This window comes from Haliotis cracherodii, unplaced genomic scaffold (genome assembly GCF_022045235.1).
Source record: "Haliotis cracherodii isolate W230 unplaced genomic scaffold, xgHalCrac1.p SCAF_25, whole genome shotgun sequence".
Classification (NCBI taxonomy): Eukaryota; Metazoa; Mollusca; class Gastropoda; order Lepetellida; family Haliotidae; genus Haliotis; species Haliotis cracherodii.
Window position 1 is genome coordinate 9,917,052 of NW_027266281.1, and position 144,179 is coordinate 10,061,230.

The window sequence follows — 144,179 nt, forward strand, 5'->3', positions numbered from 1 at the left end:
ATATTTCAATGACAAAGAGATCAACAGTGTATAAGAAAATAGATGTTATTTTTCAAATTGCATATAGCTCATAATTTAAGCAATAAGTAGCTCAGATACTTTTCAGAAATTGATCAAAGTTAATTACAACTTTGGCATGATTGAGAATAAATTTAGAAGTATAATATGTATTTTAACATAAAGGAAATACTTCTATCTATATAACACAAACAATACGATTTATTGGAAAATGTTTGTTAGAAAGAAAATAAACTTAAAACCAACTTAAAACCAGAAGATATGAGTAAAAAGAATTTGAAACCATAAGTTGTCAACTTGCAAATGTATTTACCCTCAACAGTATTTCAAAAATGGTTAGAGCTAGTGCAAGTGCACATGTATAGAATAACTTAATAAAGACTAAAACAATAAAACATCAATATCGACATGATCAACACATCAACACACAACTAAAAATAATGAGGCACCAGTGAATCTTCCAAGCTTGTCCAGCTCATCGTGCATAAATTTGCGGTCAGCATCTGTTACCTCTCTAGTTAGAGCTCTGGTTTATCAAAGGTATAAAGTAAGTACTTAGAACAAATGAAATGACATCTTCAAAATAACTAAATCATGAAACATTACCATGATTACATACATATTTACCATATATTGATTAGGGATATCAAAAAGCTGGTACGCAGCTGTATTGAACACACTCACTTGTAATTAGGCTTGCGAGGGGGAAACAGTTCCTCCATACTGGCAATCCGTGGCCGCATTTTAGACTTGGGTGCATTTAGCCAGCTACACTTCACATCAGTTTTGCTGGCTCTCCTGTAACTATTGTAATATTACTTGAAAAATTAATAACCAACCTTAACAACATGTTTGATACAATCTGTAACATGTACAGGTGTATTATCAATTTCAAACACGAAAACAAGCATTAGATGTGAGCATGCCGAGTGACCACATTTTTAACATTGACGAAAAAATTGTGGCATAGTGTTAGAAATCAACCGAGTCAGTGAGCACAATGAGTCAAGTAGGTACATTATTATCAACAATTACCCTATATTTTATCACTTAAACTTATCCAAAGTGCAGCAGCTACATGGTGACAGGAAAATTGACCTAAAGGACACTCACGTGATGAGTATGCCACACCAAAGGTATCATCCAGGTGAAGCTGGAGTAAAAGTTTAACAAAATTGATATAATGTATTCAAAACAAGGGTTCTGATGGCATGTGTATGCGAGTGTTTTAATCTCAAGTAAATAGTGATTAATGCATCTATGTACCTATCTCCATCATGGTATACATTTCGAAGAGCTCACACAATTTATTTCAGTAGTTTCTCTGTATTTTAGCAAGTGCAACATAGCAATCATTATCAAATATTGACAGTAGCAGGTGACCTCGCCTTGCATGCATCATGGAATTTGCTCATGTGAGGCACTGTCTTCATCAGCTGAAGAACATCAACAAATACAACTTCAATCCTTAAGTAAAGGTGTCCAAATTATATCAAAATAAAAAAGCTAAGACTATTTTTACTTGCACCAAAGAATATTTCTAACAATAAAGATATTAACAAAAGAATACAACACTCGATCACAAAATAAAGCCATGCAGTGAATAAGATTTCTCAACGTATTTGCCTTTGACCGGAATCGAACCGATGTCTAAAGATTAGACTACCATTCAAAAGCTTCAGTACATCTTGAAACAAATAAACACTTTGTTATTATGCACATCAAAGTATGAACCCATCATACTTGTGATGAAATAATAAATGTGTGAATCCATCACACTGGTGGGATGAAATAATAAATGTGTGAATCCATCACACTGGTGGATGAAATAATAAATGTGTGAACCCATCACATGGGGGAATAAAATAATAAATGTGTGAACCCATCACACTGGGGGATGAAATAATAAATGTGTGAACCTATCACACTGGTGGATGAAATAATAAATGTGTGAACCCATCACACAGGTGGATGAAATAATAAATGTAGGTAAATCTAAAAAGGGACTCACTGTATTACAATGACGAAGAAGCCGACATGCCTCAGTCATCCTTCAGCCATCAAAGGGTGGATAACTCCAGCATTGTTAAGTGTTTTGCAAATATTGCATGTAATAAATCATATATAACACAATGGTAGAGTAATAGAATGCAATAGATACACAAGTATCAAATTCTCACCTGCTTTTGGGACCTAACATATAATTGCACCTACCTGAGACTGTCTAGTGACTGCCTATAGGGAAACAATGAATTCATAGCTACTCCCAACTAATAGACACAATTTATGGTGAATCTGAAGACAAACCGGGAGTGAATTTGTAGCGACACTTTTCTATATTGGAAGTGAATTATCTAAAGTAAATTTGCATCGCAGACGATCGGTTGTGAAAGACACATTTTCATTGGTTGCAAGTTTAACTATGTTTCTTGGTGTTTTGTTTTTACAGTAACTTTTGTGAATATAGTATAAAATACAAAATTGGTAAGTATACGACTTTCTTTACCAGGATCAATATCATACATAAATAATTTGGTAAGTATGAACCGGCTGGGGCACAAGGGGTTCATTCGGTAAGTGGTGGGTGGAGTAGATGACTACATCATTATATAGACAGGATTTGCAAGATTGTTTGTAACTTCTATGATATACAAATAATCAGGTAAGCGTATCAACCCATAGAGGACAATTGGTGAGTGTAGTATGTGAATACCCATGGATTCAAGGTGAGGAGATCTGGCGGTACGTCACGCCAGGACATAATGCATCTAGTATTTGCATCTAACATTTGAAACACATTTGACACGTATTAACTCAACACTTATTTGAAATAATCATTATTCAGTTCTATTTCTCTATTGTGATTGTTTTGTCTTCGAGTTCACCGTGTATTTTTTCTACGAGTTGGGAGTAGCTACGAATTCTCCATGGTTTGGTAACGTATATTTACCTACACTGTCAATATTTATGAATGGGTAGCGGCAAGTTTGACATCGAACATAGGACGTCTTGACAACACTGCAACTGCTTTGACAAGCCAACACTTGCTATTCATGCTACCTCGAGTGTTTTAATGCCTGTGACAGTGTCATGTTTTTCTTAGTTACACCTGCGTGTTCCAAATATGATTCACCGGGCCCTGTCCGACGTGACACTGCTGTCGCCATTGCAGTAGACTGGTCCCCGTTCGTTCCTGCGACTGATTGGAAAGCGGAACAAGTGCAGCGACACCAAGCGGAGGATCCGGGATAGACTGGTTCCCGTTCGTTCCTGTGACAGACTGGGATAGACTGGTTCCCGGATCCTCCGCTTGGTGTCGCTGCACATGTTCCGCTTTCCAATGTAGCCGGGGTAGTGGTAGTTATCCGGCTCGGGCCGTTTAGTCTGGTCATTCTGTAATTTAACCTCAAGAAAATTGCGACAGGATATTTTACGACTGTTTCCATTTAATTGAATGTATTTGAGTTTGTATTAAAAAGTCTACCAAAATCAACCATCGGGAAAATGGTTAATTCCCGCATCAAAAAAGATAAAAACCAACGAGGAGAATAAGGCACCTACGGGTCGCCGTACATCAAGAAGAGCTCGCAAAGGGAGATAATTCGTAGTGATCCTGCTAGTGCCTTGGAAAATATTCAGAAAAAAACAACGATAACGGAGCCGTATTATTTCATGGTAAGTTGACAAATACACATTTATTTAAAAATGTAATTAATAATGATGAAAATAGTAGCAGTTGGCTTCCAATATACTTCTAACATGCCCATCAACCATAAATTGTGTAGCGTCGTCTGCTATGTAACTACGGCCGCACCAGCAGAGAACATGTGTGTTTAACACGACCGATAACCATATTCCTGTCTTTTATAATTTCATCCAACATTGTTACAATTATTAGAAACATAATTATGTGAAAAATTATATCGAAAAGTGTAAAATCAATACAAACCTTGGACCCTCCTTGATAGAACAAAAAATGTATGAAAGCCCATGAGTGACATGATGTATACTCATTTGCGTAATGCGTACGTAATTTGCAATTCATTACGTTTTACAACCAATCTTGACAATATTGATATCGGAACAAGTTACCTATTTCTAAAACACCCGATATTGACATTTCTCGTCTTGAGTGCATTTGTTTTAATGTTTAAAGTCACAAAATTAACTCTTTTAACCGGCGTGTAACTTTTTTCTTGTCTGGGAAATTGGTGAAAAACGGAACCAGGAAAATTCAGCAAATGCAGACGTAATTACTTGAAATAGATAGGAATTTAAACAACTTTACTCTCTTTTGGCACGATGCTGTAAGACATTTTTCTTCTTTCAGAATTACGGCTACCATTCTGGAACGGCATGATCTCAGACAACAGCGCCAGTGGATTCTGTCTCCGTTTCTTGACTTGAATCTAAATTTGTAGCAGGAGTAGACCAAATACTGTCCCCAAAGATTGTTTGGAATACAGCAAGGCACTTGTGTGTTTATTCGCGGAAGGCCCGGTTTCGATTCCCCACATGGGTGCAATGCGTTGAAGCCCATTTCTGGTGTCCCTCGGGGCAATCTCATTAAAATCAAATCTTTGTACTCGCTACCGCCAAACAAAGATCTGAGGACATCCCATTAGGGGTCGCGTCAGAACGACCTTTGATCCGACCAATCAGAGCGTCGCTTACCAGATCATGAAAGTGACAGTCGGAACGTGTTTTCTAATCATGCAACCACGAAATATTTGACACGGGGTATTCCGAACGACAGTTACGGATTTTATGATTATATCCATACAATCTAGGCCATCTTTAAGCCATTCCAGAGTGTTCTTCTGATCAGTTTTATTTTTTTTAATCGAGAATACGTCAAAATATGTTTCGAAGCGTAGTCGCCAGTTTGAAACTAGTGTCGTAAAGCTCGAGAAAGCTGCCTTCTGATTGGCTAATGTCGATTTCTTATCAGTTATTTCATTCGTCGGTCAAAATTCGAGAAAGGTCGTTCTGACGTGACCCGTAATGGGATGTCCTCAGATCTTTGTTTAGCGGTAGCGAGAACTAAGATCTGATTTTAATGAGATTACTCTCGGAGGCACGGGTGGCCCAATCGTCTAAGGCGCCGCGATTCGCTGTGCAGAGTTGCGTCCCTTGGACACCCCAGAAACCTATGATTGTGGGTTCGAATCCGATTACGTTTCTAGGTTTGTCAGCACCATACCCGTGCTCGTGGGTTTCACCGAAGAGGTAAACGTCTAAGACCTACATCACTTCGGGCTTTCCTTCCACATTAAGCTGACACACCGTGATATAACTGGAATAATGTCAAAAACGGCGTCAAACCCAACTCACTCACTCAGGTGTCCCCCGCCTTGATATAACTGGAATATTGCTAAAAGCGGCGTAAAACCATACTCACTCACTCACTTGAGCGTTTGCCATATTGCTATGCTATGCAATAGTCTATGTTTTGTTTGTTAAGAATTGGCGAGTTGCCATTGATGGTAAATTTAGGTAGAAGATGCGGTATAGAGTACTGTAATAGGCAGTGCAGATATTGTAATTTACAGGAAATTGAAGATGAGTTTCATTTTATGCTTATCTGCCCATGTTACAGATATTTAAGAAATAAGTATTTACCTATTTATTACTCTTCCAATCCTACTTTATTCAAATATAATACTCTATTATCTTGTAACCGCACTAGTATTGTAACTATTTGTGTTAAGTATATACTGGAAGCACTTTGCAATCCGAAATACTGTCACTTAATACCCTCTGTCATCTGCCTCATACTGTATTTTTCAATGAGTATTTGTACGTGGGCCTATGGCCTTTATACTGAAATAAAGAATTATAATCATCAATAGTCTATGATTATCTTGTACTTATGCTCAAATTGAATAGATTCGCTCACTAAATTAAATGAATCTGTAGTCAGTATAGCCTGTGTTCACTCAGCGTATCAGCGACAGTAATAGATAACCGGCTGACACGAGCTTCGCCGGGGCCCTTTTCACCAGAATAGACTATAGTCGGCCAACTACCCATGCGTTACCAAGTTCCAGTTCTTTATGATATTAACATATTTATTTCATAAAGTGGAGGGATTGGCAAACAAGCAAATTTTGCTTATCTGAATGCCTCTCCCAAACATGATACACACACAAATTACAATGTATTAAAGTGATATGAGAAATAGCATACATGATATAATTGACATTAAAGATGATTATTGTTCTGTAAGTGTTTTATTACTGGATTATCTTTCGAAACTACAGCTACGTTATATTATTTACATCTAGCACAACAACATCACAGTATCATATATACTTGACTTAAAAAGCGACTGTGCTTGTCGTTAAAGGCGACTACTAACGGGATCGGGTGGTCAGACTCGCTGACTTGGTTGATGCATGTCATCAATCCCATTTGCGTGGATCGCTGCTCATGATGTCAATCACTGGATTGTCTGGTCCAGACTCGATTATTTACTGGCCGCCGTCATATAGCTGCAATATTGCTGAGTGCGGCATTATACAACAACAACAAATTTAACTTCTGAAATATGCAACCAATATACTTACTTAAACGAATGAGTTTTCAACTATCAGTAGTTGTGAATAAGCATCGGAGCTTATAAAAGTTGGAATTTATACGACAATAGTTTGGTAATAATTTTCTTTCAAATCTAAAACAAGTATACTGGAACATATGATATTCATTTCCCCTTGTACGCGAGTCACAATTCGGGCAGAGTCTCAATCAAAGGAACATTCTGCCACGACCCGTTTCTACGGACAAAATAGTATTACTTGTATGAAATTGTAAAACTTGTAGTGAAGGACACTTGACTTATCAAAATCATCCATTGTCTTTGGAAATATATTACCGTCAAAACTTGCATCCAAATAACATAAAATAGGAAATATTTCAGTCGGAGGCTTGGAGGCTTGGAGGCTTGCTCATTGTTACCTCAGACTGTCACTGGCTACAATTATTAATGGCTATGTATGACTGCTTCCCCCCCCCACACACACACACACTCACAATTAGGTGATTTCCTCCACAATAAGTACATTAAGTTCTTAAAATTATATATGAAGTGTGATTATCTTACATTTGAATATAATATGTATCACTTCATTCCAATATTTGAAAATCTATTGCAACATTTAACTTCTCGGCCACTTTTCATATATGTCCTCTATTTGACCTTGAACTAATATAATGAATTAAATTGTCCCTGTGATATTTTTTATAAAGTAAATAAAAGTTGTATACCCAGATTGTTCTTTAATTTAGTCATATTAGAAAGAAAACTATAATAAATTTGAATCCCTTCCTTCCTACAAATATCCAAAAATACGAATTATATAGGCCTATATCTTGTGACCTTGAGAAAGGTCATTCCCTTGAGTTGATTTTGGTAGACTTTTTTTTCCTGAAAGCTGACATGCTACCAAATAACATAAAGTATGAATTAATTCTGTTGCAATTTTCTTGAGGTTGGCCATTGTTTTCGACCAAAATGACCAGACTACTGCCATGTCTCTGATATACTGTCAACTGATGCCACACATTACTCGCAACCAGTTACAGTCAGTGAACCAGCCTCACCTGCTATACGCTCACAGACCTGCCATGTCTCTGACATACCGTCAACTGCCGCTTTTCCGTCGGTGCCCGACCATAACTACTCGCAACCTCTTACAGTTGTTGAACCAGCCTCACCAGTTGATTGTTGTTCAATTATGCTTGAGCATAACTACTCAAATCACAAGAGGACCCAATTCTTATCAAAGAAAAAGATTAAAAGGCAGAAAAAAATGAGTCAACTGGCAGAATTTATTTCCCACCCATCAAGAAATGTTCCTGCAATAGTATCTTTGACTCATCTGGTCAAACTCAAGCTTCTCCTTAACACAAGGAACCCAAGAATTATTGCAAGATATTTCATGAACATACCATCGCTGAAAGATGCTTGCATCGATTTGCTTGCTGATTCTGTACAGGGCACACCTCTTTTGATGACTGGTAGGAAATACAATGCATCGGTACTTATGAAGAAAGATTTTGAAAGTCTGAAGTCATTTGTCATTGAAGACATTGTTGATGAATTTAGATTAAAATTTCCTGAACTTTTTCTTATGGTTCAACAAGTCATGCTTCCGAAGTCGAAGCAAAACTCAGCAGAGAACCAACAAGATATACTCCCTCGTCTTGCTACGATCTATTCAGTCATGCTGTTTACAGGAAATCCTGAACTATCAAGGTTTCAAAGGGTCATTGCTTTATGTCTCCTTGACAACATATGTGATCACAAAGTGTATGACCAGATGAACAAGCTTGGTGTAACAGTTTCTTATTGTCGAGCTTTGGAGGTTTTCAAGCAGGTTGGTGGCCATTTCAATGATGTCCTCATTGATGCTGTTCATTCTGGAAAGAGAATTCGATTAGTTGGTGACAATCTGAACTTCAGTGTGGATGTCAATCAGGAAAGATATGGGAAGCACAAACACATGGTACATATGTTTGCTTCAGCAGCTCTTATATCTGAACATTACTTTATGTCAAAACCAGGAATTCCAGAAATACCTCTTGCTCATCTCACAATCAACAATGTCTTACTATCTCAGGCAGAGTATTGTTTGCTTAGACACAGTGTAGTAAGCATTGTGGCACATACACTAAGCAAATATCTACTTCATTTAGGATTTGTGAAAGATTCTGTGCCTGTAACCTTAGCTGGGGCTGAGAGTCATCTTTTCTGTGACAAATCCAGAGTTGTCCCATTGACAGTACTGCCATATAATGAGTAGTATTACCAGGAAATCTTGGATTCATATGAAAATATCATTACTGATATTAATCAAGTGTCATGTCATCAAAAACAGTTCCAAATTGGAGATCAGCTAACACGAGAGCGCTTCTCAGGAGCAATGAAACTTTGACTTGGAAATCAAGATGCAAATAGATAGATTTGAGCATTTGAGTCCTACTACTTTTGAATTCTTCCATCTTGGGATGAACTTTCTAGAAAAGTCTTTGTGTCTTGTGGAATGAAGATGGTATTGCTTAGTTGGGAACTTTAAAATGTGAAGTTGAAAGAACTTTCAGGAATTCTTTTGACACCAATGTTATGAAGGCTTATGACTCAGATCGTAACTTCATTCTGTCATATATCAGAGCCTTAATTGTTGAGGCAGGAAAGCGGTTCTTTGGCATGACTGATCACAATAGTTATCCTACCATCAATTTCCTCCCAGATTTAACAACCAACAGGAACAAAAAGACTGGGTATATGAAACCCTTGGAAAACTGATCGACAGATTCATATTTCCATGTTGGACTGTGCTTCATCTACCTGTTGGTGTGTACACAGAAACCCTGAAACAACATGAGCCTGATACGGTAAATGACTATGCTCATTATGCCATTGAGACAGGAACTATTTTTTACTTGTTTCTTGAGCTAATTAAGACCCCAGAACGTGATCAACTACTTTATTCAAAATGATGATGATAATGAGAGGAAGGAATCTGGTTGCCAAGTATCCTTTTGAAATCCTGAGAATGCTCATACAGCAGTATTCCCTGCTGCCACTGAGATAAGCATGTCAGGTCCTATAATCATGTTTTGTAAACACGAAAGGTCAGGCAGACTTACGCATCCCAGCAGACTTACAGATGGAGTGGCTTGTGAGAGAAGAAAAGAAGCATATAAAGCATATGTACTCAAACAAGACAGACAAGTAACATTATGTCCCGTTCATTCGCTCTGTCAGGAATTCATGACATTGCAGAACAGAATTGATAGAACTGCGTGCACACAAAAGAACAAGTGCAGATGAAGATGAACTCTGCATCATTGATGATCTTCACAAAGTTATGCCTTTTGACCATCAAGAGGGTCGAGCCTACATAAAATTTCCTGATATCCCCAAGTCTCAGGTGAAAAATGTTGACAGCTACCAACTGCAGGCCTGGTTCAAAAAGAAAAAGAATGTAGTAACACTGCGACATGTCATTCATCATACATGAACTATGCACCATTGATTGGTTTGTTTGTTTATTGTTTAACGCCACACTCGGCAATATTCCAGCTATATGACGGCGGTCTAAATAATCGAGTCTGGACCAGACAATACAGTGACTAATATCACCAGCATCGATCCACGCTATTGGGATCGATGACATGCATCAACCAAGTCAGCAAGCCTGACCACCCGATCCCGTTAGTCACCTCTTAAGACAAGCATAGTCGCCTTTTACGAGAGGCACATCAAGTTACATTTGCACTGATCAAGTGATTTCTGATGAGATGATTCTACAGTGCCCACAGTGAACTTTGGGAGAATTAGCGTAAGACAATGATCAAAGTACAAATCAAGGTCAAAATCACAATTGAGCCTCTTGAAAACACATGTTGGCTTAACTGAGGACATGCTGTTTACAGATTTTCTACACGCCCTTGGGTTTTGTTCAGGTGAGCTAAATATGAAGTTTGAAGGAGCACCTTAATCGTAAGCTTATGGCTAATTATCTCTCAGCTCAGGGATGCAAAATTAGAGATGTAGCACAGTACAGATTACTGTTTCAGTCGGACAGATCCAGAGACAGAAAGTATGGCTGATATGTTTGTTGCAGATGTCACGTCTACATCCGGAAAATTCTCTTTAAGAAGGGATACATCTGTGTAAGTGTTAATGTCTTTGGTGATGACCTCAATCAGTTTATCTGACAAACCTGTTGATAAACTGGGGATACATATTTCTGTGACTAAAGAATTCTCAGCAGCAAAGTAACTGGCAAGCACTGATCTAGCAGCTTGAATTCTTATTTTACTGACTGGCTTTTTCCCCACATGCTTAGTTCCTGTTTTGCTGGAATTGAAATTTGACTTTGATTGGTGACATTCTGAACAAGTGCATAATTTGCGACAGTTGTCACAGCAATAATGCTTGTTTTTTCTAGCAAGGTCAAAGCCAAGTATCTTGTGAGATATTACCTTCGGCAAGATTTCAATAAGCAATATTGTCGCATTGCATCATCCAGGTGTTCATTGTTGGCAGCGATGTCAGACTTGTTGAAGTATATGGTAGCCGAGGACTGCAGTCCATCTGGACCACCAGTCCTATTTCTTGAGTGTATGCTGAAAATTAGGCAAACATGTACTTTTAAAACACACCATTGGTTCCAAATGATATTTTCAGCATCAAATAATGACTGAACAAAAAACACAATTATGTTCAACTGTTTAAAGTTTTGTCTTCTTTCCAAGTAATTAATTAAATGTCCCAATTTTGTTTGTAGCAAATATTTTGCTCTACAAAACATTGTATCATGCTAGTTAAAATTTGTAGAACTTACTCTCAATGGTATTAGGTGGACCAACATGAATAGTGGAATGAAGATTTGGGGAATCAGCACCCATGCTGTAAGCTTAAGTAGCCAGTAGCAATCGAACTTGGCCATCAGGTTTTTTCATCTGCTGTGTGATTAATGACTTCATCTGAAAGCATATAATTTACAGTGAGTAAATGTAGTGGGATGAAATGTTTCTGAAGGATAATATCATCTCATGTAAAATTGTACGGGATTGTCTGGGTTCCCCACACCATCTCACTCTGCCCCCTGTTGAAGACATCACCTAAGAAGATATTTCCAGATAACCAATTCTCTTGATGTTTTTGTGTGATAAAGTTTAACAAGATAAGAAGCAAATCAATATTCTTTGTATCTTAAATCATAAAATGTTCTCAAGATTTTAGACTGAGCAATAATCAGATTTGATGTACTTTATTAGAGGTTAAATGTTTATACTGTTACCATTGTTGACCAAACAGAAAATCTGTAAATAGCTACAGGGTTAAACTACCAGTACTACCTGTGCTGTTTTTACTTACCTCCTGTGTCTGGGGAGAATGAATTTGGGCATTTAACAGATCCTTGCTCAGTTTCTTGATTTTCTTGGTTATGTAATGGCCCGATGTGCCCACGCCATTTCAGAGGAAGGTATATGATAGTTCTGTCAAAATGTATTCCATCAGTTCTCAAAGTAAGAAGAACTGGATCTAGCGCTGTTTCATATGAAGTTTCCACAGAGTGACCACTGCCTTGGATGGAGGTCTTACTTTAACTTCTAGATAAATGTGTGGCCTGTAAGTTATATTGGAATGTCATTAAAACGTTGACTAAAGGGAAGATTCAAATTGTTAATGTCAGATAAATAAAAACTTCATTCCTTAACCCTAAAACTTGTATGTGAAAACGATTTTCAGATAGAAAAACACACACATCATATTACCATTACAATAATTGTTATGGAAACCTAGCATATCAGAGCTGCACTAACACCTGCGTGAACATACCATGCAAGGAACAATCTTTCTAGAATTTGAAGCTGTTTTACCTACGATAATGATGCCGTTCATTTTCAGAGATAAAAAGGATGCTTGGAAATGTTATTAATAATTATTGCAGCAACTTCTTTTGAATGTTATTATAGCATTATACAAAACATTATCTGTAATAATAATCTATATATCATATGCCAACCAAATACTTTATCAATATTACTGGTATTTATGTACAACAAAATGAATAAATACTCAATTATCGCAACAAGCGATTTCTTTGCCATTTGGCATGGATACTTTCACAGGTTAAGGAAACAGCTGCGATGGGTTATCAATTTGCTAATGTTTTGTTAATGAGGTTAATGTTCACTGGTTGTATATTTTCACCATATATTGGGGCCATTCAAATTGGATTTTGTGATATTAATTCTATGATCATTTTGTACTGTCTTGTGCAGTATCTAAGAAAGATATTTCAGTGTTATAGCTATTTATGTTTTAGTCTGTTTTCAATCGTACAAATGGGTATCTCATACCTCTAGTCGCACGTTAAAAGGAAGCCAGAAGCTGGAATGTGAACAATAAACTTGTTTCCGCCCGGTTACGCACGCACCTCCCTATGACATGTCACAAATCTCTCAGCACGCCTCTGAGCTGGTCGCTGGAGAAGGACTTTCGCGATAGACTGCTAGTTTGTATTCTGCTAGTACTTATCGTGTGTCTACAGTTGTTGTTCTAATAAAGTAATGATAATATGTCTTCCCTGTAGACTCCTTGAATGTAATCCTTGGTAATCCATTGTTTGTGTTCAACACGTGTTTCACTGTTTGACTTGATTATACACGTGGCAACATGTGGGGCATTTGTGCCTCGTGTCAACGAAAACTGTCTAAAGTAGATCCTCACAAGTATTGTCCTTCCTGCATAATTAAGGACGGGTTTTCAACGGGTTCGTGGGATAAACGTTGTAAAGAATGTGAGCACTTGTCTTTTATCAAGTTTAACTTGTATCTTCGTGCGTTGGCGAAGTGGGCTACTGACCAGCGCTACAAGCAGAGAAGGTCATCGGGTGGATCCTTGGACTCTGCACCCTCTACATCTGGCCCTTGGGGTGGCGCGTCGGCCACGCCCAAGAAATCAGTTGATAAAGACCCGCCTCAGTCAACTTATGTTTTCGACAAGACACTTGACCGTTCGCCTGCTGATGATACTACCCGCACGACTGATCTACGTCAATTGGGTGATCGAGAGCGTCACTCAGCCACCCCCGTTACGACGGGACCAGGTCGTGACGAGGACCACGAGGGGACTACGGTCCCCAGTCGGTCCGTCTCTCGTCCTACCAACGACGATAGGAACGTCGTGCGGGGCAACACAGATCCCTCTCTAGAAGTCGTTCTCGTTCACGGGACGACAGGTCGAGGGCCTCGTCGAGAGACAGTAAACGACACAAGGACGTTTGTCGCCTTCATGGACGTTGTGAGTTCGTTCCGGCCGATAACTACGATGGGGATCGTAGTACTTCTACAGTTTGAGATCATAGCCCTCGCCCCCATGGGGACGTGCGACGCTCTCGAAGGGAGTTTTGGGGGGATCAGCGTCGTAGAGCTGATGACCGATCGACCCCCTTGTCTCACTTTCCTACCGACCCGACTTTGATAGCCCAGATCACGGCGGCGGTACTCGCCTCGACGTCGTCGACCAAGAAGGATTCGACTACGTCAGAGGTCAATGGACCATCGACCAGTACACCAGTTCCTTCATCTATGCCTACACAATCGACGTCGACGATGGATTGTGACCACAGCCCTCCTAGGCCTCCCAAAGACATTGAGTTGTTTGCTTGGCTATCTAACTTTCTGCCTGAGTTATGAAATGATGCCGACAAAGCGTGCTGGCTTTAAGGTTGGAGATACGCCGCAGTCTCTTCAGTTTTCACCTGCCGATGTCTTCAGAGCCATGGCTCACGATATGGACCAGAACTTTGCCTCTGCTCTGCCGGTACAGATTTTCAGCAAGCCACCTGGTCGATCTAGTTACCCGATCTATGGCATGCCGTTTTCGTCACCCATGAGTAGGGACTTGGATTTGGGGCTACTCTTCAAGACATCAGCGCCCTCCAAGATTCTAGTAGAAGACAGGCATTTGGAATCCATGGACACTGCTGTTCGTCACCAGCTACAACCGCTTGCTATGCTGTCGACAGCGATCGAGGCCCTCTCAGTGTACTTTGAGGAGAAAGACCCCCAGGACGAGGACGAACGGACGGTGCCATCAATCCTCACCTGTATGCAACGGTGGTTCTCGTACGTCCTCGCCCAGTCCCGATATGTATCGGGCCAGATTACTACGGCACGTCGTCATGGTTACATCGCCTGCACTGACCTACGTGATCGTCATGGCAGGACACTCTTACGGGCCCCGTGGTCATCGCAACAGTTGTGTGACGGTCGTACCAACGATGTTCTGGACAAGTACTCCAAGGAAGCCGAGCGTGACATCATCATTTCGGCTTCACACAACCTGTCCAGGCGGCCACCGGTTTCGAACGCCCCACGACGCTGTTATAGAAACGAGAATGTGCAACAGGCCTTTCGTAGGAACACACCTCGACAGCCGTCCCGCGAGAGAGATGCGGACAGAAAAGGTTGCCAGGTCTCCTATTCCAAGCATAACCAGGGGGGGACAGAGCCAGCGGGGGCAGACGTGAGGACCCTTAGAAATGGGCGTACGCGCCCGTCTCATCCCGGGGGCCAAGAATGTGATAGTCGACGCCCTCTCGAGACCTTCGAGGCCGTCTCCCACGGAGTGGTGGATGATCCACCAGACTGTTTTTCATCTGCTGACAGATCGACTCTGGTTGCCCCAAGTAGATCTCTTCGCAGGTTACAATAAAAACTGTTGGTGAATGTACGCATTCTTCGGGTTTTTAGTTGCATGCAGTACTTCGGCTGTTTTATTATGGCTATTCGGTGTATGCATCGTCTTCCAATACTTTATAGTACTGCTCGTATTTATTAGGGGGCGGTCGGGTAGCCAAGTGGTTAAAGCGTTCGCTCGTCACGCCGAAGACCTGGGTTCGATTCCCGACATGGGTACAATGTGTGAAGCCCATTTCTGGTGTCCCCCGCCGTGATATTGCTGGAATATTGCTAAAAGCGGCGTAAAACCGTACTCACTCACTCACTCGTATTTCTTAGTTACCTTGTATACTGCGAGTTGCTCTGTAACTAAATTATGCGCCGACCACACTTCGATCGCAATTCAACTGACGTGTGCAGTTGTCTTGTCGCATCGATACTTACTTGTGGGTCGAAGAGCATTAAACATGCTGTTTTAGTTACCTTGTATACTGCGAGTTGCTCTGTAACTAAACTATACGTCGACCACTTCGATCGCTGTTCAACTGACGCGTGCAGTTGTCCTGTCGCATCGATAATTAGTTGTGTGTCGATGAGCATTAACCATGCTGTGCGTTCGTGATAAACATTTTGTCTCGTCCGTGCATCTGGTCGAATGTTCTATTGTCACTACAGGGGTGAGGAACTTGGTACATTCGTCGTGAAAGAGGTCACTTCCTGATTACTTTCCCGACCCTCCTTCCAGTGTTCCGTCGAATTCTACCCATTTGTACGACTGAAAACAGACTAAAACGATGTTTTATTGGTCTGTTTTCAGTCGTACGTTCCCACCCAGCCATCCCACACGGGGAAGTAATCCAGTCCAGTCCTGCTTGATGGCTTATTCTTCGAGATTTGTGACAAGTCATAGGGAGGTGCGTGCGCAACCGGACGGAAACAAGTTTATTGGTTACATTCCAGCTTCTGGATTCCTTTTAACGTGCGACTAGGGGTATGAGATACCCATTTGTACGACTGAAAACAGACCAATAAAACATCGTTTTTAATCTGAAAAACCCATTTTTGTAACTGATATCAATCCCAGATGTATTCAATGGCAAAAACATACATATTCTGTGATTAGAATTTCACTTTCACAATTGTTTTTAGTGACAATGTTGATTGATGATCACTAGTGTAAACATACAGACATAAGCAATAATACAAAATTCAACTTTACTTCGAAACAAAATCAGAATATTGAGTTCATGTTACCATTTCTCAAACGAAAAATGTTTAAAAGACTATAAATTGTTTTTACGTTTCCATTTGTTATACTAAACTTGGCATTTAAGAACAATATGTTTTCTAAACATCGGTGAATGGAGAATAAGAAAAGTAAACAATGTTTTCGAAGGTTGAAATTGATTTCACTAATACATGTGATTATTAGCACAGATTTTAAGAGTTTATTATCGTAACTTTTCACATTTGGGATTTGTCATGTCATTATTTGTAACTAACATCTGTGATTGTCAAAGTGCTTCGCTACATGAATTGCCTTAGCTTATCAAACCATACTGAAGATTGTACATGTTGTAGTGTGTATATTCGAAAATATATTGAAAGATTTCTGAGTGCAATTGTTGTGGTGTTATTTTTCTTCTTGAGATGACAGTACACTGTACTGCTTTTGATTTACTTCACATTTCCAATAGCATTAAGAATGTTAAGATATATATATGTATGTGTGAAACTATTGAACTACATTGTACATGGAAAACATAATTTTTGTCCATTGGTCAACCATGTGCAGAAAGTCTGGTAATAACAAATAATCTATAACACTTTTGGGGGGTATTTTGGAGGTACTTTTTGACCCTTGTAAGTAATGTGGATACCCTTTATGTTATAGGTTGCTGCATTGTATGCTATACCACGGACCTATATACAAGTTATACAAGTCCATGGCTATACTTAATCTTAGATCTCCATATCTACATCAGTGTTATCAAATGGCTCAATGTACTAATTGTTAGTTGGGATACAATTAAATAGATTTCTTTAGATTAGGGAAATGTTTCAGAAACATGTCAAGTTTTCATGTATTGGGTATCAACAAAGTGTATCGATACCTTGCAGGTGTATACTGTTTTGTTTATAAATTTATTTTTATTGCAAATAATTGGGGTATTTTCACTAGTCTACAAATAATCTGCTTCAGAGTTACCATGTACCTTGTACGAAGTGGTAATCCACTAGGAAATGTCAGTTGTCCTAGACTAGAAGATGTATGCTAATTTCAAACATTCAATAAAACTACTTTTACCATGAATTATGCTCGTTATGGATTCATGTTGTTCTATAATAAGGGTATGATAATGTTACAAACGGATGGAAGACAGTACAATTGCAGTCAAACTTTGCAACTTCGACATTACATAAATATGTTTATAATATTGTACCAGTATATAGCTTTCAAAAGGTGGTGTAACAACTTAATGACTTGGCATCAAAAATTAAAAAAAACACCTTCACCTGTCAGGAGTTTCAGCTACAATTAGAGGATTCACCATGCACATAGTCTGCTGAATTTCATGCGGGCCTGTGGGAGGATTGCACGTAAATCCCCTACTTTGAGAAAGGCCGGTCGAAAGATAGATTTCCCCCATGATATCACACAATGCGCCTCATCAACAATAATATGACTGATCTCAAATTTGAATATGGGGTGAGGATAATAGGACACAGTACACTAAGACATGTTTATTTATAGAAAACATTAAACAAAATGTGCAATAAAATAACAACTACAACAAGGCGATTTTGGTCTTCCCTTACGACCATATCAAAGTCAAAGAGAATTAAGCCTCCTGACCACGTCAAGGTATCGCCCTTTCAGGAGGTTTAAATAGCAGTAATTTCAAAACATGAAACACATATAATTTCCACCAATAGCTTGTTTGATGAGAAACTGTATCACACAAGATGTAAACAACTATAAGGAGAATACACTACAATTCCTGTCAGGTTTATCGGTTCCTGACTGACAACTGACAACCATGGGACCGTTCGTAAAGGTATGTGTCCTTTTCTTTACCTTTAAAATAATTTTGACAACCAGTGCGGTACTATGGTTCAGACGTGTATTTATAGTCTCAGTGGACAGTGTTTTATGATTACGGAGTATGCTTTACTCGTTATTGGTCAGTATCGATCAATCTACGGCCAGAAATGCGCTTGTCAATAAGCGTATAATAAAAAAAACCCGCCTTGGATATCGAATGTAAACAAACCGGCAAGATGGCGAGTGACGCTCCTTTTCTCTACTTACATATAGGGGGTATATATTTTTATTTACTGACCAATAACGAGTTCCTGTGAGTTTCCCGCAATATCCAAGTACACATGATCTCGTTACGTCATATGATGACGTCACGTAGGGATGCGATGTCTGAGTAAACTATGATGGCTTCCTTCCATGTTCTGTTGTGTTTGGCGTGCATACTCCCGAGCATAAATGTGTGAATACATGACAGTTTTGGCGACGAGGATGGGATCCCTAAAGAGGGGATACCTAAGGGAGTATTTTGGAACTGTTTACTTAATGTGGTAATTCAGGAAAAGTGACAGAACGAACACATCAGCTACGGCTTTGCGTGATTGCGCGCCATGTGACATTCGTTCTTTCGGAAGGAAAATAGTGAAGCCAGTTGTAATATTGTAATATCACACATTCCTAGGTTGGACAGTAACCTATTTCACGTTAAATGACCAGTGTTAGTGCTAAGTAACACGACCCAAGTTTATCGAAGAGACAAACTGGGCTGTACCAAATTGTCCGGATTTTAAAGCGGAAGGGACAAGTCACGTGATCCAAGATGGCCGCGCCCATGGTAGGACCGATGAGCGAGTTTACCCCCGGCAAAGAAGACTGGGAAAGCTACCAGAAACGACTAGAAATATGGATGAAGGCTAACAAATTCAAGACAGAAGATCGTGCAAACGTATTCTTGGCAACTATCGGACCAAGTGCCTTTGAACTGTTAGTGTCTATGTTTTCGCCGACCGACATCGCCGATGTTCAGTACAACGATCTTATTGATCTCATTGAAACGTTACTACAAACCAGTACGCAATGTTATTTGGGAACGGCAAGCTTTCACGGAACGGAAACAGAATCAAGTTGATTCAATACAAAAATATATTCTTGAACTTAAGAGACTTAGCAGACTTTGCAACTTTGGCCATACACTTAGTGAACGTTTGAGGGATCGTTTAGTAGGTGGTGTTCGGAGTGAAGCTGTACAGACGAAGCTCTTAACACAGAGAGAGTTGACATGAAAGAAAGCTTGTGATATTGCAGTCTCAATGGAAATTGCAGACAATGATACTAGATCATTCCACACACTGGGATTAGCTGGTACTTCAACTGATGGTAAGATCAACAGGCTCAAGACAGGTAACTATGGGAACAAGCATGGGAAGAGAAAACCAGAAAGAAAGCCATGTTTTAGGTGTAATCTCACAAATCATGACCCAGATGACTGTTACTATAAGAATAAGAAGTGCAATAAGTGCAAGAAATTGGGACATAGAGAAAGAGCTTGTAGAAGTATAGGGGCAAAGAATCAGAGAACTGGCTATCGTAAGAATACTGGGAAGGCACACTTGTTAGAAGAAACTGCAGAGATCTCAGATTCAGATACAGGGGCTGATAATTTGTATGCAATATTTTCTATGGATCACAATGAGAAATCTAATGATGGATTCAAGGTACCTCTTACCATAGAAGGAAAGGATGTTGCATTGTCCCTTGACAAGGCTGCTAGTCATTCTATCATAGGAGAAGAGATGTACAAGAGACATTTCGATAAGATGCCCTCATCTTCCACAAAAGTGACCCTTCACGATTAATCAGAAAAGGTAATACCATTATTTGGAGAAGCCAAGGTAACCGTGGTATACAATGAGAAAGAATTCACCCTACCATTACTTGTTGCAAGGGGACGCAGGGCACCTGTATTCGGAAGAAACTGGATGTCAGTCATGAAGTTAGACTGGGGAAAGTTACGTGCAGTAACTGAACAGTGTACCTCACTGAAAGAAGAACTGAAAGACAAGTACAGTTCAGTATTCCAAGGTAGGGGTATTATCCAGACCTTTAAAGCAGATATCAAGATTAAAGCAGATGCCAACCTGAAGTTCTTTAAAGCACGTCCGGTACCTTACGCCCTAAGAAACAGAGCTTCACAGACTTGAACGGGAAGGAATCATAAAAAAGGTTGAGAAATGTGATGCGACGCCGGTGGTGGTAGTTCCGAAAGCAAATATGACGGTGAGACTATGTGGGGATTATAAGGTGACAGTCAATCCGGTACTGAAGGATATTGTGTACCCCCTGCCAACAGCAGAAGATTTATTCGCAAAGATGGGCGGAGCCATAGTCTTCACGAAGTTGGACTTGTCAAATGCATACATTCAGCTAGAGCTTACAGATCGGTCAAAACCACTACTAGTGATCAACACCCATAAAGGCCTCTACGAATATCAAAGACTTCCGTTTGGAATAGCCACTGCTCCTTCTATTTCGGTCTATAATGGTTCAAGTATTACAAGGCATACCTAGAGTTGAGTCATTGCAAGATGATATATTGATAGGGACTGTGACAGATGACCAGCATGACAAGGTGCTTCATGAAGTGCTGAAACGTCTGGATACCTATGGCATTAAAGTGAACTTAGACAAGTGCAAGTTCAAGGTACCCAAAGTGGAATATCTGGGACACTGCATCGATGGGGATGGACTACATCCACTTGAAGGCAAGATAAAGGCCATTGCTGTAGTTCCACATCCAGAAAACGTCACACAGCTAAGAGCTTTCTTGTGAATGATCAATTATTATGGCAGATTATTGGGAAAGATGTCCACGATTCTAGCACCCCCCTACTCACTCTTGAAGGCTGACACTCCTTGGAAATGAACAAGAAGATGCTTTCCAAAAGTGCAAGACTATGTTGTGTAGTGAAAGTGTTCTTGTCCACTATGACTTGAACAAGCCATTAACTTTGGCATGTGATGCATCAGCATATGGTTTTGGATGTGTGCTATCTCATGGGATGAATGATGGAACTGAAAGACCAGTTGCTTTTTCCTCTAGAACCCTCTCACCAAGTGAGAAAAATTATGCCCAAATAGAAAAAGAAGCACTTGTGATCATATATGGAGTCAAGAAGATTCACATCTATGTACATCTATGGAAGGAAGTTTGTCTTTATCACTGACCACAAACCACTTACCACTCTGTTAGGTCCCAAGAATTGCATACCTACACTGGCAGCAGCACGTGTACAACGATGGGCTCTCATTCTGATGGCACATGACTATGAGATACGATATCGAAGATCAAAGGATCATGCTAACGCAGATGGACTCTCTAGACTTCCTGGAAACGATGACCCATAAACTATTGAAGCCAAGAGCAAATATGACGGTGAGACTATGTGGGGATTATAAGGTGACAGTCAATCCGGTACTGAAGGATATTGTGTACCCCCTGCCAACAGCAGAAGATTTATTCGCAAAGATGGGCGGAGCCATAGTCTTCACGAAGTTGGACTTGTCAAATGCATACATTCAGCTAGAGCTTACAGATCGGTCAAAACCACTACTAGTGATCAACACCCATAAAGGCCTCTACGAATATCAAAGACTTCCGTTTGGAATAGCCACTGCTCCTTCTATTTCGGTCTATAATGGTTCAAGTATTACAAGGCATACCTAGAGTTGAGTCATTGCAAGATGATATATTGATAGGGACTGTGACAGATGACCAGCATGACAAGGTGCTTCATGAAGTGCTGAAACGTCTGGATACCTATGGCATTAAAGTGAACTTAGACAAGTGCAAGTTCAAGGTACCCAAAGTGGAATATCTGGGACACTGCATCGATGGGGATGGACTACATCCACTTGAAGGCAAGATAAAGGCCATTGCTGTAGTTCCACATCCAGAAAACGTCACACAGCTAAGAGCTTTCTTGTGAATGATCAATTATTATGGCAGATTATTGGGAAAGATGTCCACGATTCTAGCACCCCCCTACTCACTCTTGAAGGCTGACACTCCTTGGAAATGAACAAGAAGATGCTTTCCAAAAGTGCAAGACTATGTTGTGTAGTGAAAGTGTTCTTGTCCACTATGACTTGAACAAGCCATTAACTTTGGCATGTGATGCATCAGCATATGGTGTTGGATGTGTGCTATCTCATGGGATGAATGATGGAACTGAAAGACCAGTTGCTTTTTCCTCAAGAACCCTCTCACCAAGTGAGAAAAATTATGCCCAAATAGAAAAAGAAGCACTTGTGATCATATATGGAGTCAAGAAGATTCACATCTAAGTACATCTATGGAAGGAAGTTTGTCTTTATCACTGACCACAAACCACTTACCACTCTGTTAGGTCCCAAGAATTGCATACCTACACTGGCAGCAGCACGTGTACAACGATGGGCTCTCATTCTGATGGCACATGACTATGAGATACGATATCGAAGATCAAAGGATCATGCTAACGCAGATGGACTCTCTAGACTTCCTGGAAACGATGACCCATAAACTATTGAAGCCAAGATCAACTACTTCTCAAATGTGATCAACTTGCCTGTCTCAGCAACAGAATAGCACAAGCAACTAGGAAAGATCCTGTATTGGCTCGTGTGATGGACTATACCATGCGTGGTTGGCCAAGTTATGTTGCAGATGAGGGACTTGCACCATTCTTCAGACGGAAAGACGAACTGTCTGTGGATCAAGATTGTTTGTTATGGGGACTCATTGTTATCATTCCAAAGAGCTATCAAGACTATGTGTTGAATGAACTACACAGTGAGCATATGGGCATCTTCAAGATGAAGGCACGCGCTCGAAGCTATGTGTGGTACCCAGGTCTTGATCATGACATCGAAATGACAGCTAAAATTTGTACTGTATGGCAAAGTCTACAAAATGACCCACCAGTGGCTCCTCTTCACCCTTGGAAGTATCCTCAGAGAATATGGGAAAGAGTGCATGTGGACTTTGCTTAATTTCAAAGTCAGCATTATTTTGTGCTGATAGATAGTCGTTTGAAATGGATTGAAGCTATTCTCATGACCTCCACGACAGCTGAGAAGACTATAGAGACATTGAGAAATATATTTTTTTCATATGGCTTACCCGAAGAGTTAGCGTCGTATAATGGGCCGCAGTTCACAGCTGAAATCAAACATTCCCTCAGTCCACCCTACAACCCTTCATCAAACGGTGCAGCAGAAAGATCTGTTCAAGTTATTAAATCTGCTCTGAAGAAACACATGATCTCCGTCAAACTCGACAATGGAGACAAGTCAACAAAGAAACACTTGGAAAATTTCTTATTGACTTACAGGTCAACTCCTCATTCCAGACAGACACCTGCTGATCTTTTTCTTGGAAGACAAGTTCGCACAAGACTTTCACTTGAAACCAGACCTGCGGAAAACTGTGGAAGCAGCTCAAGAAAAACTGAAGCAATTTCACGACAATTCCATCATACTCAGACACTTGAAGTGAATGAATCCTGCAGAGTTAGAAATTACAGAGAATCACAAGGTGAGAAATGGATTCCTGGAAGAGAAGATAAACGCTTAGTTCAACAACGTTATCTTGTTCAAACTGGAGCAAGAACCAGATATGTGCATGTTAACCAGATGCTACCTTCAGTGGGACATGCAGATGAAGAACTGAGACTGTCATTACCAAATGCATTTCCTTCGTTACCGGTAACAACTGGTAATACCATTCCTAGAGAGGAGGAGACTACTCAACGCAAGCTACAACCAGAGTTAAAGCCAGCCAGCAACCTTGAATCAAGGGAGAGAACTCTTGATAAACCTGTGACTTCAACAAACGGTGAAAAGAGACGCTATCCACAGAGAAGACGAAAACAAGTGCAAAGACTTGATCTTTGAACATTGTGACTTTAATGAGGACAGTTCAGGCATCTCGCATGAATTATCAATTCACCAATTATTCAAGCTCAGAATTTACAAGTTTTAAAAGTTGTGTTAATTCCAGTTATCAAAGTTATAATGAAATGGACTTTATTATTCAGAAGCCTAACATTACACCAAGATCGTAGTACACCTCCCGATGGACTGTAGAAGTATTATTATTGTTATATACATATCAATATTATTGATGGACTCTAATCTTTAATATAATCATAAGGTAAATGTTTAGAGGGGAGGATTGTAGTGTATTCTCCTTATAGTTGTTTACATCTTGTGTGATACAGTTTCCCGCAATATCCAAGTACACATGATCTCGTTACGTCATATGATGACGTCATGTAGGGATGCGATGTCTGAGTAAACTATGATGGCTTCCTTCCATGTTCCATGTTCTGTGGCGTACATACTCCCGAGCATAAATGTGTGAATACATGACAGGAATGACAAATAACCGATCATTTTATTCTGAAATAAGTAAACATTTACGACTGTAAACAGCGGTGACAACCAAGTGTTGTAGTTTACTTGGTACCGTCTACAGAGTTAGCTTTGGCGGTCGCGCATTTCGAAAGCAGAACTAGTTCACGAGTAACGGCATGTCACCGGAAATGCTGGCACCGGAAGTAGCGCTTCGCGAGACTTACGGGCCCTATTTTACACTCTTTTCGAGACAGTGTGTATGCGTTAGGTTTATCGACTATCGCACTTTTCAAGGGAGACAACGAAAAGTCGGACCGGGCCGGGCCAGCGGGTAATACTAAAAATGGATTGCAGAATAATAAAACGAAACGTGCACATCTAGGCAGATCTCAATTGTCCAGAAACGTACAGTTTTGCTCATTGAATTGAGTTTGAATCAAAATGCATCTTCAGCAATGTAATAAACTGATAATAATAAATACATACCGAGAGTCCATACCGAAAAGTCAGTGTCTTGACTGTGTCTTTTCTGTGATGAGAAGGTTTCTCACCGACCTTAGCGTGTAGGGGTATGATCATGGGCAGGAAATGACAGTGTTTTGACTACTTTTCTTTCATTAATTAACGTGTTTAGCATTCCTGATTAACCTTTACTAATTCATGTTAAACCAACACAGGACGTTTTCTGCAAGTGGATATTCGCGAATGTCATAGGGCTGACAAGACACGTGTTAATAACTGTCAAAGCGCTTCTATAATTACAACACATACTTTACATCTATAGACTAGTATTATACCTACCTATATAACACTTAAGTGTCTCAAATTGGCCAAATTGGTGTCACATTTACACAGACGGATCCTCAGATCCGATCTCCAAACACACAGGTTTCGGAGTCCACATCACACAACCAACTAAAGCCATACAATCCTACCGATTCCCAAACAATCAATCAATATTCACGGCCGAACTAATGGGCATGGCCTCAGCCCTTCATAATGAACAATCTAAAAAACAACAAAAAATCCTAATACTCGCTCAGTGGACTACATCCCCTCCAAAATAAAAACACCTAAACTAATAAATCAAATACTAAAAAGCTCAAACGATTTAACTAAGGCAAGCAAAAAAATAGTATTCATTTGGATCCCCGCCCACGTAGGAATATACAAGCAAGATAAAGCAGCTAAACTATCCCTCAAAATCCCAGAAATAAGCTTAAACTTACCCATCTCAAAATCAGAAATGAAAAGTGTAAACAAGCAAAAAATCACCCAAAAATAGCATACTGAGTAACCTATATCTAAACTCAAATAGCCAAATCAAAAAAGTACTCAGCAAACCACCAACCATACCAAAAATTCTCCATCCATCTTAAAAAATGGCCGAGTAATCACTCAACTCCAAACAGGACACACAAACCTAAATAACCACCTACTTATTTAAAAAAAACAAACACTACAGGTAGCTGCCCACACTGCAAACAATTAGAAACCCCAGAACACGCACTCATCCACTGCACACACTACCTAACACATCGAACCGCATTACAAACCACCCTTAGTCTAAACAAGGCTCTCACTCTAGAAGCAATACTAAACCCACAAAATAAACTAGAAAACTTCAAGGCCTTAGGCGTATTCTTAATCAAAACGGAACTAATAAAACGCATCTAAAAACACAATAATCTACTAAATCTAAATCACATAAACAAACAAACATCCACAATACCCAGCTCCCTTAGTACTCCTCCCCAACCCTATCGGCATTTATTCCAAATCTATATAAGCAACCCCTAAGGCCCCCTCTTGGGTTGCACACACCACTTTCGCCCCTTTCGGAAACGCATTAAATGGCCGGACCGGGCCCGTGTGCGAAATACGCATCAGTCGGAAAGCGCACGTTAAATCTCCAAAGTAAGTAAGTAAGTCAAAGTAAAGCCCTTTTCCCTCTACATTCTCAACATAGTCCCTATCAGAAGTGTTTGGCTTGTGTTGGGTCCGACTTGGCCCGAGCGGTCAAAATCAACTTTTACGCATTGTTGTGCTTCCATTTCTTCGTCAACAACCACAGGGTATTGTGTTCCAGCATGACAAAGCTAGGCGACATACTGCTAACATTGTGCAAAACTTTCTTAATGTCAACAATTTCCATGTGTTGCCCTGGCCAGCTCGCTCACCGGACCTTAATCCCATAGAGCACCTTTGGGATTTCATGGACAGGCAAATTCGACGACGACAACAACCTCCAACCACCAGGAATGAACTCATCCAGGCCCTCCACGAAGAATGGCGACGCATCCCACGTGACGTCATCAGGCGACTGACAAATTCAGTTCGTAGGAGAGTGTTTGCCTGCATTCAAGCCAATGGAGGTCACACACGCTACTAGGGTGACACAAACACCATCTATAGTCATTTTGTGCCGAGCTAGTCATTTGCACGTGTAATGAAAAACTGTTTTGCATACCCCACCTGAACATTACCAGCCTTATTTAATTCGCTTGTCATGTTATTGTTATGACTTTCTGCCTAAGGTTGTGGTAAATATTCATGTTTACAATGTAGTTTATTCTGATCGTTATGTTTTGGTGTTGTTTCGCTATCGAACTTCAAATAGACTGCCAAGTTTCTTTTGGACGGAAGTTTACATCATCACCATGGCCTTTCTGTATTGATAGTTTTGCCCAGGATCTGTTCTTTCCTCACATACCATACCGTTAGGGTGACATAAATAGTCATTATTTTGGTGGTTTTCGTTTATTTTAGTGATACTGTTGAGCGTTGATGAAAATTCAATAAGCTTTCCATATATCTACAACACATGGTATGGGTTCCTATAGGGGTCGCGGGCCGCTAATGCATTATGATCGGAAATTACGTTTGAGTGAGTGAGTGAGTGAGTTGGATTTTACGCCACTTTTAGCAATATTCCAGCATTATCACAATGGGGGACACCAGAAATGCGCTTCACACATTGTACCCATGTGGGAATCGAACCTGGGCCTTCAGCGTGACGAGCGAACGCTTCAACCTCCATCGCCCCAAATTACGTTTGAACCCGGTTTGGACGTACAGAGGATATTTATGGACAATTTAAATTGGCCCTGTAGCAGTTGACAAGAGTATCTCATCAGGATGTTGATAATGCATAACATCAGGCAAACCATACGTAAAATTAACCAGAGGGTAAAACAACTTGATGCCTGGTGATTCAAGGATTATCTGCACATAATTTTAACCTGATGATATCTCAGCTAAATCAAGTCTTGATCAAGTTCAAAATTCGTACATCAACACTGTGCATAAAGGTGTGTACATTGGCAAAGATGTGGCATCATTAACACTTTATATCTGAGAGAATTGACACAAAATCGGTGTTTTATGTGAATTTCAATAATAATTCAATTCAATATGTTTCAGAATATTTATCTCCCGATATGGGTTATGGCAAATATACTGAACAGCATTGAAAACGCACCACCATGAAAATGGATGTATTTTTATCCGGGCTTAAGTCATATGAAAATATATACTCTTCAAAAAAAAGAAACTTGACACTGACTTTCAAAATGTAATATAAATGTTATTGTTTCAAAATAGGACACAGAACTTATAATTGAAACACTGTTTGAAGATCAATGTACACAATGTTCAAAACATTAATCGTGTCACCTAGACAGACACACGTACACGATACAGTTAATGTCACAGGGGTACAGAAAATGTCAGGTTGTGCCCACCACGTGCATCAATCACCGCTTGACAGCGACGTGCCATAGATGCAATCAAGTTGTCAATAACACGCTGTTGGATGTGCTGCCATTCATGCTGAAGTGCATCAAGAAGCGCCAGAAGTGTTTGGGGCGGTGGATTCCTTCTGCGAACGCGTCGATCCAACTCGTCCCACAGATGCTCAATCGGGGACAAATCTGGTGACCGGACTGGCCAAGGTAATGTCTGGATGGTGTTGTGCTGACAAACACGTGCAATATGCGGTCGAGCGTTGCTCTGCCGGAACTGTCCGCCATGAACGTTGACATGAGGAAGAACGTAAGGCTGTAGGATCAAGTCTCTGTAACGCACACCTGTCAATGCTCCTGCCACATGCACGAGAGGCGTCCTACTGCCGTGATGAATTCCGGCCCATACCATGACACTCCCGCCACCAAATGGGACAACCAGCTGCACACATTGGGGGTCGTAACGTTCACCCCGACGTCTGTAGACACGTGCGCGCCCATCAGCACGTGTGAGTAGAAAACGGGACTCGTCAGTAAAGAGTACATTTCTCCACCTTGCACGTGCCCATCTAACCCTCTGTTGGCACCAAAGCAGACGGTCCGCCAGATGACGTGGGGTCAATACATGACGTCGAACAGGTCTTCGTGCAAAAAGTCCAGCCTCCCTCAGTCTGTTGCGTACCGTTTGATCTGATAGTCTGCGTACCCCAGGGATCTGTGTGGTTGTAGACGTGGCTATGGTAGTGCGGTCTCGGAGTCGTCGCAGCCGGATGTATCGATCTTGTGCTTGGGTTGTCACCCTTGGTCTTCCTGACCTTGGTCTGTCGTCAACTCTGTTGGTGTTGTTGTATCGGGTCCACAGTGCGGAGATTGTCTGTCTGGATACGCCAAAGCGCCTGGCCACTTCTTGCTGAGTTGCTCCAGCTTGTAATCTCCCATTGGCGTTGTTCCGTTGAGCTGCATTCAGTCTTGGCATTCTGTCACCGCCTCTACTGCCGTTATAAGGACTGTATAAACAGCCGTTGATGTGGATTTTTATACACATTCATGCCTATATGCAGGATCCTGTGCTGCACGTTTTTTACAGGCGGTTGCGTTTGGATGAAGCTGTAAAATTGATCCCCAAACGCTACGTTTATGTGCTTTGCATGTGTTTTCACGAATTACAGACACATCATCTTTCTGTTTGAGTTATTTGGTTCTCATTTAATGTAATTATTTTAGATATTTGGCAAAAAGTGGTTTTACATCTATGTCAAGTTTCTTTTTTGAAGAGTATATAAGTGAATGAGTAAGGGAGGAGGGAGTGACATGGATTGGGGCGGCATCAGTCATAACCATCGAACAGAGCTCCATGTTTGTCGTGGAAGAGTTAATGCCCTTTACTACAGGAATAACATATTGGCAAATCACGTCATCCCATTCTTTCATCAGCACCAGGATATGCACACCTTCCAGCAAGATAATGCAAGAGCGCACACAGCACGTGTTTCAACACAGCATCTAGCGAACGATAATGTCCCTCTGCTTCCATGGCCAGTCCTGTCACCCGATCTATCGCCAATTGAACATCTATGAGATTACCTGGGTCAGCGCCTCTCACGTCGTCCGCAAGTACAGAACCTGAGAGAACTTGAAGATACACTACGTCAAGAGTGGAATGCCCCAGAACACTATTCGCAGACTGATTCGATCAATGAGAAGACGTTGCATGGCCTGTGTTGCTGTCAATGGCGGACATACCAGATATTGACTTTTCATTTTAACCCCATGTGTCTTCCTTACACTGATGAGGTAAATGTAATTACTGTGTGGTATTCCTGTTTCCTTTGTCGTCTTTCTTTATAATCCGTCTATGTCTGTTCTAATCAAAATCGGTCATCGTTCAAGTTGTTTTTAAGTTGTCAAGATTTATTGCTGGTGCGTTTTCAATGCTGTTCAGTATAGTTGCCAAATTCAAACTACAACATTTCTGAAATATACTATTTTTAACTATATCATACTTTTCACGCCCGGCTACATTCTCCAACCCAACATTGAGAAAAATATTGTGCCATTCAGATTGGCGAAATGGGTACCGCATTAATATAATTACGTTGGTTCTCTACATTCTGCAACACAGACGGGTTCAGTTCACAATGTCCTGAAACATGAAGTGTTTCAGATTTGCGGGCGTTAAACCCAACTCACTCACTGACATTAAGTTTTCAATGCCGGGAAATTTTAAGATGTAAAATACAGAGAGTAATATAGAGAAACTGCACAAGATGAAGATACACATCGCATGAGTGAAGAACACAATTCCCTTTTCAATGATTGACAATGCTCTGAAATTATGTAATGATTTAATTTCCATTCGAAATTATAAGCTGATGGCTTAAAAAAAGTAACTGAAAAGTCAATGAATATTGCTGATTGGGAATTGAGCCTGATTATGTTCGTGAGTGGACATAAATTGGAAATTCGAATACTGAAAACTGAAAAAATGCTCACAATCACGACCTTGATTCAAATTCCTCATTCACAAATTTCGTACCCCAGGCCTCAAATGGTTCAAATGGCGGTTTCATAACTTGCAGCGGTTTGAACTCGCCGGCTTCTGATTACGGAAGATGCCACATTTTTAGTCTTCATAAAATCCACTCATCCACTCAAGGCAAAAAAACATTACGTTGGTTTTACTTAAGGAGGTTTCGCAGACTTATTTATTGATCAAAGTGACTTGCAAACTGTGGTAAGAAGCCGTTTCGTGTATCTCTATCCCAACCTTCAACATCAGCAAATCCTAAAATCTATACACCGTCCATGCACAGTATTATCACGGATATGGTGAACATGTGTTGCGTTGTAGCCAAGGTATGTTTTTTTTATGCTACGCCACACTCAGCAATATTCCAGCTACACGACGGCTGCCTGTAAAAACATCGAGTCTGGGCCAGGCAATTCAGTGACTGAAAGCACAAGCAACGCTGTCGGTGACAGCACACATTCAAGTCAGTGACCCTATCGAAACAAAGCATGGAGTGTGATTTTGTACCCGGGTCCTCGCAGGGTACATATACGCAAAGTCATAGAGGGTGGCCAGACAGTAATATATTTCCACAGCTTTAGGTCGAACGGGAAGTGACCTACTTTGAAAGGGAAATATTCGAGCGAAACTAAACTGTTTTGATGCTTGACACACAAATCACAAAGTTAGTGATCTGTCAGTATTCACCCAACACAGTGGTGTGACTATGTTTCTGGTTTACATTGTGTTTGGAGGGTTATATGTGTGTGGTATGTATCTATTTACTGAAAACGAACTTAATATTTCTATCAACTATTAACAAAGTTTTAATGGCGATTATTTGTTTTGTGTGCAGGTCTTGCTTCCGTGACTACAGAAAACAGTCACACTGTCACACGTGCTGGCTACGATGTTAACATAACCATGAACCCAGCTAATGTCAGCTTCCCATATAAAGTATGGGTGAATGGTTCGGTAGCTGTGGGACTGTTACTGGTCGTGCCTAAGTCACAGAGTGTGGAGGTACTCACAAGCAGTCACATCGGCTACACGACCAGGGTCAGATACACAAGGGAGGCCCCACCATCACAGACCGGACATTTGAGGTTTACCATCTACAATGTTACTGTACAGGACGCTGGTTCTTACTACTGTCAAGGAACCAATTATCAGATGGTACCTGGATGTAGGCAGATCCTCGTTGTATCACGTAAGTAGTATCTGGGGTTAACAGAATAATGTTTCAAGAAAAAAATGTGCAAAAAAAATGCAATGCAGTAAATGATCACAAGCATAAAGAAATATCCTTGCATACGTATATATTGCTATTGTCATTGGTAGTAGAACCATAGAGTTGTGTAGGAAACTTAAATATTAAATCACCAAAAGGATTAGCAACATAAGGGTGGGAGCCGGTCATTAATTCCTGTTATAGCTACGGAGCACGGACAGTTTCATGATATGGGGAAATAAACTCAACAGGTCATTCATGGTAATGAGATTCGAATGCTACAGTAATAAAAACATCACAACATTATAGTAAAACTTTGTTTATTTACATTTTTGTTACGGTCCCAGTACTGTGGTTTAATATGTAAAATAATAATAATTTCAACAGGAAAGCCGACCACAGCCAGCGTCACAGGACCTATCTCAGCTATATCAGGTGAGAATGTCACTCTGACGTGCTCCTCCTCCTCCCGGAGTCTGCCCCCGGACCATCCCCAACTGAACATGACCTACAACTGGAGGAGGAACAGGACTCTGCTGGAATCTGGTGACGGGTCTCACACAGGCGGAGATGTCCTGACAATAACCCACATCAGCAGAGAGAACCGGGGAGACATCTACACCTGCCAGGCTGTGGAGGAGGGGCTGGAGTCTGACTGGAGTCACGGACATGTACTGGATGTTCACTGTGAGTAAGCACTTGCCTTGTTTAAGGTATGAGAACGAAGTATATCTTATCTTTGCAACTGTTGTTCTCAACGACAGCTTTGTAACAGCAGTATTTGTTGAAGTAATGTGTGAATTAAGAATCTTTATGTCCTGAATTATGTTGGCGGACCGGATAAAAGACACCATATTATTAAAATATGTTGGCGGACCAGATAGAAGACACCATATTAATAAAGTATGTTGGCGGACTGGATCGGAATTAAAGATACTGTAGCTAAAATGAGTCGTGCAGAGTTTCAGCTCCATGGACCCAACAGTTTCAGTTTCTTAATATCGAAAATACATGATCACTCTGAAAATACACATTAACAGCACTTTAGCTCACCTGGATATGGTGTTAAGAGTTTTAGATATCAACAAAGACACACTCAACACTCAGCAAAATTACAAAGGAACTAAAGTATATAGATTGAACGAAATATGATTTCATGAAAAGAAGATGCACACATGCTTAAGTTCATTAAGTTCAATCAAGGAGACGGTGGTTTCAGAATGGAACTGTTTTAAGAAGCATTTGTTTCCCAGTACTGATTTCAAATACTGATAGTTTACAATATGGTAAATTGCTGTTCCTAGAATATCTATAGCTCGTGTTGAAATTCTCGGAAGAAAAGATATACTCTAAACGGATTTCTCGGTGGCTTAGTTACTATCCTAAATCGTCTTCCGAATCGTCTTGTAAACCTTTCCAAACACGACTCATCTCTAAGATCTGATAGAAATCTTGTCACTGAACATGTGGCGTCAATGACGCAAGCACGTGACTCAATGACGTCGTGCTCTTCCTTTAACGCTTGTGATTAGCTTGGAGGCAATCACTTGTTCGATCATTGTGTGTTCGTCCTAAATAAGCGTTGCGTGATACTGATCTGGACGTCTAACCTGTCTTCACAGTATACTACGATCACGCCGCCCTTACACATTCTCGCATTACGAATGCAAATACCGTAGCCAAATGAACCTTTATTAGATCATTTGCAGTGTTTCTGATTAGATCTCTAACCTAATATTGACTTGCCATTTGTGCGCTACTGTCATTATTTCTCGCCAAATGTACTCCCGTTTCAAGGAAACAATTTCCCACAACACTGATACCTGTTTTCTGCAATCCTTGTCTGAGAAAACCCTCCGCTTCAATACATTCTACGTTGAAAAATTCCTTACAGGCGCCATTGAATATGAACGCTTTATGCACTGTTAATCACCAATTAACAATTAAACAATTTCAGTGTGAAATTAGATAATGGGCCTCATCCGAGTGAGTGAGTGAGTGAGTGAGTTAGGTTTAACGCCGCTTTTAACATTATTCCAGTTATATAACGGCGTGTCAGCTTAATTCGGGAGGAAAGCCCGAAGTGATGCAGGTCTAAGACATTTACCACTTTGGTGAAACCCACGAGCACGGGTATGGGCCTCGTCCGACGTCCGTTGTCCACAGGTCGGTCCGTCTGTTAGCAATGAAACTTTCTCTACTCCAAATTAATTGGACATATCAATTTCATGTTCATATACCAGATTCTACATCCATTTTCTACTTAGAGGCTCGACAAATTCAAATGTCCATCGCAGCAGTACATATTCATATTTAGGTAAAAATCTAATCTTAGTGCCAATCTCCTCTCCTCAGAAACACTTCAGAGGATCCGTCTTAAACATAAGTGAGTGAGTATGGTTTTACGCCGCTTTTAGCAATACTACAGCAATATCACGGCGGGGGACACCAGAAACATGACATAAGATCCAGTCATTGCACATGTCACAACGAAAACATTTGTTGACTATCCAATTGTGTCTGTCACATACGTCCTGCACCAGCATACTCATAAGCAACCCTAAATATTTAGAACTGATCATACTGTAATAGGATGAGTTGACTGTCAAGGTCAAGGTCAATATTGAAATCATCATGCAAAGTTTGGTTAACCTCAATATTTTATGATCGGGTATTCCCAAAACTAGAAATACTGACCTTAATTGATCGTGAAAATTACAGCGTTTCCTCTTTCTCAACCCTTCACTGTAACTCTCCTTTTCATCACTCCTTCACAGTCCCACCTTGCATGGTATTGTCCACTCCGTCACATTTCCAGTAGTTACACACGTACATATCACAGAAACAAACTGCACATGTTTATCTTGCTATTCACACATATATTACAAAACCAAACTGTACGCGTACATCACAGTATTCAGGATCAGTATGAACCGTTATCACGTTCAGTAGCATTTTCCGTTGTTAGCTGGTGATACAGTGTGGAACTACTGACCATAGTACATCAAACATTCCAGATGGACCTGACCAGATACAGTTTAACCCCGCAAGTGACAGGCTAAAGGCAGAAGAAGGGAAACCTATCACAGTGAGATGTTCTGCTGACTGTCACCCCGCCTGCACTGTGACCTGGTGGGACACATCCAGACAGAGGGTGATCACGGGACAGAGGGAGGCTGTGCTGTATATACCAGCTGTAGACAGATCTGTGTCTGGACAGTACACGTGTCACGCCAACAACATACATGGGATGTCATCACGGAGCCTGACGCTGGACGTTTCCTGTAAGACTTCTACAACATTAGCGATAGACTTTAGTAACAGAATCAGTGGCATGCAAGCATTCACTTGGATAAACAAACCATGACTGATAACATGTTCAGTCATCTCAGCTGACGTAAATGCCGTTGTTGCGAGTGATTATTGAAACGAGTATGTCATTATGCATTATTTAAATTACCATGTGACACATAAATATTCAACCTTTTTTCGTGTGAAACATAGCTTATTCAGTATAAGGCTACCGATAAGCACAACAAGAAAGAACACCACACCCGACAAAACATGTGCAGACACAGAATAGCTCTGGTATGATATATTCCGTGGATCAGCCATTCCGAGGACCACCCACTCCCATTCATTTAACAATATGGATGAAGCGCCGAACACCCCCCACCCCACCACCACACACCCAACCCCACCCCCACACACAAACAAACAAACAAACAAACAAACACAATCCTAGAAGTTATCTCTCCAAGGGAAAATAAGATCAGAAACATAATAAACTGCAAGTATTGCATTTTGAATGTTCAAGCTCTAGGAGTTGGCGTCGCTTCGACCGTCCCTGTGGCTGCTGTCTCTTCTGTCCTGATCGTCACCACCGCTGTGGTCGTAATATTTCTTGTTCGTAGAAAACAGACACGTGAAGGTAATACTGTGTGGTGTGAGTGTTAATCACATTAACTATTCTGACATAACATTTTCAAATATGGATCTCACTTCATTAACGTTGCTAAATAACGTGTTGCGGTTTCTATATTATTACCAGTAAATGTGGCAGTATATTTCAGGAGAAAGACGTTAAAAACAAATATTTAGATAGTGTAAAGAGTTATCGCGTTCGGTTTCGAATATATGTTACAAGTTTCAAATCTACGTTCGAAAGCTCTATATCAAACACTCTAGGTTTATCTTTTTAATGAATACATGAATGAACTGGTTGTTTGCACACCAACCAGGCATTGTTGGCCGTTGTTCACATGAGTGACCATTCATCAAGATATCAGAAACCGCCCTTCAGTTTCGTTAACTACGAATGAGTCCTGTATTCAGCTGAGTGATTCATGTCAACAAAACAATTATTTTTCCTGACCGTAAATTACGGGTAAGGGTAGACAAGGGTTTAAAATTCTTCCTGGAGTCTACTGTAATCACGGTATGTGGTGTGTACAACTAAGTGTGTGTGTCATCACGCGGGAAAAGTTCGAGTCTCAATATTAAAGTAAAATCAAGGAAATGAAAAAAGATTATCAATACGATATAAGCGAAACAAGGTCGGCATTGTTGTTTTCACTATTTAATGGGATGAATAGCTGTTTAAGGTTGTTGTTGTTATTGTTGTTGTTGTTAACTGCATACCATACCATCAGAACAACATGAAAATGACGGTTTTGGTGAGGGTAGTGTGTGTCTGGGTTTGGAGGGTGGCTGTAATGATCATCGTTGTTATTAATATTACTGGGTCTAATCAGTTATTTAGGTACCTTCCTTGTCGTTGACTTCCCTGTCCTCGATGGCCATTATTAGTAATCACAAGGATCAAAACCAAGTCTGTGTGAGGAAAGTGAGTCTGACACCAGCGTTTAAGGAAGAGTATTACAACTGAAATTATATGCATAACCTTTCACTCTCGTAAATACAGTAGGTCAGACACGATGTTAAGAATGGCATAAAATAAATATATATGATAATTTCACAGGTATGCAATGCAATTATCAATTAGTCTTTCTGTTATTTATCTTCAAATATGTATCCATAATTACCTAAAGACATTTCTAACTTTCAGAGAGGGGATACATTCATAACCGGTGAGTACATGCTGTCCATCATGTCACTGACCTTGCATAGTCAGATGAATAAACTATATATATACAGTTAAACTGATAGTGTATCACAGATTATCTGATGACTTGTTTGCCTTGATTAGTTCTTTCTGCTTTAATCATTTTGAATTCCTTTCCCTCAGCGTGGTCACATATACCCGGGACGAGGAAACAGACGGAAGCTACCAGGAAATAGAAGGTTGGTGTCTTAAATAATAATTAGTCATTCAACGCCATTGCAATTATATCGGATTACGCTTCTTAAATTTTACAGGGTATTCGCGAGTCATTACATGAATAATGTGATAAACCCTTTTTTGAAAACAGTTCGTATTCTTTGATTTGGATAACTTTTAATGGACATACTGTTAAGTCATAACTTATCACTAAAATTAATTTGTTTCTGTCATCAAGTTGTGATGTCTGAGAAACGTTAAGCACTGATTCACCATTTAAAATCACGAGTCACGATCGTTTACCTCCTTGCAGCTTTTAATCGCGAAAGAGGAAAAGAGTCACATATCACAGCATACTTCAACCTATTTACCATTAGGTTCAAGGTATGCAATGACAAGGAGTCATCTGTTATTCATCTTGCATTTTGTATACATAATCACCTGCCCAACGTTGTAACTTTCAGAAGGAGGACACATTCAAAATCGGTGAGTATCTGCCATCAACCTTCAAGGGAAATGAATAAAACGTTACTCTACGCAATGATATGGCCCTGCGTGGCCATAACGGCGAAACTATATATAAGCTGTTTAACACGATGTGACTTGAAAATGTATCACAGCTTATCTGTAGGCTAACTTGTCTCTTATTTTAATCTTTTTTTTAATATTCATTGTCACCAGCGTGGTCTCATTTGCCCGGGATGAGGACAAAGATGGGAGCTATCAGGAAATAGAAGGTTGGTGTCTTTAGGTTGTCTACCGGTTTGATGGTGTAATGGCCAGGGCCCACTTGCACAAAGCGATCTTAGCGCTAAAATGATCGTTACTCCCATACTTTAACATTGGCTTACGATAGTCTTAGTTCTAAGATTGCTTTGTGCAAGTGGGCCCTGATCTAACGACTTATTGTAAGTCAACCTATCTCCCGTCTAAAGCCGAAATGCTAAGACCAGGGCCCACTTGAAACAAAGCGATCTTAGCGCTAAAATGATCGTAACTACCATACTTTAACGTAGTCTTACGATAGTCTTAGCGCTAAGATTGCTTTGTGCAAGTGGGCCCAGGAGTCAAATCATCAAGGATAGCATACTGTAAAAAAACGAGAGGAAAAGAATTATCATTTGCTTAACGGCATTCATAGAATGCCACTGGACATTATATAATGAGAGAAACACTAACGGGTAATAAATAACGTTGCTTCATATAAAGTTCACTAAAAATTAATTTATTCTGAATTTAAATAATTCATCTTTCAATACATATCCATGAAGACATATCATCGTCTTTAATGTCATGATTCACAATTACACATGAATTTTCATGCACGGCACACAATTGGGATATATGTTGGGGGCATTATACTCACATACAACTTTTTTAAGGTAAACAGTTCACAATGAATGTTTAGCGGTCCGGTGCTCATAAAATTAACGTCCACGTGCCATGGGTAAGCCGCGAACAAGAATGGCGCAAAACGAAGTTGGGAGACACTTAAATGTTCACTGAAACATAATATTATTTCTATTGGGACGTTGTCTACAGCATCGCAACACTAATGTCACGTGTGACTTCACGTCAACAAAACAAGCAATTCAGTTTGTGTATCGACAGAATCGATACCAAACTGCCACATGAACTGCTCGGACAATTCTTTGGTTGAGACCAATTAGTGCCCAGCCGGTTCAGGGAGCACAATCTTTGCTGGACATTTGGAACAACATCCCAAGGCTGTATTCAATCATCTGGCGTCTTCAAGGCATCGTCGCTGCCTCGCATGCATCAACGCAAATGATGGTCACACCCCATTGTTAATTGAGTGGTTACAGCACCCCTCTTTTAGGGCGTATTTCTCTGTCTCCTTTCCCAATAATGGGTTTTGTGAATGAATTTGTTATTATAAAACATTGGTCAGACGAATGTCCAAACAATATTCAATTTTTAATCACGTAACATTCACATCATTTCATATGAAGCACAGTTACATTTTCCCACTAGTATACATATATGCGAACGTTCTTATCTATTTGTGAAAGGGTTTTATAGATGTAACTGTTCCGCATTTTAGGTAAATATATTTAAACAAATGTTTTATTATACTTTTATGAGAAAGGATTACCTGATTACCTATAATGCACACAAATCCCTTGATTATTCATTGTGATATTTAGATCAAACAATAACAATTATACAATAACTATCATAAAATAGGTTAAATAGTCTCCATATATCAGCAGACATCACGAAGTCGTATTATTTTAAAAGCCATAATATGATCTCTTGATGACACCTTTAAAGATATTAGTGAGCCATCGTGAATCATAACCTGGGTTATGTAATAAGCCATGTTCGAGAAACGGATAGTTGTATTGGTCATACACGTTGTCATTTCCTTCGGCATTAATCCCTTATGTTTGAGATATGTCACTGCACGGTAAATATTTACCTGTGAAGTATCATATTGACTATACATGTGTGTAACTTTTGTCTTACACAAGAAGAGGCGAACGTAGACGACATCGCCCCTCTTGTAGCTGTCTACTCTGTTATGCTCACGGCTGTGGCGGTTGTGGTGACAGCAGTTGCTATTCTTGTCTGCAAGGACGTAAAAGGTAAGGAAACAAATTACTCTCTTACAAGTCAATCAACCTTATGTTCACCTTTTGCCAAGTATCTAGAAACGCTGCAGTGTTTTTTGGTGAAAATATATGTTTTACGCGACGTTTCATTCGTTAAAGAATTTGACACGTACAACGTTTCTTTACTTTCAGATGGTCACAGCAGAAGGTACATAATTTTGTATTGTTGCAGGTGAAATACTTGAGTTGTGTGTTATAAATGGGGAACTTCATATCGTTTGAAAAAACCCACCGATATTTCTCCTGTTTCTATTTAATGTGTGAAGCAACATACTTCAAGTCAACATTCTTCAAGACATTGATAATACAATAGTTAAATAAAACTATGGCTGTATTGTCATTTGTATCTGGTGATGGTAATTACTCAAATCAATTTATGTTTTTTACTGAAGGGTGGGGAAATGTTAAAGGTGTGCTTGTTTTAAGTCGGAGGTGGATAATTTGTTAGTAACAATAAGGTTTCCCTTCATATAACAGGTTGTATTGCCAGCCGTATTTAAACAACATACATGTATCCTTCACTGTCTGTGCAAGTCAATTTCATATGTAAGGTACAATTATTTGTGAATAAGTTTTACGTTGTAATTATAGATGTGGTGAATATCTCACTGTGGTGGGCGAGAGATTATCCTGTGACATCAGTGATGCACCTTGTGCTGCCATCAACGACGAGGATGCCTTATCCTTGCAGGATTATGAGCGACTACTGAGGGAACAGTTCCACATCTACACATGTCTCAACCCTTCAGCTTCCTCCACAGAGGACCACAGTACCAGGTGAAGCCTTGTATGAGGGAACAGTTCCACATCTACACGTCTCTCCACCCTTCAGCTTCCTCCACAGAGGACCACCGTACCAGGTGCAGGCTAATGTGAGGGAACAGTTCCACATCCACACGTCTGTCCATCCTTCAGCTCCCTCTACAGAGGACCACAGTACACGGTACAGCCTCATGTGAGGGAACAGCCAAAGGGAAACGTTTACCCCGATGTGCTATGCAAGGAAAGCTTCGAGGCCCTGACGTTTCATATGCATGGTTTCGATATATCAAGCGGAGGATAACATTGACATTAACATATATGCAATATTATCGCTTTTAACAGTATTATAGAACACGTCAGACTACGTTCATTTCATATGGAAATGTGATTAAGTGAAACCACATTATGTATGACGCATTACCCGCAAATCACACCAGAAGCTGAAATGGCGACGATGTTTCCGCTTTACATTGTGGCCGGAAGACTATATGTGTGTGGAATATATCTGTCTTCGTCAACAACACTTGGCATTATATATAGTTGTTCTATTGTTGTTGATTTCTTGAATAGATTCGCACCTTTCTGTCAACTGTCAATATGCATTAATCAATAGGTTTGTATGATGAGTATTTGATTTGCGGGCAGGTCTGGCCTCCGTAATAGCTGACTACCCACACACTGCCACACGTGCTGGCTACGATGATAACATAACCATGAACCCAGCTAATGCAATGTACTTATATTACGTATGGAGGAATGGTTCAGAAGTTGTAAGACTGGTCGTGCCTAAGTAACAGAGTGTAGAGGTACAAGTATATTCCGCCGGCCACAACGTAAAACAGAACCATAGCCCTCACTGTAGTGAGTTAATACTGCCAGATATGGTTTGTGATTTGTTTGTAAAGCCGCACAATATTCAGTTTCGCTCCATAATATTTCCTTATAAAAGTTGGTCATTTCCCGTTGTACGTGATGTTGGGGAAATGTATTGTTCGACACCGTACATATATTTGTGTAGACCTTACCTGTGGACCCGGGTAAGATTAAGTTACCCAATCACTCTATTGTTTGTTTGGAGAGGCTCAGTGTCTTGACTGATTGACAGCGCAGATCGGTGTTTGTGCTTTCAGTCACAGGTTTGCCTGGCCCAGACTGAATTATTTTCAAGCAATCATGATGCAGCAGGAATATTTCTGACTGTGTCGTTAGAAAAGTATAAAATAGATATGAATTGTTATGGCATTTATACTCTCGTTTCGTGTTCAGATTTGGGGTGAGGGGGGCACGGGTGGCTCAGTCGGATAGGGCGCCGCGATTCGCTGTGCAGAGTTGCGTGCCCTTGGCATGCTAGAAACCTAGGATTGTGGGTTCTAATCCCGATTATGTTTCTAGGTTTGTCAGCACCATACCCGTGCTCGTGGGTTTCACCGAAGGGGTAAACGTCTGAGACCTGCATCGCCTCAACAAAACTGTAATACTGTTAAAAGCAGGGTTAAACCCAACTCACTCACTTACTTGTGGTCAGATTGGTGCTTGGGGACTTAAGGTGTATGGATCTTGTTTGACCGAACGTATCACAAATACAATGAAGTTATAAACCTGCTCACTTTGACATTATCAATGGAGCTTCGGCCTTCGTCTTACGCCCTTTCGGTAGGTATCAGAGGGTGATTATGTATAACATGTTTAATATAAACGCAGTATATGGTACAGGTCCCTGAAACGAGAAACAATTGAACGGCGTTAAACATTTTACATTAATAACAAAGTAAGGTAAAGTACCACCATGGCAGCTGTCTGTTGAGGGAGTGTTGCATGTCCAATTCTGTGTACCACATGTTCCTCATAATCATGATATTTTTTAACATACGCACTATATATGTCCAGTGGGGTTTTCAACATGATTTGCTGACGTTGAATGTTAAGTTAGAAAAATATGACTTATCATTAAATTTTGTATCAATCCCCATAAAGCAAAGCTACGGGTTTTTATAACAGTTTGCACTTCGGTTTAATGAATACAGTCAACCAAACTTCCTTAAATAAACCCAATCTAATGTGTGTTTTTTTATTAACATGGCTTGAGTGGATGCATACAGACTCGCTAGCGTACACAATGAAAAAGATATACTCAACACCAAAAGTTCCTGTGACACGAATATTTTAGTTTATTTTTCAAACAAGTAAAGTTTGGTTTTCAATATTGTAGTACATGTATGAAATCAAGTCACAAAAACGCAACTACTACAGAAAAGCATGTATTCCATACAAAATTTGACTTTTATGCAGGCCCCATGCATTTCACTAGAAAGAATGGGTATAAAAACATAACGGGATTCCATATGCATTGTTTAGCACCGTGCTGAGACAACAACCACTCAGAAAAACAACAACATTACGCAATTATTCAGCATTATGAAATGCCATGCCTGTCCGAAAATGAGTGTCTGCGAGCCATTGGTATGCTTGAAGCAGGATCGAGTCAACGTGATGTTGCAAGACAATTTAACGTCCACAGAAACACCATTTGGTGTTTATGGCAACGTTGGCAACAGACGAATGCAGTCAGACACCATCCTCGGAGTGGCAGGCCACGCGTAACCAATAATTGACAAGACAACTGGATTCGAACAACACACCTACAAAATCGATTCCAGCCAGCATCAGTGACTGCAAGAAGCATCCCTGGCCTTCGACGTATATCTTCACAAACTGTACGTCGTCGCCTCAGATGTGCAGGGATGGTCGCCAGAAGACATACCAGATGTCCCATTTCCCGTTTTGACAGGAAACCACCGTCAAGCACGCCTACACTGGTGCAGACAGCGTCTACGCTGGACGGCCGTCCAGTGGGAACAAGTTCTATTCACTGACGAGTCTCGTTTTCACCTCAGCCACAACGATGGACGGATTCGAGTGTACCGACGTCGAGGTGAACGTTACGTCAATCATTGTGTCATGGAAGAAGATCAGTTGGGGGGTGACAGCGTTATGGTATGGGGTGGGATTACAGCAAGATAGAGGACCCATTTGATAGTGGTAGAGTGAAATCTCAATGGACAGCGGTACCGCGACGAGATCATCGTCCCTGTTGTTCTACCGTGTTTGCGTCATCATGGCCCAGGCATTACCTTTCAACATGACAACACCCGGCCACATATTGCTCGACTTGTTCAGGATACACTTCAACAAAACAACGCGAATGTCATTCCCTGAACGGCTCGCTCCCCTGATCTCTCACCAATCGAGCACATGAGGGATGAGAACGATCGGCGCCTTCGACGTCAACCACGTGTTCCACAGACACTCCAGGAACTTCGAAACATGCTCCAGCAGCCCATGGTCAGATATCCCACAGGACTTTGTGCGACGCCTGGTCCATTCCAAGAGACGAAGATGTGTTGCTTGAGGTGGACACACACGCTATTGATTTGTAAAGTGACATTTTGGCATGTTCATGTTTGTTTTATGAAATCAAGCATTTTCTAAAGTCAGTATGGCAAATTAAACCATTTGAACACTTACAGGAGTCTTTTATCTGTTGCAAACAGAAATTGTTTCAGATTTGGTAAAAAACCCAAAAACCATTCAATGTCACAGGAGCTTTTGTTGTTCAGTATATAATCAAAACTCAGCCAATCAGAGGGAAAAGGCGGTCTAGTCCAAACCGTTGCCATTTGAACCCATGAACTGGCATACTTAATTTGTGAATGAAGAATTTGAAATTAATCATTAAATTGGTGGAATTAATTTCCAACCCTGGTGGAACATACACCTACAGATCTGATTATCTGAGGAGCTTGACTAGGGATCTGCTCGTAATTGTAAAGCAGTGCTACGCTGATTTTCGTGTTAGGAAATTTTGAACACTCACGATTAAAACTCCTAATGACATTTCTATTTTATATCCAGTCATGAACATAAAATGGCTCTGCTAATAATCAATTAATTTATAAACTTTTCAGTTATTGTTTTAAAGCCATGATCAAATAATTGCCTTTTTCAGTTACCTGAATACATCATTACAGAGTATTGTCAATCAGAAACAAAAGACACTTATGATTATGTGCAATGAAAAGAGGATTTCCGGGGTCAAGAACATTTATCACTTGTCTCATTGTAGCAGCGCAGAAACATACTAAGTCGAAAAGTTAAGGGGTACAATTTTAAAAAATAAAACATAAAACATATTAACATAAAAACCCAAATCATTTTGTTAAAGTCCCATGTACGTTTTCATGATACATATGCGTAACACAAGCACACGCAAGCACACACACACACATACACACACACGCACGCACACACACAACACCGCCCATCCCCTAATCCACACACGAGAATAACGTAGACTGACCTGACAAGCATTATCCGGGTCATAGGCTTTCACTGCCCTGTCCTCATTAGTCGGGTTGATAAGAATGGTTTGATACCGGGGTGATCCAGAATCCCCACATGGTTGTAAACCAATAAAGGATAAATTCCTAATTTACGGAAAACGGAACACGCCACACATAATTACAATATTAGCATGTTAACAATGGACGTTTAACAATGGTCAATTGTGGGTTGCGAGGACCAGGACCTCTGATAACGCGACTGCGCCATGCTGGATCACTGAGGTTGTGTATGCGAGTGTGTATCGTGGGGTTTCTCGTTTTTGTAAGTGTTGTAATATTATATACAATATACAGTTGAACGCTGTTTAACTGTTAAGTGATATTTTATCATCACCAACATTGGCTTTAACTGATTCTGCTTCAATTCTGTACAGCCTTTGGCAAATCTATACTGGGTGCATAAACTTGATGCATTAGATGTTATTTGCATTTGGCGGACCGTTTCTATTTTGGCGTGATATGATAAGTTTTAAAATAGGTCAACAACGATTTCCATACACAATGTATTTTTGCAGGAGTACTCTTACGTTAGGGTTATCTCTTAATGGATACTGTGGATTATACTGACGCAGGTGTCCGGCAAATGAAGGGAATTCGGCATTTGTCAAGTAGGTACTCCGTTGAACGTCCAGTTACTCACACAATCCCAATCAGATTTTAAACATTATCACAGAGTCAGCATCTTCAAAGGGTTCCTTGTGTACCATCATGATATGCAGTATGTGGCACAACGAATAACACAATCTGTTTAATGTACATGCAGAGTGGATGCCTCATGGGTGGAAACGTCGGTTTCCGTTTTAATTAGCTCACCTGTTTGTCCGTCATCCTTTTCCCGTCGACGTTGCTTGTAAACATCTTCTCCTCAGCAACCACTTGACAAAAGAAGCTGAAACTTCACATACTTGTCCCCACAATAATATGTTCAAGATAAATTGGGCTATTACTTTGTCAAGTTTTGCCTAAAATGTAATGCTGTTTGGTGCATGTGTAGTCAATATTGGGCTCAACATACATTTCGCGATTGATTTGATTTTGTACGTTATCCATGCTATGAGCTGAAACGTATTCAGCCATTGTTGTTCAAAATATAATAAAATTTGGTATTTGTTTAGTTTGTTCAGTGATAGTTTGTTCAATATATTCCGTTACTGGAATCCCAGTATCTCTGAGAAACGACTACAGACGTTTGAATGCCGTTACAAAGCCCATTTTCTTCCCTCTCATTCGTTTTGAAGATGTCATAGATACTGTTGGCGAATGTCAGGCCAAATTCTTTAGTGTTCTGGATTGTTCTAGTGGGTTTTGGCAGATTCCTCTTCATTCGGACACTAAACACAAATCAGAGTTCATAACTCCTGATGGTGTATTTGAGTGGAATCACCTCCTTTTTGGTCTGAAAAATGCTCCCATGGCATTCCAAAGCACAATATCTGAGTCCTTAAAAGAAATGAATTGGAAGTACATTTGATTTATGTGGATGATGTGATAGTATTTTCTAAAACTTTCTCTTAACATTTGACCCATTTGAAATGTGTATTCCAAAAGATCAGACAAGCAGGACTTACTCTTAAAGCTAGTTAATGCAAGTTTGCTGCCAAAGAAGTTCAGTATTTAGGTCACTTTTTTGAAAAAGATGGAATCAAAGTAGATCAATCCAAAATTGAAGCAATCAATAAAATTCTCCAACCAAGAATGTACATGCTGTTAGACACTTTTTAGGTTTAGCCAGTTACTACAGAAAAATTGTCCCAAACTTTTCAGGAATTTCTTCACTACTATATGATCTTCTCTTCTCTTCTTCTTCATTTGGTCTGACAAAGCTGAACAGGCATACACAAAACTTAAGCAAAAGCTAACATCATCTCCAGCTCTTGCAATGGACTGATTCCTCTTGTCCATTTATTCTCACCACTGACGCCTCAAATACTTCCATGGGGTACATCTTAGGTCAAAAGGACTCTGAGGCACGTGAACATGTAATATGCTATGGAGGTAGATCTTTACATCAGGCGGAAAGAAAATGGGGTGTCACACACTTAGAATGCCTGGCAGCTGTAAAAGGAATGAGACACTTAAGAGTATAGTTAGCATCAAAGAAATTTCAGGTGTACACAGATCACAAAGCTTTGACCTGGCTCCATAAGTTCAAAGAAGACGCAGGACGTCTAGGTAGATGGTTGCCTTTGCTCCAAGGCTGTGATTTTGAAGTTATACACCACCCAGGAAAATCAAATGCAAATACTGATGCTATATCTCGTACTCAGTATCTTGAACCCAAAACGCTTCCAGTTACTGATCTCCTCCCCTACCTTCTCATGTTCACACAAATGTTTCAGCTATCACATGCACTCCTTCCTTGATATCCAAACCAAAAACATGCCAGTCTACCCAATCACAAACATCCAAAGAACCTACTGATGTTCACAAAAATAGGCTTTCTCCCTCTCCTGACACATCGAACTCCATCACAAACACCACAGCCCACTCTCCATCCTTGGTGCTGATTGTTGACGATTCTGTCTCCCTTTACTGTTAATTTTGTGTATATGAATGAACCACAAATTACAAGTCCATCAGTCTCTGCAGTATCATCTACGTTCAATTTTGAGCAACTAGATGTCAAACAATACAATTCCCCAGATCTACAGCCTATTATTGATTTCCTTAAAAAAGGTGAAATCCCAGAATCTTACAGTGAATCTCAGGTCAAAGGTCTTAGAGGTCGTGCCAAGGAATATGATGTCTGTGATGGTATCCTTTATCACTTTCATCAATCAAAGTTTAGAGGATCCCAAAACAATCGCCCCTCAGTTATTACTCAGCTTGTTCCTCTCCAGAAAGATCTTCTTTATGCCTATCATGACTCAAAAGCAGGTGGTTGTCATCTTGGTAGGGACTCAACACGACAAACCCTCTTAGCCAAATATTACTGGCCAGGCATGTATCAGGATATTGAAGACTACATAAAATCTTGTGATATCTGTCAGCGATCTAAGCGTCAGATCAATGCCAAGACAGCTCCATTGGTCAAAATGCCAATTGCAGACACCTTTTCCCGCCTTCACATTGACATCTTAGGTCCCCTCCCAGAAACCAAGGCAGGCTACAAATATGTTCTATTGATTGTTGATTCTTTCACACATTTGACAGAAGGTTTCCCTATGCGTACCCAGGAAGCCAGTGAGGTTGCTACCATCCTTTTAAATGAAGTGATTACTCGGTTTGGTGCACCTCGCACTCTTCTCTCTGACAGAGGTAGGCAGTTCACATCAAAGCTTGTTAATGCACTCTGTGAGCTCCTTGATATCAAGCATCACTATACATCAAGTTACCACCCTCAGACTAATGGCATGTGCGAGAGAAGGAACAGCACTACTGAGCAAGCACTCAGAGCATATGTTGAACGTGATCAATCAAACTGGGCAGATCTCATCCCCTGTATCATGATGTCAATGCGTTCAACTCCATGTCATTCCACTGGCTATACACCTCACTATCTCATGTTTGGTAGGGAAATGCATCTTCCAATAGATATAAGTCTACTTCCAAAGCCCACTGTAGGGAAAACTGCGGAGAAACACCTTAACACAGTCTTGGAAAATCTCAAAGTTGCCAAATCCATAGCCAAAGACAACATGCAGATCAGTCAGAAAATCAATAAAGAACGTACAGATTTGAAAGCTAAGGTTCCTTCCTTCTCAGTTGGTGACAAGGTCCTCTTAACTGACCCGACAGTCCCAAAAGGTCTCTCGTCCATATTGTCAAGCAAATGGGCAGGTCCTTTCACAATCATTGCTTTAGGTCCAAATCACACATTCAAACTTCAACAACCAACCCCTCTACAGTAACATAGTTTCTGTGTATTATAAGTGCTAGGATTTGCATATGTTACTGCAGGACATTTTGCATCTCTAGGTCATCATATCTTATTGGTTTCAATTGTTTTTGTTTCTCTGAGGGTCTGCAAGAAGTCTGATGTTACTTTGGCTACTGACTGTTTTCGCTCACCCTATCACGTGTTCGAGTCCAATCCAACGTCTTAATTATGGAGTCATCTACCAGCCAACCTCCAAAGTTCACTTTGCGACGGAGTTTTGGGTCCACACCTATGAGGTCAAGCTCACAACAGTTCCAAGTATTCCAACAATGAGCGGCTGTCACCAAGGCGACAGCATTTGTCCACTCCTCAATGCATTTGAATGTTGTCAAAACGAAGTGTGTTACTCAACTTAATGCAACACGTCAAAAAATCATGAAGCTCGTTCCTGAGTCCAGTCGTCCTTCCTCCTCTCGCTCCAAACGAGCAATTTTAAGCTTTGTTGGTTCATTGTCTAAGACATTATTTGGAACAGCAACTACAAATGATGTGAACATACTTGCTCAACACATAAATACTCTCACAACACTTGACATTAGTCTCACAAACACTCTCAAACAACACTCTGCCCATATGTCATCTTTCATGAAAGTCGTACACCATGATGCCATTCAGTATACTGCCCTTGCTTTAGAGAAAAATCTTGTCACATTGACATCTCTTTTAATCAACCAGATTCAACAGGCGTATGTTGTAGAACATCAACTTGAAGAACTTAAGTTAGGTATTCACGAACTAGCTAAAAATAAATTGTCAACACTTCTAATCCCTCCAGAGATCTTACAACAGACGGTACATCACATTGCAAATCTTCTCTCTCAAAAGTATCCCAGCTTCAACATTCTGCAGACAACTCCCAACTATTATTACGCCAATGCTAAATTTATATTTACCCTTGCAAAATCCCATGTATATATATCTATAAAATTCACAAGACAATCAACACTATTTCCAGTTCTACTATATGCTCTTGCTCTGGTGATAACTTATTACTTCAGTGTCCCTTTCTTATTGCCTCCATTCTACAACCATGCCTTCACATGCTCTTGCCTTATTCCAAAACATCAAATCTTCTGTGAAGGCTCTCTGTGATTTTCGATATATTACCAGACCCCAGCCTCCCCGGATATTAATGATAGATGGTTCTCATGTTCTCGTCTACAGGATCCCCTTTCTGAAGCTTGCTTGTAAAGGTGGGCACCGTATAGTTACTGGTTGTTCCTTTTGTGTCATAGAAATTCCTTGTTACTGCTTGTTATCAACTGATATGTTTAAACATTTTCCCATCAATCTAGCTTTACTTCAACATTTCTTTGATTCCACTGCTCTCTCAACAATCCCTGAAGATACAACATTTAAGAAAGCTCTTAATTTTTCTATTCCAAACTTTCACGTATATTCACATGAGATGTCTGATATTTTGGCAAACGACAATAACGCCCATCTTTGTCTCAAACATGTTGCAGAGAGTGCCAAGAAAGATGAAACTATTTTTCAAACAAAAGCAGAACCTCTTCTTGATGGAACAATTTCTGTTGAATCATCATGGCTGGATACAAATTTTCTTATTGCCATTACTGCTAGTACTATCTCTGGTATAACATTTGTTTTGGCCCTTTGGATGTTCTTCAAAATTCGTACCCTTTCTGCTGCACTTATGTTGGTCACCCGTGCTGCCCCAGTTAAAGCCGTGTTACCTCCAGATCTCAGTTATATTGCCGCAACTACTCCTAGTCCCAGTATATCGAGCTGTGTGCTAAGGGATCTGGCGGATTATCATGTGTCTATCCTTTTAGGGTTTCTCACTGTAGCTGTTGCTTCTGTATTGCTCCTACTGTATCGCCGACACTCTACTTTTCAGAATGGTGTCTTGTTAGAACTCACTACAGGTCCTGATTGTGCTACTGTCTCTGACTCTTTGCCCTTCTTATTGGAACATTCAGCCACCTTACACTATTGACAACCTTGAACGTGCAGCATGATGTTTCCAAATGTTCATCCTAACTCTAATGGAGGACAAGGATGTTTACAAGACCGTCGTGTCAAACTGAAGGAGAGGGGTTACTCTCAGACAGGAGTCAGGGATACACTATGAATTTCTGTGTGAGTTGTTGTAAGTTAATGTGGAATTGATTTTAAAAGTATCATGTACAGAAAGAGAATGTTTGCATATAATGCATATTTCATTTAATCTGCAAATATTCAATGGGTTTTTCTTTCTTTGTTAAGTGGGGGGCAAGGGTGACCAAACGTCGCGATTCGCTGTGCAGTGACATGGGTGATCAGTTATCATAGAAAAATGATTAAATTATTTCTATTATTCAGATGGACCAGACACGGTAGAGTTTAATGACAACAGAGACAACGTGTCTGCAGTTGAAGGTGACCCTCTCACAGTGACTGTCACCCCGCCTGCACTGTGACCTGGTGGGACACATCCAGACAGACCATCTGAGGGGCGGTCAGGTAGTCTAGTGGTTAAAGCTTTCGCTCGTCACACTGAATGCCCGGGTTCGATTCCATACATGGGTAAAATGTGTGAGACCCATTGCTGGTGTACCCGGCTGTGTTGTTACTGGAATACTGCTAAAGGCGGCGTAAAATCCAACTCACTCACTCACTCAATCAGCTTTGTGACGTCGGTCTGTAAATAATTGAGTCTCGACCAGACAATCCAGTGATTGACAGCATCACGCAATTCGGAAGCGATGACATGCATCAAACTAGCCAGTGAGCCTGACCACCCGATCCCCTTAGTCACCTCTTACAGCAAGCATGAGTTCCTGAAGACCAATTCTAACCAGGATCTTCGCTTTGTATGTTCCTGGGTGTGTCTGCTAAAGCTTCCTGGTGCACATCTAAGTCTACTTTGGTATATATTCCTTTTAATCTTACCATAGTCCTGTTGATTGTGTAATTTCGTTTAACACGCAATTGGTACATAACAGTTCAGCAGTTATACCCTACAATATCCCAAACTAGAAATAATTGAAGTCTGAGTATCAGTGTGGTGGTTTATAACCGTGATGTGGAAACTGATGTGAGTTGTTATGTAGTGAGAAGGACAAGGTACTCATGCTCTGCAGAAAGTGAATATGGTCCTTACCTATCAATAACAAACAAACGTGTTCCATAATGCCATAATTCCAAATGCCATAATTGATTTAAGTACTCTGGATTATTTTTTATCAAAGTACCTCAGTCTTTACGCGCATTCAGATTGGTTTTCGTATTGTCGTCCATAACATAAATTGATCGTAAGGGGTTAGGGAAAGGGGCGAGTGGTGACGAATGAGCTAAAATTTTTGCGTCACTTTGGCATGCAGGAAGTCGCACGGGTTATGTTTTCAGGTTTGTCAGCTTTATAACTGTGATCGTGGATTTCAATAAAGTGGTATTAGTCTTTGGACAGTTATCGATGCTCATGATATTATTCACTGGATTGTCTGGTCGAGACTTCATTATTTACAGACCGCCGTCATATAGCTGGAATATTGCTGAGTGTGACGTTAAACAACAAACCAACAGCAACCAACCAGAATGAAACATGCTACTGACCCCTGGACGACCGCTTCTTGATGTATAGCATTCATATCGAGCGTCAGCCAAGATAACAAGGTAACATCTTTAACGTCATCTGTCATCACTGGACAAAATATCATCCATTCCGAACAATCCAAAACTTGGAAATACCACCATTCCAAATGGAAATATGACCATTCCAAAATTTGTCAAGGTCATATTTCCAAGCTTTCCAAGCTTTGTTTGGATTTGTTTGGATATGTTTGGACATTTTTGGATACAACATGTCATAATCATATCTGTTAAACGTTGTACAACTTTTGACCTTATAAATGTGAGATTAGTAATGACATGAAAGTAAATAATTAAGAGTATTTTGGCACTGTTTACCACGAAAAGACCAAATCATGAACAAATTTAACTAAAATATTTTCTGTCATTTAAAGTGGCTACTCTTTGTATTTAATTTCTTATCTTCCTTGTCTATAACCATATGACATTGACTATGAACTTTGAAAATTAAACAAATATTTTGTTTTCCCATACCGACTTACGGTTGTCGTAGAACAAAGACCGTTTCGAGAATAGAGGGCCTCATTATTATAATTTGAACTTATATACATATGTACATAATAGTACTAGGTATAAATGAATTTTGATAAGTGTTTGTACAAGAATATGAACTTCGAATTATCTCGAAATTATGCGCAAAACATAGGCCTTGAAATTGAATAATTGGTCTGGAACTATCTGACGGTTATTCAAAACAGGGAACAAGATTTCGTCGAATGAATCATTGAGCCAGGAATGCAACGATTTAAATGCTGACAAAATGAATAAACATATCTGGAACAGAGTACACTGTTCATGCGGACAATTATATGCTACGTCTATTGCCAATGAAGTTTATCACCCCATGTTATAGCATTTTTTTTATATAAAAGATAGAAGCCAAATAAATGGGACAATTAGTTGTTATGGATTAGCTTTACCTCTGTGACATATCACGCAACTAAAGGTGAATATGTTTATCAAATAATCAATTACAGTAATTAACCTAGTGTCCTTATCTATACACGATATAGTTATATCACTGTTAGGCTAAGTGATGAGAGAATACATTTTGTTGTTTTTGTTAACGATCGTTTCCATTTTCAACGCGGTAACCTTATAAGTGACTATCTGTTTTATCATGATGAAATGAAACATATTAAAATAATCAGAGGGACTGACGATCGCATGTTTCGCATAAATGTCATGCTCGCATTAATTTCATGATTTACTGAAGATAGATTTGAACATTTCTGAGCAACGATCATGTTTGGGTAAGGGAAGTAATCTTGTCTCCGCTTGCAATTGGATTCAATCGGGCGAGCAGTTCCGAGATCGCAGCTTGACTGTTCGGTACGGCCGAAAGGCGGCATCCATGTTGTTCACGCTCCGCTGATCACGGGGCCTCATTTGTCTGTATTCTGCTTATGAGCCGGGATGCGCATGAAACACGGGTGTCAAAACGAATATATTTACCAATTATATGTACGGTCAATTAGCCAGTTCAAGAGACAATACCCTGGTTCTACCACCTTTAGATGTAATTACGTCGCATGCCCCTGGTTCACGGTTCGTCTGATCTCCCGTCATAAAACCACGATGTTTATTTACCTGGAGCCTCAGACAGCGCCGACTTCCTGTGTACATGTTCGTACATGACCGCACCGTCTCGCGTACAAGAGACGGCAGAGCCGTCACACGTACAAGTTACGTCTGCGACTGATAATGATAAACGATCTCTTCGAGGGCCTATCCCCTAAAATAAACACATCCAAATTCGCGGATGATGGAGCCCTCTGGATCCGCACTAAAAGCTTTAAAATGGCCCAAAATTTACTCCAAAAATCTCTTGATAAAATACAACAATGGGCTGACAAATATGGCTTCTCCCTTAACTCAGAAAAAACAACAGGAATAGTATTCAAACATAAAAACATGAAACCCGCCTCACCAATCCTCCAGCTAAACAACCAAACAATCAAATTTAAATTCTTAGGACTTAGGACTTACTTTCGATGAACATCTCACCTGGGATGCTCACATCCAAAACCTAACAACTAAATGCAGTAAAGACCCAAACACCCTAAGATGCCTAAGTGGCTCAAACTGGGGAGCCTCCAAAGATACCCTCCTCTCACTCTACATATCACTAATTAGATCAAAACTAGACTACGGCTGCGCCATATACAACACCCTAAACAACTCTCTATCTATAAAACTTGACTCAATACAATATCAGGCTCTCAAACTAATTACACGCACCCAACATGGCACCTCCTACACTTCACTTCAGGCCTTAACAGGAGAAATGCCACTAAGTCTACGCAGGGAACAGCTAAGCATAAATTTCTGGGCCGCGTCCCAATCAAACCCTCTAATCCAAAACTTAATAAACCAAAATATCAGCCCCAAAAACCAAGCTCTAGCTCGTAAACACCCCTTACTTACCCCAATATCCCAAAGAATAACAAACTACCTAAATGAACACCAAATTAAAAATCTTAAACAAAACTGCAAACAATCAAATATCTTCACCCCTAAACTTAAAATACCCAAATTAGACACAACACTAGCTAGCCAAATAAATAAACAAACCGACCCAAACATAGCTAAAACCACCACACTAGCATACATACACGAAAATTGGCCAAATTGGTGTCACATTTACACGGACCTCCAAACACACAGGAGTCCATACCACACAACCAACTAAAACCACACAATCCTTCCGACTCCCAAACAACCAATCAATATTCACGGCAGAACTAATGGGCATGGCCTCAGCCCTCCATAGTCAAGAATCCAAAAAACATAATAAAATCCTAATACTTACCGACTCCCTAAGTGGACTGCAAGCCCTCCAAAACAAAAATACCAAAAAAAGACCTAAATTAATAAATCTAATACTTAAAAGCTCCAACAACCTAACTAACGCAGGCAAACAAATAACCTTCTTGTGGATCCCCGCCCACGTAGGAATAAACGGTAATGAAAACGCCGATAAGGCAGCTAAACTATCCCTCAAAATCCCAGAAATAAGCTTAAACTTATCCATCTCAAAATCAGAAATTAAAAGCGTAAATAAGCAAAAAATCACCAAAAGATGGCATAACCTATATCTAAACTCAAATAGCCAAATCAAAAAAGTACTCAGCAAACCACTAACCAAACCAAAAATTCTCCATCCATCAAAAAAAATCGACAGAGTAATCACTCAACTCCAAACAGGACACACCAACCTAAATAACCACCTAAATAAAATTAAAAAAAACATACTACAGGTAACTGCCCACACTGCAAACAACTAGAAACCCCAGAACACGCACTCATCTACTGCACACACTACCTAACACATCGAACCGCATTACAAACCACCCTCAATCTAAACAAGGCTCTCACTCTAGAAGCAATACTAAACCCACAAAATATACTAGAAAACTTCAAGGCCTTAGGCGTATTCTTAATCAAAACGGAACTAATAAAACGCATCTAAAAACACTATAATCCACCAAATCAAAATTACATAAACACACAAACATCCACCATACCGTGCTCCCTTAGTTCTCCTCCCCTACCCCATCGGCATCTATTCCAAATCTCAAAATTCCCAAATTCTATATAAGCAACCCCTAAAGCCCCCTCTTGGGTTGCACACACCACTTTCGCCCCTTTCGGAAACACATTAAATGGCCTGGCCGGGCCCGTGTGCGAAATAAGCATCAGTCGGAAAGCGCACGTTAAATCTCCAAAGTAAGTAAGTAAGCACTCCATGTCAGAACCATGGCAAATGCACAAGTTCAAATAAAGTTCATGGAAAGTGGCACGAGGCGTCATTTTGTACTAAGATGGCTTTACGTTTCGGTGTAAGAGCAGTCGTGGTGAAAGAAGATACTGGTCCTGTATTGTCAAGGAGTGCACTGCAAGGATCACAACTCAGGGTGAGTTGCTTCACGCCACCTCGTGACAAGGTGGATGATGTGTGGCTTGATGCCATTGCTGACTCTCCTGCTGGCCCTAAAGTGACTGCCTTCATGGACTATGTGACAACCAGTTGGGTTCAAGGACAGGCCTTCATCCCAGAGATTTGGAATCACTTCGACAACCAAGGCCACCGTACCAACAATCACCTAGAAGGGTGGCACAACAAGAAAAAGAGACTTGTCAAGAAGTGCCAGCCGAAGTGCCGATCTACGAGGTAGTGAAGCTCTTTCAGCGCGAGCAGTCACTCACAGAGGTTGCAGTCCTGAGACCCTCTTACCAGTGGTCAGAACCTTCACGAAGAAGGAAGTACAATTCATTACACAATCGTGACCTGTAATGTGACAATGTAATATGACCTGTCATGATATCCATCAATGTAATGTTGAATAAATTATCCCTGTTATGATCTGAATAAAAAATGAGAAAACAAAACTTGTTTTGTTAAATACGGTAACCTGTTAGAATCACAAAGCATGTTTTGACAGCATAGCCACGAGAGCCACATTCCACAATCACGCATCCGTAACTATTGCCCCGAGAGCCACATCAATTTTGGCTATCTATTTTCGAAATGTGGCTTAGGCGGCCTGTTACCAAACAGACAAGTAGTGAATGTTTGAGATAAGTTTATTATTTATTATATATAGTTAAAACTCAATAGATAATTCATAGTCTTTTTATTGTTCAAATTACTAATAAAACATATTTTAACTTGTTCCTTCTAAATATACTTCCAAACAATTCCAAAACATTCCAAAACATTCCAAGTCATTCCAAACATTTGCTGTGTTGGAAATATGTTTGGAAATGTTGCCAATCCAATTTTGGATTTTCTGTAAAGAACGATCCTTCCAAGCTTTGGAAATGTTGGAATGAGCGATCTTTCCAAAGCAATCCAAAGTTCATTCCAAATTGAAATGGACGCTCCTTGGTCTTGTGCATGATGCGGCCAGGGATCAACCACCGACCTTCAGGATAAGAATTCTTGGAAGTAATTTGTGCATAGAAAATACAGGAATACTAAATTAGTTCCAAATGATTACATGACACGTATTAGTCAAACAAGGATATGAATAAATTGTAATAAGTTAAACTTTCTAGTTTAATATCAGTTTCATCGATTTACGAATAAGGGGAGTGAGAGAGTATGGTTTTACGCCGCTTTTAGCAATATTCCAGCAATGTCACAGCGGGGGACCCCAGAAATGGGGTTCACACTTTGTACCCATATCGGGAATCGAACGAGCGTGCCGAGCGATCGCTTTAACCACTAGGCTACCCGACCGCCCCTTACGAATTAGGGGAACACACACGAGCAAACAGGTTGTAGAGATGACTACAATATACTTCACAGTGTTGAAGGGCGTCACATTCAAGACATGTGTCAAGTGATGTTCAACCATAAGCTTATTGAATGCTACTTGTTGGGTATCGTGGAGACAGAGAGGTGAGCAAGACAAAAATGGGATGTAATCATGTTTGTTTGCTTAACGCCGCACTCAGCAATATTCCAGCTTCGTACATGATGGCGGCCTGTATATGCTCGGGTGTAGTCCAGACAACCCAGCGACTGATATGAGCAGCGACTGGTCAACCAAGTCACAGAGCATAACTGCTTGATCCACTTAGTGGCTTCTTAGGACAAGCATAGGATGCTCTCTATTCTTGAAACAATAATTTAATCGAAACACGGTTACCTGTACCCCAACCAGTGAGAGCCGTGGCAGACGTTTATACGTAGAATATATCATTAAGAGTGTGCGTTGCAGATATCATGAATCCAGCAATATCACGTCGACCTAGTGGCAGGGAGCGTGAACAATAATCCACGTCCTCGATGCATGATGACAATCACGAGTCATTTACGACAAGCAATAAACAGAGGGTCTGGGAGCTTAATTCTAACCCGGTTTCCAACTCCTTACCCGGCCCCACTGTCATGGGAGTGTTCACATTCAGTCTTCTTATTGTGTATAAAGCATACTTAAACATATCCTCATGTTTACAAAGTAATCCCCTTTACAATGTTAAATGTGCTGCTGTTTCTGACAGCTATTATCAAATTGCAACATATACTGACTGACCGATTATTTGAACTGATATCAAAAAGTGAAAGTTTGGATGAATAAATCCGTTCTATATAAATAGTTTAATTTGTTTCATAAAACCTTGTCTTTTATGATATAATTAATATAGTTTTCACACTGAAATAATGAAACTTGGTACGGTATTACATTTGTGTCATAACTTAAAACGATGGAAGCTGAAGGACAAGAGATGACAGGAAGATCTTAGGAAATGGACGGCGAGAGATGAAAACCTTGTCTTTTATGATATAATTAATATAGTTTTCACACTGAAATAATGAAACTTGGTACGGTATTACATTTGTGTCATAACTTAAAACGATGGAAGCTGAAGGACAAGAGATGACAGGAAGATCTTAGGAAATGGACGGCGAGAGATGAAAACCTTGTCTTTTATGATATAATTAATATAGTTTTCACACTGAAATAATGAAACTTGGTACGGTATTACATTTGTGTCATTCTAAAAACGATGGAAGCTGAAGGAAAAGAGATGACAGGAAGATGTTAGGAAAGGGACGGCGAGAGATGAAAACCTTGTCTTTTATGATATAATTAATATAGTTTTCACACTGAAATAATGAAACTTGGTACGGTATTACATTTGTGTCATTCTAAAAACGATGGAAGCTGAAGGAAAAGAGTTGACAGGAAGATGTTAGGAAAGGGACGGCGAGAGATGAAAACCTTGTCTTTTATGATATAATTAATATAGTTTTCACACTGAAATAATGAAACTTGGAACGGTATTACATTTGTGACATTACTTAAAACGATGGAAGCTGAAGGACAAGAGATGACAGGAAGATCTTAGGAAATGGACGGCGAGAGATGAAGAGAAAGAAATACTCGGAAGATGAAGAGAAGGTGTTGTAAAAGGCACCTCAACTTGCTTTGAAGAGTTGCGTCCCTTATGCATGCATAAATCCTGTAATCATGATGTATATGTTCACATTTACTCCAATATAAAGCATATACGACTTGATGTAGCTGAAACTCAATAAAGCAGCACTCAATCTCATTAAAATCAGATCTTAGTTCTCGCTGCCGCTAAACAAAGATCTGAGGACATCCCATTACGGCTCACGTCAGACCGACCTTTGGCAAAATCTGACCGACGAATCGAATTACTGACAAGAAGTCGACATTAGCCAATCAGAAGGCAGCTTTCTTGTGCTTTACGGCACTAATTTCAAATTGGCGACTACGCTTCGAAATATATTTTGACAAATTCTCACTTAGAAATTTGAAACTGAACAAAAGAACATTCTAGAATGACTAATATATGGTCTAGATTGTATAGATTCAGTCGTTAAGCCCGTGACTATCGTTCGGAATACCCCGTTTTAACGTTTTCGAGGCTGCAAGATAAGAAATCACATTCCGACTGTCACTTTTATGATCAGGTAAGCGACGCTCTGATTGGTCGGATGAAAGGTCGTTCTGACGTGACCCCTAATGGGATGTCTTCAGATCTTTGTTTAGCGGTAGCAAGAACTAAGATCTGATTTTAATTTGTAATTTGTACTGAAAGTAGTTTAGACAATAAACTATAAAAATATGTAAATGCAGCTGATTATAAATTTCGCGGAACGAACATGTACAGTTTACATGGTTCATTGTAACCGATTTCGAAGGGTTATGATTGAGCCTACACTCTGGGACTATTTCAACACAATTCACAAATTACAAGTTACATATCAGAAAACGGCAAAGCTTGAAACAAAATTCTTTTCAAAACTGTCTGAAGAGCGCTGAAAGTTCGCTGAAAGTTTATTTTCTTAAACATTATACACAGAATGTGAGGTTGAACGTTATCTTCACGATAAACTACATCATAGTGAAACAATTTCTGTAGGTGCACTTTGTGACCTCTTATTAGAACGGGCGGTCGGGTGGCCTAGTGGTTAATGCGTTCGCTCGTCAAGCCTAAGACCAGGGTTCGATTCCCGACATGGGTACAATGTGTGAAGCCCATTTCTGGTGTCCCCCGCCGTGATATTGCTGGAATATATCTTAAAGCGGCGTAAAACCATACCCATCATCCATCTAAATAGAACTTTAGAAGCCAAACTGGTGCTCACTATCGGCTGCGTAAGCACCGTTGTTAAGTCTACTACGCACTTGTGCTTAGACTGGGTTGTAGTCAACAGGGAATTAAGATTACGATTTGTTTGAACTGTTAACTGATAAGACGTTACTCCATCGTTAAATCACTAAGATGTCCAACCAGATATACCTTTGTCGTTTATCTTTATTGCCTAAAAGATGATTCATAAACTACTTTCAGAGCGTCGTGACCGCACGCGACACGTGGTATACTGTATACTGGTGAAATGATATAAACACTCATTACTACGGCACTCTGCCTGTTTTTGAGTTTGCTGTTTCACCTCACAGTCGCCAGTATTCCAGACTCATGATGGCTGCCTGTTAACAATCAAGTCTTGGTGCGGCAAACCAGTGGTTGATAGCACGAGCCTCGATCAGTGGCATCAATCAGTCAAGTAAGTGAGTTTCTCAAAACGAACAGCAAAGTGTTTATAATTAATTCTTACCCGGGTCTCCACGGGGTACATAACCACAGAGATATGTAGGGTATCCAGACAGTAATATATTTTCACAACTTCACGTACAAGGGGAAGTGACCTTCTTTTACACGGAAATATCATCGAGCGAAACTAATTTGTTTAAGCTTTACAGTCAAATTACAAATTGTATCAACTCAGTATTATCTCAACACGCTGGTGACTATGTTTCTGTTTTTCGTGGTGTCTGGAGGGATATATGTGTGTGGTATGTATCGGTCTGCGTATACAGAACTTGGCATTATATTGAGCTGTGCTTAAATTCATAATTTGCGTTAATAAAACATTTACTATTTCTATCAAATGTTAATAAGCATTAGTTTAATCATATTATTTGATTTATATGCAGGTCTGGCCTCCATGACAGCTTACTACCGACACACTGTCACACGGGTTGGCTACTATGTTAACATAACCATGAACCCAGCTAATATCAGTACCTCATATTTCGTAGGGAGGAATGGTGTAAAACTGTTATTGGTGTTGGCTCCGACACACCGTGTAGAGGTACTCAACAGCAGTCACACCAGCTACACGACCAGGTTCAGATACACAGAGGAGGACTCACTATCGCAGACCGGACAGCTGAGGTTTACCATCTACAATGTTACTGTACAGGATGCTGGTACTTACTACTGTCAGACGGTACCTGGGTGTAGACAGGTCCTCGTTGTATCACGTAAGTATTACGTGTGATTAACAGGAGGATATTCCAAGAAATGAAAGTGCATTAAGCTGCATCGCCGTAATAAATAAACAATATCAGAAAGTAATCATGATAGCAGACCCTTAGAGTCGTGGAGGGAGAAAAACCGTAAGGACAATATGGATAGGAGTGGTGTATTACTTTTTAATGTTTCATACACCTTTGGTCAGGTGGGTTCAAGTATTTCGCAAGGCAGCTCATGCTCGTCAGATTCATCACTTGTGCCTCGTCACGGGAATGTGCCATGGGAATTATTACTTTCATTTGTAATTTTAAGATTTCAAAACCTCCTGCCACCGACTAAAAATAAATTCCAAAGCATAACACATTAAATAAAGAAAAGAACTGAAAACATATTGCTTTCCCTTATCGGAAAGATTAACTGAAACTTGACAATATAATTTGCGTTAAGTTACAACGATGGAATACTGATATGATCTGGGTCGTTGGTGATAAGATATAGAGATGACAAGTTTATCAGTACTATAATGGTCGAGACATCATGTAACACATCGTTAATTCGAACTCCATTTACCTTGAAATAAAAAAACAACACAATACTGTTGTGGTTTAAATGTGTTAAATATAACTATTTTTAACAGGGAAGCCGACCACAGCTAGCGTCACAGGACCTATCTCAGCTATATCAGCTGAGAATGTAACTCTGACGTGCTCCTCCTCCTCCCGGAGTCTGCCCCCGGACCATCCCCAACTGAACATGACCTACACCTGGAGGAGGAACAGGACTCTGCTGGAATCTGGTGACGGGCCTCATACAGGTGGAGATGTCCTGACAATAACCCACATCAGCAGAGAGAACCGGGGAGACATCTACACCTGGAGGAGGAACAGGACTCTGCTGGAATCTGGTGATAGGCCTCACACAGGTGGAGATGTCCTGACAATAACCCACATCAGCAGAGAGAACCAGGGAGACATCTACACCGGGAGGAGGAACAGGACTCTGCTGGAATCTGGTGACGGGTCTCACACAGGCGGATATATCCTGACAATAACCCACATCAGCAGAGAGAACCAGGGAGACATCTACACCTTCCAGGCTGTGGAGGAGGGTCTGGAGTCTGACTGGAGTCACGGACATGTACTGGAGGTTCGCTGTGAGTAAGAACTTACCTTGTTTGGGGTATAACAACGGAATATGTTTTGTGTTTTGCAACTGTTGTTCTGATCGCTAGTTTTTTAACAACTGCATTGCTGAAGTATTGTCTATTAATAACCTTTATGTTTTGAATTATTATTGTCAAAGTAAACTAATGTCCAAAAGAAACGATACCACGTGTTTGAAAGGACATTACAAAAAAACTAAACGATACAGACATTTCAAATTGGTATATGACTTGTGAGTAATGTTTTCCCAGTATGTGTACAAAAATTAATTGTAATCAATCCTTTACAATCATGAGGACAGACATGTTAAGACGCGGGAGGTGGGGAGGGTGGGGGGGGGGGGGAACATGCGTTGCCATTCAGGAGGAGGCATTGTCCCAATTCCTGGAGGTTAACTGGAGGCACAGGGCGATTCCTGACTTTGCGGCCGAGAATGTCCCACATGTGTTCTATTGGCTTCATGTCCGGTGAACATGCCGGCCATGGTAAAACGTGAATGTTGGCGTTTGCTAGGAAGTTTTGGGTCAGCCTTGCCGTGTGAGGCCTCGCATTATCGTGCTGGAAAATGATACCATTAGGCTGTTGTTGGATGAATGGCACCACAACTGGTTGTAAGATGTCATCACGATAACGCTGCGCATTCAGGTTTCCTCGAATAACGACGAGTCTCGTTTTGACGTCACCGCAGATTCCACCCAAACCATTAAACCTCCGCCTCCATATGGCCTGACTTGATGGATGCAGTTCGGTGCCAAACGTTCACCTACTCTTCGGTACACACGCTGCCGGCCGTCGTTCCTGAAGATGCAAAATCTGCTTTCGTCAGAAAACATGACACGTGCCCAGTTCCACCGTTGCCCCCCTCGAAGTCGCCTGGCCCATATCCGTCTGTTGAGTCGGTATTGAGGTTTCAGGAACGCTCCGCTGTAGGGGCGACGTGCTCGGATACCATGTGCCCGCAGTCTCCTGTACACGGTTTGTCGACTTATCACGTGTCCCAGTGCCGATCGTGCCGTTAACGTCGCCGTTACGAAGCGGTTCCGAAGGTAAGGTACCAGGATGTGGCGGTCTTCAATAGGCGTGGTCACCCGGGGTCTCCCGCTTCTCGGCCTGTCTGCTGTCCGACTTGTTTGACGCAACCGCTACATTAACCTGGTGACGGTTATGCGCGCGCATCCTAACCTTCTGGCGACGTCGCGGTGCGTAGCTCCCTGTTGGAGCATTCCTACGGCTCTCTCTCTTCTAATCGCTGTCAAACGTGGCATTTCTTTTGTGTGCTTTTTGTTGCTGTGATCCCAACGTGTCGGGTCAGCAGTTTTATACAGAAGATATGCACGTGCATTTCGTGTTACGGGACTGAACGTCATTTGGACAAATTGCACGCTTTGTTCTCAATTGATCAAATGTTCCCGGTTTTATCGACCGAATACGTTTGGTTTGGAACGTAGGATACGTAAAAGTACCTTTTCAGACGAAAATTAACTCTTCATAAAAAAATATTTAGAAAAATGTGTTGTATGGTTTCTTTTGGACATTAGTTTATGTCGGCGGGTCGTGTCGGAATAATAGACAACATAGCCAAAATCAGCCGTGCAAAGTTTCAGCTGCGTAGGCCTTACCGTGTCAGAGGGTATGTCAGATATGCATGTAGTTCACCTTGATATGTTGTCTAGGGTTTTAAATATCAACGCAGGGTGAAACTTAACTGTCAGCATTGATGTTCATATATTTTCAGCATATATACACAGCAAAATATGCAAACACCAAATTATATAGATTGCAGGAAATGTTATGTCATCACAAGAAGAAAAATACATATTTCTCAGTCTGTTTACGACAGAGCCAAAATATACATTTGTAGATGAGTTTTGACATGGTAAAACACAAAGCTAAGAACAAGGTTATAATAGTGCGAAAAACGGAACATATGTGAACCATTTGCGACTAAACGTATACCAAATTTCATGACACTTTAAAAAACATTGCTTCCAATGTTTACCTCAGCACTAACACATGTATGTCGATTTTGTTTTGGTACAAGATTTTGGTCTCCTGTGAAGGTCAATGTCATTATTGATACTGTTAAACTGCGTACAACCTCATTATTTTATTATCAGATATCCCTATAAACTAGGAACACTGACTTAAAATGATGTTAGAGTTTACCCTCTCTCACTGTACCTCTACGTTTCATCCCTCCTTTCCCCATCCTACCCCTCACTACACATGTGTATATCACAGTGTTCACGCATAAGGTACAAAAACAAAAAAACAAGTGTATATCACAGTATTCAAATTTATGGTACAAACACACACTGCACGTGTATATCACAGTATCCGCACGTGCACCTGTGGTATATTAACAAACTGCACGTGTATATCACTGTATTAACACATATGGTCCAAAAAACAGACCGCACATGTTTATCATAATATTCACATAATGTAGGCTAAATGACCATAACCATCATACATTCCAGATGGACCTGACCAGATACAGTTTAACGGCGCAAGTGACAGGCTAAAGGCAGAAGAAGGGAAACCTATCACAGTGACATGTTCTGCTGACTGTAACCCCGCCTGCACTGTGACCTGGTGGGACACATCCAGACAGAGGGTGATCACGGGACAGAGGGAGGCTGTGTTGTATATACCAGCTGTAGACAGATCTATGTTTGGGCAGCCACTTTAAGAATCTTCAAATGTCAAAACCGTTTCTGTTAATTCAAAATCAAATTAAAAGAGATCTGTTTTGAAGACGGTAACCCACTGTTTACTTTCTACATAATTCGAGACAACAAACTGTTACCATGACTCAAAACATTTTATAAAACTTGTATCAAAATTCCGCATAATTACATCTTCATCTGCACAGTTAAGAACGCTGATATCGCCGAACGTTGTGTGAACTCCTGTAGAACTGATATCTTGCTTTGTTGGTTTGTTGTTAATATGTAATATGTAATGTCATATGATGTTTGTTTGTTTGTTGTTAAACGCCGCACTCAGCAATATTCCAGCTGTATGACGGCGGTCTGTAGATAATCGAGTCTGGACCAGACAATGCAGAGATTGACATTATGAACATCGATCCACGCAATTGGGATACAATGACATGCATCAACAAAGCCAGTGAGTCTGACCACGAAATTCCTTGAGACGCCTCGTACGACAAGCATAGTCGCCCTTAACGGCAAGTACGTGTTGGTGAAGACCTATTCTACAAAGGGCTGACGTAGACAGTGACGCTGTAGTTGTGAATGTTCAGTGTATTTATTGAGATGAGTGTGTTATCAATGAAATATTTAAATTACGAAGTGACACATGAAAATTTTATTGCAGATGACTCTTGCAAGTGTCATTTTATTTCGTATGTTATGTATCAGATTCAATACAAGAGTGAGTGAGTGAGTATGTTTTTACGCCGCGTTTAGCAATATTCCAGAGATATCACGGCGGGGGACACCAGAAATGGGCTTCACACATTGTACCTACGTCGGGAATCGAACCCTGGTCTTCCGCGTGACGAGCGAACGCTTTAACCACTAAGCTACCGAACCACCCTTCAATACAAAAGAATCATTACAAGGAAAAATACAACACCAATCCAGACAAAAGCAGATAGGCTGGATTGTCTGGTCCAGATTATTGACAGACCGCCATCATATATTGGCGACGTAAAACAAGAAACCAACAAACCAACAAAAGCAGATACGAAATCGCTCTGTTCCGGTCAAGCACGCAAAGCACGCAGGCACCAGGTTCTCTTTTAAAGGTAAACATGATTAGAAACAATAAACTGCAAGTATTGCATTTTGAAAAATCCAGCACGAGAGGTCACTGGAGCTGCCGTCGTTTCCATCGTCCTTGCGTCGGCTGTCTCTTCTGTCCTGATCGTCGCCATCGCTGTGGTCGTCATATTTGTTGTTCGTAGAAAAAAGACACGTGAAGGTAATACCTGGGAGAATGAATGGGTACAACATCTAATTAATTAAACACTTTATTAAACCAAACAAAATAGTCACACGCATCAAATTCGGTTTGCATTATATATAAGTTATGCATAGAGCTTCTACAGACATCATATAATCGAGCTATATCCATTTACAATGTACGACTACCGATCAATAGAGCGAGGGTCCCCCATGAGCGTGACGCACCCGACCACTTTCAATTTGATTTAACGTAAAAGGATAAGCGTGGTGAAATGAAATCTGTTTAAACTATCTGGACAGATATCTAGACTTACTTGGGATGATCCGGTTGTGCCATCAGTGTCCCCTTTTCAAGAAGCGTATTTTGTGGCGCGTTACGGGAGGTGTTGTTCATGAATGAACGTACACGACTGCACGTCAAGATCACTAAAAGTGAACAGTTCTGATACAAATCAGTCGAAAACTCCGTGGAAGTGTGCCTGACTTCTGATTTTGTGGCCTCAAACATCCCAAATGTGAACAATAACATTCCCTATCTCTCGCGCTGTGAGTTGGCCTAGATCACGGTTGTCTTTTCTTATTCCGGTGGTGACCTTGCCCTTCGATCGTTTGAAGCTGTCAATGACATGCAAGCAGACTTGAGTTTGTTGATTTTCACGTCTTTGGCGAACTCTCTGATTTCCCTCTTCCAAAATGGTACGAAAATGATATAAATTCAGCTGATAGATCAAGGAAACCGAACCATTTTGATTGCACAGACTTGACACCGGTAGTGCGAGTGACTGACTGTTGGTCCGATATTTAAAGCACGGCGCTACTGTGACTTTTCAAATTTTCATATAGGTGTCCTTCTCACTAACAACATGGAGTTACCATAAGTTGAAGAATGTCTTCCAAAAGGATCTTGAGCGTCGGTGTTGTTTTGTTTGCAAACACAACTGCAGGCGTATGTTGTTAATGCGTATGCATAGAAATGTCAACAATGCTCATATTTGGGCATATATCAATATTCATGCGCAACCAGATTTTGCAACCGGTTTCAGTTTGGTCTGCCAACGAACGAAAGTTGTTATGTATTTACACTTAAATAAATATTTAACGTGGTAATAAATAAAATACCACACTCATGCTCGTTAGATACCATTTTTACGAAACTCGTGAACTTTCTATGGTATCTGACCGAGCGAAAGCGTATCTAACGAGAATGAGTGTAGTATTCTCTATTTCTGTTCAAAGTGAAATATGTTTTTTATAACTTCAGGAACATTTAAATTGATTCACTTGTGCAGCTCTTTCCTTTCCCAAGTGTTCGTAGGGGCCAGACATTATGCGTTTGGTCAGTTGGTATTTAGAATGTAGAAGCTTCCGTTTTAAGCCTCTTGAAGCTGTCTCTTTATTTGTCTGATCAATCCAGCATAGAGCAATCTGGCAAATATGAATTTATTTATACAACTATTATTTTATTTAAGGATTGCTTCACAGCTTTATTTGTTTTAATGCTAAGTAACATTGCTGTCTTCTTTATTTGTTTTGATGCTAAGTAACATTGCTGTCGACTGCAGTGTTGGACAGAGACAGATGATTTGATTCAGCAGACGATCCGGACCGAGTTCAAGGACTGCACCGTGCTGACCATTGCCCACAGACAAAATATCTTTTCAAGACATTTTTTTGTTTCTCCAAAAGAATGTGCCATTTTTAAGGACAGATTATTTGAAATAAAATCTACGGCCAGTCGACTTATTTGTGAAACATGAGTACAAATGATATTTTTCAAGCATATGCAGGGACCCGTGAAGATCCGGGGTAGAATAAGACTTCAGCAACCCATTCTTGTCGTATGTTGACAGGGGGATGTCACATAGGTGCCAAAATTAGATAACATGCAAACAGAAGTATAGTGAGGAGATGAATGAAAAAACTTTTTACTTAGCGAAGTAAGGATAAGGTTAGTTTTATTCCATACTGAAGACCCGTGAAGATTCCTGGGTAGAATAGGTCTTCAGCAACCCATGCTTGCCGTAAAAGGCGACTATGCTTGTCGTAAAAGGCGACTAACTGATCGGGTGGTCAGGCTCGCTGACTTGGTTGATGCACGTCATCGTAACCCAATTGCGTGGAACGATGTTCATAGTGTCAGTCACTTGATTGTCTGGTCCAAATTCTTATATTTACAGCCCGCCGTCATAACCAATGATCAATCCAGTGATTGATGACCGCTTCCGTGGTCTAGTCGTAGAGCGGAAGGTCCGGAGTTCGATCATACCAAAAGACGTAAAAAGATGGTACTTGTTGTTACCCTGACTGGTGCTCGGCATTAAGGGGCTAAAACAAGGACTAGTCGGCTCGGAGTCAGTATACAGTGTCTGAGTGGGGTATTCATGTTAAACTGCGGCAAGGTATCTCAATGAGCTAGCACTATAAATCGGCATCAGTCCGGACTAGTACAAGCAGCCACACAAACACACACGAACATGCACGTCGCTATATACGTGCAATAATCTCTGACGCGACGTTAGAGCCGTAATTAGTACGTAAATGTCACCGACAGGAACCGGACGTGACGTCTTCTGTCGGAATTGACGTCATGAACATTACAATACTTAAATTGAAATAGTGTTATATATTGTTGGCTTTTATAACAACATGTATTATCCTACCAGAAGTGACGTCATAAATGACTACAGAACAGGAAATGACGTCACGATTGAACTCGTGAAATCACAAGTATAGCAAATATCACCAGATGACAAGTATGACGTCATAGAACGGGAAGTGACGTAATAAATGCCAAAAGGGCAAATAACGAATTAGCCATAATAGTTTATCAAATAATATACATATATATATATTCCTGCTTCACTGCTGTGAATTATCTGGGAGTACTAGATGATAGATGGCACCTGTCCCCCTGGTAGATATTGGCTACGATGTAATAGAGGTAGGGTATTATCAAACAATAATGTGTCATTGTGTATAATTAGACTACCTGTACCTCTATTAAATCAGGAATTAGTAAAAGGCGACTATGCTCGTCGTAAAAGGCGACTAACGGGATCGGGTGGTCAGGCTCGCTGACTTTGTTGATGCATGTCACTGATCCCAATTGTGTGGATCGATGCTCGTGATATTAATCACTGGATTGTCTGGTCCAGGCTCGATTATTTACAGACAGCCGTCATATAGCTGGAATATTGCTGAGTGTGGCGTCAAACAACCAACCAGCCAACCAACCAACAACCATACTGTATTCTAGATTGGTTGCAGATATGTTTAACAGGTCATATTCTTATTAACATGATAAATGCACATCGATAGATTTTTTAGAGTATCTTTATCAGTTGTTGACATGATCGATAATATATTTTGTTGAGTGGGATGTACATGAAAAGGCAGTTCAGTATATTTACTTATTAGATGGTCGTATTTTGGACAGACTTACAGAAGATGAAACTCATCTTTAATCACATTTAAACCACATTGCTCACATATTCTCAATTCTCTGGCTCTGTTTCTATGTCTGCCTTCTTTGATCCTAAGTCTATGAGAGCAGCATCTTAATTGTGCTAAACCTATTCTAAATCTTTAAAAACTGATATCAAACAAATAGTATTCTATAAATATAAGTGCAGTATATATTTACTGCGACACTCAGGTAATGTACTAGTATTGCTACTCAACAGGAGTTAAAGGACATCTCATTCTTTCGTTTACTATGGTAAGTCTTTTATGCAATGACAACCGATCTTTCATATGAGTATTGTTAACCTCTTATGCAATCACAGATTAAGTAATTATGAAAGAATAAGGTGTTCTTTAACTTATTTTGAGAAGTATTCCGGAATACAGGTGACTGTGACATTAAACAACTCTCACGTTACTCACGATGACTTGTGTCTGTGTTACAGGATCATTGTGTTGGACCAAGGATTGATCAAGGAGTTCGACAGCCCGGACAACCTGCTCAAGGACAAGGCCTCCATTTTCTATGGTATAGCCAAGGATGCAGGTCTCACGTCTTGATAGAAACCACACACAAACAAATCAGGTCTCACGTCTTTAAGACACCACACACACACACACATATATATACACACACGTGTATACGTACATACACATAAACGGCGATTGGACAGATTCAGATCTGGAACTATGATGTCATCGATTCCAAAAATAGCCTTCCAAAAATGCTCCGGTGAGTGAGAGTAAATGGCATGACACATTGACTATAGTGATACGAAAAAATCATGTGGTCCTTAACTTCCTTTGAGTAGTATGTGATGAATACCTTAGACCCATTCGCTTTGTTTTGACTCGAAATAGGCGATGCTAAAAATAGTCATTGCTTAAAATAGCCGTCCAATCAAATTGCACTCATGATTGAGAGAAAATATGTGCGACGTTACTGCTGCAACAGATGAAGCTGGTGGTGCATGGTGCCGGGTATTAATCACAGAAGAATGTAGAGATAATACCCTGGATACTCGAGGATGGCATGCGTCATATGAGGGCGTTTTGCCTCCAGCATGCATGGACGATTGCGTAATGAATAAAATGTTATGTCTTGTCTGCAAAAATGATATTAGTGTAAGACCATGATATGTGTTTGTAAGTCACCGTATGAGACCTTGGAGTGAGTGAGTGAGTGAGTTGAGTTTAACGCCGCTTTTAACAGCATTCCAGTTATATCACGGCGTGTCAGCTTTATGTGGGAGGAAAGCCCGAAGTAATGCAGGTCTCAGACGTTTACCACTTCGGTGAAACCCACGAGTACGGGTATAGTGCTGACAAACCTAGAAACATAATCAGGGCGAACCGGGATTCGAACCCACAATCATAGGTTTCTGGCGATCCCAAGGGACGCAACTCTTCCCAGCGAATCGCGGCGCCTTAGACGACTGGGCCACCTGTGCCCCCAATGATACCTTGGACATAATGTATAAATATGTATAAGGCTTTTATATATTATTTATGCAGCTGTGCTTGTGTTGAAAGGAGCTTGTCTAGAACTTTTTCTATTATGGTTTCTATACTTATAGTCAATGTGTAAAATGGACCGCCTCCGCGGTCTAATGGTAGAGCGTCCGCCCGGAGAGCGGAAGGTCCGGGGTTCCATCCTCGGCCGCGTCAAACCCAAAGACGTTAAAAGATGGTACTTGTTGTTACCCAGGCTGGCCTTAATGGGCTTCTTTTAAACAAGGACTGGTCGGCTCAGAGTCAGTATACTGTGTCTGAGTGGGGTATTCATGTTCAACTGCGGCATGGTATCTCAGTTCGATCCTCGGCCGCGTCATACCAAAAGACGTTAAAAGATGGTACTTGTTGTTACCCTGTCGTCTGGCGCTCGGCATTAAGGGGCTAAAACAAGGACTGGTCGGCTCAGAGTCAGTATACCGTGTCTGAGTGGGGTATTCATGTTCAACTGCGGCATGGTATCTCAGTTCGATCCTCAGCCGCGTATCTCAGTGGGCTAGCACTATAAATCGGCATCTGTCAGGTCTAGTACAAGCAGCCACACAACTGCACACACGTGGCGAAATAAGTGCAAATCGTTAACGCGACGTTAAACCCCACTACACCCTCCCATCACCAATGTGTAAAATCAGTCAATTTGTCAAATATTCAGCCTGATATTGAAGTCATTTCGTAAAATGACTAACATTTCAAGTCATTTTTACATATTGACTGTTGACATATTGACACATTGACTGTAACACATAAAACAATCACACAATCATGTTTGCCATATATAGATATATAAAAATTTTTTCTCCATTACATACACTATAGGTGATGTGTGTTTTGTCTTACTGTTATTGGTTTATGCTGTTTTGACTACGAATTTGACATAGTTATGAACAAATGAAGGAAAGGGGATTGTTTAAATTTGATGTTAATTTTTCTAAAACAAACTCTTCAGATAAGCAACAAATGTTAACTAATAGTGTTATGTGTACTGTTTGCTGTTAATGATAACAGTGATTCTTATTGTGAGTCAGTTTCACACAATTATTGACAAAACATAATAAACTCTTCATGACTATTTAAAATTGTTACACCTCTATTAGGAATCATGGAATTCAATTGGTTAATCCGTACCACGTGACGAAACACCCCGAGAACCCCGAACCATGTGACTTACACTGATCTCGACACATGACCTGTCACGTGATGAATATTGACTCGTCTGACAAGGTAGACACAATTTATGGATAACAACGTAAATACTCCGACGTTTCGGTATAGATCGTTATGCCAAGTAAGACAGTCTTGTGCGAAAACAAGGACCCTCGGACCCGCCCCCTTGGGTGGTATGACCTGACTGCATATTGACCTCGTCAAGAGCAGTGAGTGAGTGAGTTGGGTTTAACGCCGCTTTTAACAGTATTCCAGTTATATCGCGACGTGTCAGCTTAATGTGGGAGGGGAGCCCTAAGCGATGCATGTTTACTACTTCGGTGAAACCTACGCGCATGGATTCGACCCCCAATCATAGGTTTCTAGCGTGCTCAAGGGACGCAACTCTGCACAGTGAATCGCGGCGCCTAAGACGACTGGGCCACCCGTGCCCCCTCGTCAAGAGTAAATATTGGTATAGTATTCATTTGTTGTATAACACTGTGATTATTTGTGTTGGATGTTATTTTTTATGATTAAAAAAAAAACGTTTCATAATCAGTAATGAATTATACTGTTGCTTGATACGTCTATGAATAAAAATACAATGTGATCAGAATGTCTCTTTTTGTGCGCCACTTTTACAAAATAACTGACAATAGGTTTTTAGATGATTATTTACAAACTTTTTTTCTTATATAGATAAAGACACTGTGGTGAAGATCGCGTTTCGTGTTGAATGTTATATATATACATTCAAATTTATATTAGGGAGATTAAGTCATATTTTGTATCGTTTTTTTTCAATTACATCTTGATATGCACATTAAAATTTTATGTTCATTGTCTGTGAGACATTAAAAGGTGTTGTTTGTCACATAAGACGTCGACTCAGTCTTATTTCTGCCGGCGGTGGGGTAGCCTAGTGGTCAAAGCGTTCGCTCGTCACGCCGAAAGCCCGGGTTCGATTTCCTACGTGGGTGAAATATGTGAAGCCCATTTCTGGTGTCCCCCGCCGTGATATTGCTGGAATATTGCTAAAAACGGCGTAACACTATACTCACTTACATCACTGCAATCTGTAATGATGCTTTGAGAGTTTTTCATCTTATAGGTTCATTTTTTGTTTGTTTTTGTTTAACTGCACTCAGCAATATCCAATATGCATCAGCATGGTCAGTTGCCGCCATTTTTGTAGTCATGGACACCGGAAAAATATATGGCTATCGAAGGGAAACATCTCTTGTACATCTTCAGAGTTAGCAAGCCTTGATCCAAGTCCCTATGATATTTGCACGTGCTTTTAACTTTTAAGGTAACATACTACAGAACAATCGTCAAAGGTGCCGGAATTGGCTTTACAGAGTTGCGTCCCCAGGCAAGACCAGAAACCTATGATCGTGGGTTTGAATTCCGATTCGCCCAAATTATGTTTCTAAGTATGTCAGCACCATACCACACGCCGTGATGGCGTTATACACATCCATTCACTACTAAACAGCTGTGAGAAAACATCCGTTTTTGATGTGTTTTGGACAGGGGTGTTTTCATCTTGCAGTGAGAACTGATAAACGTCTGAGACCTGCATCACTTCGGGCTTTCCTCCCACATTAAGCTGACACGCCGCGATATAACTGCAATACTGTGAGAAGAGGCGTTAAACACAACTGACTCACTCACTCACTCTCACTCGTGCAGTGCAAGAATCCATTTCCATTGAACGGAGTGGGATGTGATACCGTGAACATGGAAACATGCTCTTTGTGTGTTCGTCAATGTTCCCCAACAACTGGCGCAGGAACAAGACCTCGGTTATTCTCCCCTGCAGATTCAACCCCCAGGTCCCCAGATATTCCAGGACCGCCTCCTTGGTCTAGTAGTAGAGCGTCCGCCCGGAGAGCGGAAGGTCCGGGGTTCGATCCCCGACCCCGTCATACCAAAAAACGTTAAAAAATGGTACTTGTTGTTACCCTGTCTGTCGGCATTAAGGGGCTAAAACAAGGACTGGTCGGCTCGGAGTCAGTATACTGTTTCTGAGTGGGGTATTCATGATAAACTGCGGCATGGTATCTCAGTGAGCTAGCACTATAAATCGGCATCAGTCCGGACTAGTACAAGCAGCCACACAAACACACACACGTACATGCACATCGCTATATAAGTTCAATAACCTTGGACGCGACGTTAAACCCCATTTCACCTCACCTCATATATTCCATGTTCGTTTAAGTCTCAAATCTAATATCAGAATTATCTATTATCAGAATTTAAGTCTCGAGCCCAGAGTAAATGTTACAAGCATTGAAGGCATTTAATGAAACGGTCACGATTTACATAGGAATACATATTTACAAATCTCCGCCATGAAGCTTTAATATTGCTGAGTGCGGCGTTAAACAACAAACAAACAAACAAACAAACAAACAAATCACATCCATCTTCGCCTCATCCGGATCGCTTCCTCCGACATTAAGATGAAATGCCGTGAAGTAACCGAAATGATGTTAAAAGCTCTCCAAACGAACTACGAAATATATCCATTTAGATTCACCCTCGGGGTAGAATAGGTCTTCAGCAACCCATTCCTGCCGTAAAAGCCGACTATGCTTGTCGTAAATGGATTCGGTGGTCAGGCTCGCTGCGCCGGTTGATTGCGTGTAATTGCGGATGGTTCTTCACTTGATTGCCTGGTCTATATGTACAGGCCGCCGCCATATAGCTGGAATATTGCTGAGTGTGGCGTTAAACAGCAAACAAACAAACAAACAAACAATTTCCATTTAACACTAAACGCTGATGCGGTGGACTTGGAGTTAATACTCTACTTACATTCGTCAGTGCACCACGTTGTCTCAACACATACGCTGTATAGTCGTTCATGATTGTGAATTGTTTGTGAAGCACTTGTCTTCAAATCAAATCGTCTTCAGATGTGACAGAAATGTCAGAAAACGGAGTCTGGTGATTAATTTTCACAGACGTGAGATAGCGCATAATGTATCCAGATCATGGACGTAGATCTGGTTGTCTTAGAAGTGAGGCAAACCTCCAAAGAAATATCGAAGGGAAACATGTCTTGTACATCTTTAGAGTTAGCAAGTCTTGATCCAAGTCCCTATGATATTTGAACGTGCTTTTAACTTTTAAGGTAACATACTACAGAACAATCGTTCACTATAATCATATGTTTCTCTGGATAAGCTAACGGGGTTTCTTTTTGGTTACATTTTATCATTCATCTTTACATGTGAATTAATGATTATCATTGGGAAATATTTAGAATATTGTCACATATGAAATATAACCCGACCGTCGGCCAGGGGGATTTGAAAATCTGGCAGCCCGAGTTAAAATCAACCCGTCTCGGACCGTCGGGCAGGCAGGAATTTCGAACACTGAATATATACATTCAAATTTATATGAGGGAGATTAAATCATATTTTGTATCGGTTTTTTTCAATTACATCTTGATATGCATATTAAAATTTTATGTTCATTGTCTATGAGATATTAAAAGGTGTTGTTTGTCACATAAGACGTCGACTCATTCCAATTTCTGCCGGCGGTGGGGTAGCCTAGTGGTTAAAGCCTTCGCTCGTCACGCCGAAAGCCCGGGTTCGATTTCCTACGTGGGTAAAATATGTGAAGCCCATTTCTGATGTCCCCCGCCGTGATATTGCTGGAATATTGCTAAAAACGGCGTAACACTATACTCACTTACATCTCTGCAATCGATAATGATGCTTTGATAGTTTTTCATCTTACAGGTTCATTATTTGTTTGTTTTTGTTTAACTGCACTCAGCAATATCCAATTTGCATCAGCATGGTCGGTCGCCGCCATTTTTGTAGTCATGGACACCGGAAAAAATATATGGCTACCGCGTTTCCAAAGAAATATCGAAGGGAAACATGTCTTGTACATCTTTAGAGTTAGCAAGTCTTGATCCAAGTCCCTATGATATTTGAACGTGCTTTTAACTTTTAAGGTAACATACTACAGAACAATCGTCAAAGATGCCAGAATTGGCTTTACAGAGTTGCGTCCCCAGGCAAGACCAGAAACCTATGATCGTGGGTTTGAATCCCGATTCGCCCCAATGATGTTTCTAGGTATGGAACTGGAAGCGGCGTTATCCTCATCCACTCCCTACTAAACAGCTGTGAGAAAACATCCGTTTTTGATGTGTTTTGGATAGGGGCAGTGAGAAGTGATAAACGTCTGAGACCTGCATCACTTCGGGCTTTCCTCCCACATTAAGCTGACACCCCGCGATATAACTGCAATACTGTTAGAAGAGGCGCTAAACACAACTGACTCACTCACTCACTCTCACTCGTGCAGTGCAAGAATCCATTTCCATTGAACGGAGTGGGATGCCATGCGGTGAACATGGAAACATGCTCTTTGTGTGTTCGTCAATGTGCCGCATCAACTGGCGCAGGAACAAGACCTCAACCCCTTCGGTTATTCTCCCCTGCAGATTCAACCCCCAGGTCCTCAGGTATTCCAGGACCGCCTCCTTGGTCTAGTAGTAGAGCGTCCGCCCGGAGAGCGGAAGGTCCGGGGTTCGATCCCCGACCCCGTCATACCAAAAAACGTTAAAAAATGGTACTTGTTGTTACCCTGTCTGTCGGCATTAAGGGGCTAAAACAAGGACTGGTCGGCTCGGAGTCAGTATACTGTTTCTGAGTGGGGTATTCATGATAAACTGCGGCATGGTATCTCAGTGAGCTAGCACTATAAATCGGCATCAGTCCGGACTAGTACAAGCAGCCACACAAACACACACACGTACATGCACATCGCTATATAAGTTCAATAACCTTGGACGCGACGTTAAACCCCATTTCACCTCACCTCATATATTCCATGTTCGTTTAAGTCTCAAATCTAATATCAGAATTATCTATTATCAGAATTTAAGTCTCGAGCCCAGAGTAAATGTTACAAGCATTGAAGGCATTTAATGAAACGGTCACGATTTACATAGGAATACATATTTACAAATCTCCGCCATGAAGCTTTAATATTGCTGAGTGCGGCGTTAAACAACAAACAAACAAACAAACAAACAAACAAATCACATCCATCTTCGCCTCATCCGGATCGCTTCCTCCGACATTAAGATGAAATGCCGTGAAGTAACCGAAATGATGTTAAAAGCTCTCCAAACGAACTACGAAATATATCCATTTAGATTCACCCTCGGGGTAGAATAGGTCTTCAGCAACCCATTCCTGCCGTAAAAGCCGACTATGCTTGTCGTAAATGGATTCGGTGGTCAGGCTCGCTGCGCCGGTTGATTGCGTGTAATTGCGGATGGTTCTTCACTTGATTGCCTGGTCTATATGTACAGGCCGCCGCCATATAGCTGGAATATTGCTGAGTGTGGCGTTAAACAGCAAACAAACAAACAAACAAACAATTTCCATTTAACACTAAACGCTGATGCGGTGGACTTGGAGTTAATACTCTACTTACATTCGTCAGTGCACCACGTTGTCTCAACACATACGCTGTATAGTCGTTCATGATTGTGAATTGTTTGTGAAGCACTTGTCTTCAAATCAAATCGTCTTCAGATGTGACAGAAATGTCAGAAAACGGAGTCTGGTGATTAATTTTCACAGACGTGAGATAGCGCATAATGTATCCAGATCATGGACGTAGATCTGGTTGTCTTAGAAGTGAGGCAAACCTCCAAAGAAATATCGAAGGGAAACATGTCTTGTACATCTTTAGAGTTAGCAAGTCTTGATCCAAGTCCCTATGATATTTGAACGTGCTTTTAACTTTTAAGGTAACATACTACAGAACAATCGTTCACTATAATCATATGTTTCTCTGGATAAGCTAACGGGGTTTCTTTTTGGTTACATTTTATCATTCATCTTTACATGTGAATTAATGATTATCATTGGGAAATATTTAGAATATTGTCACATATGAAATATAACCCGACCGTCGGCCAGGGGGATTTGAAAATCTGGCAGCCCGAGTTAAAATCAACCCGTCTCGGACCGTCGGGCAGGCAGGAATTTCGAACACTGAATATATACATTCAAATTTATATGAGGGAGATTAAATCATATTTTGTATCGGTTTTTTTCAATTACATCTTGATATGCATATTAAAATTTTATGTTCATTGTCTATGAGATATTAAAAGGTGTTGTTTGTCACATAAGACGTCGACTCATTCCAATTTCTGCCGGCGGTGGGGTAGCCTAGTGGTTAAAGCCTTCGCTCGTCACGCCGAAAGCCCGGGTTCGATTTCCTACGTGGGTAAAATATGTGAAGCCCATTTCTGGTGTCCCCCGCCGTGATATTGCTGGAATATTGCTAAAAACGGCGTAACACTATACTCACTTACATCTCTGCAATCGATAATGATGCTTTGATAGTTTTTCATCTTACAGGTTCATTATTTGTTTGTTTTTGTTTAACTGCACTCAGCAATATCCAATTTGCATCAGCATGGTCGGTCGCCGCCATTTTTGTAGTCATGGACACCGGAAAAAATATATGGCTACCGCGTTTCCAAAGAAATATCGAAGGGAAACATGTCTTGTACATCTTTAGAGTTAGCAAGTCTTGATCCAAGTCCCTATGATATTTGAACGTGCTTTTAACTTTTAAGGTAACATACTACAGAACAATCGTCAAAGATGCCAGAATTGGCTTTACAGAGTTGCGTCCCCAGGCAAGACCAGAAACCTATGATCGTGGGTTTGAATCCCGATTCGCCCCAATGATGTTTCTAGGTATGGAACTGGAAGCGGCGTTATCCTCATCCACTCCCTACTAAACAGCTGTGAGAAAACATCCGTTTTTGATGTGTTTTGGACAGGGGCAGTGAGAAGTGATAAACGTCTGAGACCTGCATCACTTCGGGCTTTCCTCCCACATTAAGCTGACACCCCGCGATATAACTGCAATACTGTTAGAAGAGGCGCTAAACACAACTGACTCACTCACTCACTCTCACTCGTGCAGTGCAAGAATCCATTTCCATTGAACGGAGTGGGATGCCATGCGGTGAACATGGAAACATGCTCTTTGTGTGTTCGTCAATGTGCCGCATCAACTGGCGCAGGAACAAGACCTCAACCCCTTCGGTTATTCTCCCCTGCAGATTCAACCCCCAGGTCCTCAGATATTCCAGGACCGCCTCCTTGGTCTAGTAGTAGAGCGTCCGCCCGGAGAGCGGAAGGTCCGGGGTTCGATCCCCGACCCCGTCATACCAAAAAACGTTAAAAAATGGTACTTGTTGTTACCCTGTCTGTCGGCATTAAGGGGCTAAAACAAGGACTGGTCGGCTCGGAGTCAGTATACTGTTTCTGAGTGGGGTATTCATGATAAACTGCGGCATGGTATCTCAGTGAGCTAGCACTATAAATCGGCATCAGTCCGGACTAGTACAAGCAGCCACACAAACACACACACGTACATGCACATCGCTATATAAGTTCAATAACCTTGGACGCGACGTTAAACCCCATTTCACCTCACCTCATATATTCCATGTTCGTTTAAGTCTCAAATCTAATATCAGAATTATCTATTATCAGAATTTAAGTCTCGAGCCCAGAGTAAATGTTACAAGCATTGAAGGCATTTAATGAAACGGTCACGATTTACATAGGAATACATATTTACAAATCTCCGCCATGAAGCTTTAATATTGCTGAGTGCGGCGTTAAACAACAAACAAACAAACAAACAAACAAACAAATCACATCCATCTTCGCCTCATCCGGATCGCTTCCTCCGACATTAAGATGAAATGCCGTGAAGTAACCGAAATGATGTTAAAAGCTCTCCAAACGAACTACGAAATATATCCATTTAGATTCACCCTCGGGGTAGAATAGGTCTTCAGCAACCCATTCCTGCCGTAAAAGCCGACTATGCTTGTCGTAAATGGATTCGGTGGTCAGGCTCGCTGCGCCGGTTGATTGCGTTTAATTGCGGATGGTTCTTCACTTGATTGCCTGGTCTATATGTACAGGCCGCCGCCATATAGCTGGAATATTGCTGAGTGTGGCGTTAAACAGCAAACAAACAAACAAACAAACAATTTCCATTTAACACTAAACGCTGATGCGGTGGACTTGGAGTTAATACGCTACTTACATTCGTCAGTGCACCACGTTGTCTCAACACATACGCTGTATAGTCGTTCATGATGGTGAATTGTTTGTGAAGCACTTCACTTCAAATCAAATCGTCTTCAGATGTGACAGAAATGTCAGAAAACGGAGTCTGGTGATTAATTTTCACAGACGTGAGATAGCGCATAATGTATCCAGATCATGGACGTAGATCTGGTTGTCTCAGAAGGGAGGCAAACCTCCCCCCCCCCCCCCCCCCCCCACACACACACACACACACACACCCAGTGATGTTGCTGTCATCATCTGCACGGATCATGCAGATCCGGGTCGTGGTTTTCTTAGGCTTGTATTGAAGTAGTCTCTTCATTTTGTCAAATTATTATTTTTCAAAGCTTAATGGTTGATTGATCCATAGCCATGTTCATCCCTGGCATCTAGCGATGAATAATACGTTTTCTTTCCTGTGCCTTTAGGCGTAGGATGTTCTGTGGTTTTCGACGAATCCGACCCGAGCCTGTTCTGACTATCTTTGGTATCCTCCAGGTAACGTGGTGTGCCATCTGGCTGTTGTGCTGCTGTTCCTGTAGGTTCACAGGGTGATAAGTAGCCATGTTCATCCCTGGCATCAATCGATGAATAATACGTTTTCTTTTCTGTGCCTTCAGGCGTAGGATGTTCTGTGGTTTTCGACGAATCCGACCCGAGCCTGTTCTGACTAGCTCTGTTATCCTCCTGGTAACGTGGTGTGCCATCTGGCTGTTGTGCTGCCGTTCCTGTAGGTTCACAGGGTGATAAGTAGCCATGTTCATCCCTGTTGTCAGCGACCCCATCAGACACACCCAACCCATAAGGAGATGCATAACTCGTGTCTACTCCAGTGGCGCCCAGTCCTGTGCCTACCAGCGTAAGATGGTCTAAGGTTCTCAACAACTCCGATCCAAGCGTGTGCTGGTACAATATGTTATCTTCGAAGTCTTCTTGATCACGTGGTGTGACATCTGCCTCATCCGTGTCTCCTTCTGGCGGTTCAAGTGTGTCAAGGTCACCCACATCCTTGGTCGGTGATAGATAGTAGTCCTTCTTGAGATTATCGGCCGAGGATGCTCGCTCCCTTTCCTTGGTCGGTGATAGATAGTAGTCCTTCTTGAGATTATCGGCCGAGGATGCTCGCTCCCTTTCCTTGGTCGGTGATAGATAGTAGTCCTTCTTGAGATTATCGGCCGAGGATGCTCGCTCCCTTTCCTTTCTGTCTTCCGCAGGGTCAAGGTCAGAAGGCTTTTCTTCCGGTTCCGGGTCAGTGTCCTTACATTCATCATATATGTTGTATGCGAGGTCTTCGACGCTGTCCCCCACAACGTCAGCATCGTTGATGGTGTAATATGCCGCATAGCCGTATCCCGCGTAGGCTAGACAACCATCCTCCCCTCTTGTAAAGGAAGTGAAATCGTTCCTGAAACTAGAAATAAAAACATATCGGGTGATCGATAGCGAGTAAAGGTTAACACTGCAGTCAGCAATATTTCAACTATCACTACAGCCTGTAAGTGATCGAGCGTGGGCTAGTGGTTGATAACATGAGTTCTATCCACTCTGAATCTGATGTCATAGATGCTAGATGAACTGGTTATACACAGTAACCACGCGAACCTGGAATCAGTCTGCTCTTTAGAAAGTCTGTCCTGGAATCCCAATAAGGAGACGAACAGGGGGTATCGAGGACCTAGTTTCCACTGAAAGCCCAACGGGCAAACCAACAAGGACCTATTCTACCATGGTATCTCCACACGAAGTTAAACATGGTGTACTGGGGAAATATTCTACCCAGGTGTGCCCACAGAGAGAGAAACGTGGGCGTATACCACTACCCTATACGTGTCTACCCCATGTTTGTCTCCCTGTGGGAATACCAGGGCAGAATAGGTCCCCTCTACCCCATGTTGTGTCTCTCTGTTGGGATACCAGGGTAGAATAGGCCCCCTCTACCCCATGTTTGTCTCCCTGTTAGGATACCAGGGCAGATTAGGTCCCCTCTACCCCATGTTTGTCTCCCTGTTAGGATACAAGGGCAGAACAGGTCCCCTCTGTTCCATATGTGTCTCCCTGTTAGGATACCAGGGTAGAATAGGTCCCCTTTACCCCATGTGTGTCTCTCTGTTAGGATACCGGGGTAGAATAGGTCCCCTCTGCCCCATGTTTGTTTCTCTGTTAGGATACCAGGGCAGACTAGGTCCCCTCTACCCCATGTTTGACTCTCTGTGGGGATACCAGGGCACAATAGGTCCCCTCTACCCCATGTTTGTCTCCCTGTGGGGATACCAGGGCAGAATAGGTCCCCTCTACCCCATGTTTGTCTCCCTGTTGGGATACCAGGGTAGAATAGGTCCCCTCTACCCCATGTTTGTCTCCCTGTTAGGATACCAGGGTAGAATAGGTCCCATCTACCCCATGTTTGTCTCTCTGTTAGGATACCAGGGTAGAATAGGTCCCCTCTACGTCATGTTGGTCTCCCTGTGGGGATACCAGGGCAGAATAGGCCCCTCTACCCGATGTTTGTCTCCCTGTGGGAAAACCAGGGCAGAATAGATCCCCTCTACCCCATGTTTGTCTTCCTGTGGGGATACCAGGGCAGAATAGGTCCCCTCTACCCCATGTTTGTCTCCCTGTGGGGATACCAGGGCAGAATAGGTCCCCTCTACCCCATGTTTATCTCCCTGTGGGGATACCAGGGCAGAATAGATCCCCTCTACCCCATGTTTGTCTCCCTGTTAGGATACCAGGGCAGAATACGTCCCCTCTACCCCATGTTTATCTCCCTATGGGGATACATGGGGTAAAGGTAACCTAATTTGCCATGGTATCCTAACAGGGAGACAAACATGGGGTACTGGGGTCTTTTTCTGTTCCGGTATCCAAAATTATATCTTTCGGGTGCATATAAAAAAACACTCACTCTTTCTCTTTGAAACCTGCAAAATAAATATACATACAATTAATTCTATTTGTATTTTGGATTCCATGTCAAGTAAACATTAAACATAAGAAAAATATCTATGCTACATTTTGTCTAAAAAGGGGCGCATCTATTGGTGTTTGAGATTTAGGATGAAGGAATGGCAAAAGATAATGAGTCTTTCAAGATCGAAGTTCCCCTCGATTACGATATAATAATTTGAGATAATTTGCACACGGGTGGCTCAGTCATCTACGAGGGGCGTTCAATAAGTTTTGCAACTTCATCTGCCCCACATGAAAGACGCTTCCAGGATGAAGAGGACATAAAAGACTGCCACAGAGACGTGGTGAGGGGGTCAATCTGCGGATTTCTATAAAAGTGGTATTGAAAGCTTGAAGGACAAATGGAATAACTGTTTTGAGGTGCATGGAGATTATATTGAAAAATAAAAGTGCAAAAGATATTCTGCGATTTGGTCTTATATTGAAGTTGCAAAACTTATTGAACGCCCCTCGTAAATGGCGTCGCAATTCGCCAAGAACGTCGGTTCCAATCCCAGTTCGCCCTGATTGTGTTTCAAGGTTTGTCAACAAACTCGACTCAGGCTTTTTCCCTTCTGGGTTTCTTCCTACATTAAACTGGGGCGGTCGGATAGCTTAGTGGTTAAAGCTTTCGCTCTTGACGCCGAAGACCCGGGTTCGATTCCAGTCATGGGTACAATGTGTGAAGCCCATTTCTAGTGTCCCCCGCCGTGATATTGCTGGAATATTGCTAAAAGCGGCGTAAAACCATACTCACTCACTCACTCCTACATTAAACTGATACATGGTGCTATAACCGAATACAGAGGCGATGTTCCTCATTAACTCACTCACTCACTCACTCACTCACTCACTCACTCAAATACTCCTACCTGTCAGCTTCTTGTACAGTCGAACAAAGATGACGGCCACTGCGACAAGGACAACAAGCAAGACTGAGATTGCTGTGACGACCGGGATGATCCAGTCTTCCTCAACTATAATTGAAAGGTCAGGATAGCATTAGAGGCGTTGTTTTTGTGGTGTGTAGATTCACGAATCTTTACAAAAAAGCAGTTTGGAGGTACACATATATCATATTTAGGTATTTTATGTGAGAAATAGATACATTCTGTAGTTATTGTTGGGAATGATAAGAACTCTGAGAGAGGTCTCAAATCACGGTAGACCGCCTCCTTATGGTAGAGCGTCCGCCCGGGGAGCGGAAGGTCCGGGGTTCGATCCCCGGCCGCGTCATACCAAATACGTTAAAAGATGGTACTTGTTGTTACCCTGTCTGGCGCTCGGCATTAAGGGGCTAAAACAAGGACTGGTCGGCTCGGAGTCAGTCTACTGTGTCTGAGTGGGATATTCATGTTAAACTGCGACATAGTATCTCAGTGAGCTAGCACTATAAATCGGCATCAGTCCGGACTAGTACAAGCAGCCACACAAACACACACACGTACATGCACGTCGCTATATAAGTGCAATAACCTTGGACGCGACGTTAAACCCCTTTTCACCTGACCTCACCTCAAATCACGATAATGAGTGTCTGATTTAAGTAAACTCACCACGGCTATAAGAACTATTCAGATAAAAATTGACATTCACTGTTAACGTATGAATGAGCATGAACGTTCACAGAGTGAGTGCCAAAATGTATGACTGCTGAAGGTATTACTTTGTTATTTCGTTTGTCTCAATTTCGTTAAAACGTGAATGTGTAAACTTACAATTACAAAACGATTACAAAAAGATCCGGGGTAGAATAGGTCTTCAGCAACCCATGCTTGCCGTAAAAGGCGACAATGTTTGTCATAAGAGGCGGCTAACGGGATCGGGTGGTCAGGCTCGCTGACTTGGTTGATGCATGTCATCGTATCCTTATTGCGTTGATCGATGCTCATGATGTCAATCACTGGATTTTCTGGTCCACACTCGATTATTTACAGACCGCCGTCATATAGCTGGGATATTGCTGAGTGTGGCGTTAAGCAACAAACAAACAAACAAAACAAACATTACATTACGAAGGGGCACGGGGTGGCCCAGTCGTCTAAGGCGCCGCGATTCGCTGTGCAGAGTTGCGTCCATTGGGCACGCCAGAAACCTATGATTGTGGGTTCGAATCCCGGTTCGCCCCGATTATGTTTCTAGGTTTGTCAGCACCATACCCGTGCTCGTGGGTTTCACCGAAGTGGTAAACGTCTAAGACCTGCATCACTTCGGGCTTTCCTCCCACATTAAGCTGACACGCCGCGATATAACTGGAATACTGTTAAAAGCGGCGTTAAACCGAACTCACTCACTCACTCACTCAATATAAGGCGAAACTACGCCTTCTGTTGAACGTGAATTTATCCCATGTGACAATGATGGAACAACTCACCTGTATCAGCTGATAGTTCAATGTCGACGGCAGTCTCCCCAGCTCCATTGTCGATTAAAAAAGTATATTTCCCAAGGCCACTCTCTGTTAAGTTGAAGATTTGAAACTCGAATTTGTAGACGTTATCTTCACCCGCCCTTTTCTAAGGGAAGTAACGTGTATTTGGAATCGTCCGTAAGGTTCTGCTTCCCATAGAAAAGTTGGTGCCTAGTCATCATTGGATACCCGCACATGACGAAATCTACGTACGCCGAGTTCAAGCCGATCTTTACTTTTGGGGCATCCGACAGCACCAGCTTGGCTGCATGAGATGAGAACATATTGATCACAGGACTTGACTTTACTATAACTTTACAATTATAGGTTTGCTTTGGTTTGTTTGTTGTTTAACGCCGCACTCAGCAATATTCCAGCTATATGACGGCGGTCTGTAAATAATCGAGTCTGGACCAGACAATCCAGTGATTAATATCATGATCATCGATCTACACAATTGGGATCGATGACATGCATCAACCAAGTCAGCGAGCCTGACCACCCGATCCCGTTAGTCGCCACTTACGACAAGCATAGTCGCCTTTTACGGCAAGTGGGTTGCTGCAGACCTATTCTAGCTCAGACATTCACGGGTCTACAGGGAAAGTGCGAGGGGTAATTCTAGAAGAATTAAGTGGATAGTGTTAGAGATGGGAGGAGGTTTGTAGTGTTAGAGATGGGAGGAGGTGTGTAGTGTTACAGATGGGAGGAGGTGGGTAGTGTTACAGATGGGAGGAGGTAGGAAGTGTTACATATTGGAGGTGTGTAGTGTTACAGATGGGAGGAGGTGGGTAGTGTTACAGATGGGGGGGTGGGCAGTGTTGCAGATGAGAGGAGGTGGGTAATGTTAGAGATGGGAGGAGGTGTGCAGTGTTAGAGATGGGAGGAGGTGGGTAGTGTTAGAGATGGGAGGAGGTGTGTAGTGTTACAGATGGGAGGAGGTGTGTAGTGTTACAGATGGGAGGAGGTGGGTAGTGTTAGAGATGGGAGGAGGTGTGTAGTGTTACAGATGGGAGGAGGTGTGTAGTGTTACAGATGAGAGGAGGTGGGTAGTGTTAGAGATGGGAGGAGGTGTGCAGTGTTAGAGATGGGAGGGGGTGGGTAGTGTTAGAGATGGGAGGAGGTGGGTAGTGTTACAGATGGGAGGAGGTGTGTAGTGTTAGAGATGGGAGGAGGTGTGCAGTGTTAGAGATGGGAGGAGGTGGGTAGTGTTAGAGATGGGAGGAGGTGTGTAGTGTTACAGATGGGAGGAGGTGTGTAGTGTTACAGATGGGAGGAGGTGGGTAGTGTTACAGATGGGAGGAGGTAGGAAGTGTTACATATTGGAGGAGGTGGGTAGTGTTAGAGATGGAAGGAGGTGGGTAGTGTTACAGATGGGAGGAGGTGGGTAGTGTTACAGATGGGAGGAGGTGAGTAGTGTTAGAGATGGGAGGGGGTGGTTAGTGTTACATATGGGAGGAGGTGGGTAATGTTAGAGATGGGAGGAGGTGGGTAGTGTTAGAGATGGGAGGGGGTGGGTAGTGTTAGAGATGGGAGGAGGTGGGTAGTGTTACAGATGGGAGGAGGTGTGTAGTGTTAGAGATGGGAGGAGGTGTGTAGTGTTAGAGATAGGAGGAGGTGGGTAGTGTTAGAGATGGGAGGAGGTGGGTAGTGTTACAGATGGGAGGAGATGGGTAGTGTTAGAGATGGGAGGAGGTGTGTAGTGTTAGAGATGGGAGGAGGTGGGTAGTGTTAGAGATGGGAGGAGGTGGGTAGTGTTAGAGATGGGAGGAGGTGGGTAGTGTTAGAGATGGGAGGAGGTGGGTAGTGTTAGAGATGGGAGGAGGTGGGTAGTGTTACAGATGGGAGGAGATGGGTAGTGTTACAGATGGGAGGAGGTGGGTAGTGTTAGAGATGGGAAGAGGTGGGTAGTGTTAGAGATGGGAGAGGGGGGTAGTGTTAGAGATGGGAGGAGGTGGGTAGTGTTAGAGATGGGAGAGGGTGGGCAGTGTTAGAGATGGGAGGAGGTGGGTAGTGTTAGAGATGGGAGGAAGTGGGTAGTGTTACAGATGGGAGGTGGTGGGTAGTGTTACAGATGGGAGGAGGTGGGTAGTGTTAGAGATGGGAGAGGGGGGTAGTGTTAGAGACGGGATGAGGTGGGTAGTGTTAGAGATGGGAGAGGGTGGGCAGTGTTAGAGATGGGAGAAGGTGGGTAGTGTTGCAGATGGGAGGAGGTGGGTAGTGTTAGAGCTGGGAGGAGGTGGGTAGCGTAAGAGATGGGAGGAGGTGGGTAGTGTTAGAGATGGGAGGAGGTGGGTAGCGTAAGAGATGGGAGGAGGTGGGTAGTGTTAGAGATGGGAGGAGGTGGGTAGTGTTAGAGATGGGAGGAAGTGGGTAGTGTTACAGATGGGAGGAGGTGGGTAGTGTTAGAGATGGGAGAGGGGGGTAGTGTTAGAGACGGGATGAGGTGGGTAGTGTTAGAGATGGGAGAGGGTGGGCAGTGTTAGAGATGGGAGGAGGTGGGTAGTGTTGCAGATGGGAGGAGGTGGGTAGTGTTAGAGATGGGAGGAGGTGGGTTGTTGTACAGATTGGAGGGTGTGGGTAGTGTTACAGATGGGTGGAGGTGGGTAGTGTTAGAGATGGGAGGAGGTGGGTAGTGTTAGAGATGGGAGGAGGTGGGTAGTGGTAGAGATGGGAGGAGGTGGGTAGTGTTACAGATGGGAGGAGATGGGTAGTGTTAGAGATGGGAGGAAGTGGGTAGTGTTACAGATGGGAGGAGGTGGGTAGTGTTAGAGATGGGAGGAGGTGGGTAGTGTTAGAGATGGGAGAGGGGGGGAGTGTTAGAGACGGGATGAGGTGGGTAGTGTTAGAGATGGGAGAGGGTGGGCAGTGTTAGAGATGGGAGGAGGTGGGTAGTGTTGCAGATGGGAGGAGGTGGGTAGTGTTAGAGATGGGAGGAGGTGGGTTGTTGTACAGATTGGAGGGTGTGGGTAGTGTTAGAGATGGGAGGAGGTGGGTTGTGTTACAGATGGGAGGAGGTGGGTAGTGTTAGAGATGGGAGGAGGTGGGTTGTGTTGCAGATGGGAGGAAGTGGGTAGTGTTAGAGATGGGAGGAGGTGGGTAGTGGTAGAGATGGGAGGAGGTGGGTAGTGTTACAGATGGGAGGAGGTGGGTAGTGTTACAGATGGGAGAGGGTGGGTAGTGTTACAGATGGGAGAGGGTGGGTAGTGTTGCAGATGGGAGGAGTTGGGTAGTGTTAGAGATGGGAGGAGGTGGGTAGTGTTACAGATTGGAGGGTGCGGGTAGTGTTACAGATGGGAGGAGGTGGGTAGTGTTAGAGATGGGAGGAGGTGGGTAGTGTTAGAGATGGGAGGAGGTGGGTAGTGTTAGAGATGGGAGGAGGTGGGTTGTTGTACAGATTGGAGGGTGTGGGTAGTGTTAGAGATGGGAGGAGGTGGGTTGTGTTACAGATGGGAGGAGGTGGGTAGTGTTAGAGATGGGAGGAGGTGGGTTGTGTTGCAGATGGGAGGAAGTGGGTAGTGTTAGAGATGGGAGGAGGTGGGTAGTGGTAGAGATGGGAGGAGGTGGGTAGTGTTACAGATGGGAGGAGGTGGGTACTGTTACAGATGGGAGAGGGTGGGTAGTGTTACAGATGGGAGAGGGTGGGTAGTGTTGCAGATGGGAGGAGGTTGGTAGTGTTAGAGATGGGAGGAGGTGGGTAGTGTTACAGATGGGAGGAGGTGGGTAGTGTTAGAGATGGGAGGAGGTGGGTAGTGTTAGAGATGGGAGGAGGTGGGTAGTTTTACAGATGGGAGGATGTGGGTAGTTATACAGATCGGAGGAGGTGGGTTTTGTTACAGATTGGAGGGTGTGGGTAGTGTTAGCGATGGGAGGAGGTGGGTAGTGTTACAGATGGGAGGAGGTGGGTAGTTTTACAGATGGGAGGATGTGGGTAGTTATACAGATCGGAGGAGGTGGGTTGTGTTACAGATTGGAGGGTGTGGGTAGTGTTAGCGATGGGAGGAGGTGGGTAGTGTTACAGATTGGAGGGTGTGGGTAGTGTTACATATGGGAGGATGTGGGTAGTGTTACAGATTTGAGGGTGTGGGTAGTGTTACAGATGGGAGGAGGTGGGTAGTGTTGCAGATGGGAGGAGGTGGGTAGTTTTACAGATGGGAGGATGTGGGTAGTGTTGCAGATGGGAGGAGGTGGGTAGTGTTAGAGATGGGAGGAGGTGGGTAATGTTAGAGATGGGAGGATGTGGGTAGTTATACAGATCGGAGGAGGTGGGTTGTGTTACAGATTGGAGGGTGTGGGTAGTGTTGCAGATGGGAGGAGGTGGGTAGTGTTACAGATTGGAGGGTGTGGGTAGTGTTACATATGGGAGGATTTGGGTAGTGTTACAGATTTGAGGGTGTGGGTAGTGTTACAGATGGGAGGAGGTGGGTAGTGTTGCAGATGGGAGGAGGTGGGTAGTGTTAGAGATGGGAGGAGGTGGGTAGTGTTGCAGATGGGAGGAGGTGGGTAGTGTTAGAGATGGGAGGAGGTGGGTAGTGTTAGAGAAGGGAGGAGGTGGGTAGTGTTAGAAATGGGAGGAGATGGGTAATGGTACAGATGGGAGGAGGTGGGTAGTGGTAGAGATGGGAGGAGGTGGGTAGTGTTACAGATGGGAGGGTGTGGGTAGTGGTAGAGATGGGAGGAGGTGGGTAGTGTTACAGATGGGAGGAGGTGGGTAGTGGTAGAGATGGGAGGAGGTGGGTAGTGTTGCAGATGGGAGGAGGTGGGTAGTGGTAGAGATGGGAGGAGGTGGGTAGTGTTAGAGATGGGAGGAGGTGGGTAGTGTTAGAGATGTGAGGAGGTGGGTAGTGTTAGAGATGGGTAATGGTACAGATGGGAGGAGGTGGGTAGTGTGAGAGATGGGAGGAGGTGGGTAGTGGTAGAGATGGGAGGAGGTGGGTAGTGGTAGAGATGGGAGGAGGTTGGTAGTGTTGCAGATGGGAGGAGGTGGGTAGTGTTAGAGATGGGAGGAGGTGGGTAGTGGTAGAGATGGGAGGAGGTGGGTAGTGTTGCAGATGGGAGGAGGTGGGTAGTTATACAGATCGGAGGAGGTGGGTTGTGTTACAGTTTGGAGGGTGTGGGTAGTGTTAGCGATGGGAGGAGGTGGGTAGTGTTACAGATGGGAGGGTGTGGGTAGTGTTACATATGGGAGGATGTGGGTAGTGTTACAGAATTGAGGGTGTGGGTAGTGTTACAGATGGGAGGAGGTGGGTAGTGTTGCAGATGGGAGGAGGTGGGTAGTGTTAGAGATGGGAGGAGGTGGGTAGTGTTGCAGATTGGAGGAGGTGGGTAGTGTTAGAGATGGGAGGATGTGGGTAGTGTTAGAGATGGGAGGATGTGGGTAGTTATACAGATCGGAGGAGGTGGGTTGTGTTACAGATTGGAGGGTGTGGGTAGTGTTAGCGATGGGAGGAGGTGGGTAGTGTTACAGATTGGAGGGTGTGGGTAGTGTTACATATGGGAGGATGTGGGTAGTGTTACATATTTGAGGGTGTGGGTAGTGTTACAGATGGGAGGAGGTGGGTAGTGTTGCAGATGGGAGGAGGTGGGTAGTGTTAGAGATGGGAGGAGGTGGGTAGTGTTGCAGATGGGAGGAGGTGGGTAGTGTTAGAGATGGGAGGAGGTGGGTAGTGTTAGAGATGGGAGGAGGTGGGTAGTGTTAGAGATTGGAGGAGATGGGTAATGGTACAGATGGGAGGAGGTGGGTAGTGTTAGAGATGGGAGGAGGTGGGTAGTGTTAGAGATGGGAGGAGGTGGGTAGTGTTACAGATGGGAGAAGGTGGGTAGTGGTAGAGATGGGAGAAGGTGGGTAGTGTTACAGATAGGAGGAGGTGGGTAGTGTTAGAGATGGGAGGAGGTGGGTAGTGTTAGAGATGGGAGGATGTGGGTAGTTATACAGATCGGAGGAGGTGGGTTGTGTTACAGATTGGAGGGTGTGGGTAGTGTTGCAGATGGGAGGAGGTGGGTAGTGTTACAGATTGGAGGGTGTGGGTAGTGTTACATATGGGAGGATTTGGGTAGTGTTACAGATTTGAGGGTGTGGGTAGTGTTACAGATGGGAGGAGGTGGGTAGTGTTGCAGATGGGAGGAGGTGGGTAGTGTTAGAGATGGGAGGAGGTGGGTAGTGTTGCAGATGGGAGGAGGTGGGTAGTGTTAGAGATGGGAGGAGGTGGGTGGTGTTAGAGATGGGAGGAGGTGGGTAGTGTTAGAGGTGGGAGGGGATGGGTAGTGTTTGAGATGGGAGGGGGTGGGTTTTGTTAGAGACGGGAGGAGGTGGGCAGTGTTGCAGATGAGAGGAGTGGGTAGTGTTTGAGATGGGAGGGAGTGGGTTCTGTTAGAGATGGGAGGAGGTGGCTTGAGATGGATAGTGTTAGAGATGGGAGGGGGTGGGTAGTGTTAGAGATGGGAGGAGGTGGGTTGAGATGGGAGGAGATGTTAGAGTGTGTACTGAGTAGAGTGAGTTAGAAAATGTTGGGGGAAAAGAGAAAGGCGACAGGGTGGAAAGGAGGGATGTGATAGGAGGCGTTGAGAATGGGAAAGAATTGGATAGGGTGGCATGGAGTGTAGTGATTGGGAAAATGTTCAGTTCAGTTTGGAATCCCTTATGGATCCAAGTATGTTCATTACTGACACATCGCTAACGAAACAAACGGACTTCTCAGATCTTCTCTCCATGGGGTTCTGACCGCAAACACCTTCAAAGATAACGATGCGTCGTTAGCAATATTCAATCATTTACTCAGATTGAGGGCTAAACGTGATATGCATATACCAGGGCACCCCGGCTCTCGATCCTGTGTAGCAGAAAACACAGAAACTATCCGAGTGGCTAGCTCGGTTACTTCTGAGGTAGTGAGCTTAACTTCAAGTAACTTTTTTTAGTATTCCAGTTTTAGGACGGCGTGTCAGTCCAATCTCAACTTCCCGAGGCAAGGGCATTAATTGAAAATTGGACTTTAATTAAGCCACAAACGCTTACCAACCAAGGGTTTACGCTGACAAACAAGCGATCAGACCTAATGCCGAACCCGATCAGCGGATCCTGGTGCTTCCAAGGGACGTAACTCTGTGGCGCCCTAGACAACCACGTATACTCACATTTGACGGTGACTGAGTCTCCACCGCATGTGTACTCTCCGAAGTCAGAACAGTTGGCTGCCACTTCGTATGTGTTGTTTGTCATGGTGATGTTTTTCGAGTTGAATTGTAGCGGCTCACTGTCACATCGGAACACGACCATTTCGCCTGCTTCAACCGTCACGCTTGAATTACCGTTGACTGTAAACGAGGCTGAAACACGGAATGAAGATGAGGATGCTAGTGTTAAAAGTGAGTGAGTGAGTGAGTATGGTTTTACGCCGCTTTTAGCAATATTCCAGCAATATCACGGCGGGGGACACCAGAAATGGGCTTCACACATTGTACCCATGTCGGGAATCGAACCCGGGTCTTCGGCGTGTACTAGCGAACGCTTTAACCACTAGGCTACCCGACCGCCCCTAGTGCTAAAAGAACTCTTGTTTGTGAGGTGAAATGTGGTTTAACGTCGTTCAGTATTTCTGCATTTATATAGCGCCGTGCGTGCGCGTGTCTGTGCGCGTGCATGCGTGTGTGTGTTTGTGTATATGTGTGTGCGTTTGTGTGTTTGTGCGTGCGTGCGTGTGTGCGTTTGTTCGTGCGTGTGTGTTTGTGTATATGTATGTGCGTGTGTGTGCGTTTGTGCGTGCGTGCCTGTGTGTGTGCGCGTGCGTGTGTGCATGCGTGCGTGTGTGTGTGCATGCGTGCGTGTGTGTGTGTGTGTGTGCATGCGTGCCTGTGTGTGTGCGTGCGTGTGTGTCTGCATGCATGCGTGCGTGTGTGTGTGTGTGCATGCGTGCGTGTGTGTGTGCATGCATGCATACGTGTGTGTGTGTGTGTGTGTGTATGCATGCGTGCGTGTGTGTGTGTGCGTGTTTGTGAGCGCGCGTGTGTGTGTGCATGCGTGCGTGTGTGTGTGTGTGTATGTGTGTGGCTGCTTGTCGTTCTGATACCGGTATATAGTGCTAGCCCAATGAGATACCATCCCGCATTTTTAACATGGATGACCCACTTCCGATCAGTCCTTGCTTTATCCCCGCAATGCCCCGCATGATATTAATCACTGGATTGTCTGGTCCAGACTCGATTATTAACAGACCCCCGTCATATAGCTGGAATATTGCTGAGTGCGGCGTTAAACAAAAAACCAACTAACCAACCTACATAGTATATCTATCTTAATGTAAGTCAAAACTCGATATGAGGAACGCAGTATGATAAAATGGAGTATATCAAACATATAATACAATAATGTTACGTATATTTTTATTTAAAAAATTCTGATTGTCGAGACGTACATGCGAGAAAAAGGTTATGAAATAATGCTTATGTGACTACAAATCTGATTTATTTTGTCTTTTTGTGTCTAATTACTGTTCTATTTTGTTCGTTTGTATATTTTTTGGTTAACGCCAGATAACATTATTACAGCTACATGGCGGTGCTCTGTAAAAAAACGAATCTGGACCAGACAATCCAGTGATTGAAATTATAAGCGTCGGTCTAATCAATTGGGATGCATTTACGCCAACAAGATAGAGTTAGTCTTCGTAACTTCATTGTTGTTCCGTATTTTTCTTTCGGTTTAAAGAAAGCTAAAGCACTTCTTCTCAACCGGGGTGTGAAATCTCATAAAAGCAATCAGACGTGTTCACATGCCGAGCGCCAGGCAGGGTAACAACAAGTGCCGCCTTCACGTGCCATCGAACTACCGACCTTCCGCTCTCCCGCTGAGGTTCTATTACACCAAATCAGAACCAGTTTGGACTGTGCGGTTTTCCTATGGAGCCTTCAGAGCAGATCGAGAGATATCTGCATGCTGTATTTGGATAATATTGTGTAAGATTTTTAAGCCTTTTAAATGTACATCCATCCAGTCATTAAAACTGACCATGTTTTTTCAATATTTAGTAGTCTTTTTCAACATGATGATTTATGCTGAATGTGACCACAGCTATTTTCGAGTAGGTGACATTTGGTGCGAAACTGGGGGTGGTGTGTTTAGCTTCCTGTGTTCGGAAAAGGAGCTGGCTAAGCCAATCATTTTTTTGTTTTTATTGCTCCTCTAAGACCAAACTGTGCACACACGTACAGGTAATAGCTGTTGAATGCTTAATTATTTAAAAAAATATATAACGTTACTTTAGAAGTCTATGGGAAAACATTTGATTGTGTGTAACCCTGAGTCTCAAGTCTACCGCTGGGCTTTTAGACTGCAAGTGTTCTACAGTAAACTACGGTTATAACGAACTCAAAGGGACTACTAATTTTAGTTCGTTATAACCGTAGTTCGTTATAAACATATATACAGCATAACTACAGCAAATAGTCGGGACCAAAACGTAAGTTCGTTTTAATGCGTCAGTTCGTTATAAGCGTGTTCGTTTTAACCGTAGTTTACTGTAATACATTTAACGATTGATAAACGAAAAGAGTCCGGTTCTCATATGCTTCTTCGTTATATTCAGTTTCGGGTGGTTTCCAATGAATATTTCATTTTGGTTTCATTTGCCAGTATAAGGAAGTATGAAAGGGTATTGCATAATTTCGATAATTAATTCAGCATTCGAATCAAAATGCTTCAGAAAGCAGAAGTATAAGAGTTCCTGGTCATTATCAAGAACCATACTGACGCAATATGCATTAGAAATAGTTATCACGATCCGGAAATGACAGGAAAAACTATTCTCGTCTCATTTATAGTGAGTGAGTATGATTCACGCCGCTTTTAGCAATATTCCAGCAATGTCAAGGCGGGGGACACCAGAAATGGACTTCACACATTGTACCCATGTAGGGAATCGAACCCGGGTCTTCGGCGTGACGAGCGAACGCTTTAACCACTGGGCTACCCGACCGCCACCGCCTCATTTATAAGTTAGGTGGGACTGGAGCCTCGTTAACAGGAACGGAATTAATTTGTTTGCACTATCCTGATATTAGTGACATTAAAGTTTGTTCTTCTAAACTTGTATTATAGGTTATATAGCCCCAAATACTAATAAAGTCGTCTAAGGCGCAGCGATTCTATGTTAAACTGCGCCCTGGTATCTCAGTGGGCCAGCACTACTAAATCGGCATTATTCCGGACTAGATCCTAAACACAAGGCTAAGCGAGTTCCTTGTTCCATAACCGCCTCTGTGGTCTAGTGGTAGAGCGTCCGCCCGGAGAGCGGAAGGTCCGGGGTACGATCCCCGGCCGCGTCATACCAAAAGACGGTAAAAGATGGTACTTGTTGTTACCCTGTCTGGCGCTCGGCATTTAGGGGCTAAAACAAGGACTGGTCGGCTCGGAGTCAGTATACTGTGTCTGAGTGGGGTATTCATGTTAAACTGCGGCATGGTATCTCAGTGAGCTAGCACTATAAATCGGCATCAGTCCGGACAAGTACAAACAGCCACACAAACACACACACGTGCATGCACGTCGCTATATATAAGTGCAATAATCTTGGACGCGACGTTAAACCCCATTTCACCTCACCTCACCTCCTTGTTCCATAATTCTATCGCGTGTTTTAAGGGCATAAATGTTGAAAATATCCGTACCCTCCCCGCCCCTTTTGAAATTTATTTCATGTAATTCAAAAAAAGGAGTCTCTGTTTGTATGTTTGTAGCGTTTTATGGGGATATAGAAGTATATTAGGGTACCTTAAAAGCAATTAAAGGTCTATCGTAGGAAAAAATAGTCATCTTCCATTTCATGTAGGAGAGGGGGCACGGGTGGCCCAGTCGTCTAAGGCGCCGCGATTCGCTGTGCAGAGTTGCGTCCCTTAGGCACGCCAGAAACCTATGATTGTGGGTTCGAATCCCGGTTCGCCCCGATTATGTTTCTAGGTTGGTCAGCACCATACCCGTGCTCGTGGGTTTCACCGAAGTGGTCAACGTCTGAGACATGCATCACTTCGGGATTTCCTCCCACATTAAGCTGACACGCCGTGATATAACTGGAATACTGTTAAAAGCGGCGTTAATCCCAACTCACTCACTCACTCATGTAGGAGAGAACTACTATTAATCCATGGCTCCTATGTCTTAGATTGAATTGTTAGTTAAACACCACTTGGTAATGATGGCATTTTTTTGTCCCCTATTATTTATCTTAATGATAGAATAATTTCATAAAAAACGTTTCTCGACGGCGACATGGGAGAAATGGTATGAAATTAACAACTAAATATTTACTTACATCAGTACTAATTGTTTATCCGTTTATGAACAGTGAACTGTGTTTTATGCAATTTTATACAGTATGTTACTTTATGCATTTTAGTATTTGTACAGTGCTTGTGATTTTGTAGCTTTTCGTTCAACGAAACGAACAGACAGAAAAGAAATTACTATTATCTTGATCAGGGCAACATTTGTTTATCATATGCCCATTAACATGGGCAAGTAATATTCAGGTCATTGATAAATGTTCTCGGGTTGGTCCAAAATGTATGTTAAACTTGCCCCGGGACATGCCTTTCATAACCCAAATCGGCAAAGGGCGGGCTGCACGTGCGAAAGGCTGGGGAAACACATTTCACGTGCTTCACGCAGGGCCGACTTACACAGTGTTCTCACAGTTGAGCATAGAGTCCCTGAATACCTTTCAAAGTATCTTTAACAAAACAATGATTTTTTAAGCATTTTAGATGTCATAAATGTTGGACATGGTTTAAGTATGCTAGACCACTCGGATCCCAGTGTCTAATCGTTGAAATGGTTAATTAAACATTAACTAACCATTTTAACGATTAGACACTGGGTCCTCGTGGCCATTCCCATACTAGGGCGGTCGGGTAGCCTAGTGGTTCAAGCGTTCGCTCGTCACGCCGAAGACACGGGTTCGATTCCCGACATGGGTACAATTTGTGAAGCTCATTTCTGGTGTCCCCCGCCGTGATATTCCTGGAATATTGCTAAAAGCGGCGTAAAACCATACTCACTCACTCACTCATGCCCATACTTAGTCATCCAACACATTCAGGAACACAACACTTTAAAACCTCGGATTCGAACCTCTTGAATTGTAGTCCTCCACGCTACCATCTGTGCCACGGGGATTTTTGACATCACAAATGTCAGTTTTTCTAGTCAGCATTATCTTAGCTAAGTTAATGTGTCCATTGTTATGTTAATACAGTAAACTACGGTTATAACGAACTCAAAGGGACCACTAATTTTAGTTCGTTATAACCGTAATTCGTTTTAAACATATATACAGCATATATACATCAAATGGCTGGGAGCAAAAAAACAGTTCGTTATATCCGCCAGTTCGTTATAAGCGTGTTCGTTATAAACGTAGTTAACTGTATAGTACAATGGTCGTTATAAGTCCTGGTAGTATATGTTTTGTGTAAGTTTCTGTAAATCTTGTTTGCACATCTATTTCAATATATACTTAGTCAAATTAAAAACTTCACATTTTTAAAAGTAATCCCATATATGATATACATCGGACAAATGTATCAGAGAAGGTAATTTTTAATCATTAATGTCCAAAGAAGGATTTTAATTAACGGTGGTAACCATAATTTGTTCCAAGCACCTACGGTATTCGGTAATAACATCAACAGTTTAAATCATAAGTCCCAGTTCGTTATATCCGCCAGTTTGTTATAAGCGTGTTCGTTATAAACGTAGTTAACTGTATTGTACAAAGGTCGTTGTAAGTCCTGGTAGTATAAGTCTTGTGGAAGTTCCTGTGAATCTGGTTTGCACAACTGTTTCAATATACATTATATATCTTATCCATGCTTGACTCAACACATGACATGCGCTATATTTAAACATTGTTTGGAATCGATCTCGGACCTTCGGCGTATCGAACGAACGCGTTAACCACGAGGCTTCCCCACCGCCTCGTTGTCGGATAGCTTGAACTATTCCATAGTTCTACAGACTTCGAATTAACGATGTTTCGCTGTTTCACAATGTACACGGAGATTTTCTCAGGTGCCACAATTCGCTTTGCAGAGTTGCGTCCCTTAGGCATTCCAAAAATCGGGCGGTCGGGTAGCCTAGTGGTTAAAGCGTTCGCTCGTCACGCCGAAGTCACGGGTTCGATTCCCGACATGGGTACAATGCGTGAAGGCCATTTCTGGTGCCCCCCGCCGCGATATTGCTAACAGAGTACTCACTCACTCAAGAAATCATGGGTTCGAATCCCAGTTCGCCTAGATTTTGTTTCTTGGTGTGTCAGCACCATAACCATGATTGTTGGTTTCACTAAAGTCGTAAACGTCTGAGACTTACATCACTCTAGGTTTTCCTTCCACATCAAGCTAACACTCCGTTTTAAGAGGGAAATACAGCTCAAAGCGGCGTTAAACTAAACTCACTCACTCACTCACTCAAACATCATTTTCTAGCACAACACAGTAGCACTACGACAAGTGCTTCTAAATTTCAGCTGTACTTATCTGTCAACACACCAGGGAAATAGCAAGAGTTATTTCCTGTTAATAATGTTTAAACAATGTTCCCGTTATAACACAAATACTGACCGATTGAGTCACTCAAATGGGTTTTTTTCCTCTAGCCAACGATGTCCCCATTATGACACAAACACTGACCGATTGCGTCACTCAATTTTTTTATCCTGTAGCCAACGATGTCCCCATTATAACACAAATACTGACCGATTAAGTCGTTCAGGTGTTTTTTCCTGTAATTAACAATGTCCCCGTTGTAACACACACACTGACCGATTATGTCACTCAAATGTTTTTCCTGTGGTCAACTATCTCCCCGTTATGACACAAACACTGACCGACTGAGTCACGCAGATGTGTTTCCTGTAATCAACAATATCCCCGTTATAACACAGAAACGTCAATAAGGTGATTCTGTCTTTAGATATAGTTTGTGACAAGACTATATTAGTTCGTGCAGGATATGTACGTGGTGGGAAATGCAATGTATCGTCGTTTAATGTCCTAGCAACACTGTCAACAATGTGTTAAGACTTGGTTTGGTTTGGTTTGTTTGTTGTTTAACGCCGCACTCAGCAATATTACAGCTATATGACGGCGGTCTGTAAATAATCGAGTCTGGACCAGACAATCCAGTGATCAATATCATGAACATCGATCCATGCAATTGGGTCTGATGCAATGTGTTAAGAATGTAAATACATACAAACATGTTTAGATGTAATCATGTTTAGGAATGTGTTCAAATCTGTAACGAAATACACACTTGGTGTGTTCTTTCGGAGAGAATATACATAAGTAAATGATATAGGCTCCCAGGTTCTATCTAGACACGGGGGCACGGGTGGCCCAGTCGTCTAAGGCGCCGCGATTCGATGTGCAGAGTTGCGTCCCTTGGGCACGCCAGAAACTTATGATTGTGGGTTCGAATCCCGGTTCGCCCCGATCATGTTTCTAGGTTTGTCAGCACCATACCCGTGCTCGTGGGTTTCACCAAAGTGGTAAACGTCTGAGACATGCATCACTTCGGACTGTCCTCCCACATTAAGCTGCCACGCCGTGATATAACGGGAATACTGTTAAAGGCGGCGTTAAACCCAACTCACTCACTAATCCCGAGCGCCAGGCAGAGTTACAGCCGTCTTATAACGTCTTTTGGTTTGATGAGGCCAAGGAATCGAACCACCGACCTCCCGCTATCTGGCAGTCGCTTTATCTATGATAAATGTTGTTTCGCATTTTTTCTTTCTTTCGGTTTAAAAAAAAGCTAAAACACTTCCCTAATCCGAGAGTTTTACATCTCATAAAAACCGCCGACCTTCCGCGCTCCGGACAGACTCTCTATCAGACGCCGGAGTGTTAAACTGCAAGTGTGCAAATATGTTTACACATTGATAACCGAAAAGGGTCCGGGTTATTTCAGTAGAGGGCAGCGTTTTCATTTCCGTCTTCGTTATAGTCAGTTTGGGTGGTTTCCAATGAATATTTCATTTCGGTTTCATTTGCCAGTAAAAGGCAGTATAAGAATCAATGATGGCATGCTAATTAATTTGCATTCGAACCAGCATGTTTACGAGGGCAATGCGACCCTTAAACATCTGGTCAGAATTGATTTTCAGAAACCCGTGCTTGTGGACTCATTGACTAGGTAGATTTATGTCGTCGCACCCCAATTGAGCCGTGAAGATCCGGGGTAGAATAGGTCTTCAGCAACCCATACTTGCCCTAAAAGGCGACTATGCTTGTCGTAAACAGGATCGGGTGGTCAGGCTCGCTGACTTGGTTGATGCATGTCATCGATCCCAATTGCGTGGCTTGATACTCATGATGTCAATCCCTGGATTGTCTGGTCCAGACTCGAATATTTACATACCGCCGTCATATAGCTGGAATATTGGTGAGTGTGGCGTTTAACAACATACAAACAAACAAACAATTACGTTGATCGATGCTCATGATGTCAATCACTGGATTGTCTGGTTGGGACTCAATTGTTTACATACCACCGTCTCATAGCTGGAATATTGCCAAATGCGGCGTAAAACAACAAACAAACAGAGCGTGGTTTAACGACGGTTGTAAAAGTGCTGGCCCAAAGGGATACCTGCCGTAGTTTAAATGATAACCCACCAGTAACCACTCAGACACAATACACAGTCCGGACTGATGCCGATTTATAGTGCTAGCTCACTGAGATACCATGCCGCAGTTTAACATGAAAACCCCACTCAGACACAGTATTCTGACTCCGAGCCGACCAGTCCTTGATGACAAGACCCTGATGCCGAGTGCCAGGAAGGGTAACAACAAGTACCATCTTTTACGTCTTTTGATATAACGCGACCGGGGATCGAACCCCGACCTTCCGGTCTCCGGGCACGCGCTCTACCTCCAGACCACGGAGACGCTGAAGTACTCCAGTTATATCACGGCGTGTGAGCTTGATGTAAGAGGAAAGCCCGAATTGATACAGATCTTAGACGTTTGTCACGTTGGTGAAACGAGCAGGATTATGGTGCTGAGCGAAGTGGGATTCACACTCACGGTCATAGGGTCCTGGCGTGTCTAAGGTACGCAACTCTGTACAGCAAATCTCATTTAAAGGTAACAGATGTGGATCGTCGTTAATTGGAACTGAATTTATTCCATATAACGATGAAGATGGACGAGTTGAGTTGGGCTGAGTTGACGCAATCGGAGTTGAGTTGAAACCATGATAAGAAGATACTTCCATCTAATCATAAATTCACATTAAATACGTTATATCCTCTCTTCTCCAGAGGGGCAAGGGTGGCCTAGTCGTCTAAGGCGCCGCGATTTGCTGTGCAGAGTTGCGTCCCTTTGGGCACGCCAGAAACCTATGATTGTGGGTTCGAATCCCGCTTCGCCCCAATTATGTTTCTAGGTTTGTCAGCACCATACCCGTGCTCGTGGGTTTCACCGAAGTGGTAAACGTCTTAGACCTGCATCACTTCGGACTTTCCTCTCACATTAATAACTGGAATAATGTTAAAAGCGGCGTTAAACCCAACTCACTCTCTCACTCACTCTTCTCCAGAACACTCTTTTGTTGTTTGTTATCTCGTTACGCTAACAACAGCATGAAGTCAATGTAATCTCACCATGGGTTGGATTAACAGGACAATTAGGTTCGGGTGGGACTTGGACTAACTAGTCTCTGAAACATATTTGACAGGAAAAACTGTTGTTAAATTATAGTTATAAAATATAATAAAAAGGAGCCCAGAGACTCTCTTCATTTTCATACTGCAGTAATCTAGACTTGCCAAACTTTATAGACTTGCATGGGCTGTACTGGATATATTTGACAGACTAGGTGGGGCTTAACACTTGCAACTGTCCGATAATTGCTCTAATCAGTAGTGTGTTTACAACGAACTGCCATTCTACTTATCAAGTCAAATTTACTATGTACCATATCTAGATAAGGGGTATTTCTACTTAAAAGGTTTCTACGCAACGAGAATTCACTGTATATATAATCTGAACTGCAAAAGAAGCTTTGCACATTTGAAAATAATGTGATGTTAAATAACAGTACTTGTAATGGTTTAAACCCAAATAGACACACATTTATAGCCCAAACGCATCGTTGTTGAAGCTGTAATTTTTACTGGCAATGCGAAAAATGTAAAATCACGTGATGCACGTGTCACAGGAGTATAAAAAAAATGCACGGTAGCAATGTCAAACATCCAGATTGTATAAAAACACATTTGCCAAATGCCAAGACTAACATCAGGAAAACACGAGCGAGCAATTTAGATGGTCCAGATGGGGACCACGCACAACTAAAATGCAAGAACATTTGGCTGTACCCGTGTTGCCCTTGGAAACATGTTGCAGCGTTTCAGACAGACTGGAGTGAGTGAGTGAGTGAGTATGGTTTAATGCCGCTTTTAGCAATATTCCAGCAATATCACGGCGGGGGCACCAGAAATGGGCTTCACACATTGTACCCATGTCGGGAATCGAACCCGGGTCTTCGGCGTGACGAGCGAACGCTTTAACCACTAGGCTACCCGACCGCCCCCAGACAGACTGGAAGGACATCGGACAGACCCAGGACAGGGAGACCGCGGGTCACTACGCCACAGGGAGACCACGGGTCACTACGCCACAGGGAGACCACGTGTCACTACGCCACAGGGAGACCACGGGTCACTACGCCATAGGAAGACCGGTAACTGCGAACGTCATTGGCAGTGATTGCTTTGGGTCGGCGGGTTGGCTCATAAGCACTGATATAAGACTTCGGGCAGCAAGTATCAGGGCCTTCCGACCGTTCAGAGGACAGACGTTGACCGCTGAACCTCGACGCCAACCAATACGTTGGGCTAATACAGTGCGACGGTGGCAGCGTCGGGATTAGCAACGTGTGGTCTTTACGGACGAAAGCAGGTTCTGTTTGTTTAGAATGGATGGAAGACAGCGTGTTTACCGTCGTAGAGGCGAACGGACAGCTGTTTGCTGTCTTCAAGAAGTCGTTCCTTACGGTGGAGGTGGTGTTATGGTGTGGGTGGAATTTGTGGAGACCAGACAACGCCTCTCGTCGTCATCAATAGTAACCTCAATGCGCAACGCTACAGAGATGACATCCTCATTCTAGTATTTGTAAACACTGTCCATGACAACAAAGTGGAAAACATAATACCTACATAACTATAATAAGTTGATGTCTCTAGCAGCTCTCCATCAAATAACCACTTCTGATAATGTCGTAAATGACCACCATTTCGACAAAACTAATAAGTTGATGTCTCTAGCAGCTCTCCATCAAATAACCACTTCTCATAATGTCGTAAATGACCACCATTTCGACAAAACTAATATTTCTGTCTTGTCCCTATTTATCTGTAAACCCCATGATTTACAATATTTACATAAAATGTCAATCTTTCTTTGCAAACCAATACCATTGTCATCAAAAATACATAAATCATCAGCATACAACAATAACACTAGTTCGATTTATTCTACACCTATAAATACATGTATACCCTTTATAATCTGCATCTTCTATCATGGATTAAAATTCTGAAATAAACATTGCAAATAAAAACGGGCTGATAACACAACCTTGTCTAACTCAACTATCAAAATAATCAGTAATAGTAGTGTTAGATATTCTTACAGATGCTTTCATATTTAAATACATATTTCTCAGTACAGAGAATACTTTACCATGAATACCTTTATTCATCACTGAATACCACAGTAATTTCCTATTAACAGAATCAAATGCTTTCTTGAAGTCTACATCAATACAGTTAAAACGTCCGCCACTTTTAGATAAATACTTTTGTACAAGACATTGCAAAGTGAAGATATTATCCGTTGTGCAATAGCCTTTCCTAAATCCTGCCTGGGCCTCAGGTATACGGTTAAAGTGATCAGAAAAACGTTTAAGACGCGCAATTAGAATAGAGGAGAATAACTTCCTCCAAAGATCCATTAAAAACATGCCTCTATAATTATTAACACAGTCAAAGCTTCCTTTTTTATTGAGTGGTACAATAACACTCCTAGCCCATTCAGATGAAAAATTAGCCGTTGACAAAATACTATTGTACATAACTGACAGATATGGACAACAAATATGGACAACAAATATGGACAATACTGCAACAATATACCATCTCAACCTTAATACCATCTGGTTCTGCAGCTTTACCCCGCTTAATATCTTTTCTAGATCATTTGATCTCGTCCTGTGTCATATCATCAATAAGAATATTATCTACATCATCAGTACAGAAATCACGCAATTGTTCATTGTGGTTATTTGTGACATAATCTACCTGCTCAATAATATCCAAGTCCACAAGTATATCAGTATGGTTTAAAATATTCTTAAAATACTCAAACCAATCTTCTTGGCAAATCTTGTTGGAAACAGGACTACAACATGTCTTTTTTGTCAATGCACTTATCTTTTTCCAGAGTGTTTTACTATCTCCACTACTGTCTACAAGTTCACGAACACAAGTCTCTTCGTATTCTAATCTCTTTTTCTTGCATAAAGACCTGTAACTATTCCTTAATGTAGAATATTTTGAGAGAATCTCCTTATCACCAATAACTCTAGACTTGTCTAATACATTAAACCTTTTAGTCTTCATATCCTCACAGTCTTTATCGTACAATTTTGTTCCAGGTGGACGTTCTGATTTTCTATCACTAGAAAGTAATCCGCATTTAATAGAACCATTATGTACAGCACTGGTCAAAGCGCCAACAGCTAAATCAAAATTCAAAGACAATAAATGCATAATCTCATTCATGTGAAGTGCAGACAATGACTCAGAAACATTATGTTTAAAGGCATCACATATTTCATTTCTCCATGTATATCTAGGAATATTATTTACATGCATTTCATTAACATTATCTACCTGACTGTCACATCCATGGATGATAACTACGATAGTGAGTGAGTGAGTATGTATGGTTTTACACCGCTTTTAGCAATATTCCAGCAATATCACGGCGGGGGACACTAGAAATGGGCTTCACACATTGTACCCATGTCGGGAATCGAACCCGGGTCTTCGGCGTGACGAGCGAATGTTTTAACCTCTAGGCTACCCGACCGCCCCAGTACGATAGGAAAGTGATCTGATTCACAGCGAGTATGTATGCTAAAGTCAAATGTTATCAAATAAACTAGTTGAGCAGAGTACATAATCAACCAAACTAGTGCCACTCTCCTTAAAACAAGTAAACGATCCGTCCTCATCCTCAGTAAATCGTATATTTACAATATGGACAGCAAACGTACAACACAAGTCTAACAGATCACTCCAGTATTCATTACACACATCGTCTCTGGTACTGCGGGGCACGTCAAATACGTCCGATACATACTCCACGTCTTCTAAACATGTTGTAAATCAGTTGTTGTCGATAATGAAATATTTCACCAAGCATTATAGTCACCAGGAAGAATAATTTCGCAATCTGCATATTAATCTTTTATCAAAGTACTCTATACCCTTATGGGTTCTATTGTCAGTCATTACTGAAGTATTTACAGGATGGATATATACAAAACCAACAAGTAAATTACGTGTGAGATTATATACTGAATCGCAAAAGAAACGTCACCCCAAGAAACATTGCATGAAAAATTGTCATTGAAGTATCTGGGTAATTTTTGTCAAAATTTCTAAAATTTAATCATACCGTGTCCGGAAAAATGAAATTAGATGATAAAAAACAAACAGATGACAATAACACCGGTCGCCCAAACGCATCGCGGCAACGGCCATGGTAACCCGATGCACGTGAGTTCCGTGTAAATTGAAATGCACATGCGTTCCCACATTTCTTGCCCTATAAAAATCCACCCAGATCGGATAAGATTCATTCATTATTGCCAAGATTGCCAAGAAATCAGCGACACCAAGGCCTTAGACGATTGTAAGCTGGACAAACCGCCCGGCACGTAGTCAATGCATTTCAAGTCCACGTAAGGACCATATACAGGCTCCAGCAACGGTACCAGACCACCAATACTACAGATGACCGACCACGTAGTGGAAGACCAAGGGTCATCACCTGACGTCAGGATCGTCAGCATATATAAGATCGCTTTGTTACTGCTGCGGAAACTGCTCGACAGACCATGGGGACACGCCAGCGACACATTAGTGTTCACTGTCACAGGCCACACCGAGGACCCATTCTGAAACCACGTCATCGCTTCACTGGGCAACACAACACCAGCATTGGCGCCACCAGCAGTGGAGAAGAGTCCTCTTCTCAGACGAGAGCCGTTACTGTATCTCAACAGCAGATGGCAGAGAAGAGTGTCTTGCGACGCCGTGGGGAACGTTATTCGGATGCTTGTGTTGTTGAGAGAGACTTGTGGGGTGGTCCGAGTATCATGGTGTGGGGTGGAATTGCACAGAGGGTCGGCCCTGTGGTCTTCCAGAACATCGGTCCAGGGAGAAGCAATGGTGTCACAGCAGCTCGAACCCACAATCATAGGTTTCTGGCGTGCCCAAGGGACGCAACTCTGCTCAGCGAATCGCGCCGCCTTAGACGACTGGGCCACCCGTGTCCCTCTGTAGTTTGTGAAGACACGGTACTCGGGGAACATAGTCTCTATGCTTTCCTTGGTGCAGTTGTTCCATATCTCTACAGGACCAAAGATACTGTGATCAGTGCACAATACTTGAAGCTGTCATTATTTAGTTTATTGTTTAAACCTTTCACGTTCCAAGACATTATAGACCAGTCCTTGGTGTTGTCAATTTCATTGTCACTCAAGGCCGAGTCGCATTCCTATCTGTGTTGACTGGCGTTGAAATTGACATCGGGTTGCACGTGATATTCCTGCCCGTTGTCAGCCTGATTCAAAACAACAACCTCGCCCTTGTCAATATCATAGGTGTACACACGGCTGTCAATATACAATTTGTCAAATCTTTGATAAGCTAGCTAAGGTCGTTTCTCCTGGCCTCCATCCTCATAGATTTCATATGTCTCCTCTTCTCTCTCACTCTCGCCGAGAAGTCTTCGCTAATCCACATCGATGTACGCTTCAGTTTCTTAGCTGATGTAAATATTTTCCGAATCTGGTGATCATCGGGAATTAAAGCTATTTTCACCTCCCATGATCCTGTGTGCTCGATTGATCACTATCTGAGTCATCAATTCCTTTAAGGACATCTCTCACCACCGATTCACAATCATCCCAGGTTTATATTTTGTCCAGATTCAGGTACACCGTGACATATCACATTGGAAACCTATGATTGTGGGTTCGAATCCCGGTTCAACCCGATTATGTTTCTAGGTTTGTCAGCACCATACCCGTGCTCGTGGGTTTCACCGAGTGGTAAACGTCTGAGACCTGCATCATTTCGGGCTTTCCTCCCACATTAAGCTGACACGCCGTGATATAACTGGAATACTGTTAAAAGCGGCGTTAAACCCAACTCACTCACTCACTCTAGTTCGATCGCCTGCTTTGATGTTCAAGGTACTTTATCTTCAAGTTTATAAACTACTCCTATTTTCCTATTTAATATACAACATAACTGCAAGATTCTGAATAGATGCAGAGCGCCTCCGTGGTCTAATGGTAGAGCGTCCGCCCGGAGAACGGAAGGTCCGGGGTTCGATCCCCAACCGCGTCATACCAAAAGACGTTAAAAACTGGTACTTGTTGTTACCCTGTCTGGCGCGGTGTCTAGCCGGGAGAGCCACATTTCAGAAATGGCTATTGCCGGTAAAGCCACATTTTCAGCTGAGTGCATTTCGCCTATTCTAGCGGGTAATCAATTAATCCGATTACCGATACCTTTATATGAGTGTCCCACATTTAAATTACTAAGCGCGGTACTCCCAGACTGAGGGAGGCGACCAGTTCCTACACCGTGTTAGTGACGACATCATCATCTTCACAACAGACAAGAACATTGAACATTTGTGTACTGCAGACATTGTATTTTGTGATGGTACATCTTATGCCTGTCCCAAGTTGTTTGATCAGATTTATTGTTTACATGCTGAGGTGTTTGGCCATATGTTTCCATTAGTTTACTGTTTGTTGTCCAATCGAACAAAAGTTATGTCAACATGTTTCAGTACCTAGTAGATTTTGCTAGTAGAGGAGGTCTAGAGTTTGCCCCACTTACAATTCAGTTGGACTTTGAACGTGCAGCTCACAATGCCGTGACTGAGGTATTTCCTGGGACATTAGTTAGAGGGTGTTTCTTTCACTTCACCCAATGCATCTGGAGGAGGGTGCAGAAAGAAGGTCTGGTGTTGGACTATAAGGAAGATGAGGAGGTGAATAAGCTGGTGACAAGAGCTGCTGCCCTCCCTCTAGTACCTCGTGACAAAGTGGATGATGTGTGGCTTGATGCCATTTCTGACTCTCCTGCTGGCCCTAAAGTGACTGCCTTCATGGACTACGTGACAACCTGTTGGGTTCAAGGGGGGGCCTTCATGCCAGAGATTTGGAACCATTTCGAAAACCAAGGCCACCGTACCAACAATCACCTGGAAGGGTTGCACAACAAGATAAAGAAACTTGCCAAGAAGTGCCACCCGAACATCTACGAGGTAGTGAAGCTATTTCAGCGAGAGCAGTCACTCAAAGAGGTTGCAGTCCTGAGACTCTCACACCAGTGATCAGAACCTTCACGAAGAAAGAAGTACAAGGCAATCGATGCACGTATTGCGTCCCTCAAGATCCAGCTCCTGAACCCACACCTGAGTGAGATGGAATTTGCTGACCACGTGGGCGACCTCCTTCATCTGCATTATGATATTCATATGCTATTCATATTCATCAATGTAAAGTTTTGATGAATATGTTATCCTTGTTGAATAGAAAATGAGAAAACAAGACTTGTTTTGTTATATACGGTAACCTGTTAGAATCACAAAGCATGTTTTGACTGCATAACCGCGAGAGCCACATTATACAATCACGCAACCATAACCATTGCCGCGAGAGCCACATCAATTTGGGCTATCTATTTTCGAAATGTGGCTTTGCCGGCCTGTAACCTCTGGCGCCCCGTATTAAGGGGCTAAAACAAGGACTGGTCGGCTCGGAGTCAGTATACTGTGTCTGAGTGGGGTATTCAAGTAAAACTGCGGCATGGTATCTCAGTGAGCTAGCACTATAAATCGGCATCAGTCCGGACTAGTACAAGCAGCCACACAAACACACACACGTATATAAGCGCAATAATCTTGGACGCGACGTTAAACCCCATTACACCTCACCACCTGGACAGGCGAGTTAGAGTCCGACCACACCCTCCCGCCAACAGACAACTCTACAAGATGAAGGGAACCGCTGGCCACGTTACCTCATAAGACGTTTGCTGTTTTCCGTCTGACGCAGAGTCTGTGCATGTATGGAGGCACGGGGTGGCCACATTGGGTATTAAAGTGACAAATTTTGTGTCTGTGACCACTTTCCGTGTTTGAATGAAAAATTTCTCCCTTTGTTTGTCAAGTTTCAGTTGTTCAGTTGTATTAAATATACTTTACCTCAAACCTTTAATATTTTTAATTTAAAAATTACAGTCACATCAATCTGTAAAATGTTCTTTTGCCGTTCGGTTTATATAGATCTTGTGTGTATAAAGGAGTTTTGACAGGCACGAATACCTGGACTGTTTTTGTATATTTTATGCCTATACACTTCAAGAAAGACATGTACTACAACGATTGATGAAATGAGAGATGTTATTTTTCTGAGGGATGTGTTTGCGCTACGCTAATACAGGTTCTGTATTTAAACTTTTATCTGACATTTTAGAGTCTTCTATATGGCCCAGAATATTAAATAATGTCATTCTGTCCTGGTCCGTTCTATAAATTTCAAGTTTATTTCGGGAACACGTTGGTTATGAAAGGGTCTTCAAAGAATGTCGGTTTCATTGATATTGTCACTCATTGTGTAACGACATGGACGTTTTCTTTGCTTTAGTGCATGGATAATACACATTGTGAATTGAAATAATATTTAATTCTTACCTTCTGCCATGACAATGTCCCCACACATGCAGCAGACCCCTAAACACAACATCATCGTCAACGACTTCGCCAACGTCTCCATGTTGTCCAGCTGCTGTTAATGTGTCAGAACACCCAGACTGCGCCAACACGCTCTGTCCGTCAGTCAGTCAGACGCCTCCCTTTTCATCAAGGAAACCGGCGCATGGCCTGACTTGAAAACCGGTTGCTGTTTCGGTTGTAATATATTTCCGCTTGAAACAAAATGAATTCGTATTGCAGCTGCGTCATTTGCATTCATCGTGGAATTCTCATATAGTGTTCAGCTGATGTTCGAGACCGCCGCCGCCTTCCGGTCGCGTCATACCAATTTTGTTTGTTGTTTGTTTTTTAACGCCGCACTCAACAATAGTATAGCTATATGTAAATCTGTAAATTATCGAGTTTGGACCAGGCAATCCAGTGGTTGACATCATGAGCATCGATCCACGCAATTGAGATACGATGGCATCCATCAACCAAGTCAGCGAGCCTGAACACCAGATCCCGTTAGTCGCCTCTTTTACGGCAAGCATGGGTTTGCTGAAGACCTTTCTAACCCGGATCTCGACGGGTCCAATTGACGTTAAAAGGTGGTACTTGTTGTTACCCTGCCTGACGCTGGGCATTTATGAGATAAAAGAACTGTTCAGCTCGGAGTCAGTGTTCTGTGTCTGAGTAGGGTATTTTGATATAATTTTTTAAAATTTATTTCACATGGTACTGTTTCATGCCCGTGCTCGTGGGTTTCACCGAAGTGGTAAACGTCTGAGACCTGCATCACTTCGGGCTTTCCTCCCACATTAAGCTGACACGCCGTGAAATAACTGTTAAAAGCGGCGTTAAACCCAACTCACTCACTCATAGAGAGTGGGGTATTCATGTTCAGCTTGCGGTGTGGTATCTCGGTGAGCTAGCACTATAAAACCGACACTAGTCCGGACTATAGTGAACCGAAACACAAACGGTTGACGCGTTTAGGTCTAAACATGTTTAGGATTGTGTTTAGGGCCTAAATATGGGAAGACACGGGGTTTAGGGGTCTGTCGTAGTTATCAGCTCTTTTTTATGCCAGCTTCCGTTTTTTGTGATGATAGAAATACTACAAGTAAAAGAGCAACAACGCAATCATTAACAGAAAAAAAATTAAACCTCGGCGGGAAACGAAACAACAACGACAACTGAAACTTATAGTCAGTGAGAATATTTATTGAACAGGTGGGCCTTGATGTTTTTCTAGAAATATGGATACATTTATCCATAATTGACTAAATACCCAGTGATATGCACTTTAGATCTTTAGATCTAAACATGTTCAGGATTCGAAACTACAATCTTTTGATTTTCAGTCGTTATCGCTGCCACCCGTGATATGGAGACTTAACGCTTTTTCGTTTCACATCTAAAACTTCCTGATGACTTTTAACTTTGCTTGATTTTTCTGTTAATATTGCACCAAAGTTCGTTATAATTCCTGGTGGTGTGTGTGTGATACAAATGCCTGTGAAACTGACTTGCACATCTAATTTCAATGTTTATCATACACATTATCCTTAATTGACTTAATACCCAGTGATATGCATTTCATTTGAAAATATTTAGATTATTAAGATAATACGCAATGATATGCATTTTGTCGTAAACATGTTTAAACGTGTTTAATTTCTAAATGTTGAGATTATGGGGAAGGTATGTTTAGGTGGTGAAACGATAGCTAATTTCATGTGTTTAGACGCTAAACGTGTCTAGATAGTGAGTGAGTGAGTGAGTTGGGTTTAACGCCGCTTTTAACAGTATTCCAGTCATATCGCGGCGTGTCAGCTTAATGTGGGAGGAAAGCCCGAAATGATGCAGGTCTCAGACGTTTACCACTTCCGTGAAACCCACGAGCACGGGTATGGTGCTGACAAACCTAGAACATAATCGGGGCGAACCGGGATTCGAACCCACAATCATAGGTTTCTGGCGTGCCCAAGGGACGCAACTCTGCACATCGAATCGCGGCGCCTTAGACGACTGGGCCACCCGTGCCCCCGTGTCTAGATAGAACCTGGGAGCCTATATCATTTACTTATGTATATTCTCTCCGAAAGAACACACCAAGTGTGTATTTCGTTACAGATTTGAATACATTCCTAAACATGATTACATCTAAACATGTTTGTATGTATTTACATTCTTAACACATTGCATCAGACCCAATTGCATGGATCGATGCTCATGATTTTGATCACTGGATTGTCTGTTCCAGACTCGATTATTTACAGACCGCCGTCATATAGGTGTAATATTGCGGTGTGGCGTTAAACAACAAACAAACCAAACCAAACCAAGTCTTAACACATTGTTGACAGTGTAGCTAGGACATTAAACGACGATACATTGCATTTCCCACCACGTACATATCCTGCACGAACTAATATAGTCTTGTCACAAACTATATCTAAAGACAGAATCACCTTATTGACGTTTCTGTGTTATAACGGGGATATTGTTGATTACAGGAAACACATCTGCGTGACTCAGTCGGTCAGTGTTTGTGTCATAACGGGGAGATAGTTGACCACAGGAAAAACATTTGAGTGACATAATCGGTCAGTGTGTGTGTTACAACGGGGACATTGTTAATTACAGGAAAAAACACCTGAACGACTTAATCGGTCAGTATTTGTGTTATAATGGGGACATCGTTGGCTACAGGATAAAAAAATTGAGTGACGCAATCGGTCAGTGTTTGTGTCATAATGGGGACATCGTTGGCTAGAGGAAAAAAACCCATTTGAGTGACTCAATCGGTCAGTATATGTGTTATAACGGGAACATTGTTTAAACATTATTAACAGGAAATAACTCTTGCTATTTCCCTGGTGTGTTGACAGATAAGTACAGCTGAAATTTAGAAGCACTTGTCGTAGTGCTACTGTGTTGTGCTAGAAAATGATGTTTGAGTGAGTGAGTGAGTGAGTTTAGTTTAACGCCGCTTTGAGTTGTATTTCCCTCTTAAAACGGCGTGTTAATTGATGTGGAAGAAAAACCTAAAATGATGTAAGTCTCAGACGTTTACGACTTTAGTGAAACCAACAATCATGGTTATGGTGCTGACACACCAAGAAACAAAATCAAGGCGAACCGGGATTCGAACCCATGATCATTGATTTCTGGAGTGAGTGAGTACGCTGTTAGCAATATCACGGCGGGGGGCACCAGAAATGGCCTTCACGCATTGTATCCATGTCGGGAATCGAACCCGTGTCTTCGGCGTGACGAGCGAACGCTTTAACCACTAGGCTACCCGACCGCCCCATTTCTGGAATGCCTAAGAGAAACAACTCTGCAAAGCGAATTGTGGCACCTGAGAAAATCTCCGTGTACATTGTGAAACAGCGAAACATCGTTAATTCGAAGTCTGTAGAACCATGCAATAGTTCAAGCTATCCGACAACGAGGCGGTGGGGAAGCCTCGTGGTTAACGCGTTCGTTCGACTCGCCGAAGGTCCGAGATCGATTCCAAACATGGGTACAATGTGTGAAGCTCATTTCTGGTGTCCCGTGCTGGAGTATTGCTAAAAGCGGCGTAAAACGATACTCATTCACTATGCGATAGACTTACGGCAATACACTAATATCCTCGTAAACATTCTATAGTGAAACCTCGTTAATCCGAATAATAACTTTCTCTGTGATTTCATGCAGATTAACACATGTCTGGATAAACGAATCATGGCTCATTGGTAATTCCGCCTTCACAATTTTGCAGTCAAATTACGGGTTAGAATTGGTTTTCAGCAACCCAAGATTGTGCCCCCGTGAAGATCCGGGTTAATTAGAATGGGTCTTCATGCTTGAGCCCCCGTGAAGATCCGGGTTAGAACTCGTCTTCAGCAACCCATGCTTGTGCCCCCGTGAAGATCCGGGTTAGACCTCGTCTTCAGCAACCTATTCTTGTGACCCCGTGAAGATCCGGGTTAGAATTGGTCTTCATGCTTGAGCCCCCGTGAAGATCCGGGGTAGACCTCGTCTTCAGCAACCCATTCTTGTGTCCCCGTGAAGATCCGGGTTAGAATTGGTCGCCAGCAACCCATGCTTGTGCCCCCGTGAAGATCCGGGGTAGAATGGGTGTCATTCTTGTACCCTTGAAGATCCAAGTAAGAATTGGTCTTCAGCTACCAATGCTAGTACCCTTGAAGAACAAGGTAAGAATTGGTCTTCAGCAACCCATGCTTGTACCCTAGTGAAGATCCGGGTTAGTATAATTCTTCAGTAACCCATGCTTGTGAAGACTGACAAAGTATTGCGAGAAATAGAATCGGTCTCCATTTTCAACAATAATTTGGCCAACATGTTAGTGTTTTTTAAACGTGATTTTGACGCATGAATGGTTATTCAACATATTTGTCGTGTGAAAACTCAAGTTAGGAAGTATTTTGAAATTGGGCAGCCTGTATCCAACTTACATTGTCCGTGTGAAGACATCTTCAGTAATATACATCTCGCCTTTGTGCTGACATAATGAGGGCGAACCTGGGATTGTGAGTAACTATTGAACCCATTTCTAACATTGATTACACATGCCGAAATGTGATTGGGGTGAACCTATTCGTGACACCTCGTGTTATTCCGCGACAAGCCGAATAGCGACTCAAGCCCATCTCATGGCCATTCTTGCGACCGGGTTCCATCTAACCGCAAACGGGCATACCTAAAACAATTGTCAACTCGTTGCGTAATGGTTTACATATCTTTTCCCATAGATTATATATATCTTTCAGGTGCAATTTAAAGCACGTCGAGACATGCAAAATTATACAGTATGATTGAACACATTTAACTGTATCTTGGGTATATTTTTAGATGCAACACATGTAAAATAAAAAAATATTTCTGAGGGATTCTTTGACGAAGAACTTGAAATCATACGCGCATTCTGATTGGTTTGTGGTATTTTCTCACAAAACACTCATCGACAGGGGGACGGGTCTTCTTGCAGGTTACGGAAAGGGGCGAGTGGTGACGAATTGGTTGAGCCGAGCGTCGCTTGACAGCGATGTATCAGGGGACACAACTCCTGCAACCTTAGCGATGTGCTTAAATTGTCTAATATCATATGAAGCGCAAGTAAAATCCTATGTATCACAATTTCCACATTCAATGGCGTGGCCGAAAAATCAAGAGCGTCGTACAATATAATATAATAAGCATTAGAAATAGATAACATTTTCATGGCACCTCTTTATTTACGTTATCGCCGGTTTGATCATTATGAGACTCATCTGATCAAGTGTTCGTTGTTTAGCGCCGCACTCAGCAATGTTCCAGCCATATGACAGCGGTCTGTAAATAATCGAATCTTGACCAGACAATCCAGTGATGAGTATGGATCGGCTCAGTTGGGATACGATGACATACATCAACCAAGTCAGCGAGCCTGACCAAACGATCCCTTACATCGCCGCTTACGACAAGCATGGGTTGCCTGAAGACCACTTCTCATCCGGAAGACCGCCTCCGTGGTCTAGTTGTAGAGCGTCTGCCGGAGTGCGGAAATTCGGGGCTTCGAAAAGAAGTTAAAAGATCGTACTTGTTGTTACCCTGTCTGGCGCTCGGCATTACGGGGATGAAACAAGCACTGGTTTACAAGGGTCAGTATGCTGTGTATGAGTCGCGTATTCATGTTAAACAGCGGCATGGTATCTCAGTGGGACACTATTAACAGGCATAAGTCTTGATCAGTACAAGCAGCCACACACACACACGCGCGCGCGGACGCACGCACGCACGCACACACACACAGACACACACACACACACACACACACACACACACACACACACACACACACACACACACACACACACACACACGTGCATGCACTATATAAGTGCAATAATCCTGAACGCGACGTTAAACCCCATTTCACCTCAGAAACCCGGAATACCAAATGGGCCATGGCGGTGGGTGTGTTTGGGAAAGAATAATATTTTCGAGATTTCTTAATCCGGAAAGGCCGAGGCAGGGTTAAGACTGGTTGAATATACACGAGCATAGCTCAAATAAGTGAAAAAGACCAATTTCTCAAACAACAAGAGAAAATGTGGTGGGTGAGTGAGTGAGTGAGTGAGCGAGCTTTGAGTGCAAGGACTAGTTCTCATTCATACGAACTCATCTCATGACTTGCAGAACTTTTTCTAAATGTTTTGCACATTTATTTAATTATGCAGACCCTTGTCCTTGTCAATACGGTTTCACGTTTGGATTAATTAGGTTTCGCTGTACCGCTGTAACCCGAAGCCGTGTCCACCTGGGTCAACAGTTGGGCAACGTTGTGAGTGTGTGTGTGTGTGTGTGTGTGCGCGTGCGCGTGCGTGCGTGCGTGCGTGCGTGCGATCGTGCGAGAGAGAGAGAGAGAGAGAGAGAGAGAGAGAGAGAGAGAGAGAGAGAGAGAGAGAGAGAGAGAGAGCCTTCCATCACCAACATACCCCATACGGGTCGATCACACACTTCCCTTCTGATGTATAGCAGTGTATTTCATTGTTCAACTGTGTTCCATTGTTTCTGTTGCGATTCGGTAGACGCCTATTGCATTGTGTTTGGGCAGTGATCAGTCGTCAGGAAGTTTCAACATTTAGATGCTAGTGTGATAGTATGTTATAGAGACATGTGGAATGTTCCAGTGCCGCTGGACGGATGAGGGCACTGTGTAGCTTGTAAGGCTGTATATATAGTAGGACAAGAGCCTGTTTACGTATCTCTCTCACACTTTTCATGAGGTCAAGACCAGCTTTCGTGTGTGGATCACTCATCACCCCTGAATCCCTGCCTCGGTCCGTCTCGGAAGCTTATTAACACTGACTTTTACTATCACCAGTGTATTTGTGTATTTGATACTGACCACTGCCATCATATTATATATTGCCATTAAATATTGTACATAACTCTATTGCGCACTGCCATTGTAATTGCTGTGCAGTAATTTGTCTTGATTTGTGAACCTAGTTAAATTTGTAACACATTTGTTGATTGTATACGTGTTGGGTGTTTGTTGGTTTCACACTAAGTTCTGTCACGTACATATTTCTGAGTTAACATATTGTTTCAATTTGATAATCGACGCGTTACACTTGCGTCATCATCTGTGTCATGGCATCTCCCGCCCAGCCCATTACCAACGTTGCAGCACCACCGAGGTGACTGATACAGCCACGCCTTCACTACAGGGACTGGCTCTCGTAACGAAAGCTGCTCGGCCCTGAGAAATTTAAGATGGTGCTGAGAAAAAAAGGGAAAGCTTGTAAAGATCTATTTGTTTCTTTGTAAACGTAATTATTTGACTGCTGTGACAAGGTGGATATCACAGATGTTCGAAATTATATTTCAACAATTTGTTCTATTACTTATCACCGAATACTTATTACTTATCACAGAATATTGCTAAAGGCAACATCTTCATTTGAACACGCTTGTTTCGAAGTCTGATGTGCGATTTCTCGTTTGTGTCGAAATGAATGTCAAGTCCCGGCGAATACCTTCAATTGCTGTCATTTGTTTTAGGGGGCACGGGTGGCCCAGTCTTTCAAAGCGCCGTGATTCGCTGTGTAGAGTTGCGTCCCTTGGACACGCCAGAAACCTATGATTGTGGGTTCAAATCTCGGTTCGCCTCGATTATGTTTCTAGGTTTGTCAGCACCGTGCTCGTGGGTTTCACCGAAGTGGTAAACGTCCGAGACCTGCATTATTTCGGGCTTTCCTCCCACATTAAGCTGACACGCCGTGATATAACTGGAATACTGTTAAAAGCGGCGTTAAACCCAACTCACTCATTTGTTTTATGTCTCGAACTTATTTAGTTGTCACAAATTGCAATTGTCAATATTGCTCTTGCAAGTCGAAATGATAATATGTGACCCTTCACAACCGCAAATTTCACTTGTAGAGCTTTGAATTCGCCGCATCGGATGAAAGGTATGACGCCTATATATGTTTGTTGTTTAACGCCACACTTAGAAATATCCCCGCTATATGATGGCGGTCTGTAGATGACCGGTTCTGGACCAGACGATCCAGTGATAGATATCATGAGCATCGATCCACGCAATTGGGATCGATGACATGCATCAACCAAGTCAGCGAGCCTGACCGCCAGATCCCGTTAGTCGCCTCTTACGACAAGCATGGGTTGCTGAAGACGTATTCTACCCCGGAATCGCCATCCGGGTACGATGACACGCAATGCACCAAGTTACCGAGCCTAAACACCTCACCAGACGACAAACTGGGGACTAATTCAAACTGTGAGGTGAGGTGAGGTAAGGTGAGGTGAGGTGAGGTGAGGTGAGGTGAAATAATCACGAGTTTTAATGTTGCGTTCAAGATTATTGCTCTTCATGCATGTACACGTGTCTTGGGTGTATGTGTGTGTGTGTGTGCGTGCGTGCGTGCATGCGAATACGTGTTCTATAGTCATCTATAGTGATGTCCCACTGAAATACAACCGCCTCCGTGGTTGAGTGGTAGAGCGTCCGCCCAGAGAGCGGAAGGTCCGGGTTTCGATCCCCGACCGCGTCATACCAAAAGACATTAAAAGATGGTACTTGTTGTTACCCTGTCTGGCGCTCGGCATTAAGGGACTAAAACAAGGACTGGTCGGCTCGGAGTCAGTATACTGTGTCTGAGTGGGGTATTCATGTTAAACTGCGGCATGGTATCTCAGTGAGCTAGCATTATAAATCGGCATCAGTCCGGGCTAGTACAAGCAGCCACACAAGCACACACACGTACATGCACGTCACTATATAAGTGCAATAATCTTGGACGCGACGTTAAACCGCATTTCACCTCACCTCACCCACTGAGATACCATACCACAGTTTAACATAGAGAACCCACTCGGTCACCTTATACAGAACGAACAATCCTTGTTTTGTCCCTTTCTGCCAAGCGCCGGTTGGGTACCAACGAGTACCGTCTATAACGTCTTTGGTTTGAGGCCAAGGTATCGAACCACCGACCCCGCTACCTGGACAGACGATTATCTGTTAGACCACAGAAGCTGTGCCAACCACTGCCATTACCATATTCAATACTCTCCACACAACTAACTACAAACATAAGTCTCAAGTTACTGAACCTCGAAGAAAGAAGCTATGTTCCCACTGTTTACTACGGAAGCCTTTTAGGGCCATTTTTTTTCCGATACATACTAAGTTGAAATTTCAAGAAACTAAGTTGAAATGTCAATATACAGAAGTTGATACTATCTTGAAATTTCAACTTAGTATCTTGAAATTTCAACTTGTTATGAAATTTCAAGATAGTATCGAAAAAAAATGGCCCTAAAAGGCTTCCGTAGTTTACATCAAATCCAAATTTTATCAATTGACAAGGTTCAAACTGTGACCATGTTTTTGTAGTTGACTGTGAGATTTAAAAGGTGTTTCTCACACAAAGGCTCGCCGACACTCATCTCTCTCAGATTGACCTACTGGTTTCATCTTGAGACACCCGCCACAGTGGTTGGTTCGACTGCGAGCTGAAAGACGACCCCACACAACAATTATCATGAATAGAGGAGTCGTACACCTTAAACTACCCGATCTGGCTGCTCTATTGGTATTGTTAGCTTGGTGATTAGATGTGGTGGATTTGAACTCAATCTCAGTCGGTGGTAAAAAATGAAAATCTTCAGTCACTTCCATAATGCGTTATTGTCGATGTAGGTTAAGATGAGTTGTAAAGCAAACAGCATGCGGTCTGATGGGTCGCTTTTGAGGCCATTGTCCTACTGAGAAGCGAGGTGGAGGGGAGTTTGTGCTGTGCGGAGTTTATAGAAATAAGGCCCAAGTGTCTCATCGCTTCTCGTATCCGCACTCTAGTGACCTTGTCTATTAAAATACTAATGCAGATTTCAAATTTAATAATTCAAAATTTATCTTAAACTGCCATTGTGATGATTTGAAGGTTTCGGACGGGGGCATAACATTTGTTCTAGTTGGGGATGGAAAGGCGAAAAGAATCCTGCCTGCGAAACGAATAATTCATTGAAGTGTGACTAAAAGATGTCCTCGTGATAAAACGGACATGGAGATAGTACGGTTGGGTTTGGCGGTAGATACTTCATTTCTATTAGAGATACAGTACTTCACTGGACCGGGTCGGCAACCGCTAAAATGTTATATACGGATCACATTTGAATACGACAAAGGTTACTTAAACAAAGCCAACACCGTTACGAAAGGAATAAGGACCTCGAATAGAGACGGTCTCTTAATTGCTTGGATCTTGTTTAAAAGTAAATTGAAATTAATAAGCGCTTGGGTCTTGTGGTCAACACAGACACTGAAGGAAAGAGGTGCTCTGACACGGGTCGGTTGTCAATACTCGCTGGGTCTAAAAGTTAACTGGCTCTTAACTGAAGAGGTCGTTTGTGAAATTGTTGACTGGTGGACAAGTGGGCCTGTTGTCTTTGATAGGTATTTAGGAGTTGGAAGAACATGAATACATGACACTTTTTATGGATAACAACTTCTTTTCTTCTTTGTCACGACGTTTCGGAGCTACCTCTTGCTTCTTCATCATCTGAAGAATAAAAGAAGTTTTTAGTCATAAAAGTGTCGTGTATTCATAGTGGACTAGTTGACTTGCGGACTTGTTGAGTGTAGTGGGCTTGTGGACTTGCTAAATAGAGAAGTAGTGAACCCATGAACTTTCCGGCGAGTTGACAAAAGTGGATTTGTGAAATTACTGACAAGTGAACTTGTGGACTAGTGGTCTACTGGACGGTGAGCTTGTGGACATGCGGACGTTTTGGACGAATAAACGAGCGGACTTACGGACTAAAGTACAAGTGGACTACTGAACTAGCGGACCTGGAATATTGCTGAGTGCGGCAAGCAAGCAAGCTTTGTGTGACCCGGCAGGGATTGAATCGCTGGGAGATGTTGCCATACAAATGCTATTCAATTTTGACTTGGAAATGACTTATTTTCAGCGACATTACCAATTATAAGTATTATATATAATACTCCTTTAGCCTGATGTTTTATGTTTTGTAAAATATCTTAGTATATCTATCAAAACTTCAGAAGTATAGTTCTCATAAACACTGGAATATGATTAGCTCGTGATGGTTCCAATTTGCGCGTCTTAATCAAATTTCCGTACGTTTCATAATCTAGTTAACTAAAACATATTTTGAAACTACGGAATGCGTATGCAAGTACATGTATTGACCAATATATCATACCTTTTATTCATCTAAATAGTCAAAAAATTTAGAAACTCTACTGAAATTACGTGAACTATACGTGCACAAGTTGAGATGAAGTCGGTGCAATGCGACATCCGTATTAAGAACCTCATATACGAGGTATTTCATTCATACTTCCGTTTGTAGTACAAGTTACAATGCGAATGATCACCATATGTTTCACTGACCACAGAGACGGGTTGGCTCCGTCCGTCTCACCCCAGTGTGCACCTGTGTGCAATTAGGGACAACAGCAGGTAGCTACCGTGACGATATAACAACAGGTATGTACCGCGACAATTTAAAGACACGATCGACCGTAACCACACTGTCGATATTGATAAAACGTCCAGGCCATTCATCTGTCAATCTGTGCGAACGATCTAGGCTTCAAACTGTCAGATTGATTATTAAGGTGTCATTCGTCTCCATTATACGCACCTCGACGTCTGGACTAAGAGGATTTATGGTGAAATATTCTCACGAGAAATACTAAGTGTCTTAAACATTGTCGTGGAGTTTAAGACAGGATGGTTAAATAAGGTCACAGCAAACAAGTATTTGGTTGTCAAAGTCTAATCTTTGTTCTGTTTCTAAGTAGATCATCATTTGCATCTTTGCATCATCATCATCATCGTCGTCGTCATCGTTGTCATCGTCGACATCGTCGTCATCATCATCATCGTCATCCTCCTCCTCATCATCATCCTCCTCCTCCTCCTCATCATCATCATCGTCGTCGTCATCATCATCATTATCATCATCATCGTCGTCGTCGTCGTCGTCGTCGTCGTCATCATCATCATCGTCGTCGTCGTCATCGTCGCCGTCATCACCATCATCGTCATCATCACCATCATCGTCGTCGGCATCATCATCATCATCATCATCATCATTGCAATCATCGTCATCGTCGTCATTGTCCTTGATGCCCTTCTCACTACCATAGTCGCAATCATAATCATCATTAATATCTAAATTAAAAACCAACTTACAAACTCACACACTCGAGTGCTGTGCTACATATGTGTCCTATTATTAACTGATTAAAATAGAAAATGCAAGAAGAAATGGTGAGACAATTTGGCACTTGAGATGCAAGCGTGATATTTCGAAAGCGAGGTCCGTGTATTTGCCACGTTTTGCCTGAATTTTGTCAATCACATTTGTATGGAATACTGTAAGGGACATTCTCGCGATCTCGCATTCTCGCGATCTCGACCTTTGGAAACGAGGTAAATATGCCAAAAACACGAGAATGCGAGATCGCGAGAACGCGAGATTTGGCCAAAATCTCGCGTTCTCGCGATCTCGCATTCTCGTGTTTTTGGTACATAGCCATTTTTGTCAAAAGTCGACAACGCGAGAATGCGACATTTGAACATGATGCAAAATCTCGCAATCTCGCAATCTCGACTTGTCAAATTAGGCCACAAAAACACGAAATCGCGAGAACGCGAGAATGCGACATTTCATTTTCTCGCGATCTCGCGTTCTCGTGTTCTCGCGTTTTAGACGCTGTCCGTGCGCATGCGTAATATCATAAGGTCAAGCGCATGCGCACGTTAGTAGTCCTATGGTCATGCTTCTTTCATGCTCTTCATTCTCCAAGTAGCATTTCGCAAACTTATGACTTGAGCTTGAAAATGCTATGTAATTTAAATACACAAAGTCTGAGTCATCTCCCGTTGTTACAGTTTCCTATGTACTTTATAATAAAACCCTCAACATGCTCAATATATTTTACAAAAGAAATTGTGTGCATGAATGTCCAATGATAGTGAAAATATTAATGTGTCTGAAAGCTGGAAACAAAACTATTACCGTCAGTGAGTGAGTAATATTGCTTAAAGTCGCATCAGCAGTACTACAGTTACAGAAATAATCACAGGCCAGTGAGTTTCTCCATGAGGCAATTTTATACACGGCTAGCATATTCATGAAAGGCAAAATTCTCATAGACCAATTTGTAATACAAAATTAACTTTCATATTTTCATATTGTAACCGGGGATTGTGATGGAAAATACAATTTCAAACATAGACTACGGGCGTGAGTGTTTATTGCCAGAGTAGATAATGACATCTTTTAATGTACAAAACAATACTGCATAGGTTTCATTCATTCGTTTCATATAAACATACATCTATATTCTGTACATGAACATGAACTTACTAATCAATGATATATAAAATCATTATATTAACCCTATAATGAACAAACAATTCATCAAGGGCGACAACTCGATCCCGACATCACTCATAAGATACAATATAAACCTGGTCCATGTTGTAAAACACACTTAACATTATAAATACAATTACCACTTTCTTGAAACTGCTGTATTTATTCAGTAACTCACATATATTTGGCACGATACACTATTTACAATTCATATTTCGAGACACGACAAACATGTAAATTACCCATACCCAGTGGGTGACACTGGGATGTTTATCGTCTTCATGCAACCGCCTTCTGAAGGAAAATGAGATTCTATATAGAGCCAGCTGACGGTCACTTCCCTCTCACAATTAACGTCATCAAACTCTCTGCGATATTAAAGTACATGATCACAATCAAATCATCCGAAATGAGGTCATGATTAATCGTATAATACACTCCGCTTCGTTCTTCAATGATTTTAGCGAGTAAACGTGTAGTCATCTATAGAGTAAGTGAGAGAGTTGGGTTTAACACCGCTTTAAACAGTATTCCAGTTACATCACAACGTGTCAGCTTAATATGAGAGGAAAGCCCAAAGTGATGCAGGTCTCAGACGTTTACCTCTTCGATGAAGCCCACGAGAACGGCGAACCGGGATTCGAACCCACAATCATAGGTTCCGGGCGTGCCCAACTGACGCAACTCTGCACAGAGAATCGCGGCGCCTGAGACGACTGGGCCACCCTAACGAGTGTTGATATATGTGATGTCAGACCGCCGTCATATAGCTGGAATATTGCTGAGTGCGGCGTTAACAACAAACAAACAAACAAACAAAATCTTTCTGAAAAATACCTTTAGGCATCCATGTTGGTTATTTGACTGTTAGTTGTTAGACAATATTTGTCAAATTCAGTCAGTTCACAGGCAAGAAACGGAGAGTGTTCTTGACTTTATAATGTTACCAGTCTACATAAAATTTCTGTATAATCAAAAGACTTGGAACATTTGCATTCTGACATTGTCAAAAGTCACGTGATTTTGAGCAGCCATTTTGAAATAAACTTCATTAATTTGCAAAGCAGAAATTTCGATGAACGTTGTGGTTCATCCCGTCGTTCTGATGTTTATTCATCATCCAACATCATTCTTCCAACTTTTTCAGTTTGCAGACAGTAATAAGATGTTGGATACAATGGTTCGTGCGCACCTCAGTTCACGCCGCTGCACGCAAGTTTACCGTGAGTGAGTGGGTTTGGTTTTACGCCGCTTTTAGCAATATTCCACCAATATCACGGCGGGGGACACTAGAAATGGGCTTCAAACATTGTACCCATGTCGGGAATCGAAACCGGGTCTTCGGCGTGACGTGCGAATGCTTTAACCACTCGGCTACCCGACCGCCCCGAGTTTACCGTGACGAATTACCTTACAAAATAGTTACATTTAACTGTATAGACAATTAGCACAAAAACACGAGAACGCGAGATTGCGACACTTGACCAATGTCGCAATCTCGCGTTCTAGCGTTCTCGTGTTTTTGTGCTAATTGCCTATACAGTTATATGTAACTATTTTCAAAAACACGAGAACGCGAGAACGCGAGATCGCGACACTTGACCAATGTCGCAATCTCGCGTTCTCGCGTTCTCGTGTTTTTGTGCTAAATGCCTATACAGTTATATGTAACTATCTTCAAAAACACGAGAACGCGAGAACGCGAGATCGCGACACTTGACCAATGTCGCAATCTCGCGTTCTCGTGTTTTTGTGCTAATTGCCTATACAGTTATATGTAACTATTTTCAAAAACACGAGAACGCGAGAACGCGAGATCGCGACACTTGACCAATGTCGCAATCTCGCGTTCTAGCGTTCTCGTGTTTTTGTGCTAATTGCCTATACAGTTATATGTAACTATTTTCAAAAACACGAGAACGCGAGAATGCGAGATCGCGACACTTGACCAATGTCGCAATCTCGCGTTCTAGCGTTCTCGTGTTTTTGTGCTAATTGCCTATACAGTTATATGTAACTATTTTCAAAAACACGAGAACGCGAGAACGCGAGATTGCGACACTTGACCAATGTCGCAATCTCGCGTTCTCGCGTTCTCGTGTTTTTGTGCTAATTGCCTATACAGTTATATGTAACTATTTTCAAAAACACGAGAACGCGAGAACGCGAGATTGCGACACTTGACCAATGTCGCAATCTCGCGTTCTCGCGTTCTCGTGTTTTTGTGCTAATTGCCTATACAGTTATATGTAACTATTTTCAAAAACACGAGAACGCGAGAACGCGAGATCGCGACACTTGACCAATGTCGCAATCTCGCGTTCTAGCGTTCTCGTGTTTTTGTGCTAATTGCCTATACAGTTATATGTAACTATTTTCAAAAACACGAGAACGCGAGAACGCGAGATCGCGACACTTGACCAATGTCGCAATCTCGCGTTCTTGCGTTCTCGTGTTTTTGTGCTAAATGCCTATACAGTTATATGTAACTATTTTCAAAAACACGAGAACGCGAGAACGCGAGATCGCGACACTTGACCAATGTCGCAATCTCGCGTTCTCGCGTTCTCGTGTTTTTGTGCTAATTGCCTATACAGTTATATGTAACTATTTTCAAAAACACGAGAACGCGAGAACGCGAGATCGCGACACTTGACCAATGTCGCAATCTCGCGTTCTCGTGTTTTTGTGCTAAATGCCTATACAGTTATATGTAACTATTTTCAAAAACACGAGAACGCGAGAACGCGAGATCGCGACACTTGACCAATGTCGCAATCTCGCGTTCTCGCGTTCTCGTGTTTTTGTGCTAATTGCCTATACAGTTATATGTAACTATTTTCAAAAACACGAGAACGCGAGAACGCGAGATCGCGACACTTGACCAATGTCGCAATCTCGCGTTCTCGCGTTCTCGTGTTTTTGTGCTAATTGCCTATACAGTTATATGTAACTATTTTCAAAAACACGAGAACGCGAGATCGCGACACTTGACCAGTGTCGTAATCTCGCGTTCTCGCGTTCTCGTGTTTTTGTGCTAAATGCCTATACAGTTATATGTAACTATTTTCAAAAACACGAGAACGCGAGAACGCGAGATTGCGACATTGGTCAAGTGTCGCGATCTCGCGTTCTCGTGTTTTTGTTCCTGTTTGCCTGTACAGTCTTTTTGTGGCTCAGTCGTCTGAGTTGTCGCAATTCGTTGTGTAGAGTTGCGTCCCTTGGATGTGCCAGAAACCTACAAAAGTAGGGGCATTGCCTAAAAGTCGGGCCGGGCCGGGCCGGGCCAAGGCGGGCCAAAGTGTTACTGGCTAATTACTTCATTATCGGCGATCATACCTACATATAATTGATGCAACATACAGACATGACATTAATGAACAATCACCAAAAAAAAGTGCACCATAAATAAGTAATTCGGAGTAAATCACTTGAAAACCAGAAAGTGGAGCTGTGTGCAAGCGTCGCTGATCTTGGTAACATGTAAAAGAGCAATCGTTAAACGAAATAAGATTTGAAACGTATCAAATACTTCTAGCTATCGTGATACAAATTTCCATCTGTGAGCATAGCGTTTATATTTATAGGAACGTAGTATATATAAGTAAATACCACTTTATGATGTCACTGATCGTCGTATTTAAAGCAGACACGTTGGTTAAAGTAGACCAAGTAGACTCAACAGTCACACAAGTGTTCGGTCCGACTTGGCCCGGGCTGTCAAAATCAACTTTAAACTCACATATGTATCATCAAATGGATTCACATCTATAAACTAGTATAATATCTACCTAAATACCACTTTATAGTGTCTCAGATCGCTGTACTTAAAGAAAACAAGGGGCTCAAAGTGAAGCCCTTTTCCCTCTACTTTCTCAACATAGTCTCTATCAGAAGTGTTTGGCTTGTGTTGGGTCCGACTTGGCCCGGGCGGTCAAAATCAACTTTAAACATAAATATCTATCTTCATATGTGTTTACATCTATAGATTAGTGTTATATCTACCTATATACCACTTTATAATGTCACGGTACATCGTATTTAAAGAAAACATGGGGCTCAAAGTGAAGCATGTTTACTGTGTTTTCTTAAGAAAATCTATGTCAGAAGTGTTCGGTCCGACTTGGTCCGGGCTGTCAAAATCAACTTAAACCTCACAGATGTATCTTCAAATGTGTTAACATCTATAGACTAGTGTTATATCTAAGTGAAGCCCTTTTCCCTCTACATTCTCAATATAGTCTCTATCAGAAGTGTTTTGCTTGTGATGGGTCCGACTTGGCCCGGATAATAGAAGCATTAAGCAGGGTTGAGGGAGAGGTTTATCCTGAAATCCAAAGTGTCTCACCTTACCTTCTCCAAGCGTTACTCTGTAAGTATGATCCTTGAAAAAAAACACGATGGAATAGGTAAAAGCAAGGGATTTTCCGACCAGACACAAACCATGAACAAAGGGCTTCACTTTAACGAGTATACTTCACTCCAACACATTTGGTGATACATCTGTGAAGTTTAAGATGAATTTGACAGCCCGGGCGAAGTCGGGACAAGGACATGTGACAGAGATTTTCTTGAGAAGATCTTTAAATGCGAAAAACTGTGACGTTATAAAGTGGTATGTAGGTAGATATAACACTAATCTATAGATGTAAACACACTTGAAGATACATCTGTGTGTTTAAAGTTGATTTTGACCGCCCGGGACAAGTCGGATCCAACACAAGCCAAACACTTCTGATAGAGATAATGTAGAGGGAAAAGGGCTTCACTTTTGAGCACCTTGTTTGCTAGTGCAATATGAGACACTAAAGTGTAATATAGGTAGATATAATATTAGTCTATAGATGTTAAGTATGTGTTGTAACTTTAGAAGCGCTTTGACAGTTATTAACACGTGTCGTGTCAGTCCTATGACATTCGCGAATATCCACTTGCAGAAAACATCCTGTGTTGGTTTAACACGAATTAGTGCCAAACACGTTAATTAATGAAAGAAGAGTAGTCAAAACACTGTCATTTCGAATTCCTGCCCAGGACATCACACCCCTGCACGCTAAGGTCGGTAAGAAACCTTCTCATCAAAGTCAAGACACAGTCAAGACACTGACTTTTCGGTATGGACTCTCGGTATGTAGCTATAATTATCATTTTATTACATTGCTGAAGATGCATTTTGATACAAACTCAATTAAATGAGCAAAACTATACGTTTCTGGACATTTGAGATCTGCCTAGATATGCACGTTTCGTTTTATTATTCTGCAATCCAGTTTTAGTATTACCCGCTGGCCCGGCCCGCCCCGACTTTTCTTGGCCCGACTTTTAGGCAATCCCAATGGTAGGTTTCCTCCCATTTAAAAGGGGCATTGATCTACAGCAATGCCCCGAGACTGGTTGTTGTCTTTGTTATTGTTTTCCCCCGTGAGTATCCGGATGATATAGCAGATGTCAAGACTTGTCGCGACCTGTGCTGCGCCATTCGTAAGCGCATGTATCGCTTTTATTAATAGTATTTCATTGTGGTACATAGTTTAGACAAAATGTATAAAGTTTCACGAAGGCAATTTTTGCAACGCATAAATATTCAGTTATTTTACAAATTGACTGAAAATCGGTCAATTTATGTTATTGTTATTACGAATTCCAAACATTTTTATGTTTTAATTTCATCACCCAGTGACTGAAAATGATAGGATTAAATTAAAGAAAACGAAATTCAAAGTATGTTTTTATAGTTTTGGCTTCTAATACTAGCGGGGCGGTCGGGTAGCCTAGTGGTTATTGCTGAAATAGTGCTAAAAGCGGGGTAAAATCAAACACACTCACTCACTCTAATACTAGGATAAATAGTCTATTTTTAAGCCCTTTTGAACCTCTTAAAAGTTGTTAGTCAATCTGGACTTGGATTCAGTCAATTTCTATATTACTGATATATTTAGACATTTTATAAATTGCCTGAGTGAATCACATTTTACACATTGAGTGTAATATACATGTATACACGCCTACAGGTACAAGAGGAACAAAAATGATTTTGTCCAATGCAACAGCAAATGAATGAAAACAAAATGCAAATATCATAGTAACGACCCACCGAAGTTTTATGTATACATTTGGGCAGCTTCCTTGTTCGAGGAATGTATCCGTGAACATTCACAAATAGGAACAATATCCCTTACGTCTGCAGCTGTGCAAATAAATGTATTCGACTTCACATGGTTCTGTTACATTCAAATGTTTTAAAATATATACATATAGCGTTTCTGGATATTATAACCCGTGTTCGTTTCTCAACTGATCACTAAGTTTGTTTCAGATGTTTCACAAAGGTGTCTAGTCTCATCGGTCAGCTGAGATAGCACGTGTGACAATTATGTTCATGATGTCCTTGGTGCTTTATAAATATCCATGGAGTTAGAAAGCAATGAACAATCAATAAACGTATTATCGGCTAATCCTTTGAACCAAGTATGTTGTTTTTACATCGGCACTTCACGCCATGATATGAGTGTATTCCGTCTGCTTTAGTAAACCTACACATGTAAACACTTACAAACCCACTGTGCAAGATAACAGTGATTAATCAATGAACGTATTTTCTGTGGAACTTTTGATGGCGAGGAATGATCCGTTTACAAAAAAGTAAATGAACTGATCACTCCTCTTGCTGGGCTGCGACGTGAATATTACATAACATACATTTCACCTCACTTCAAACCTGGATTTAGATGAAATAATTACCCCAGACACAAGACACAACAGCCAAATGGGAACCGTTGTCAGGTAATCTGAGAAGTGCTACCACTAACTATACCTGTAATAGGTTCATTAACTTAGCAAAGACACAGGTGTAGGGTTATGCCAGAAAACGTGGATAACAACAAGAGATAGCAATCGTATTATCCGCGCAATCCAAAATCCGAAAATGCTTTCACTGCTGGGATACCATTTTTTAAACTATAAAAATAAACTGACGGCCAAAAGAAACGTTACCAACGATATTTCTATGATAAAATATGATCAACACAAATTGAAGCAGCAATAACAATTAACACGTCCCATTTTAATTCTGGAAACCCTAACGGCCAGAAACTCTACGGTCTTTTCCCAGTGTCGGTCAAAGGTATTTACAAAAATAAGCATGCTGTTTTTATGGGAACATACTAAGGAAGAAAAAATGAAAAAAAAGAGTTAAAAAACTCAATATTTACACCATCTCGCCCATGGGCCAATTATTGTATTGTAGAAATTCATCATTCAGAACCGTAAAATTGCTAATTCAACAACAAAGTCCTTGACCTCCAACAGGGACATTTCTTGACAAGGGGTCATTCGTCCAGTATTCGATCAACAACATTGGTTACAACTTTAAGGTGACAACGACCCAGACCGTTCAAAACGGGATATGACCTCCATGAGCGGCAATGCATCTTCGAATGCGGCGTCGAACTGAGTAGACAAGCGTCCTCACATCGACCGCAGGTATCCGATTCCATTCCCCACGGAGGGCAACGATCAACGCTTGTCTCGTGAAGGGAGGATGTTGACGTTTCCGAAGACGACGCCCCAGCTGGTCCGAGATGTTCTGTGGGTGACAGATCTGGTGATCGAGCTGGCCATGGCAGGACAGTCACGCTGTTGGCGTTGAGGAAGTCTCTAGTAATACGGGCTTTATGGGGTGTGGCGTTATCTTGTTGGAACACCGTCCGTTGTTGACGCTGGATGAAAGGAAGAACCACTGGCCGTACGATATTGTCAATGTAGCGTTGTGCTGTCAGATTGCCTTCGATGATGAGAAGTTCCGTCTTGTCGTCCCCGCAAACGCCGCCCCAGACCATCACACTTCCGCCCCCGTAAGGTTCAACCTCCTGGACACAACAAGGAGCCGTACGTTCACCACGTCGTCGATAAACTCGCGTCCGCCCATCAAGTTTGAAGAGTTGGAACCTGCTCTCGTCACTTAACAGCACTCGCCGCCAATCCCTTTGTTGCCATCGCTGAGTTTGCCTGCACCACGTCAATCTGGCACGTCGATGTTGACGGGTCAAGGTCATGCCCTTGAAAGGGCGATAAGCCCGGAGACCATAATGTCGTAGTCGTCTGGTCACTGTTTGTCTGCTGACCGGATGTCCTAAGCTGTTGGCAGCTGATGACGTCACAGTAAGAAATCTGTTCCTCGGATGAAGTACTCGTAAAAAGCGGTCATCCTGCGGGGTCGTGACCTTTGGTCTGCCACTCCGTGGTCTGTCTGCGGTTCTGCCAGTCTGTCGGAGACGTGCGACCAGTCTGGAGCAGTTCATGTTAATGGCAACCGCTCTCTGTGTCGCTCCAGCATACATATGGCTCTATCCCTCTGGAAAGCGGTGGGGCGGTCGGGTAGCCTAGTGGTTGAAGCGTTTGCTCGTCACGCCGAAGACCCGGGTTCGATTCCAGACATGGGTACAATGTGTGAAGCCCATTTCTGGTGTCCCCCGCCGTGATATTGCTGGAATATTGCAAAAAGCGGCGTAAAACCAAACACACTCACTCACTCACTCACTCTGGACAGCGGTCAGTCTTGGCATGTTCGTTGGTGTTAATCATCGCAACCATTGATAGGGAACAGATCCGTGCGTAATTTATACCCGGGATTGCACGATAATTTGGGAAAGAATGTTTTATAAAAATGCTGAAAAACACCAATATTTCCCAAAATCCGTAAAGCACGTGTGAAGAACGACAGAGAACATGAAGGCTGTATTCGTGAAATAACTATCTGGGGTATTTCCAAATAACGACATCCGATGAGCTTCCATCGTTGTTTTTGTGCGTTTGTTTAGGCTGACGAAATTAATTAACATGCGCCCTGTGTCTGAGATTCAGAGATTACAGGTAACCAATCAGTGTTCTTGAACACAGTAGTCCAGTCTCTTGTCACACTCAGTTGCGTCAGCGAGCAAATCGGCAGATAGTGAACCCCAGCTGGCAGTGTTAGACAGCCGAGAATAAGATTAGTGCCCCTTTAAACCTACAAGCCGGGATATAACTGAAATATAAATACTGTTCAAAGCAGTGTTAAGCCAAACTCACTCACTTATTCAGAGCCATGCCGGTCCCCCAGGCTTGATATTGGGGGTACTTTTCCAGTATAAGCATGCCTGTCATTTGGATGTTATGGCCGCAATAAATTAATAGTTACAGTTTGATTGATTTTTTAAAAACATGGGAGACAGGAGACATTTAAATTTAACGTTTTATTTTGTTCTTATCGACCTACTTTAGGCATATGTGTACAATTGCTGTCGACGGATGCGATTCACATGCATCATGTGTGTTCAGTAGGGCTACGTGTTGCGGAGTATTTTATCAGGTAAAGAAAGTAGAAACACTCATATTAACGATACTTCTATTTCTAGGAATTTGAGGGCATTAAAATAATGTAAGGCAGGATGTTTTGTTGTCAGGCGGGCGCGGATGAACATCAATTTATTAAAGTAGCGAATAAGGTATCGTATAAATACAAACAAAAAAAACCATCGGACAATATCATTTTATCCGAATGCTACTATTTGGTCTGTGAGAATTTTCTTTTAATGAATATTCTAGCCGTGTATAAAATTGCCTCATTGAGAAACTCACTGGCTTGTGATTATTTCTGTAACTCACAGTGTAGCCGCGAATAGCTGCAATACTGCTGATGCGGCTTTAAGCAATACTACTCACTCACTCACTGACGGTGATAGTTAATGTTTTCACCATCATTGGACATTCATGCACACAATTTCTTTTGTAAAATATATTGAGCATGTTGAGGGTTTTATTATAAAGTACATAGGAAACTGTAACAACGGGAGATGACTCAGACTTTGTGTATTTAAATTACATAGCATTTTCAAGCTCAAGTCATAAGTTTGCGAAATGCTACTTGGAGAATGAAGAGCATGAAAGAAGCATGACAAAAGGACTACTAACGTGCGCATGGGCCTTGACCTTATGATATTACGCATGCGCACGGACAGCGTCTAAAACGCGAGAACACGAGAACGCGAGATCGCGAGAAAATGAAATGTCGCATTCTCGCGTTCTCGCGATTTCGTGTTTTTGTGGCCTAATTTGACAAGTCGAGATTGCGAGATTGCGAGATTTTGCATCATGTTCAAATGTCGCATTCTCGCGTTGTCGACTTTTGACAAAAATGGCTATGTACCAAAAACACGAGAATGCGAGATCGCGAGAACGCGAGATTTTGGCCAAATCTCGCGTTCTCGCGATCTCGCATTCTCGTGTTTTTGGCATATTTACCTCGTTTCCAAAGGTCGAGATCGCGAGAATGCGAGAACGCGAGAATGTCCCTTACAGTATTCCATACATTTGTGTAGAAAGGGACAGAAAATTCAATGATATAAATCATTGGATTTATCAAAAAGGACAAGATCGGGTTTGTTGGCCTGCATAGATCTGAGGCTGTATACGTGCATATTCCAAAGAATTTTGTATTTATTATTTTCTATGACTGGATCGTACAATGGATGGACCTCTGTCTGAAAAACACAAGCATAGCGAAGACGGTAAAAAAATGATCGAACCACTCCATCACGTCGCTTAAGATACTGTGTTCGTGCCAAAGCTGGGCATCCACTGACAACGTGATGGACTGTTTCATTAAAATTCATTGCATATTCTACATTTCATATGGCTGTTTCGCGTGGGAAGTGACTGGTCCTGAGCAGCAAATAGAGAGCCTTCTGTTTCACTTTTCAGGCCAGCCGACTTCATCCAAGCGATGGACTCTGCAGGGTTGCTGATCTTCTCAACACACTGCACATAAATTCGATCCAGTGGTCGTTCAGATAGCCTCTCACGTTTGTTTTTCGTTATTCAAAAGTACAGATTAACTAAACAGCTTTTGGATGATGATGTAAGACGAACTTGCTGTCATATATACTAAATGAGTTTCGGTGTATTTGACCACATTACTGAAGTTGTTTAATATACAGCATTTGACTAACGAACCCGGTGCTGGCTTGTTTTTCGTTATTCGAAAAACGAATAACGAACCCGCTGCTAACTTCACGCCCCTTTTCCAATATGAGTACAATGTGTGAAGCCCATTGATGGTGCCCTGCTGTGATATTGCTGTGAAAATGCTGGAATATTGCTGCGATATTGCTGGAATATTGCTGAAATTGCTTTAACCACTAAGCTACCCCTTTCGACCTCAAAATAAAAACTAAGTTCAAATAGAATGTATGAGAACATACAGCAGCCTTCACCTAGATAACATGTTACCATATCCTTTTATTAAAGAAAAACCAAACAGACTACCATTTATAGTCTAGACGGAATACAACCAACGTTAGTTAGACGTCAAACGAATGCTTGACGAAAGTTTGACTGTTTGGGTGTACATGGTTGACTTAGCAGAAGGGATTACACAACCCTTTGAACAAAGAAGGCCTTTAAAATGTCGATTTCCAATAGACACCAGGGAACATATTGTACCAGCTGTTTCATGACACAAGATGCACTTAAATTGCATTTTACGGAAGCACAAAACGCGAAGATGACTTAATTCAAACGAATTCGTGTAGACAGAGATTCACTGACGTGATCACATATGTACAAAGATTCATTCATAGCGCCAGCATACTAGCGAATCACTGAAGCTGATGTTGACTTGAGAACAAGCGACGAGTGTTCGCCGCCTACAGATATATTACCGTACTACTTCTATTTAAGAGCCGGGTTGGAATTGGTCTTTAGCAATCTACTTGTGGTTAGAGGCGACTGACTGGATTGGATTGTCAGGCTCGCTGACTTGGTTGATGCAAGTAATCATATCCCATGTGCCCAGATCGATGCCAGTCACTAGATTGTCTGGTCCAGACTCAATTATTTACAGACCGCCGTCACATAGCTGTATTCCAAATCTCAAAATTTCAAAATTACTATATAAGCAACCCCTAAAGCTCCCCTCCTGGGTTGAACAAACTCACTTTTTTTTCCGAAACACATTAAATTGCCTAGCCGGGCCCGTGTGCGACATACGCTTGCAGTCGGAAAGTGCACGTTAAATCTCCAATATAAGTAAGTAATATTGCTGTGTGCGGCGTCAACAAAAAAAAGAAATCTATTAAAGGGATGGGCAACTTAGGCAATTTGGCAGCCCCAGCAATTGATTCAACCCAGCTTTATTTGTCCGCTCAAGTGTACCCTGTGGGTAAGAATGGGTTCCACCTATGCGTTTCGTAAGAGTGAATGAGTGAGTGAGTGAGTGAGTTAGGTTTGAACGCCGCTTTTAACAGTATCCCATTTATATCGCAGCGTGTCCGCTTAATGTGGGAGGAAAACCCGAAGTGATGTTTGGGGGTAACATTGTGAAATTTGAGTCTCTGCCATTCCCACTGTTTTACCCCAAAAATATTTGAACGTGCTGTGCTATGCCCTTGCACAAAAATGAAGTGAATAAAAACAGAACCCTAAAGGGCCTAGTGGTTAAATCGTTCGCTCGTCACGCCCAAACCCGGGTTCGATTCCCTACATGGGTACAATATGTGAAGCTCATTTCTTGTGTTCCCGTGATATTGCTGGAATATTGCTAAAAGCGGTGTAAAACCGTACTCACTCACTCACTCCTAAATCAGTCTTTAATATTGTCCGGTTCTTGAACTAAACTGAATGTCAGTCATGAATTTAAAAATTATTAATGTTAATGGGTCAATCGGAGCTTTGAAATCACGATAATCACCTTTTGTTGAAGCAGTTGATTTGACAGCTGCATCAACGTGGAAGCTAATATTAGGTGAGGTGAAATTGGGTTTAACGTCGCGTCCAAGATTATTGCACTTATATAGCGACGTGCATGCACCTGTATGTGTGTGTGTGGCTGCTTGTACTAGCCCGGACTGATGCCGATTTATAGTGCTAGCCCACTGAGATACCATGCCGCGGTTTAAGATGAATACCCCACTCAGACACAGTATACTGACTCCGAGCCAACCAGTCCTTGTTTAGCCCCTTATTACCGAGCAGACAGGGCAACAACAAGTACCATACTGTAACCTCTTTTGGTATGACGCGGCCGTGGATCGAACCCCGGACCTTCCGCTCTGCGGGCGGACGCTCTACCACTAGACCACGGAGGCGGTCCGAAGCTAATACTAATAGAACAGCATGTCTTTCTCACAGACAGAGGTTATAAAATGCGGTAACTACAGTAACCGAAGTATGCGTGGCAGTACATGTGCGTCCGGTGCTAACGTCTTTGGAGCAGTTAAACCTAGCTGTCCATAGAAAACACATTATTTAAAGAATTAAAGAATGGGCTGTCATTTGGAAAAATACGGTACAAACTATGTAAAGCAGTTGATGATTCAAAAACATCCAGTATATACATTGAAATACTTTACATTCTTTCTTCTATTTTCCAGCTCATGCTCCGTCGCCTTTGCCGTGAAGGAGTCGTTGTCCATCCCGCTGCTCGATTAAAACGAAGGTGATTTCGGAAAATGGTTATTTACATGTAAGTGTGAATGTGAACATACCCTTTGAATCAAGTATGTCATGTGAATAATGTGTATAGAAATCTACACATGCCACTCCTCGTCACTGTTAACAACTGCGACAATTGTGTCGTCATGATCATCGTTATGTGGGGAAATATTGCCGATACGGTGATAAATTAGTTCTCTCTGCGTGATCACGGACAGAGCTGCAGTGTATGAAAAGAACCGGTTGTCGGGAAACAACTTGGCGTTACAATGGATCCTGAATAAACCTTAAAAGTATTTATGTATCTATACAAACAGTAAAAGGTCTGCACCATGTTCATATCTACGCTTTGCTTAAATATAATATTGAATTACATGTACTGATAAGGTATCATTTTCCAAGTGAGCCATTTGTGTCCTATTTTACTTTTGTCAGTCCTATATATTTAATCTTCTTCAGGACATCGAACCCAAAAAAATGTAAGATGGATTTCGTACATCATCATCATCATCATCATCATCATCATCATCATCATCATCATCATCATCATCATCATTATTTTTAGTAGTAATAGAAGAAGCAGTAGTTACTGTAGTAGCAGAAGTAGTGGCAGTAGTAGAAGTAGTGGTAGCAGTAGTATTAGTATTAGTATTAGTAGCAGTAGTAGTAGTAGTAGCAGTAGTAGTAGCAGTGGTAGTAGTAGCAGTAGTAGTAGTAGTAGTAGTAGTAGTGGTAGTAGTAATGTCAGTCTTAGTCGCTGCATCAGCAGCAGCAGAAGTAGTAGTAGTAGTAGCAGTAGCAGTAGAAGCAGCAGCAGTAGTAGTAGTAGTAGTAGCAGCAGCAGCAGTAGTAGTAGTAGTGGTAGTAGTAGTAGTAGTAGTAGCAGTAGCAGCAGTAGTAGTAGTAGTAGTAGTAGTAGCAGTAGTAGTAGTAGTAGTCGTAGTAGCAGTAGAAGCAGCAGCAGTAGTAGTAGTAGTAGTAGTAGCATTAGCAGCAGTAGTAGTAGTAGTAGTGGTAGTAGTAGTAGTAGTAGTAGTAGTAGAAGCAGCAGTAGTAGCAGTAGTAGTAGCAGTAGCAGCAGTAGAAGTAGTAGTAGTAGTAGTAGTGGTAGTAGTAGCAGTAGTAGTAGTAGTAGTAGCAGCAGTAGTAGTAGTAGCAGTAGCAGTAGTAGTGGTAGTAGTAGTAGTAGTAGTAGTAGCAGTAGTAGTGGTAGTAGTAATGTCAGTCGTAGTCGCTGCATCAGCATCAGCAGAAATAGTAGTAGTAGTAGTAGCAGCAGCAGCAGCAGCAGCAGCAGCAGTAGTAGCAGTAGTAGTAGTATGACACTCATTCATGCTTCAAATATCGTCTAATGTCTTTCATGTTTGTTCAAAACACCTATATCAATAACAGCTATACGTTTCTATGTTTGAAGAGTATAGTGCAGACCTATTACCCTCTACGTCATCAGTTCAAGTAACACCGTCTAATTTTAGTCAAATCTGTTAATTACCGATCAATCAAATTCTGTGATCTCTGGACTGACGCCCGCCATATCCAGTCCGAAAATAATTTGGTCGTCCAATTAAGCGTCATTAGTCCCAAGCGATTGCCAATTTCGGCCACTTGATCTTTTGGCGGCCGGCTGTGATCTCGCTGTGACCGGCTGTGATCTCGTCCGGCCGGAAAACACCAAATTTCAGTTGTATGGTCACTAAATCAAGTTACTGTTTGATCAGTGTAGCTGTAACGTGGCCGAAGGCATTATGGCTGACATGGAAAGAGTGATCGCTTGAATGAATTCGGTCGCGGGGGAATTGGCTGGGTTTCTTAAAGGAGTTTAGAGCTTTGATGCACCAGTGTGGCTTTAATCCTTAGGTCAACATGACCCACCTCCGAGGGACACAGGTGAAGATTCTATCAAAGAAAATTCCTTCCTGGATTTGACAAAAGCAGTAAATAAACACCCTTCTGATTGAGTGATTATGTTGGTTTTTATGCAATTTGTATCCAAGTAAATTTACCCCCGAGGAATGAGATTTAATTTACTGGAGCCAATTGGACGTGTTTGGATTATGCTCGGAAGAAATCTTTGTTTCGTGAGTTTCAGGAGTTGGGTAAATGGCGCCCTTTACGAAACAGTGCTACTTACAGGGTCTAGGTGGGTCTGGGTGATAGATGATGTTTTGGATATTAGAGCGTTGCCAGTCTGTCTGCACGCTTCTACAGACAGTGCCACGATACATAGAGAATCACCCCCGAGTTTCTTTTGATATCAAATGGATCAACACGAGTTTAAAAAAGTAGAAAAACTACGAGGCTTCCGGACACTTTTTTCCACTTTTATCAACGAGTGTTAATATATGATGTCAAAAGACACGAGGGTTAGATTTTATTTATCATCAGACATCATTCTTCCAACTTTTTCAGTTTGTAAACAGTAACAAGCAGTGTCTTAAGTGTAAAAAGTACTGCTAACAGCTTCAGTAGCAGAGCCATTAGTGATGTCATTTGATTGTGACGTCATGGTAACCAATGGCGTCACAATGGTCTGCAAAGCATTGTGGTGCAATTTCATTGCAGCGACATCTTCAGTGTAGATATCTACTGGTGTCCAATGAGACGTTTCTGACTTTAATCCCAGAGTGAGTGAGTGAGTACGGTTTTATGCCTTTTTTAGCAATATTCCAGCAATATCACACCAGAAATGGGCTTCACGCATTGTACCCATGTCGGGAATTGAACCCGGGTCTTCGGCGTGACGAGCGAACGCTTTAACAACTAGACTACCCTACCGCCCCTTTAATCTCAGACGTAACAAGGAGGGTCATTCAAGGCCCAGTAGAAAGGCCACGTTGTAAGGTCACAGATAACGTTCAAATAATGGTAATACAGAAATGTTCTCTTTCTTACACTTGTGTGATGAACACTATTTCTCATTCAATGCATGTCATCGTATCCCAGTTGCGTGGATCAATGCCCATGATGTCACTCACTGGATTGTCTGGTCCAGACTCGATTATTTAAAGACCGCCGTTACATAGCTGGAATATTGCTGAGTGCAGCGTTAAACAACAAACAAATATTTCTCATTCATGTGAAAAAATAGGATACTTCCATAACTTTTTCTAAAAGTAGTGCTTATTGCTGGAGTAAGTGAGTGAGTGAGTTTTGGGTCAGTGAGTGAGTGGATGAGTGAGTGAGAGAGTGTGGTTTAACGACGCTTTAAACAGTACAGTAAACTACGTTTATAACGAACACGCTTATAACGAACTGACCGATATAACGAACTTTTTTTTAGTCCCGACCATTTGTTGTATGTATGTTGTATATATGCTTATAACGAACTACGGTTATTACGAACTACAATTAGTGGTCCCTTCGAGTTCGTTATAACCGTAGTTAACTGTATTTCAGTAAATGATCTTGATGTGGGAGTGGAAATCGTTGGAACTGTGAATCCACACATAAACTACGAGGCTTTCCTGATCGAAGATTTCTTTTTGAATGAGCATAGATTACTATAATAAATATATTAATTTTAAGGGAATAATTGAATGTTCCTTTCATACAATAGTGAGTGAGTTTGGTTTTACGCCGCTTTTAGCAATATTCCAGCAATATCACGGCGGGGGACACCAGAAATGGGCTTCACACATTGTACCCATGTCGGGAATCGAACCCGGGTCTTCGGCGTGACGAGAGAACGCTTTAACCACTAGGCTACCCGACCGCCCTTTTCATACAATAAGGACTGGTAGGTGGGGTGTAATCGGTTTAAATGCCGCGTTCAGGATTATTGCACTTTTAAAGATAACAACGTGCATGCACTGTGTGTGTAGGGCTTCGGTCCTGTCCCACCCTGTTGCACATGTAGGACATGTGGTGTCTCCTTAGACAACTGATTTTGTTCGAAATGTTCCCCCAGCAGTAAATGGGTACCCGGTAGGACGAGATCCATGGACGGGGGTAATAATGTTAGCGCTTTGAGAACACGTTATCATCACCATCATCATCACCATCATCATCATCATCATCATCATCACCACCACCACCACCACCATCATCATCATCATCATCATCATCATCATCACCATCATCATCATCATCATCATCATCAGCATCACCATCACCATCATCATCATCATCATCATCATCATCATCACCATCATCATCATCATCACCATCATCATCATCATCATCATCATCATCATTATTATTATTATTATTATTATTATTATTATAATCATTATTATTATTGTTGTTAGTTCTATAATGACTTTTACCTTTGAATAGATGGTAAACCAGCGACTCCCGTGGACATTCCGGGTCAGAACAGGCCCTCGAATTTGGATTATGACATAACCATGGCGTTTATTCGTCTTAAACCATGCATCGAAATCGAATTAACACTCGAGTTGGTGAAAACGGTTTTACGCCGCTTTTAGCATAGTCCAGCAATATCACGGCAAGGGACACCAGAAATGGGTTCAATACATTGTATCTAAGAGTGAAGCGAACCCGTCTTCAGCGCTACGAGCCAAGGCTTTAACCACTAGGATATCCCATCATTCCTATTTCTATAAGAATAGACTTATAATACACTTCTTCTTATCTATATATCCCAACGAATACGATATTAATTGTGTTATAAAAAAAGATAAATCTAAGGCTGAATATATAGAATCTCACCCGAGTATCTTTTGAGTTGATAAAAGTGGAAAAATTCCGATGCTTGCCGAGACAAAGTCAAAAGACACGAGGCTGAGATTTTATTTATCATCCAACATCATTCTTCCAACTTTATCAATTTGTAGACAGTAATTAGCAGTGTCTTCAGTGTAAAAAGTACTGCTAACAGCTTCAGTAGCAGAGCCATTAGTGATGTCATTTGAATGTGACGTCATGGTAATCAGTGACGTCACAATGGTCTGCAAAGCATTGTGATGCAATTTCATTGCAGCGATATCTACAGTATAGATATCGCTTGATCTAATCCAAGCGATATCTCCCGTGGGAGCCAGTTTTTAATGATAAAAAGAGTTAGCGACCTATTTGGATCAAATAAGATATACTACCGAGAAAATCTGCTTTAGCATCTACTTCATCAAGCCAGCTCCAGCATCTACTTTATCAAGCCAGGTATATATATATCTGTGAACACAACCAGCAACGCCAGTCACGATAAATTGGTCAGTCATGATAAGAATGTAATTTTGTCAGGTGAGCTATGCGTCCTGTCCATTCAATGGTCAGCCGTGTCTTTAATGTCCAGCATTGTTGATGCCACGTCGTACCTCCGTCGACATCTGACCATTGGCTTGACGCTAGCCGTTTGTCATCATTATTAACTGGCTGTATCTCGGACGTGGAGTGCGTGCTTGAGTCAAACCAGGTGTGGACGTCCAAGGGAGATTTATGTCGTTAAGCATGTAATTCATGGACAAAGCGAGGACGCTATATTAATAATACCACATCGA

The 144,179-nt window shown here is 41.9% G+C and overlaps 3 protein-coding genes and 1 pseudogene across 3 annotated transcripts in view; 2 read left to right on the forward strand and 2 right to left on the reverse strand.

The window, feature by feature from the left end:
* LOC139472864 (uncharacterized) overlaps positions 1 to 778 on the reverse strand; it is a 5,223-nt gene extending 4,445 nt beyond the window's left edge. The window contains exon 1 of the mRNA XM_071255331.1: positions 703 to 778. Coding sequence (XP_071111432.1) covers positions 703 to 761 — 59 coding nt within the window. The 5' untranslated portion in view covers positions 762 to 778. The remainder of the gene's footprint in view (positions 1 to 702) is intronic.
* Positions 779 to 31,637: 30,859 nt separating this feature from the next.
* LOC139472886 (sialic acid-binding Ig-like lectin 10) lies at positions 31,638 to 40,839 on the forward strand. Its single transcript, XM_071255351.1, has 12 exons — positions 31,638 to 31,680; positions 31,767 to 32,120; positions 32,529 to 32,828; positions 35,159 to 35,470; positions 35,959 to 36,072; positions 37,210 to 37,231; positions 37,390 to 37,445; positions 37,887 to 37,908; positions 38,104 to 38,159; positions 39,918 to 40,031; positions 40,191 to 40,206; positions 40,650 to 40,839. The coding sequence occupies exons 1-12, from the start codon at positions 31,638 to 31,640 to the stop codon at positions 40,837 to 40,839; spliced, it is 1,599 nt and encodes a 532-aa protein (XP_071111452.1).
* A 20,655-nt stretch (positions 40,840 to 61,494) lies between these two features.
* On the forward strand, positions 61,495 to 71,121 carry LOC139472764 (uncharacterized). Its single transcript, XM_071255230.1, has 6 exons — positions 61,495 to 61,537; positions 61,679 to 62,008; positions 62,638 to 62,814; positions 62,923 to 63,153; positions 65,644 to 65,842; positions 71,007 to 71,121. The coding sequence occupies exons 1-6, from the start codon at positions 61,495 to 61,497 to the stop codon at positions 71,119 to 71,121; spliced, it is 1,095 nt and encodes a 364-aa protein (XP_071111331.1).
* A 10,563-nt stretch (positions 71,122 to 81,684) lies between these two features.
* LOC139472869 (uncharacterized) lies at positions 81,685 to 111,900 on the reverse strand (annotated as a pseudogene).
* Positions 111,901 to 144,179: the final 32,279 nt, after the last annotated feature.

Coding starts and splice junctions, on each gene's coding strand:
- LOC139472764 (XM_071255230.1), top strand. CDS start 61,495: ATGTTTCTGTTTTTCGTGGTGTCTGGAGGGATATATGTGTGTG. Junction 62,009..62,637: donor ACAGGTCCTCGTTGTATCAC/GTAAGTATTACG, acceptor TATTTTTAACAG/GGAAGCCGACCACAGCTAGC. Junction 63,154..65,643: donor ACATGTACTGGAGGTTCGCT/GTGAGTAAGAAC, acceptor CATACATTCCAG/ATGGACCTGACCAGATACAG.
- LOC139472886 (XM_071255351.1), top strand. CDS start 31,638: ATGTTTCTGGTTTACATTGTGTTTGGAGGGTTATATGTGTGTG. Junction 35,471..35,958: donor AGACTTTAGTAACAGAATCA/GTGGCATGCAAG, acceptor TGAATGTTCAAG/CTCTAGGAGTTGGCGTCGCT. Junction 37,446..37,886: donor AAGCTACCAGGAAATAGAAG/GTTGGTGTCTTA, acceptor TGTAACTTTCAG/AAGGAGGACACATTCAAAAT.